Source organism: Leopardus geoffroyi, chromosome C1, assembly GCF_018350155.1.
Source record: "Leopardus geoffroyi isolate Oge1 chromosome C1, O.geoffroyi_Oge1_pat1.0, whole genome shotgun sequence".
NCBI lineage: Eukaryota > Metazoa > Chordata > Mammalia > Carnivora > Felidae > Leopardus > Leopardus geoffroyi.
This window is the reverse complement of record NC_059328.1, coordinates 164,355,003-164,499,181: the sequence shown is the minus strand read 5'-3', so window position 1 is coordinate 164,499,181 and position 144,179 is coordinate 164,355,003. Positions and strand designations below refer to the sequence as shown.

General features: G+C 37.7%; 1 protein-coding gene and 1 pseudogene across 4 annotated transcripts; one reads left to right on the top strand and one right to left on the bottom strand.

The window, feature by feature from the left end:
* Nucleotides 1-7,897: 7,897 nt before the first annotated feature.
* On the bottom strand, nucleotides 7,898-28,356 carry LOC123596912 (annotated as a pseudogene).
* A 34,824-nt stretch (nucleotides 28,357-63,180) lies between these two features.
* Nucleotides 63,181-138,595, top strand: LNPK (lunapark, ER junction formation factor). Of its 4 annotated transcripts, none has more exons than XM_045480280.1 (14): nucleotides 63,601-63,759; nucleotides 70,142-70,234; nucleotide 71,378; nucleotides 71,801-71,842; nucleotides 72,858-73,045; nucleotides 84,582-84,640; nucleotides 93,023-93,063; nucleotides 100,425-100,508; nucleotides 100,591-100,642; nucleotides 115,525-115,737; nucleotides 126,905-127,010; nucleotides 128,297-128,367; nucleotides 129,522-129,692; nucleotides 137,566-138,595. In XM_045480280.1, exons 1-14 carry the CDS (start codon nucleotides 63,629-63,631, stop codon nucleotides 137,808-137,810), a joined length of 1,497 nt encoding a protein of 498 aa, XP_045336236.1. In that variant the 5' UTR covers nucleotides 63,601-63,628; the 3' UTR covers nucleotides 137,811-138,595. The 4 variants fall into 4 exon arrangements, with proteins under 4 accessions (XP_045336234.1, XP_045336236.1, XP_045336233.1 ...); XM_045480279.1 differs by lacking the exon at nucleotide 71,378 and adding an exon at nucleotides 131,489-131,571 and having other exon boundaries at nucleotides 63,618-63,759; nucleotides 70,142-70,230; XM_045480278.1 differs by lacking the exons at nucleotides 63,601-63,759; nucleotide 71,378 and adding an exon at nucleotides 63,181-63,422 and having other exon boundaries at nucleotides 70,142-70,230.
* The last annotated feature ends 5,584 nt before the right edge of the window (nucleotides 138,596-144,179 follow it).

Genomic DNA, 144,179 nt, shown 5'->3' with positions numbered 1-144,179 from the left:
TTCTCAGTGTCCTCCTCAGTATGATGGGGATGAATAATAGTCCTACTTCAAAGAAGGGTCATAAGGATTTTATGAGTTATTTCCTGTCACACAGAAAGCAGTGTGCCTTATAGGAGGCACTCCATATATGTCATTTCCCTTTATGCACACATCGGGGGGAACCCAAGATCCTCTCTCTCCTACACTAACGCACAGGCAGGATGAGACCCAGTTGATCAGGATCTGCAGAATAAAGCAATGCAGAGGAGTGAGTGGTCAAAGGTAGGTGAAGGAGCTTAAAAAATGCTAGGCAGGCTTTGACTGAAACGATTTGAGAAAAATTTCTTTTCACTTCCATAATCCAAGGTTATGCTTTTCTGCTCCAAGGTTTGCTATGAAACCTCTTTGTTCTTTCTTTCTTTCTCTCTCTTCCTTCCTTCCTTCCTTCCTTCCTTCCTTCCTTCCGTCCTTCCATTCATTTTCTTTCTTTCCTTCATTAAGGTAACATTAAGGCAACATTAGCTACTCCCACCTTCCAGAAACCCATTTCAAAGGGCAAAGAAAAAGCAAGGAACAAATTTCTTTTTGCATATGACCCAGTGGAAATAATGCAGGCTTAGAAGTGATCTGTCTTCTTGGGGTACCCGAGTGGCTCAGTGGGTTAAGCATCTGACTTTGGCTCAGGACATGATCACAGCTCATGAGTTCGAGCCGTGCATCGGGCTGTGGTGAAAGCTCAGAGCCTGGAGCCTGCTTCGGATTCTGTTTCTCCCTCTCTCTTTGCCCCTCCCCGACTTGGGCACGTGCACTCTCTCTCTCAAATATAAATAAACATTAGAATTTTTAAAAAAGTGATCTGGTCTCTACCAGTCAATAAGGGCAAATCCAAAGGGTGCCTAGTTGGCTTAGTTGGTTAAAAGTCCAACTCTTGATTTCGACTCAGGTCATAATCTCATGGTTCATGAAATTGAGCCCTACATCTGGGCTCTGTGCTGACAATGTGGAGCCTGCTTGGGATTCTCTCTCTCCATCTCTCTCTGCTCCTTCCCCAAGTGTGCACATGTTCTCTCTCTCTGTCTCAAAATAAATACAAAAAGTGTTAGCATGTAAGAGCGAACCCATTAACCTCTCTGATTCTTAATTTCCTCATCTGTAAAATGGGGATGATGGTAATGCCTCTTTATTTTTTTTTTTTAATTTTTTTTTCAATGTTTATTTATTTTGGGGAGAGAGAGAGACAGAACATGAACGGGGGAGGGGCAGAGAGAGAGGGAGACACAGAATCGGAAACAGGCTCCAGGCTCTGAGCCATCAGCCCAGAGCCTGACGCGGGGCTTGAACTCATGGACCGCGAGATCGTGACCTGGCTGAAGTCGGACGCCTAACCGACTGCGCCACCCAGGCGCCCCAGCCTCTTTAAAGGGTCTTTGTGAAAGTTAAGCTTTGCACTGGTAATCCAGGAGGATAGAGCGAACAATAATAAAAATACAAAATACAAAAATACAATACAAAAGTGATAACATCAACGATAACCCCCAAACAAAACTTAAGCAAAGAAGAGAAACCCAAAAGGACAGATATTTCCAGTGCAGAATGATTAGTGCTTATTTTCATTCAGGAAGAAAAGGTTCAATCCAGACATGCAGCCGAACATGAGTTTCAGGGAGGGGGTTTAGGACACTCAGTTATGAGAAGGGAAAACTATGCCCCATTTTCCACCCAAAAACTCAAGACCTATCTCCATCAGGCCCAGAGATACTTTCTTATAGATACATCTCAGTTTTTCAAGTATCAATGCAGGAAATTGTCATATAGTAGATGAGGGCTGGCCAAACATGGTCAAAGCGTGATAAAATTGCACAGAGTTATTGCAAATATGCTGAAGTGTACTTTTAAAATAGGGAGGGAACCCAGAACCATTTTTTTCCCTCATGCTATCAGCTATGGAAGTGAGCATCTGTATAGCTTCTCATTTTAAAGCTTCCTTGCAAAATCAGAAATAAAACTTTTTCTCTCTCTGTTCTTCACATAAAAACCCCAACCTGTCCGACAAAATAGAACTTATCACCTGAAGTTAATTTTGTAAAATCTATTCAGTTATTCTTTGAGTTGTGCTTTCCATCTTCTTAAAAATATGAACCAATCAATTATATTAGCCATATGGCTTGATCATAACAGCTAATTTCCATTTCATAATGTAATTGTTGTTTAAACACTGACAGTTTATTAGTCAAGGTGTTTAGGAAAGTTCTCTGTAGCTCTATCTCTTTTATTTATTTATTTAAAAAAATTTTTTTTTCAACATTTATTTATTTTTGGGACAGAGAGAGACAGAGCATGAACGGGGGAGGGGCAGAGAGAGAGGGAGACACAGAATCGGAAACAGGCTCCAGGCTCTGAGCCATCAGCCCAGAGCCCGACGCGGGGCTCGAACTCACGGACCGCGAGATGGTGACCTGGCTGAAGTCGGACGCTTAACCGACTGCGCCACCCAGGCGCCCCAGCTCTATCTCTTTTAAATGATGATTGAAATAACCATAAAAGCTCCAAGTCATTAGACTATTAGTTTCATGCTTTTAGATTCTGTGGCCCCTCAGCATTAAATATCTCTGAGGAGAATCTTCCACTTGCTCTATGGTTCTGGGATCACAACATGGGCTATCCAGAGCAGCTTAGTTTTCTTCGCCGCACACGGGCTTTCAAGAGCAAGAATTGACATAATGGGAGGGGCTCACAGGGCTATTTAGTCATGTTGGACGTAACTGAGTGCTGGCTGGAGAGGCTGTGAAGTCACACACTGCTGCAAACAAAATGTGTCATCCTTCAGTGATCTTAATGCTTTGTCCATGAAATGTACTCCCTCATGTAAATGACAGTGCTTTGAACTGGTAAACACATGTTCCCCACGATCATCTCAGAATTAGAAGGCTCTGGTTTATGCTTTGCTTTAAGCTCCGGGCTTGTTATTTCCCTAAGTATTTTCCAGAGTCATTTCTGGTTTTTGTCCCCACCCATCTGAGTTTTGATTCTCCCTTGGCCTTACTCTTGGTTTAGGGAAGCAATGTTCCTGACGCTGCAATATGCATCTTGTGGCCCTCCACAAAAATTCACATATAATACATAAAAAAGATGTAGAACATTAACACTAAAACATGCTATATTTAAGGTAATTTGGCCTTAATGCAGCCTGACTTTAATTTAGGGTGTGGTTTTAATGAGCTGCTCTTTATATCTCTGTTTAAAATACAAGAAACACACCAGGTCAGCTTATCTCCTAGAAGATGGGATTTAAATGCCAGAAGGGTAGTTGGCCTATTAAAAGGCCAAAAGGTTGACTTTAAGTCCATTGTAGAAATGTGAAATCTTCTTGTAAGGTAGCTTAATCTCAACTAGAATTCTAAAAAATTTACATTAAGGTTATACATTTCTTTAGTCATTTATCATCTATTATTAATTACATTTCCTGATAAAGACATCCCATTCAGGTATGCTACATTGAAAGTAACTGTTAAGAGCTTGAGTAGGATTTGTAGATCCTAGCCCTTAAGAAAAGATCTAACATCCTGAGACCGTGCATTTATTTACCCTACAGAGGCTTCCCTGGAGTGGTCCAGAAATTCCCAGACGGAACTTAACATCTTTTTTCTAGATCTGTTCCTCTTCCTACATTCCTTTTCTCAGTTCCTCAGCACCACCATCATGCATGAGTTCGTTCATTCATTCATTCATTCATTCATTCGGCAGATACTATTTCAGCACACGGTAGGTTCCACAGACTGCTCAAGGTGTTTGTGATGCAGCAGTAAACAGATGAGACATAATGTCTGCCCCAAAGAACCTCATATTTTCTAGTGGGGGGAGACAGATGGTAATGGAATTATATAATATGGTGTGAGAGATACAGAGAAAGATGTAGCAGGGAAGGTGGATAGAGAATGTTGGTAAGGATAATGTAGTTTTAATAGGGTGGCTAGGAAAGGCCTTACTGGCAAAGTGACATTCAGAGGGAGAGACCTGCGAGTTGTGCCTCATCCACCCCATTTGATACCCCCCATGCCCAGTCATCTGGTGAGCCCCCCAGTTTCACCATGTAATATTTCTCAACTTGATTTCTTCCCCTAACTACTAACACCCAGGTTCAAGCACTTATCATCTGCTCTCTGGATTACTACAACAGTCTCCTAACTACTCTCTGTCTCCTGTCTTGTCTCCCCAAATCAGTTTTCTACAAGGCCGTGACAGATTTACCTTACAGGCACATCTGACCATGTCATTTTGGTTAAGACCAAAAAATGGCTCCTTCTGAGCAAGGTAACGCCCTGATGCCCTAATGAGTCATTTAAGCCTTTTGTGATCTTGCCCCTGGTTACTTCTCCAGCCCCATCTCTCGCCCATGCCAGCCTGCTATCTCTGTCCTGAAGTAGAATTTCTTCCTCCATATACAGCACTACACCAGAATTCTGGTATCTCCCTTCATATGTCAGTATAGGTCCTACTTTTATTTTAAGATCCATTGGAGTCATCACTTCCTCCCAGTGATTTCCAAATTCTACATCCTATCCAGATAGGCTGGGTGCCCCTCCTCTGTGGTCCCATGTGGTCCCTTGTACACATCTTTTTAAAATCACTTTGTCATATTGTTCTGATATAATCTAGAATGGCTCAGTTTCCCCTACCAGACTATGGACTTTCTGAGCATAGAATCGTGTCTTACTCATTTTTTGTAAACTTGGCTTCAACCAATCAGTGACTTCATTTGTGTTTTGATCCTTCTGTTTCCTCCTGGTGACTGTAAGCCAACCATGATGATTTATAATTTGTGATTAAAATATATGGGAAATAGTCCCAATCCAAGGCTGAGTTCAACTCGAGTTGATTATCAGAGAGTCACAGATTTTTAGACTTGGGAGAACAATTCCAGGTGATCTAATTCACCTACCTAACTGACACTCGAAAGCCCTTCTTCAACATTTCCACAAGTTGTAGCGTCTAGAGTCCTTCAAGTATGTTGTAATGGTGATAGGAGTGTGGGGAACATTTAGCTGACTGGAGTCTTCCTCTTCCCTCTCTTGCGGTTCAGGATGCTGTGTGTAGAAATAATGAAGCAGGAAGTTATTTGTATTAGAACACATATGTATTTATATACACATACACACACATGCAGCGTAAATTTAAATCTGTAAATTGCTTAAGATGATGAACGGCAGGCTATTACCTAAAATGTTAAACATAAGTTAGGGACTGAACTAGTACCCAGAGAGAAAATTATTTGTAATTTGAAGATAAAACCATCTGTCAAAGCAAGGGGCTCAGAATAAGAAGCAAATGGGTAGGTTAGACTCCATAGATGGATGGCAAGGGACAAGAACCCAACCAGACGAGGGACTGCCAGCTGGAACTGGCCGTCTGGGCACAAGTCTAGCTCTACGCCAGAAGAGGGGACTATAAGCCTTGAGTTAGCCATACCCCACCGCAGAAGCTTTGAGTACCACTTATAGAGTTTTGTGAGGAACACTGTACTTACTTGTGCATTTCCTAACTGGACTCAATGCACTCAGCTGCTTACGCTTGCATTTTACCTATGCGTCAAGAGCCTCTCTCCTTCTATCATCTTTTTTGCTCACCGGTCTTGTAAGAAATAAAGGTATATCTGTGGGTGGGAGGAAAAACAAACTCTTAAAGAATCAGAATTCTTTAAATTCTGCCTTTGCTCCTTGCTCTTTTTTTTTTTTTTAATGTTTTTTTGTTTTGAGAGAGAGCAAGCACATGAGAGTGCATGCACATGGGTGAGGAGCAGAGAGAGGGAGAGAGAGAATCCCAAGCAGGCTCCATGCTGTCAGTGCAGAGCCGGTTGCGGGGCTCGATCTCACAAACCGTGAGATCAGGACCTGAGCCCAAATCAAGAGTTGGATGCTTAACTGACTGAGCCTCCCAGGCACTCCTGCTCCTTGCTCTTAGTCTCTAAGCAGTTTATGGTAAAAACTGTCTATTACAAAGGAAAGTGTTGAACTTAAAAAGCAGAAAACTTGGGGCACCAATGATGGATGATATCTCGTCACCATTGATAATATGGTTAGTAGATTGATTGTTAATTGTAGAGTTAATAGTGATGTTGAGTTGAAGTGGAATCATATTGCCAATCCTGAATCATTAGAAGGGCTGAGAGGGGTCCCGTGAATGGTCATGGGCTTGGGTTAACTATGTGATATGCATGGGTTTGGTGGGTCATTAGGTGTGGTCATGTAGGTATAGACTTACTAACAGGGTGAAGACGTAGGCTTGAATTAGGGCTGGAATTAGCAAATTCAAGGATTGTTAGTAAGACGAGGACGATGAAACTAATGGGAGCAACAGTGGTGCTGATGCTTATTAGAGCTACAGTGGCCCCTCCAATTAAGTGGATTAGCAGGGGACTAGCAGTAATATTAGCTGCGAGTCCCACGACTAGGGCTATTAGTTGGCTAAAGAGGCTGATAGTCTCAATAATTACAAGTATAGGAATTACAGGAAGAGGGGTTTCCTGGGGTAGGAATGCTTTTGTCTTGCGTCGGAATCTGGTGACTACAGTCCCTTCTCACAGGGCAATGGCCATTCTCAGATTCATTGATAGCTGCGTGGTTGGTGTGAATGAGTGTGGCAGTAGGTCTAGTAGGTTTGTTGAGCCCGTGAATAGGATTAGAGATGTTAGTATTCGGGCTCAGGTTTGTCCTTTGTGATTGTGAATAGCTAGTATTTGTTTTGATGTTGGTTGAACTAGTCATTGTAATGAGATCCAGGCGGGTTATTGACTAGTCAGTTAGGTGAGGGAAATAGAATGCTTGGGAATATGATGATTAGGATAACAACAGGTAATCCTATTACTGTTGGGGTAATGAAAGAGGTGAATAGATTTTTGGCTCAGTTAAGGATCTCACAGTCATGGGATCGAGCCCCACATCAGGCTGGGCACTGAGCATGGATCCTGCTTGGGATTCTCTCTCTCCCTTTCTCCCTGCCCCTCCTCCACTCACACACATGCTCTCTCTCTCTCTCTATCAAAATAAATAAACAAACTTAAGAAAAAAAAAAAGGAGAAAACTTACTTTGTCCAGAGGTCATTCAGTCTATCCTAATATAGGCTTTTTTGGCAGCTATTCCCTTGGTTGAATTGAAATCTGTCTTTCTAAGGCTTTCACCCATTGATCCTAGTTCTAACCAGGACCACACAGAACAAATCCAAATGACCTCCCCACATTATGGTTCTTTATATTTCCAGGCGGCTTGCTTGTGTGATCGGAAGTCACTGAACTCATAAATATTGTGTGTTTAGCCCATGCTGGCCCATGGTAGCACTTCATAAATGGTAGCTGTTATTATTAGTTTCATGATCAGACTGCCTTTGAGCCATTCTTTTCTGCATAAGTCAAGCCCTTTTAGAGTCACTGATGTCACAGAATTAACCCAAAACAGAGCTTTCCCCTTAATTACACCAACAGCTTTAGGTGCAGATGTTAGACCACGGGGTGCTGGACAACTGAAGATGTTCTTCCTTTACCCTCCACTACCTGAACCTTACCTTTGTTAATTGCCAAATCATTCTTAAAGACTTGGCTCAAGGTATTTTTTTCTTGAATCCTTTTCCCCTCCTCCAAGGAGAACGGATTGGTCTATTTCTTCACTTGAATTGAGACTGAATACAATCTGTATTTCTTTTAGATCTCTCTCCATGCCCATATGCACCTCCCCCCTCCCCTAATATCTAGAATGCTGAACTTCTCTTGGTACCTGTATGTCAAGCCGAATGCCTGGGACATAGCATGTGATAAATATTTATTAATGGAAGGATAACATTTTGGGGTATCAGATTATACAATATTTATGCTATATTATCTTTCATTATATGCCAAGACTCTTCTATTCAAGTCACCTAGAAATCATTTCACCCACTGCTGTGTTTGGCCACCAGTCTCTTGTCTCTCACTTCAGCAATGGTGAAGTGGATAGCTTTTTCTTGGGGAAGAGAAATCCCCTGCCTTTTGTTGCCTTTGCCAATAACAAGAGCGTTGGGGAGTTGGATGGCGAAGCTATTGCCACTGGCATCTCTCACACGAACCACATCAAAAGAAGCAGGGTGTCTCTATTGGTGATCACACCAGTTCTCCCCAGGTTAGCACCTCCAGTCGCCACACACGGGTTACCAGTGTCAGACTTGAAGCTGGTCATCTTGCCAGTCTCCACATCATTCTGAATGGTGTTGTTCACCCTGATGAGGGAATCAGGGTAGCGGACGGGGTGAGAATCATGGGTCACCAGTTGAGGGATTCCTTTTGTTCCCACAATGATATTTCTCACTTTGCGCAACTTGTACTTGGCCACTCTTGGTGTCAAAGATTAGATGGAAATTCTCTACAGTCTTGTCAGTCTTGATGACATCCATAAACCAGTAAGGTAGGTGATATCAGTTTGGACCTTGCCATGCATCTTAATGAACTGCTGCGTGCAGATCTTCTTGATTTCATCTTTTGTTAGGGCATACTTAAGTCTGTTCCATAGGGAAATGATGAGAGGGCGACATTCCCAGCTTGTGAGGACTGGCAGATGGGCAAGGAGCAAACACACTGGTCAGTTTATCCAGCCTCCAATGCTTTGCAGCCGCTACACATTACTGATGCTTCTTGGGACCAAGAACCGTGGTTGCACTAGGCATGAAACGGAGACTGCCAGGGCGCCTGGCAGTGGTGCGTGTGACCCTTGATCTTGGCGTTGTGAGTTCGAGTCCCACATTGGGTGTAGAGATTACTTAAAAATAAAGTCTTAAAAAAAGAAAAGAAAAGAAAAGAAGACTGCCTTCTTCCAGCGTGCTGCTAAAATAGCTAAGTTACACAACTTTTACAGCTGGGTGGAAATTTAAAAAATTTCTTCTGTGCTTCATTCCTCCATTTCAGTGGTTCTCAACCGTGGCTTTGTATTGGAAAGTATTGCAAGTTAAAAAAAAAAATCCTGAGGACTGAGTTATACCCATAAGGATTCTGATGTAATTGGCCTGGGGTGCAGCCTGAGCATCAAGATTTTAGAGTATTATATCTTAGGCTGCTAATTCCAGTGTGCAACCAAACTATTCCCTTTTTGTGGACAAGGAAACTGACTTCCAGAGAGGTCATGTGTCCTGCCCACGCTACATGGTGTGTAGAAGTGAACAAAGAACTCAGGTCTCCTGACCTCTCTTCTAACATACTGTTCATCGCATTTGAGCAGTAGTATTCATGTTTGCTTCAAAGGGAGACATCCCTCTCCACTGGGGCACTGGGGAGCAGCCCCTGGTTCACAGGCACAGTGAAGCCTGCTAACCTTCCAATTTTAGGACAAAAGATCGAAAGCAGCTTTCACAGTTCTGAAATATCACCCAATAGTAATGTTTTTGTTTTGTTTTGTTTTGTTTTGTTTTGTTTTTGTTTTTGCACGGGAAACCAGTGTCACTTTCCTCGTTGTCATTTTAGTAAAGGGAATAATCTTACTTTTTATGACAATACACTCCTCCTGTGGGAGTAACTTCATTTTGAATGAAACCAAGATGCGCTCCGTAAGTTTTTTCATTTATGGCTGAACTGGCCTTTGTCTGTAAAGGATGTTGGCTAGCAACCTAGGATATAATGTTCAAGGCAGATTGTTGTTCCCTCTGCCCTAGGGGAGGGGGACCTGTCCTGCACCACCCTCCAAATACTTGTCCAAACCTCCCACGACTTGACTGAGTGGAATTTTTACTGATACTACTCTCCTAGGTCTGACTTAGAAACTATCAGTTCAACCCACTTACGGACAGTAGAGGGATTATGTTCTGGTTATTTGTTGCTGTGTGACAGATTATTCTGAAACCTGGCAGCCTAAAACATGCCTGTACTTTTGAGGAGCAGGACTCAGACGGGTAATCCTCAGTCCCAAGTGACATTGCTTGAGGTCCGTCACCCAGAGGTAATCAGCTGGAGTTTAGGCTGCTCTGGAGGGCTCGAGGCAGCTTCACTCACATGTTTGGTTCCTGCAGGCTGGCTGGAAGGTCAGGATCATCTGGGTCCGTGACCGCTCCAGTGATGCTCTCAAGGTACTAGGACTAGGGCAATCTTCTTTTTCTTCTCTTTCTCTCCGCCATCCTTCTCCTTTTCCTCCTTCTCTTCTAATACATGGTTTGGGTTGCCATTTTTTTCTTATATATTTTTTTATTGTGGTAAAATGCACATAACATACAATTTACCATTTTAACCATTTTAGAAGTGTCAGTTCAGTGGCACGAATTCAATTCACAATGTAGTAAATCGTCTGTCTACTTGCAATTTTTTCATGGCCCCAAGCAGAAACCCTGTACCCATTAAGCGATAACCTCCCATTTCCCCTCCTTCTCAGCCCATAGAAGGCAACTCTGATCTACTTCCTGCCTCTATGAATTTGCCTATTCTGGATACATCATATTTGTGTCTGGCTTAGTTCATTTAGCATAATGTCTTCAGGGTTCGTGTATGCTTTCGCATGTGTCAGAATCTCATTCCTCTTTAAGGCTGAATAATATTCCATTGTATACACATTTGTTTATGTAACCACATTTTGTTTATGCGTTCGTCTGTTGACGGACACTTGGGTTGTTTCCATCTTTTGGCTATTGTGAATAATGCTGCTGTGAGCATGGGTATACAAATATCTCTTCAAGTCCCTGCTTTCAATTCCTTTGGGTGTATACGTAGGAGTCGAATTGCTGGGCCATATGGTCATTCTTTTTTTTTTTTTTTTTTTTAAATATTTATCTGTTTGAGAGAGAAAGAGAGAGTGCATGCACGCATGAACAGGGGAGAGGCAGGGAGAGAGAATCCCAAGCCGGCCGTTTGCTGTCAGCACAGAGCCCTACACGGGGCTCGATCTCACCAACCATGAGATGAACTGAAATCAAGAGTTGGATGCTTAACCAACTGAGCCACCCGGGCACCCCGTTTCTTTCTTTAGTTTTTTTTTTTTAAATATTTTTTAATGTTTATTCATTCCTGAGAGACAGAGATAGACAGAGCATGAGCAGAGAAAGGGCAGAGAGAGAGGGAGACACAGAATCCAAAGCAGGATCCAGGCTCCGAGCTGTCAGCACAGAGCCCAACACGGGGCTCGAACCCACGGACCGCGAGATCATGACCTGAGCTGAAGTCAGATGCTCAACCAACTGAGCCACCCAGGCACCCCTGTTTAGCTTTTTGAAGAGCCACCCCAACTGTTTTCCATTGCAGCTGTACCAATTTTACACTCCTATCAGCAATGCATGAGTGTTCCAATTTCTACACATTTTCACCAACATGCCTTATTTTCTGGTTTTTTAAAAATAATAATCATCCTAATGGGTGCGAGGTATCTTATTGTGCTTTTGATATGTATTTTCCTAATGACTAGTGATACTGAGCATCTTTTAATGCTTACTGGACGTTTGTACGTTTTATTTGGAGAAATGTTTATTCAAGTCCTTTGCCCATTTTTAAGTTGTGTTATTTTGTTGTTGTTGTTAAGCTGTATATTTGGACTTCTTACATGACAGCTCATGGTGTTCAGAGAAAGGATTCCAAGACATCCAGGTAGATGCTGCCAGACTTCTTATGCTTAGCTTCAGAAGCCTCACGACCTCACTTCTGCTGTATTTTATAGGTCATGCAGGCTCCTGAGGTCAGCCCAGACTCTAGGGGAGGGGGTAGCAAAAAAATCTGCAGCCATTTTCAATATACCAGAGTATAATATTAAAATTAACTAAAACAATCCAAATGTTTGAATAATAGTAATAATAATAAAGACTGGGGCTACAACTTGGGGTTAAGACAATTTCTTTTCTCCTGAGGTCTTGAAGGACTTTCACCCAGGAAAGCCTTCACTATGGCATTTTCCCATATTTTAGAGGTCTTTAATTACGATGTAGGGATGAGCACAGTTACTTGATTTTTAAAATATACTTAGCTTGTCTGCTTTATAATGACAGGGTGAGGCAGGAGGCCTGGGTTTCAGTCTCAGATCTGCCAATAACTGGAGGAATGGCCTGTCTGGGAGGATAAGCTAGGAAACCAGCTGTTTCCGACTATTTGCAAAATTTTCCACCACCATCTGCTAATTTCAAGTAGCTAAAAATGGCCCTTAATAGAAGAGATAATTTTATTATTATTATTTTAAAAATATTTTATTTAAAAAAAATCTCCAACCTGGGGCTTGAACTCACAACCCCAGGATCAAGAGTTGAAAACTGTACCAACTAAGCCAGCCAGGCACCCCGAAAGAGATAATTTTAGTAATTTAATTCTTTTTTAAAAAGTTTATTTATTTATTTTGAGAGAGAGAGAGAGAGAGAGAGAGAGAGAATGAACAGAGGAAGGACAGAGAGATAGAGGGAGAGAGAGAATCCCAAGCAGGCTCTGTGCTCTCAGCACAGAACCCCATGCAGGGTTTGATCTCCCAGACTATGAGATCATGCTCTGAGCCAAGATCAAGAGTTGAACTTAACCGACTGAGCCACCCAGGTGCCCCAGTAAGTTTATTCTTCAAAACGTATACGAGTTATGGATGCATCTCAAGGACATCTATACTCAGTCTCGAGCAGATGAAAGTTTCCTGTTTCTTCCCTATCTGGCCAGGACCCCTGCTTTGTATTACTGCAGGATTACAGTAGCTTCTCTTAGCCCTCCCCTAGGGCAAGGGGCTTTTGTTTCTACCCCTTCCATAACAGAAGCAGTGGATCTTTGCTTGAGTCCCTAATTGGGAGGCTTTGCTACCTTCTCCTGCTCCTCAGATGCTCAAAGCTTTTGCTTCCTATGAGAGAGGGTTTTGGGGGAAGTCGGCTATATTTATACCTCTCCCCCAGTGGTACCTGATCATTACTTGCTTGAGCCCTGAAAGGGGATTCTCTCTTATCCCTTGCTCTTCCCCCAATCTCCCTTGTGATAATCTGGTGGATAACAGCTTGGGAATAGGTGCAATGTTCCTTGTAAAAGTCTGTGATTCCTTTTTTTTTTTCTAAACTGAAATAGCGCACATTCAGTCTTTAAGAATTGGTTGAAAGTTTAGCTGTTTTCTTCTTACCTACCTTAATGGTGGCCATTCCTTACTGCCATGCTGTAACAAAGGTAAAAATTCATGTGTTCACTTTTTTCTTGGAGGGGTTTGCCACTCTTTGGAATTTAATTCACTTAGCTGCCTTGTGTACTCAGGTTTCTAATGGATTCAAGAAAAATTATGATTTTGTAGATTATCTGTTTTTCTTGTTCTTAGGATGGGAACAATGTTCTCTTTTTTTTTTCTAATTTTTTTTAAACGTTTATTTACTTTTGAGACAGAGAGGGACAGAGCATGAACAGGGGAGGGGCAGAGAGAGAGGGAGACACAGAATCAGAAGCAGGCTCCAGGCTCTGAGCCATCAGCCCAGAGCCCGACGCGGGGCTCGAACTCACGGACCATGAGATCATGACCTGAGCCGAAGTCAGAGACTTAACCGACCGAGCCACCCAGGCGCCCTTGGAACGATGTTCTCTTGAAGCTTTCTAGATCCTAAGCAGACGTGGAACTCTGGGGGTACCTGGCTGGCTCAGTCGGTAGAGCACACACCTCTTGATCTTGGGGTTGTAAGTTCGAGCCCCACAACTGGTGTAGAGATTACTGAAAAATAAAATCTTAAGGGGTGCCTGGGTGGCTCAGTCAGTTAAGTGTCTGACTTAGCTCAGGTTGTGATCTCATAATTCATGCGTTCGAGCATCACATCTGGTTTCATGCTGGCAGTGTGGAGCCTGGGTGGGATTCATTCTCTCTCTCTCTCTCTCTCTCTCTCTCCCTGTCTCTCTGCTCCTCTCTCTCTCTCTCTCTCCCAAAATATATAAATAAGAGGCCCCTGGGTGACTCAGTCATTTGAGCATCCAACTTCGGCTCAGGTCATGATCTCATGGTTTGTGAGTTCGAGCCCCACATCTGCCTTGCTGCTGTCAGTGCAGAGCTCGCTTCAGATCCTCTGTCTCCCTCTCTCCCTCTGCCCCTCCTCCACTCATGTTCTCTCTCTATCAATAATAAAGAAACATTAAAAATTTTTGAAAATAAATAAATAAACTATTGGGGTGCTTGGAGAGCTCAGTTGGTTAAATGTCCAACTCTTGGTTTCAGCTCAGGTCATGATCTCAAAATTCATGAGATCAAGCCCCATGTCCTGCTCCACGCTGACAGCACGGAGCCTGCTTGGGATTCTCTCTCCCTGTCTCTCTGCCCCTCCCCGAAGCACACTCTGTCTCTCCAAATAAACCTAAAAATAAACAAACTCTTTAAAAAAGGATTTTTAGGGGCGCCTGGGTGGCTCAGTCAGTTAAGCGTCCGACTTCAGCTCAGGTCACGATCTCGCGGTCCGTGAGTTCGAGCCCCGCGTCGGGCTCTGGGCTGATGGCTCAGAGCCTGGAGCCTGTTTCCGATTCTGTGTCTCCCTCTCTCTCTGTGCCTCCCCCGTTCATGCTCTGTCTCTCTCTGTCCCAAAAATAAATAAACGTTAAAAAAAAAATAAAAAAAAAAAAAGGATTTTTAAAAAATCTCAGAGAGATTGAGGGCTCAGTTCCAGATTATTGCCATAGAGGGAATATTGCAATAAAGTGAGTCAAATGAATTTTTGTGTTTCCTAATGCATATAAAACTTACACATTTTACACTATACTGTAGTCTAGTAAGTATGAAATAGCATTATGTCTAAAAAATAATGTACGTACCTTAATTAAAAATATTTTGTTGCTAAAAATACCATCACTTGAACTTTTAGTGAATTGTAATCTTTTTGCTGGTGGTGGAGGGTCTTGTCTCAATGCCCCATGCAGGGTTTGATCTCACAAACCGCGAGATCATGATCTGAGCCGAGATCAAGGTGCTGGTTGCTGAAGGCTGGGGCGGCTGTGGCACTTAGAAAAAGAAAACAATGAAGTTTCCTCCATTGATTGACTCTTTCTTTTGTGAATGATTTCTCTGTAGCATGTGATGCTGCTTGATAGCATTTTGCCTGCAGTAGAATTTCTTTCAAAATTCGAGTCAATCCTCTCAAACCCTGCTGCTGCTTTATCAACTAAGTTTATACAATATTCCAAATCCTTTGTTGTCATTTCCACCATCTTTATGGCATCTTCACCCGGAGTAGCTTCCATCTCAAGAAACCGCTTTCTTGGGGCACCTGGGTGGCGCAGTCGGTTAAGCGTCCGACTTCAGCCAGGTCACGATCTCGCGGTCCGTGAGTTCGAGCCCCGCGTCAGGCTCCGGGCTGATGGCTCAGAGCCTGGAGCCTGTTTCCGATTCTGTGTCTCCCTCTCTCTCTGCCCCTCCCCCGTTCATGCTCTGTCTCTCTCTGTCCCAAAAATAAATAAACGTTGAAAAATAAATTAAAAAAAAAAAAAAAAAAAGAAACCGCTTTCTTTTCTCATCCATAAGAGCAATTTCTCATCTGTTTAAGTTTTATCATGAGATTGCAACAATTCTGTGACATCTTTAGGCTCCACTTATTCCTTTTTTTTAAAAGATTTTGTTTTTAAGTAACCTCTGCACCCAGTGTGGGGTTCGAACCTATAACCCCAAGAAGAAGAGTTGCATGCTCTACCACCTGAGCTAGTCAGGTTCCCCCACGTTCCACTTCTAATACTAGTTTTCTCGTTATTTCGACCACATCTGCAGCTACTTTCTTCACTGAAGTCTTGAACCCCTTAAAGTCATTCATGAAGGCTGGAATTACTTCTTCCAAACTCTTGTTAATGTTAATATTTTGACCTCCTCCCATGAATCACGAGTGTTCCTAATGGCATGTAGAATGATAAATCCTTTCCACAAGGTTTTCAATTTACTTTGCCCAGATTCATCAGAGGAATCACTATCTATGGCAGCTGTAACCTATAAAATGTATATCTTAAATAATAAGACTTGAAAGTCAAAATTACTCCTTGATCCCTGGGCTGCAGAATGGATGCTGTGTTAGCAGGCATGGAAACAACATTAATCTCATGGTACGTCTCCATCAGAGCTCTTGGGCGACCAGGTGCATTGCCCATGTGCAGTCATATTTTGAAGGGAATCTTTTTTTCTGAGCACTAGGTCTGAACAGTGGGCTGAAAATAATCAGTAAGCCATGTTGTAAACAGATGTGCTGTCATCCACAGGCTTTGTTGTTCCATTAGGCACAGGCAGAGTTGGTTGAGCATAATTCTTAAGGGCTCTAGAATTTTTGGAATGGTCAGTGAGCATTGGCTTCAACGTAAAGTCACCAGCTACCTTAGGCCCTAACAAAGAGTCAGCCTGTCCTTTGAGGCTTTGAAACCAGGCCTTGACTTCTCCTCTGTAGCTATGAAAGTCTTAGATGGCCTTTTCTTCCAATCTAAGGCTGTTTCATCTACACTGAGAATCTCTTGTTTAGTGTAGCCACCTTCATTCATGATCTTAGCTGGATCTTCTGGATAACTTGCTGCAGCTTTCACATCAGCGTTCACTGCTTCTCCTTGTACTTTTATGTTACAAAGGCAGCTTTTTTCCTCAAAGCTCATGAACCCACCTCTGTTAGCTTCCAACTTTTCTTCTGCAGCTTCCTCACCTCTCTCAGCCTTCACAGAATGGAAGAGCATTAGGGCCTTGCTCTGGATTGGGCTTTGGCTTAAGGGAATGTCATGGCTGGTTCGATCTTCTATCCAGACCACTAAAACCTTCTCCATATCAGCAATAAGGCTGTTTCACTTTATCATTCGTGTGTTCACCGTGCACTTTTAACTTCCTTCAAGGACTTTTCCTTTGCATCCACAACTTGGCGAACAGTTGTGGCACAAGAGGCTTAGCTTTCAGCCTAGGTCAGCTTTTGACATGCCTTCATCACTAAGCTTAATAATGTCTAGCTATTTATTTATTTATTTATTTAGAGAAAGAGCAAGCACGCGAGTGGGGGAGGGGCAGAGATTATAAGAAATAAAAAAATAAGTAAATACATAAATAACTATATTTTCAAGAAGGAGAGACAGAATCCCAAGCAGGTTCTCCAGTGTCAGCACGGAGCCCAACACAGGGCTCAAACTCACGAACCACGAGATCATGACTTTCAGCCTAAATCAAGAGTCTGATTAGCCACCCAGGTGGCTCTCTAGCTTTTTTTTTTTTTTTTTTAATTTTTTTTTTAACGTTTATTTATTTATTTATTTTGGGACAGAGAGAGACAGAGCATGAACGGGGGAGGGGCAGAGAGAGAGGGAGACACAGAATCGGAAACAGGCTCCAGGCTCTGAGCCATCAGCCCAGAGCCTGACGCGGGGCTTGAACTCACGGACCGCGAGATCGTGACCTGGCCGAAGTCGGACGCTTAACCGACTGCGCCACCCAGGCGCCCCTCTAGCTTTTGATTTAAAGTGAGAGATGTATGATTTGCCCTTTCATTTGAACACTTGGAAACCACTGTAGGGTTATTAACTGGCCTAATTTCAATATTGTTTTGTCCCAGGGAATAGGAAGGCTTGAGGAGAGGGAGAGAGAGTGGGGAATGGTTGGTCAGTGGAACAGTCAAATACACCAAACTTTTATTGATTTGGTTCACTGCCTTATATGGGTGTGGTTCGTGGCACCCCAAAACAATTGCAGTAGTCACATCAAGGATCCCTGATCACAGATCACCATAATAAATATAATAATAATGGAAAAGTTTGAAATATTGCTAGAACTACCAAAATGTGACACATTTTGTGAGCAAATGCTTGTGACACAAAGTGAGCAAATGCTCTTGGAAAAATGGCACCCATAGACTTGCTGAATGCAGGGTTGCCACAAACCTTCAATTTGTAAAAAACCGCAAATTCGTGAAGGGCAAAAAAGTAAAGCATAATAAAATGAGATATGCCTGTATTTTAAAAACTCCTTGTGGGGCACCCGTCTGGCTCAGTCAGTAGAGCATGCAACTCTTGATCTCGGGGTTGTAAGTTTGAACTCCACATTGGGTGTAGACATCACTTAAAAATAAAAAAAAAAAAATACATAAATATATTACAGAAATTTTCAAAAATTCAAAAGTATCTCTTCATGGTCTAGTGTGAGCTTTTTTATTTGGGACGGGGTCCTAAGAGATTCAGTGGGGTCAAAGGTTATGTATAGTTTACATTTTGATAGAAAATGTCAAATTGTCATTCAAAAAATCTGTAACAATTACATTCCCATCAAACGCTGCATGAGTAGTACCAAAAATCTTAACCTAACTTGAAGATTTGAGGCATTTACTTTAAAGAAAGTGACAAAGCTATAAAGTGTCCAGTTTGATCCACTGAAAGACATTCTCACTGTAAAAGTCAATTGGCCCATTCAAAAGAGCATTTCATAGGAAGAAGTAAACATTGGTCTTTAGTTCTTTTAGTCCAGCTGAAGCTGTTTCTATTCAAACGCAATTCACCAAAATTTAGTGCTTAACCACATGAACAACACTTCTCATTTCTATTAGCTTCCTATCCTTGTACATCAGTGACTTTCTTTCTTTCTTTCTTTCTTTCTTTCTTTCTTTCGATTCAAAGGAAGCAAATTTATTTTAAATAGGATACACATATATAGATCAGTGTCTTCCAAGCATAGACCCCTTTTAAAGAGCATCAGTGACTTTAGTAATGGCTCTGATGATTTCTGTCATTAGCAAAGAATGTGCTTAACTCTTGGCATTAAAGTAAATGTGGCTACATGACATTCTATAGCTTCCAGTTAAAACAAAAAAACAAAACAAAACAAAGCAAAGCAAGAAAGAAAAACATCAAACAGATTTGCTTAAATTCCCATATTTCTGATTATTCTAAATTCTATTCAATAAATATTTATATTTAGTTTTTGCAATACGCATGTGTATTCTATGTACTCAGAGGATTAAAAATTAGATATGGTTCCTTTTTCTAAGAACTTCCATGCATACAAAATATGTTTTAGAGGAATCTTTCCATCTATTCATCCATCCCTCCATCCATTCATCCACTTATTCATTCAGTAAAAATTTGTCTCTAGTGTCCACTCTGTTGTAGTATTGCATTCAGAACTCAAAGTTGAATAAAAGATGGTCTCTGTATTCAATGAAGGACAATCCTGCGGGAGAAACAGATAATGCTCATGTCCTACGAGGGGTTAGAGCAAGCTTTCCCAGAAAGGTGGCATTATAGATGTCTGAAGGATATGTAGGATTTCAATAGGTTGTGTAGGAGAAGGTTCACTCCAGGTCAAGTGAATATGAAATACGCTGGGCAAAGGCAAGCAAGTGCAAAAGTGCACTGGAGAATAGGTTGGAGGGGGAGGTTGAGCGATGCAGCAGATGCTGAAATTGAATTTAGAAAAATGTTAGCTAGGATCAGTAAGGAGAAAGGGTATCGTTATGGGTAAAAATGGTTAGAGAAGATTTTGTGGAGAAGGAGGAGGCACTTAAATACAACTTTGAAGGATGAGTAGGATTTGATAGGCAGATTGTAGGTGTGAAAAAGTACTAGAGGCAGAGAGAACAGTATAAGCATAGATGTGTGTCCTTAGGGGGCAAAGGAATGGATCTATGTTGGAAATAAGAAGTATTTAACATTGTATCATCTTCTTTCCTGCATTAGGGTTTTCACGGAAGCTATTTTCTCTTCTTTCTATCTCTTCTTTCTATCTTCTTTGCCTGTAACAGAATGCTTTTGTAGTCATGAACAAAAAACCCAAGTTAGGTGGACCAGGGGTGAGTCCTTAATTCACAGTCCCATCAGGGCTTCATTTCACTGTGATTATCTGGGTTCTTCTCTCTCCTGTATGTTGGCTTTATTTTCAAGCTGGCTTTTGTCCTCTTAGAGAGATGGCTGCCACTAGCAGGGAGGCTTTCCCTGATCTCCCTGACTAAATTAGAGCCTTCCTGTTCTAGCTCAAAGTACCCTACAATTTTCCTTCACAACACTTATCACCTTTAAATTATACACTTACTTGTTCTTGGTCTCTCCACTAAACTCTCAGCCATGTGAGAGCAGGGACCGTGAGTATTTCTCCACACAGGTCCCTAGATGGCACATAACAGGCATTCTGTGAAAATGTGTGAAATGAATGAATGGATTCATCTCAACTTCTATTCAATAAGGAGAAATCTTACTTTGATCAGTTTCAAAATTACTCTTGTGCCTGGGGAGAGGGAACATAAAAGTGAATACTAAGCTCAGAGCTGTGGTAACAATGTGACCCAAAACTGATTAAGTCCGGTGCACAACAGAGTAGCTACTCCAGGAATTACATGGATTAAAAGACTCACTGTTATTGTAAATGACACTGTCAAATGCTAGTTTTGCATAAAAAGTCTTGTCATTTGTAAAAATATGCATTCCCACTTTTTTTATATTACCAAGGTTATATCTCACAGCAGAGCAAAATTTAAAAAATGCACTTAAACACAGACCAGGACGATCTTGCTTTTCTTATAATAAATAATCTGCATCAGAAACGCACAATCATGGAACCGAAGCTATAAAGAGGTTTTTATATGGGCTAAAGAAATGATTATAAGCCAGTAGAACTGCTGTCATTCAAAATACACATTTTGACTCCTGGTTGTTTCAAAATTTATTTTCGTATTCATTTTGGCACAGTTTTCAATTAGAGGCATTTACGAAGAATCAAGTTTATCACTTTGAAATATTTATGTCATGAAACGTGGGTATAGTCTATCTCATCAACCTAAGCATTCTGGTTAAAGATGTTCGGAAAATCCACCTGTAGAGCATTCGTTAAATTTGGTCAAATTATTTGGACAGCCTTAATGTAATTACTTTCTGTGCTTTTGGTGGGAAAAAAAGTCTCATTGTCTCGTTGTCGGATTGGCTCTGAAGTGTTTTAGTGAGCATACTAACTGGTTATTGATTTCATCACTTTTTTTAAAAAAAGGTTTTATGTGGAAGTAATCTCTACACCCACCATGGGGCTCAAACTTACAACCCCAAGATCAAGAGTCGCGTGTTCCACTGACAGAGCCAGCCAGGTGCCCCTGATTTTATTACTTAAAAAAATTTTTTTTTTCAACGTTTATTTATTTTTGGGACAGAGAGAGACAGAGCATGAACGGGGGAGGGGCAGAGAGAGAGGGAGACACAGAATCGGAAACAGGCTCCAGGCTCTGAGCCATCAGCCCAGAGCCTGACGCGGGGCTCGAACTCACGGACCGCGAGATCGTGACCTGGCTGAAGTCGGACGCTTAACCGACTGCGCCACCCAGGCGCCCCTATTACTTTTTAAAATAAACATATTTTTGCATTGTTGTGCAGAACAACCAAAGTATCATATGTTTAGGTTCCTGCTAGAATATGTGAAGAACTATATTTAATTTTATTTCATAGTCTTTTATCCAGTTTTAAGTTACTTGAATTTACAGAGCCTGAAATTTTCAGTTCAGTATACTGCTACGGAAATTAAAGATTTAAGGAATATTTGTTCCATAGGGAATCTGAAATCAGCATTTGGCAGGATGGATGTGGGCTAATCTAGTGTAATAGTTTCACTTTATTAAGCAATCTCTGAGGGTAAGCGTTCATTTGGGAAAATAAATCATTGATTCAAAGGACACTATCTTTCTGCCTTTCACCCATTGTTTGCCCTTACTATTTTCTATGTTATAAATAGTACTGATTAAAAGTTATGAAGAATCGCATTATATGAAAAAAAAAAGAATCTCATTATATGAAGAAATAAAGACAATACGTACAATTTAAGAAATAAAAATCTCGGGCCCTTACTTTATAACAAGGCATGTTTTCTGGATTGTACAAGACACAGGTAAAGCACTTGATGGATTTTTGCATGGCTTAAGGATCTGTTGGCACTTTTTAGTGGGTCGTTATGTTTCAGTCTTCTTCTGTTCTGCTTATGAAAACTTTATAGACGTGTTTGAAATCATTACACCCTGCACAAAACCAAAACAAGAAATTGTCTTTTTTTTTTTTTTTTCAACGTTTATTTATTTTTGGGACAGAGAGAGACAGAGCATGAACAGGGGAGGGGCAGAGAGAGAGGGAGACACAGAATCAGAAACAGGCTCCAGGCTCTGAGCCATCAGCCTAGAGCCCGACGCGGGGCTCGAACTCATGGACCGCGAGATCGTGACCTGGCTGAAGTCGGACGCTTAACCGACTGCGCCACCCAGGCGCCCCTAGGTTGGGTTTTTAATATCCCATTAAGAGAGCCAGCTTAGCCCAGTAAGCTAAAAACTGACATCAGGACGTCTGTGTCCCACTGTTATTTAAACGATAACTTTGGATAACTGCCCAAGATTTTTGTGCCCCAGTTCTCCATCCATAAAATGCTTTGCAGTAGGTGTTCAGTGTTAGTTAAGTGAATGAATGAACTAGAAGTAACCAACACTGACATGCTGGGGACTTTACATGCAATGTGACACCGAAGCTGTATGAAATAGATGCTGTTATGAACTCTATAGAGGAGAAAGTGAAGCTTAATTAACTTGCCCCAAATCATACAGCTAGCAATGTGTGAAATATGAACCCAGGCCACTTCAACTCCATGTTCTTAACATGCTGTGGCTCTACAAGGAGAAAGTCAACTAAAAGCAACTAACAACGCTCCGGCTATCCTTTGCCTGGTGAACTTGTGTCTGTACTTTGTCGGGTTAGCACCATGTGAAGAAGCAATTCAGCAGGGCTGGAATCTCTCATCGCGTGGCGTCAGCAATTCTGGCTGCAGGAGAACTCTTTTACCTTTTGTGTCTTGAAGATTGCATAACTGAGGTCCTTCTAAACAAAGGAGAGGGAGCAACTGATGTCAAAATATATACTGCCCTTTGACCCCCTTGGGGGTGAGTCAGGGGCGTCGAGCTAAGTATTACTGCCATCTCTTTCAGAAATCTAAATATAACGTCCTCAAAAAGAAATTTGAGGGGCGCCTGGGTGGCGCGCGTCCGACTTCAGCTCAGGTCACGATCTCGCGGTCCTGTGAGTTCGAGCCCCACGTCGGGCTCTGGGCTGATGGCTCAGAGCCTGGAGCCTGTTTCCGATTCTGTGTCTCCCTCTCTCTCTGCCCCTCCCCCGTTCATGCTCTGTCTCTCTCTGTCCCAAAAATAAATAAACGTTGAAAAAAAAATTAAAAAAAAAAAAAGAAATTTGATATCTGGTAGAACAAGTGGCCAGTAGATGCCTTAGACCCAGATGGCAGTGGTTGGGGGTCTGGAAGAAGAGGCCCCACCACAGTTTATAAAAGCCACAGAGTATCCTAATCAATATTTAGAAAGTGTATACGGGGACATTGAGGTGGAGTTTATACGACTCTGAAAACCTTCATTTCATTTTGAAAACAGCCAGGGCCACATAGTGACCTGACTATGCGACGTTTGGGATGAGATTCTATGTTCTTCCCTGCGGTTTAGAAATGCATTCCATATTTTGGAAACGTATTGGAATCTGATTTATATGGTGAACAAATTCTAGGGCATAAACTGAATATTGTATAAAGCTGAAGTTAAGTGAGAGCGAATCTAGTTACGTTGTGGGTGTCGGGGGTGTGCCGAGGCAGAGCTAACCCTGTGTGTCTTAAACAAAATTGGAGACGCTGCCTCACATGTGAAAGGTCAAGGGGAACTCACAACCCAGTAGATCAGGTGCAAGCGACCGATATCATAACCAAACAGCTTTATGCCTTCCCTTATATATTTAAAAAACATCTTTCAAAAAATGCAGTTTGGCTGAGAGGAGGAGAACGGAGAATCTACCCTAGTCAACAAGGAGGAGTGAATAGGCATAGAGCAAAGGAGGGCACTGTGAAAAAAAAAACCCAAAAGAAATGAGATTTCTGAGTGTTTTCTTAACCAGAATCACTTATCTAAAAGAGATTAATGCTTCACAAACTCTCAAAAGTACTTATCAAAACACAGAAGACATTTTAAGTGCTCCCTCTGCCAAAAAAACCCAACCCCAAACACCTCCCCGCTCCCACCACCGCACCCCTCCCGCCCCAGACTATTAAGCCTGTGATACAAGCCAGTAGGCAGCAAAATACTCCGTTAATTTTGGAAGCCTACCATATGTCATTGTAACACAACAGAATGCTGTTTTAATGGCCCTCTTAACATACCCTGTGGTGTCTGAGTATTGGATGACACAGTATCTTTCTGGTTTAATTGTGCATTTCCTTGCTTCCTTTGGTTTCTGTCTGTCAAAACAGAAATGTTTTAATTTTGGTGCATATAAATATAAAAAAGTTTAATAGTTAATAATGGAACAATATAGTGTGCTCGAAGCATTTTAAAAAACTCAAAGCAAAGCACACATGAAACATTTTTAAATTTTTCAGTAGGAACCTCTAAAAACAGTTTTCTGTGTTAATAATTTACCTTCCAAATTAGATTCAGGGAGAGACACTTTAAGGTGGTTTTTCAATCCATGTACAATGCATAATTATTAAAATGGATGTAAAAAAACGGAGGTAATTGGCTCTGAAGAAATTATGTAAAAAAACCCAGTAAATCGTATTAAATTGTTAACTTATAAAACTGAGTACCATACATGTTCAATGTGCATTTATGACATCTCAGCACGATTACTTGCTTTTACTTAAAGTATTTTTCCTTGTAGAAAATACCTTAAGAGTTGCACTTTAATCATTTGAAATACATTTATATGCATTCAAGATATTACGTTTTTGGAAACAAAATCTATTAGAAACACCTGAATGTTTGATAACACATCACTGTAATTATTTGGAAAAACAATAACAAAGGGATAAAATTGCTCAGTATACTCTAAGGCAATATGAATAATAATGCAGTCAAGAGTGGGGACAAAGGACAAACATCTTACTCATAACGCTGCAGTGGTAAAAATCAGCTTTCTTTCTCTCCACGCGTCCTCTTATATCCGTGTTAAACTTAAAGGAAACTCCTCTTTTTAAAGAATTGAAGGATAATGAAATACGTATTATGATTAATGTAATACTCTGGGTAAGAAATCAAGTGCCACACGTATAAAACTCTCAGTTGTGAGGCATACATTTCAAGGAATTAGAATATAATAAGATGACTTTAATATCAAGACTAAGTCAAACGATTGTATTGCTTTGTGCTTCAGAAGGCACTCACGTCTTGCAGAGGCATAGGGCCCTCTATGGAAGCATGAGTAATCACCGCCTGTGACTACAAAGAATTCTAGTTATTTGGGTCCGGCCAGATAGGAGCTTACCGTGTGTGCTGCGATTCTCCTTTGGCTTTATATAAACAGCACCCTAAGTGAAATGGTTTTCATAGCTTTTCTTCATGGTCTTTTTGCAGTCCAACAGACTTTCATGCTAAAGGTTTTCTTCAAAACTAAAAGTCACAAAAGACTTGCAGTAACTTACGTTCTATTTGTTAATTTACTTCTGATTTAATATACTACATTATTAACTAATATTATAAAATTCAATATATAACATAATAATATATACCATATTATTAAGGCAGATGTAAATTCTATCTATCCACCATCTATCGTTCACATATTAGGTAAAATCAACGTAAAATTACATTTATATTCTGCACCACTGCATAGATCCCCCAACTTAAGAACAAAGTTTAATTGGGAGATCAGTAAGGGGAACATATCCTTTTGAACTTTAAAACTTTGGTAACTATGTACATGTCTTACTATTCTAAAAATACGAAAACAAAATAATTAACATTTTACAAGGGCAAAATGGGGGCAATGCCATTCTATTATTTTACCACAGGTAAGATGGCTCATTTTTAAAAGTATCTTGCAGAGTCAGAATTATAATTTTACTCAATTCTCTCTCCTTGCCTTTTTATGGTAATACTATTTGACTTGCAGCTATTACAGTGTGGCTATGTCTAAAAAAATACTAGAGTCATAAAAATCATCCGCCTTATAAGAACATTATGACTACGCTTAGAGAATCCTGCAAAAGTCCTTCAATGTTTTGGAAAAACCTGTATCATGTAAGAAAAAGCATTATTATGTTGAGTTTAGGAAAATGTACTTAAGAGCCTAGTTTCACAGGGGTTCCTGTAAGGAAGCTGACATTTCGCACATTAGAACATGTAGAAAACAGGTGCATGGTTGCAGGGGACTTTATTTTCCTAACTGACCTAATAAGACCACATATATCCACTTATGTTTTACTCATGGGAAGACACAGGACATGTATATTATTGTTGATTTTAACTCAGGAGAGTTTAGGACAAAAGCTAGAACCCAATAGTCTGGTGTTTCTGTGAAATTATGAAGGCAAATAATACTAAATACTCGATTTTTGTGCCAGAAGTTGAGATTTGGAAACTGATAACGTGTCATCAGTGCTTTGAATCGACCACCTGGTAGCCTAAGTAATGGAAGCCACGTCGTTCTCATTTGGTTACATATCCAAATTTTTTCGTGGTTTTTAATAAAAGTATTTTATATACCCCGCTGGGGTAACTTTTTAAAGTAACTCCCTATCCTCCTAGAGCCTTTCTTGCTTCCAAATGTTTACTCGAGTATATATCATAGCAATAGTTCATTTTTATTGGGTGCTTACCACGTGCAAAACCTTTTATATGAGTTATCCCAATTAAACCTCACCCAAATCCTTCTAATGTAGGCATTATTATTATTTGTACTTTACCAATAATGAAACTGAGGCTCAGAGAAGTTGAGAAACTTGTCCAGGAATCTGTTCATAAATGTCAGATATAGGATTTATTTAGGTCTGTCTAACTGTAAAACCTGACCTCTCTTTACTACACCATCATCAGACTCTAGATCTTAAGTTCATAATCAGTTACTTAGGCAGTATTTTGTTAAAAACACGTACACTTATTCAAGAATAAATATTTCTAAATGCTTGGACAAACTGTCCTTAATTCATCGTATCAACTAATGTGCCACCTACTTCTTTTGAGGATTAGTTTTGTTCCTGTACATGAAGAATGCAGTTTTATTATCTATCATTCTTTTTCTTTTTTACAGATTGGATTCTAATTTGTACCGTGATGTTCCAGGTGTTTAAAAGTGACGAACATCATAAAGTCTTTTACGTTTCTAGCTTCTGCTGATTTTTGTGGAAGTCATTGTCTTTCTATCATCACAGAAGATCCCCAATTTTATTTTTATACCTCTCTGTGGGCAAAGAACTGAATGTCAGAAAATGCTTCCATTTAGAAGATACCACTCATTTAAAAAGAATTGAAATCTGAGTTTGTTTTCATAATAAGTGATCAGCAATGCAGAGAAACTGCTTCTGATGAAGAAAGTAAATAAAGACAATAAAACACCAGCTAAGGTTTATGGCCATCATAATTTGCCTTATTTTACATGCCCTGGGCATGTCCCCTTATAATTTCTACTGAATTGTGTTGTACTCATCTGCTGTTTTGTCGCTCTTCTATGGTTTCGTGCGTTCCTCTTTCGTCATTCACCTACTTTATAATTTCACCAGAACAGGACCCCATCTTCTAGTTTTTTAGTTTTGTTTTGCTTTTTAGATATGATCTTGAAGATCTCAGTGTTATGAATCAATCAGCACTCAATAAATGCCTACTGAAAGAAAGCTGAAATAATAATTTCTGTGTGAAGGGAAGAATTAACACCATTAACTAAGAAATAAGCGCGCCTTATTTATTTATTTATTTATAAAAATTTTATTTTTAAGTAATCTCTACATCCCACTTGGGGCTCAAACTCACAACCCCAAGACCAAGAGTTGCATGCTCTACTGACTGAGCCAGCCAGGTGCCCTGAGCTTTATTTACTTTTGAGTCAGAGTAACAAGATGGAATTAAATACCTTTTTATAATTCTACAGTCAGAGTGTACTTTAAAATATGTGCCTCTTCGAGAGCTAACACCAAAGGATTAAGCTCTCAACAAACTTCGTTTTTCATGGAAAAATCACAAGGAAGAAAAATGTGCATTAAATTTTATAAAGGCAAAGTCTTAGGCTGTGGGTGGTGAGTATCTCACGGCTCTCAGTTGCAGGTTTTTAAAATGGAAATGGAAATGGAAAGAGCATAGAAACCTTATTGTCTTTTGGCCCAAGAGCATCACACTTCTCCGGAGAAGCTGCTGGGATTTTGGTTTGCCGGCATGTGACCCAGGCTACTAGTCCTTCATTAGCAATCCAAGAACATCGGTTTTACTATGTAGTTTGTCTCTCTGTATTAAATTTATTTGTAATTATTTGCCGACTATTATGGACTCATAATAGTTATTTGGATCTGGACAATCTGGATAAACCTTTCCCATGAAAGGAAACTAACGCATAGAAAGAGTGGTGCACCCAGAGTTTTTTCTTCTTACACCTGATGTTTTCCCTTCTTGAGCATGGTTTTGGGGTACAAGGCAAACACCAGCCACAGCTAGCAATAGAACTTACCTCTGAAGACCTCTGAGAAGATTCGTGGGTTCTCTTGATACATGTCTGATGTATAATTTAGGCATTTTGTTTGTTTTGGCCAACGATTGAAGTAAGGTCTCACGGGAAGGACCCAGGATATTCCTGACTCCATAGCTTGTTCCCTCCCCGCCCCCCCCAAGTGCTTGCTGAATTTCTCGAAGCCGGGACGGCAATCAGACCCATAAAAATGAAGTTCATTAATGAAAACTAATTGAAAATTAATTCACCACGACTCCGGGGACGAGCTCGCATTTAGAATGTTGTGTTGTTAGCGAGTGAGTCTCTGATCATCAGAGCATGGCAAAATACTTCAGAATGACACATAGGTTAATGAGGTGGTGAATCATCAAGAAGAACAAAGTCTTGTAATGTTAAAATAGCCGCCACACTTAAAACGGTGCCTTGCCCCTCCCTCCTCACTTCCCTTTCTGCCTCGTTCTGCCTTCTTGCTTCACTGTCACTAGACAGAGCACATGCCACGTTGTTATTCCTTCCCCCCGGCAAATCTTTCCTAGGGAAGAAATTCCACAATGATCTCCAGGTTTGGATTACTAAGTATGAATTTTGCAAATGTCTAGTCTCTAAAACGTAGAGTCCATTTCCTCATTTTTAAAATGTTTGCTATGAAAAATATCAAACGTATACCAAAGAGAGAATGCCATAATGAAATCTCCCCCCCCACCCCAACTTCAACAGTTATCTACCAGAAACCTGTTTTCCACCATATTTTAGTAAACTTGAGAGAGCAAACATTTAGACAGAGTATTTTCTTGCTCACGGAAGAGATGTTGTGTCTCAACGGGCTTGCTTTTCTTCTTTCTTTCTCATTCATTCGAAACACGTTTATTAAAGGTATTGTATGTACCAGATGGAACTAAGAGATATGGGACATTTATTTAAAATGAAGTTCACCTGTATCTTTAAAAATTCCACCTGTATCTCTTCTGAGGGATCATCTAGGAATCCTCTTGAAGCATCTTTACAGGCAGGTAGCTTCTAATTTTATGTGTATATTTATGGATTTTTCTTTTTTAGGTCTCAGCTATCATTGACATTTTACTGTGTCCTTTGGTCACTTCAAGTGGGATTGTTCTCCACAAAAACACCTATTTTCATTTTGCTCTTAACACAATTCATAGTTATGCTGGTATTAAGAGTATTGGGAAAGTGGTATGTGAGGGGCACCTGGCTGGCTCAGTGATAGAGCGTGCAGCTCTTGACCTTGGGGTTGTGAGTCCGATCCCCTATGTTTAAGTAGAGATTACTTCAAAAAGTAAAGTGAAAGAATCTGATGAATCACTGCCTTTCCTCTCTATAGTATTATTATTTTTGACAGTGAGAAATTAAGGGAAGAATTTCAAAGAGAAATTCTTTTTCTCCATTGGTTGTTACCAGGATCAATTCGTATTTCTTTTATCATCAGTCCTTTTAGCAAATCTCATCTCTCAACTTGCCTAAAGTTTATTATTCGAGTATTATAGCTTCAATCTCAATCCAAAGAAGATAATAAATACAATCTCTTTGTTATATCTTATAGAAAGTTTTTAAGAAAGCTATTCAAAACTATCGAACTATTCTGGAAATCTTTAGTACATTCTTTCAAGGTATGGAATTTAAACCTACCTTCACCGTAAAGCAAGGCTCTCTTAAGATCCCTTCTTTTTTTTTTTTTTTTTTAATTTTTTTTTTTTTTCAACGTTTATTTATTTTTGGGACAGAGAGAGACAGAGCATGAATGGGGGAGGCGCAGAGAGAGAGGGAGACACAGAATCGGAAACAGGCTCCAGGCTCTGAGCCATCCGCCCAGAGCCCGACGCGGGGCTCGAACTCACGGACCGCGAGATCGTGACCTGGCTGAAGTCGGACGCCCAACCGACTGCGCCACCCAGGCGCCCCGTAGATCCCTTCTTTTTTTTCACACACTCCTATGTCTGTGAGTTTAATATCTCACTTCTCACAAGTCATCTCAGAACAATTCTGCTTTAGTATCCTCTTCAAAAAAATTTTTTTAAAAGACATTTCCTTCCATATCACGTTATTCTGATTTGCCAGCCAAACTATTTAGGTTATATTTATGGTATGGCTGTACTGGTGTGTTTTGAAATAGGAAATTTTAAAACGGAAAAAAGGAAACCTGACAGAGTAAAAAGTTAGACAGCCTATGAAAACGCCAAGCGCTGCCCCAGGTGGCGTAAGAGATTGGTGTTGGGCTCTAACTGTGATTTTGTTATTTCTTTGATTGCTAAGAAGAGTTCTCATGTAACTCAGTTTCTAAAAGAAGATATGATGTGATACTCATCCCCGCAGCCTTATTAGTACCCAGTGGGGTTATGGAGACATGCAAAAGACACATGAATTATCTTACTTTTGAGTATGTCTATTAAATTGATCTGATCTGTTCGGTCAGATCTTTTCCTCCTCTGACTGTATTTCTTCGGCATCGACAGTTATTGATTTGAAGAAATATGACATAGTCCTTTCTTGCCCCGCTCTGGGCTATACAAGTAAACTATGCTTTGTAAGAAGCAGTGCGATGATAACACGGTGACGGGGATTGGGGAACAGGAAAGAAAACGGACTTTAGTTGAAGAGATGCATTAAGAGAGAGGAGCCCAAGATTGGATGCAAGAAACGGCACATGAAGTTGTCTTCTCCTTCACAAAAATGCGAGCTTCTACGCAGGACAAGTACCAAATGAAACATATGTACACATTTCTTGAATTTCTGCACCCGTCTTTATTTTCAAGAGGTCATACCCATTTTCTGTGTGTCAAGTTTCTTGGCCGTGACCAATGAGGGGAATTTTAGGGCATGAGCAAAGGATTTGAATAGCAGTATCAAAGATGATATGGCTGTTGTCCTTTATTAACAACCAGTCAGTTAAGTATCTCTAATTTTCCTTAGATAACGAACAATGGAACTGATAGCTGAAATTGGATCTTGTAAAATTTTTTTAACTGTAAAAAAAACAAAACAAAAACACACCAAACCAAAACAACAACGAAAGAAAGAATCTTTGCCTTAATTTGAGTTTGAGCATTTCAAAGCTGGTATTTGCAAACTCAGAAAAAAGAGCCTTTCATTAATCCATGATTTTGGAAACAGTTACTCTAGCCCACAACCACATACAAATACAAAAATCCTAATGGGACTATTTTCTTACTAAGCCTGTAACAGTTTACATTCACCTAATGGCCTGGGGTTATGAGCAAACTACTCAATTAGAGAATTTAGGCTGGTTGCCCACATATTTTAGAGCAAATTATCCTTTCACAAATGCAGAACCCCCTATATAAAACGCCTAACCAGTATTTCCTGTAAAAAAATACTATTCCCTAAATTCCCACCTTGAACCTACTAAGAATTTCTCTTTTTGCTAGGGCAAAGATTTTATGGAAATATTTGTTTTTATATCACATACCTTACTGTTGGTCTTCCTGTGGGCTTGTGTTTTGACCTTAAAGCAGCTGAGAAATTATAATCAAGACACTTCTAAATAAGATATTTCTTTTCTGAGTACTTTTGCTAAGTACTTAAGCTAAGAACCTTAAGTTGGAAGGCATAGAGTCCTGCCAATTCTTTGATAACAGATCTTCTGCTTGGGGGGTTAAATGAATTTCATGGTTATCCTTAACACTTACTATTTCTTCTTAGGCCTCTTTCATTTAAAAGGGGGTCGGTGCTTCCAATCTATAAACACCCATTAAAAGTTCTCCACCCTTTTATACTTGGCTGCTGGTCTTAATTGTCTGCAGATGGGTGGGTCACTGCATTTTTATTTCAAAGGTAGAGATTTGCAAAATGTAAACGAGCCTATTAAAGGTTCTAAATCAAAACTCTCAACATCCATTAAAGGGATCCGTGTGTAAATGGAGATAGAACTCAATCTGAATGTGTCTTTTTGCAACAAACATTTTCACCCACATGGAAACGAGATTGTCTATCACCACCAATACCTTGCACATGTACTCGATGTAAACGCTGCGTTGTTAGAGAGGTATTCAAAAATTTCATGCAAAACTTGGAACTGAGGAAAATACGTGTTTGCAAAACATTATTTTTTTTCATGATAGTTGTCAGAGAAGAGATGCCACAGAACTTACCCTACATTATCCAACCTATACTGGGTTGAAAAGAAACAAAAGCATTTTGTTTTTTACATTTTACACAACCAAATTCAAATTCAGCACAATACAGACCTGTAGTACGAACAAACATATTCGAACGTATTTAATATAAAATCTTAAAATGTGACTATTTTTGGCTCACCTACTAAGTTATTATCTTCTATCCTGATAAAATTCCTTCTTAGAAACTAAACCTCAGTTCGCAGTGTTGCTTGTGACTGAGAACTGAAACCCGAGACGGTTGCTCTTGGCACTGTGGTGTTCTGGCTTATCTTGCCCAAGGGACTGACAGTTTATCTCAGATTCTACAGTTTCTTCCATCCTTCTTTCACTAGCATTTCCCCTTGGTCTTGCTTTTCATTAGCCCACCCTGATGGCTGGCCACTTCTAATCTATAAATTAAACAGAAGGAAAACACAAAAGCGTGCTTTCTTTTATCTCTGGAAATCAAACGCACCACAAACTCAATTTAGTTTGATTTCTCCGGGTCTAAAATAAAATGTCCCGAGTAGCACCCAACGTTTGCTAGAATATCTGCACTTAAAAACCAGCCTTAGATATGCTTCATCTTGTGATGTAGAGTGGCAGTGGGATTGCTCTGGAATAGTTTAGTCACTTGGGCTCTGCTCCCCGTAATCTGTACCCAGTAGTCAAATCTAGGTTCAGCATCTGACAACTATATTTCCTTCATCCTTTCTCTAAATGCGAGGGACAATTTAATTTTAGGGGAATGGCGTTTTCCCTAAACTCCAGCTTTAATATGCCGATTATAGCGACAGTATTTAAAAGTCGGTCCAGTCTTTGAGATTGCATTCTCTTTTTTTACTGAATTTTTCTGTGTGACAGAAGGGAAGCAGAGGTTGGGTATCTAAATAGAAACAAACACAGAAAAACCCAATTTAAGCTACTCTCCTTTAGCTTGCAAAAATACATTTACAAGCTCTCAACAAAATTTTACTTTTAAAAGCCATTTTAATATTTGTTATCTTTTTCTGAGTAAAATAAGCTGATGCTTTTACATGTGGATCTTATTATGTGAAAAGCTGTCTAAGCCTGCTATTGAACATAATCATATGAATTACGAACTGTGACTTTATTTCTTTTATAATCTTTGTAGTTCTTGCCATTACTTTTACATGCCTATGTCTGGCATTATGTAGCTTTGAAACTATGCCAAAAATATTTATTGTCGTATATCTGGCATTCTCATACTATGTGGCTGAGTTTGGTTTCCAAGCTGGGCAAACTTATTAGCAGATACAGTTCTTGGCATTTGTTTGAAAAAAAAAAATCATATGTAATTTTAGTACCCTCCTGAAATACAACCTTTTGCACTCTTTGAAACATGTATGGAGTTGGCATTCCAATGCTTGAACTGTCTCTTTCTCCAACTATGAGTAATTTTTCTGTTATGAAAACTATATAAAATAGAGCAAAACAATAACAACAAGAGAAACAGAAAAGAATGAGTTTAACTGAAAACCAGAACCGTTGGAAAAAAATCATATGGATGGGCTGTGTAAAATATTTCTGTAGCATGCAAATCCCAGGGAATGGGGGCTGGGTCCCCATGATAGAATGCAGTGTTGGTACTTTGTGGTTACATGAGCTCATAAGAATGATGAAAAGCAAAATATGTATGAATACGTCTTTTACTAAGCTCTTTGCAGCTTGACTAGTAAATTCTTTAAAGAAGTGTTACGAAGATATTCAGTTCCTGCACTTGTTTAACGTGCTTAGCCCTGCACAGTGCTCTTCGTGTAGTTCAATCTCAATATATTTTTTGTGTAGAGTGAGCCATTAGCGTTATTAAAGATGGTTTTAAGGTATCATTAAGATGTTAGAGGATATTTCTAAAAGAAGGTAAAACCATGACTCGCACAAATCTAAAATGTTCATTTTAGATACCAAATATTGTATTTAATGCATTCACTAGTGAGGGAAACAGGAGAATGTTACAAAGAGAATTCAAAGAACTACATACATGTGGGAATATGGGAAGTTAAAATACATTTACAAATAGATGCAAAACTGATCTATACAGAGAGCAATAATCAATTGCCTTCTACTGGAGGTAATTTGTCTGCCTTTCTATGGACAAAAATCATTTGTATTATCTATTTTCTTTAATTTACAGAGTAATAAATAATAATACTTGCACCATGCATTTTAAATGGCGAAGATGCTATGATTGAAATGTAATATAAATTATTCTGTGTTAACATGTTCATTAATCTTTTTCAGTCAAAAATTTTTTGAGTGCCTATTATGTAGCATTGTATTTGATGCTGAGGATATAAAGGTAATCCAAAACTGCCCTCAGAGGTCTATCGTTCATTGTGAGAGACAGACATTGATCAAATAAGCACAATAATGAATTTACAATTGTAACTGATCAGAACTACAAAGCTGCCTGAGACAAGTCTACGGGACTCCTGGAGGGTAAAATTCATAGAATGGTGATCTCAGTGTAAGTTATTTTTACTTTAAGTAGCATCTACATTTCCTGATTTTTGTGTTTATCAAAGGTGATACTTTAAATTAGAAACCTATTTTTAAAAACTTCTGAGTCAACTACAATTTCTTACAAAGCTAGTAATTCTGCAATACATAAATAAGTCTAATATTTACATACTTCGATATTATTTTTTCATGTTTATTAATTTATTTTTAATGTTTGTATTTATTTTTGAGACAGAGCATGAGCGGGGGAGGGGCAGAGAGAGAGAGAGAGGGAGACACAGAATTGGAAGCAGGCTCCAGGCTCTGAGCTGTCAGCACAGAGCCCGACGCGGGGCTCAAACTCATGGACCATGAGATCATGACCTGAGCCAAAGTTGGATGCTCAACCGACTGAGCCACCCAGGCCCCCCTAATGTTTATTTTTTTTATTTTTTATTTAAAAAAAAAATTTTTTTTCAACGTTTATTTATTTTTGGGACAGAGAGAGACAGAGCATGAACGGGGGAGGGGCAGAGAGAGAGGGAGACACAGAATCGGAAACAGGCTCCAGGCTCTGAGCCATCAGCCCAGAGCCTGATGCGGGGCTCGAACTCACGGACCGCGAGATCGTGACCTGGCTGAAGTCGGACGCTTAACCGACTGCGCCACCCAGGCGCCCCCCAATGTTTATTTTTTGAGAGAGAGTGAGAAGGGGGGCAGAAAGAGAGGGGGACAGAAGATCCGAAGTGGGCTCTGTACTGACACTCGAATCCACGAACCATGAGATCATGATCTGAGCCAAAGTCAGACATTTAACCGACTGAGCCACCCAGGCACTCTGCCAATTGTTCCTTCTAAAGTCCTCTCTCCAGGTCCCCCAGTATGCTTGTCCAAAACAGTTATTTGTGATATATCTAGCCCACAGAAAGATGTCACTCTTCAGTGTTTTAGTTAACCATCCTGTGTTCTGAAATGCTGTTTCTGTTGGTTTCCCCAGGGCTGAGTATCGCTGAGCACATTTGTTGTCCGTTGACTCTATTCACTTAAATGTACTCCCTTTATGTTCAAAGATCCAATTAGAAGATCGCTCTTACGAAGCTTACTGTGGCAATATAGAGTTAAGATACAAAAGCATTCACTTTTTTTTTTAAGCTTATTTATGTTGAGAAAGAGAGAGAGAGAGAGAGAGAGAGATGAGGGCAGGGGAGGGGCAGAGAGAGATCGTGGGAAGGAATCCCAAGTAGGCTCCCCCCTGTCAACACGGAGCCCTAAATGGGGCTCGACTGCACCAAATGTGTGAGATCATGACCTGAGCCAAAATCAAGAGCAGGCTGCTTAACAGAATGAACCACCCAGGCACCTCCAAATGCATTCATTTTGTGAACAGGTAGCAGATATCCCCATCACAAAAGCTAAATTTATATATGGGAATGTGACCCTAGCAAAACAAGAAAAATACACACTTTAGTTTGTTTTTCCGTAGTAGTAGGGATAGGTACGATCTAAATCATTCATACTTGTCCAAAGACTCCTTTTGATCTTTCGTTTGAAGCTACTAAAAATGATCCAGCACCTTTAAACCTTCACCTTGTGTCTTTTATCAGCTTTCCTAGAAGCAGGCCATCAGATGAGGATTCATATGCAAGTGACTTATTAAGAAAGTACTCCTGGGGGAACCAAGTAAGGGGATGTGGAAAGCAGGACAGGGAAGAGAAGACAGCCAAGCAAGAATGATTGTCAGGCCAACTCACAGGGTAGCTTTACTTGTGCCTGCGTGGGCGCTCTGGAATGAAGCCATGCCTCAGAATTGTCTTGACCAGAGGGTAAAGGAGAGGGTCTTTCACACTCCTGCACCTATCAGTCCCTCTTGGGTGAAGCTGGGTGGGGGGAAGTAAATTCCTAGGCACTTTCCAGTGTTGGTACAGTGAGATCCAGTTTCCCCAGGGCATCTTCCATTAGGCTAAATTTCCCAGCCTTCTTTGTCAAGTGTGGCCCTGCAGCTGTGTTCCCTTCAACAAACAGTGTGAGTGATGTGTGCCACTTCTGAGCCGAGGTTAGCTCCACCCATATTGTCCTTCTCCTCCCCGCTGCCCGGAACTCAGAGTGACTCAGCTTATACTATAAAGATAATGACAGTGACCTAAGGTCTGATGATGGAAGATGGTAGAAGGACTGGGGTCTCTGAATGACTTCACGGAGCCGAAGTTGTTGGTGACCCAAAGCAGTCACACTGGACTGTTAGGTAAGAAGCAAACCTCTTCCGGGGAGCCTGGGTGGCACAGTCGGTTAAGCGTCCGACTTCAGCTCAGGTCACCATCTCGCGGTCCGCGAGTTCGAGCCCCGCATCGGGCTCTGGGCTGACGGCTCAGAGCCTGGAGCCTGCTTCCGATTCTGTGTCTCCCTCTCTCTCTGCCCCTCCCCCGTTCATGCTCTGTCTCTCTCTGTCTCAAAAATAAATAAACGTTAAAAAAAAAATTAAAAAAAAAAAAAAAGAAGTAAACCTCTTTTTTCAAACCACTTAGCTATTGTTGGGTTGCTAGCACAGCAGTCTGACCTTTCTCTAATTACTAGAGGAGACTTTTTTCTTATCAAAATGTTATATTATAGATCCATTGTTAATTACTCTTGATTTCTTCTATTAGAGTACATATTATAAGAGAGAAGGAGATTTGCCTATCTTTTTCTTGCTGGCAAAACATACTCAAAAAATAGTTACCTAGTGAATAAGTAAAAGTGTAGTTATTTTGTCCTACAATAATTACAATTTATAAACACACATTACAATTAAGGAGCTTATTATAATACTAAGTTAGGAGTGATGTAGAACAAATGGGAAGAGTTTAATGAAACATAATCCAAATGATTGATGAGATAAAATGTTGCCATTCAAATGGATAGAAAATAAATTATATAATGTAAAGACAAGACTGAAGGGCACCTTGGTAAGTGTCTTTTCACACAGAAAAGGTGATTATGTAGAGGTCGCTGACCAACTGTTTTCCATGTCTGCAGAGGGAAAACTAGCAGAAAAGAGCTTAAACTGACTTGACAGAAATAGTGATTAAACATTAGAAAAGGCTCCAGAGTAATATTGTGGAATCTCTGTCCCTGGTGAATTTTAAGGACAAACCATCTGTCTTAGACGTTTCAGGCAGAGCCTTGCAGGAAGAGAGAGGTCTGGATTAAATGACTCCTTGATCTGGCTCCCTTTCAATTCCAGAAGTCTGTGTCACTAGACAGGGCATCAGAGGATCTGGCAGCGACATCTTTCACTCCAGTGACCAGCGGATTGATTAATAGGCATCCCCTATCTATAACTTGAGAGAGTTGTTTCTCTGGGTGAGGCTTATGGGGTGGGTGGGAAATAGGGAGAAGACAGACTAATTTTCCAAAGTAATGATATTTAAGAACTCTAGCTAGAACTCTAAGATACTAATTTCCGTATGATCATTACAAACTGGGAGAGTCCCAAGATTTTTGACACATTTCAAGCGCTAGGTATTATTGAGTAAAATTCACTTTTATAGCAATGATGGACAGATAATTTAATGTTGACTTTGAAATGACACAGAACAGAGAGAAACAATTGATATCCATTTACAATATTTATTTATTTATTTATTTATTTATTTATTTATTTATTTATTTTTTAATGTTTATTTATTTTTGACAGAGAGAGAGAGAGAGAGAGAGAGAGACAGAGCATGAATGGGGGAGGGTCAGAGACAGGGGGAGACACAGAATCAGAATCAGACTCCAGGCTCTGAGCTGTCAGCACAGAGCCCAACGCGGGGCTGGAACTCACGAACTGTGAGATCATGACCTGAGCCGAAGTTAGATGCTTAACCAACTGAGCCACCCAGGCGCCCCTACAATATTTATTAACTTTGGTATCAGAACACTAGCAACAATGTAAACATGCTATTTATGAACGCTGCCTTAAACTTATACTGTATTTGGGGTGCCTGGCTGGCTCAGTTGGTAGAGCATGTGACTCTTGATCGCAGGCTTGTGAGTTTGAGCCCCATGTTGGGTGTAGAGATTACTTAAAAATAAACACTTTTTTCTTTAATGCTTATTTATTTTTGACAGGGAGAGAGAGGTGGAAGGAGAGGCAGAGAGAGGGGGGGAAACAGAGAATCTGAAGAGGACGCTGCGTTGACAACAGAGAGCCCAATGCTGGACTCACACTCATGACCATGAGATCATGACCTGAGCTGAAGTTGGATACTTAACCGGCTGAGCCACCCAGGTGCCCCTTAAAAACAAAATCTTAAAAAAAAATTTTATACTGTATTTATAGTACTTATCAATAATCATATAAGAAAGTCCCTAACGATAAGCTTTCATTAGGAAATATTTTCTTAGTCTTCGGAGTTTGTTTATTCATTACTGGATAATATGGCAGCTATTGTTTTATTGTTTTATTTTTATGTATTTATTTATTTTTTATTAATATGAAATTTATTGTCAAGTTGGTTTCCATACAACACCCAGTGCTCATCCCAACAGATGCCCTTCTCAGTACCCATTACCCACTGGCAGCTATTGTTTTAAAGAAAAAACATTTTTTTTCATTAAGGTATATATATGTTTTGCATTTTGACACTGAGTTATAAAAAACAATTAAAATTAAGGATTTATATATTATGGGGATTTCCAACCTTACTAATAGAAAATTTTAGTGAAAATTTCCATGTTTGCTGTAAATTCAAACATAAACTTTTGAATTCTTGCAGAAAAGGTAGAAAAACCCTGCTTTTATATTCTAAGATGTTGTAGTGATTTATTATTTATTTGTTTGTTTATTTATCTATTTATTTATTTAGTAGGTTAGTTAAATGGTAGACAATATAAAGTTACAACCCAAAGGGAGGGGTTTTTTTCACTGAGGGGGGAAAATCTAATCAAATTTAGAAGGAAATATTGACTACTCTTTATGTAATGAATCTTTTTAAAAAAATATTTACTTATTTATTTATCTTTGAGACAGAGAGAGAGAGAGGCCACAGAGTGCAAGCCGAGGAGGAATAGAGAGAAAGGGAGACACAGAATCCAAAGCAGGCTCCAGGCTCTGAGCTGTCAGCACGGAGCCTGACGCGGGGCTCGAACTCACAAACTGCGAGATCATGACCTGAGCCAAAGTCAGACACTGAACCGATTGAGCCACCCAGGCGCCCCCACGTAGTTAATCTTGAAAGTAAATGTTGTTCTTGAACACATGAAGTGATGTTCACCCTCCCTCATAATTAGAAAAATGTAAAAATACAATGAGACACCATTTTTTCAAACCTACCATACTGTCAAAAATAAAAATGTGATCATACATTGCTTTGTCTAGAGTGAGGAAAGAAACACATTTCTGGTGGAAATGTCATTCAGTACAATCTCCATGGAGAGTAATGGGAAATATCTATTGAAAATTATAGTTGCACATATCCTTTAACCCAACGGTTCCACCTCTAGAAATTCTTTTTTTTGCAGATGTGTATCGACACACAAAGAAATGGCACACGCACAAGGTTATAGACTGCTATGTTGTTTATAATTGTACAAGGTCAGAAACAACCTCAATGTCCATTAGTAGAAGATTAGATGAAGAATGCTACGTCCTTGCAATTGAACGCAGCCACGAACACCGCTGAGAATTAATTCTTAAGATACATGCAGAATAGCATATAGAATGAACTACTCTTTGTGCCAGAAAAAAAAGAGAAAGAAATGTATCCATACATTCACAAAATATATCTGAAAAGCTACCCAAGAACTGCTAACCATGGTTGCCTCGCAACCGGGGAGAGGAACTATAAGTCCTGAGGCCAGGGTGAGAGAGAGACTTTTCTATACATCTTTTTGTAACATTTGAATTTTGAATACATATACATGTATTTCCCATTCAAAAATAAACAAAATAGGGGTCTCGCTGACTCGGTCGGAGAAGCATGTGACTCTTGATCTCAGGGTCGTGAGTTTGAGCTCCATATCAGGTGCAGAGATTACTTAAGTTAATAAAACTTAAAAAAAAACAAAGTTAGGGTGCCTGGGTGGCGTCGGACTTTTGGTTTCGGCTCAGGTCATGATTTCACAGTTCATGACTGCAGAGACTGCCTGGGATTCTCTCTTTCCCTCTCTCTCTGCCCCTCCCTCGCTTGTGCATACACTCCTCTCTTTCAAAAGAAATAAATAAACATTAAAAAAATAAACAAGGGGCACCTGGGTGGCTGTCGGTTAAGCGTTGGACTTCAGCTCAGGTTGTGATCTCATGGCTCATGGGTTCAAGGCCCATGTCCGGCTCTGTGCTGACAGCTCAGAGCCTGGAGCCTGGTTCAGATTCTGTATCTCCCTCTCTTTCTGCCCCTCCCCCACTCACACTCTGTCTCTCTCTCTCCCTCAAGAATAAACATTAAACAAAATAAACAAAATAATTTGAAAAGAAATATTGTGAATAGTATAACAACCCATTTATTCTTAAAAAAATTTTTTTTAATGTTTATTTATTTTTGAGACAGAGAGAGACAGAGCATGAGCGGAGGAGGGGTAGACAGAGAGGGAGACCCAGAATCTGAAGCAGGCTCCAGGCTCTGAGCTGTCGGCAGAGAGCCCGACGCGGGGCTCGAACTCACTAGCTGTGAGGTCACGACCTGAGCTGAAGTCGGATGCTCAACCGACTGAGCCACCCAGGCGCCCCACAACTCATTTATTCTTAGTTTAAGGGTTTATTTACATTTAATACACAATTATTTTCAATATCAAAAAGGTAGCATTAAGCCAATTTCAAAATTTTGTAGACTGCTCACACTTTCTGTGTGGGTTAAAACTGTGGATTATAATTCATATTTAAAATATGAAAATACACCCCAATATTTAAAAATATGCTCTATGTAAGTAAAGAGCAGGTGTTATCGTTCTTTTCTCCTTCACCCTTAAAGTATGAGGTCCTTGAACCCAGAGACCCTGTACCCGTTCACCCTGAAGGTTAAATTGGGAAAAACTACTTCTTTAAAAAACTATTTTAATTATAAAATTAATATGTGTTATACATATTTCAAATCTGGTAGTTGTTTTCAAATTGACGTTGGGCTACTGCCAATTTATATCTCCACTAACATGGGGCGCCTGGGTGGCTTGGTCGGTTAAGCGTCCGACTTCAGCTCAGGTCAGGATCTCACAGTCTGTGAGTTCAAGCCCCGCCTCGGGCTCTGTGCTGACAGCTCAGAGCCTGGAGACTGCTTCAGATTCTGTGTCTCTCTCTCTCTCTCTCTCTCTGCCCCTCCCCTGTTCATGCTCTGTCTCTCTCTGTCTCAAAAATAAATAAACATTAAAAAAAAATTAAAAAAAAATATCTCCACTAACAGTGTATGAGAGTATACATTACAGATCACATCTCAAGTAGAATATTTGAAGTATTTTACTTCACTGGCTCAGAGACATAGTCATAAATAGATTTGGCTAAATAATTTGGATGGAAAATAAGAACAATGCACCGCTATATAGGTAGAATTCCTAAAGGAAGCCTAAGGTCTCTGAAGTACTCTGAAATGAGCCATTCTGCAAAGGTTGAGAGTGACATTTAAATAGCTTCAGTGTATGAAAAAAACGGAGTGCGGGGCGCCTGGGTGGCGCAGTCGGTTAAGCGTCCGACTTCAGCCAGGTCACGATCTCGCGGTCCGTGAGTTCGAGCCCCTCGTCGGGCTCTGGGCTGATGGCTCAGAGCCTGGAGCCTGTTTCCGATTCTGTGTCTCCCTCTCTCTCTGCCCCTCCCCCGTTCATGCTCTGTCTCTCTCTGTCCCAAAAATAAATAAACGTTGAAAAAAAAAAAAATAAAAAAACGGAGTGGCTCATTCTAGAATGATACTTTATCTCAACAGAAAAAAATTTTATTTTATTTTCGAGAGAGAGAGAGCATGGGCAAGGGAGGGGCAGAGAGCGAGAGAGCGAGAGAGAGAGAGAGAGAGAGAGAGAGAGAATCTTAAGCAGTCCTCATGCTAAGAGCTGAGTCTGCCTTGGACCTCTATCTCATAATCCTTGGGATCATGACCTGAGCGGAATTCAAGTGTTGGACGATTAACTGACTGAGCCACCCAGGCGCCCTATCCATAGAAATTATTAAAAGATTTCCAAAACAGTAAGTTACTTTTCAATAGTACAAAGAATATTTCTTTTATTTTTAAGAAAAATATTTACTTATTTTTGAGACAGAGCGAGCATTCTGTATATTTTTTGCATTCCAATGTGTTATAAGGCATCTTAACCTTGCTGCCATATCTATTGCTGACAAAGTCTTGTGGTTTAGGAGACTAGGCATGCAAACTTACCACTAACACGGTGATACGGTCAGAGCACACAAGTGTTCCAGTGACAAAACTCCCTGCACATATTCATAAGAAACCAGTGTATGGAATAGGAGCGACTCAGTTACACATTTTCCTGGTTATCACCATATAGTAGCAAATTAAAAAATACAGGTGAGTTGCTCCTCCTTGTCTTAACTTCAGGTTTTTTGGAACAAGATATTTTTAGAATTATTCTTCTAAATTCAAAGGTATCTGGAAGAAAATATCCTTTTGCAAGCCAAAGATTTAAACTGGAGATTCACAAAAGCCTCAAGACATCAAAAACTGCCTTATTACATCAGGATTGTCACCAAAGCTGTCAAAATTGTGAAGAAAAGGGCAGTCACGAGAGCCAAGAAAATACAGGTTTTTAAAATTACAGCAAAAGAGACAGAGATTGAGAGAAAGAGGACCCTGCAAAAGAGGAAATGAAAAAGCCGGAGAAATAGAAAATAGTAAAGCAAATACAATTTGTGTAGTCAACGAAGGTTGGCAGCAGCTTTAGGTTGATGGACTTCATGGACTTTATTTATTTATTGGCTAATATTTTGGAAGAGTTTTTTGTTTTTGTTTTTGTTTTAAAGTTTTTATTTAAATTCCAGTCAGTTAACATACAGTATGATATTAATTTCAGGGGTACAATATAGTGACTCAACCCTTCCATACAATACCTGGTACTCAATACAACTGCACTCCTCAATCTCCTTCACTTATGTCACCTACCCCCCCACCCACCTCCCTTCTGGTACCTTCAGTTTGTTCTCTCCAGTTAAGGGTATGTTTTAGGAGGGCACCTGTTGGGACGAGCACTGGGTGTTGTATGGAAACCAATTTGACAGTAAATTTCATATTAAAAAAAAAAAAAACGAGTTTGTTTCTTGGTTTGTCTCTTTCTTCTTGTCTCTTTGCTTGTTTGTTTTGTTTCTTAAATTTCACATATGAGTGAAATCATATGGTATTTGTCTTTCTCTGACTTATTTTGCTTAGCATAATGTTGTCTAGCTGCACCCACATTGTTGTAAACGGCAAGATTGCATTCTTTTATATGGTTGAGTAATATTCCATTGTATATATAAACCACAGCTTCTTTTTTGTTTTTTTTTTTAATGTTTATTTATTTTTGAGACAGAGAGAGAGACAGAGCGTGAACAGGGGAGGGGCAGAGAGAGAGGGAGACACAGAATCAGAAACAGGCTCCAGGCTCTGAACTGACAGCACAGAGCCCGACGCGGGGCTCGAACTCACAGACCGCGAGATCATGACCTGAGCCGAAGTCGGACGCTTAACCGACCGAGCCACCCAGGTGCCCCCACAGCTTCTTTAGCCAGTCATCAGTCGATGGACACTTGGGCTGTTTCCATAGTTTGGCTATTGTAGATAATGCTGCTATGAACATTGGGGTGCATGTATCCCTTTGAATTAGTATTTTTGTGTCCTTTGGATAAATACCTCATAGTGCAACGGCTGGATCATAGGGTATTTCATTTTTTTACTTTAATTGTTTTTTTTTTTTTTTTTTCAACGTTTATTTATTTTTGGGACAGAGAGAGACAGAGCATGAACGGGGGAGGGGCAGAGAGAGAGGGAGACACAGAATCGGAAACAGGCTCCAGGCTCTGAGCCATCAGCCCAGAGCCCGACGCGGGGCTCGAACTCACGGACCGCGAGATCGTGACCTGGCTGAAGTCGGACGCTTAACCGACTGCGCCACCCAGGCGCCCCTAGGGTATTTCATTTTTTAAAAAACTTTTTGAGGAAACTCCTTACTGTTTTCCAGCAAATAGGAAATTTTTCCAAAAAAGACATACACATGGCCAACAGACACATGAAAGATGTCAGCATCAGTCATCATTAAGGAAATACAAATCAAAACTACAATGAGATATCACCTCACGCCTGTCAGAATGGCTAAAATCAACAATATAAGAAACAACAGGTGTTGGCAAGAATGTGGAGAAAGGGGAACCCTCCTGCACTGTTGGTGGGAATGCAAACTGGGGCAGCCACTCTGGGAAACAGTATGGAAGTTGCTCAAAATGCTAAAAAGAGAACTACCCTATGATTCATCGACTTTAACAAGGATTGTGGTCTTTCATTATGGCCTGTAACAAAAAAGTAATAATGACATTCAGTACTTAAAGACTTTTTTTCCCTTCACAATTGTGATTCTAATAATATTTAAAAGATTTTATTAGGGGCGCCTGGGTGGCTCAGTCGGTTGAGCGTCCGACTTCAGCTCCGGTCACGATCTCGCGGTTTGTGAGTTCGAGCCCCGCGTCGGGCTCTGGGCTGATGGCTCGGAGCCTGGAGCCGGCTTCCGATTCTGTGTCTCCCTCTCTCTCTGCCCTTCCCCCCCGTTCATGCTGTGTCTCTCTCTGTCTCAAAAATAAATAAATGTTAAAAAAAAGATTTTATTAATGTTTATTTTTGAGGGGGGGGGGGGCAGAGGGAGGGAGACAGAGAATCCGAAACAGACTCCACACTGTCAGCGCAAAGCCTGACACGGGGCTCGAGCCCACAAACTGTGAGATCATGACCTGGGCCAGAGTCAGACGTTCCATCTGACTAAGCCACCCAGGCCCCCTGATTCTAACAATATTTATATAGAATCAAAGAGAACATAAAATGTGCAAAAGAGATGTTTCTCAAAAGGATGTTTAAAAATATTTTAAATAGTCATACTCTTAGGAGTTTAGTCTGAGGCAGAAAAAGGTCATAGATATTGTTGTGTTTATAAATTATTTGCAATAGTAATTGAATCCAGACTTCACGTACACTGGGTGGGTGTTCAGAGTTAACGAATACATTGAAAACACTCAAAAGGTGTGATCATTCTATGCAACGTACGACAACTAGAAATAATAGGAAAATATACGCATAATGAAAGCCTTAACAAATAAACCAGACACCAAACCCTGCTCCGTGGCTGCGGATTCTATGCTAGATGGTGTCCAATGCTCATCAGTTGGCCATTATTGTTCTCTCCTGCTGTGATTGAAAACTCTATGTAGAGCTTTAAACATTTTGACGAACTCGAAAACAGCCCGTGGCTTTATTCAACAATGGAAAGTAACTTTTGGACAATAGTAACCTGTGGTTGAAAATACTCATGCAGGGGCGCCTGGGTGGCGCAGTCGGTTAAGCGTCCGACTTCAGCCAGGTCACGATCTCGCGGTCCGTGAGTTCGAGCCCCGCGTCGGGCTCTGGGCTGATGGCTCAGAGCCTGGAGCCTGTTTCCGATTCTGTGTCTCCCTCTCTCTCTGCCCCTCCCCTGTTCATGCTCTGTCTCTCTCTGTCCCAAAAATAAATAAACGTTGAAAAAAAAAAAATTGAAAATACTTATGCAGTCTTTTCCAGCAACATGGCTGCCAGGAAAGGTGAGGAAAAGGGCTCTTAGCACTCTTTAAAGATATTAATAAGTGTGCAGGATGCACACCATGTGCAGCGCATTCCTTTAATCTGGTAAGAGAAAAACCTGCCTCCACGGTTGTTAACCACGTTGGCATTTACGACTTATTTTCCTTTCAGGTTCCTCTCATAAACGGAGTATTTTACCTACATATATCAACTTGACTTAAAAAAAAGTCTAAGTATAATATAATGAGTTAACCATTATAAAGCCGTTCGAGCCTGGCAACATGGGCCAAAGACACTTTATGTACTCTAAAACAATATTTTTCTTTTTTAAAAAAGTGTTTATTTATTTATTTTGCGAGAGAGAGAGAGAGTGTGTGAGTGGAGAAGGGGTAGAGAGAGGGAGAGAGAGAAATCCCAAGCGGGCTCTTTGCTGTCAGTGCAGATCATGAACTAAGCCGAAATCAAGAGTAGGGTGCTTAACCGACTGAGTCACCCAGGTGCCCCTAAAACATATTTTTCAAAGATCTGGAAGTAAAATCTCAACACGAGAAAAGCAAAATCTTGCATAAAAAGTTGATAGAAATAAAATAATTTCAACTATATAATTCAATAGGGCACTTTGAATTGTTTCCGTGAGACATTTAAGAAATTGTCATCATTGGGGCGCCTGGGTGGCTCAGTCGGTTAAGCGTCGACTTCAGCTCAGGTCACGATCTCACGGTCCTTGAGTTCGAGCCCCACGTCGGGCTCTGGGCTGACGGCTCAGAGCCTGGAGCCTGCTTCCGATTCTGTGTCTCCCTCTCTCTCTGCCCCTCCCCCGTTCATGCTCTGTCTCTCTCTGTCTCAAAAATAAATAAACATTAAAAAAAATAAAAAAAAAAAGAAATTGTCATCACCATATTTGATTTACATGAAGGGGACCATCTTTCGTCATCTTTAAATCTATTCATAAAGAACTGAGAAAATTTTCACATAAAAAATTAATGGAAGATAAAACAAAAGGAGACAAAGGTATGAAACTAATCAATAGAAATTATTCTAACAAATAACAAAAAAAGATTTCAAATCATCACCAAAAGCAGGAATTCACTAGAAGGAGGAGATTGATTTCAAATGGAAGTCCTGAATAGGCTCTAGGATTGTCTGATAATTCATCTCTAATGAGAGGAGGGAACCATAAGAACACATTGAAAAAGGATTTAAAGTTCTTGGTGATTTGACATAAAATGATTACTCTGAAAAAAGTAACATAAACTCATCATATGCCATTGAAACAAGGACATCAATAGTAACAACTGTCAGTGATTAAAACAATATTTCAAATTAATTAGTGTACCAGGAAACTTGAAAGTCCCAGACATCGTATAGCACATATTAAGAAAACCAACAACCTGATAGCACTTTCTCCACGTTTGACAAGCGTTCTAAAAATTTACATGATATTAACACAAAGCTGAAATATTCGCATGAACTGTCAACAATGCAAAAAAAAGTTTGATAATTTTGAAAGATAGAAAGTGCATATGCAAGTGAGGAAGGGGCAGAGAGAGAGAGAGAGAGAGAGAGAGAGAGAGGGAGAGAATCCCAAGTAGGCTCCTTGCTGTCAGCGAAAACCCTGATGCGGGGCTTGATCTCATGAACTGTGAGATCATGACCTGAGCCGAAAACAAGAGTCAGACGCTTAATGGACTGCCACCCAGGCGCCCTGCAAAAAATTTATTAATCAACCAGAAGACTGAATTATATTTGTATTTTTTAATAGAAAATGATATTACAAAATGATTGTCACATGGAGAGGCAATTAAAAAGTATGCAGGAAGAACTTCTGTTGTGGCCAAGGGAGAGAAAGCCTGTGTTTCCAATGATTACAACTAAAATCTCTTTCTAGACAACATAAAAAATGCAACTATCTGAGGACTTTGAAAAGTAAAGGAAAACAGATTGGGGAAGGAAGTAAAAACCGGGGGAAGTGAGCTGTAGGGGGGTTATTTTCCCATTTTCCCCCCTCTTTTTGCCCATGTTCTCAAGCCAAGGGTGAGCCCATGGCAGAGCTAGGGCATCCATACTGCAGACAGCTAAACTCAGAGAAATCCTTCCTGTCCAAAAGACCAGGAAAGGGGATCCCCGTGGGCCAGAGAAAATGGGAGTAATACTTTTTTCTTTCAAATCCTCGGTTTTTTGGTGTTTGTGACTCACAGAGAGCTGGCCTATGATGGAGCTGATGCTGTAGGTTTTTTTGTTCAGAGTCTTTTTGTTCAGAGGAGTTGAGAAAAGGGACCTGAGGGTAAGAGAAGGTAGAAAGAACTCCTTTTAAAAAATCTTCATGTGTTGGGGGGGGGGCAGGGGGAGGTGCCTGGGTGGCTCAATCGGTTAAGTGTCCGACTCTTGGTTTCTATTCAGGTCACTGTCTCATAGTTCCGTGAATTCAAGCCCCACATGGGGCTCTGCAGGGATGGTGTGGAGCCTGATTGGGATTCTCTCTCTCTCTCTCTCTCTCTCTGCCTCCCTTCCTCTCTCTCTCTCTCTCTCTCTCTCTCTCTCTCTCAATAAACACACTTAAAAAAATCTTTCTTTTTGTCCTCTCTGCTTTGCCCCAATGGGCACCTCCAATTGTAAGAACTGCAGCAGCATGGGCATGTAGGAATCCAAGAGGAATCTCATCTTTCTCGACAGAAGATCAGTAGAAGGGACCCCTGTGGGCTGGAGAGTGTGGGGGAAAGTCTTGGAAGTGAGAGACTTGGAGAAGATGATCCCCCAAATCTGTGATAAGCCAGCATAAAGTCAACCTCACTAGTGTGCTGGTGAGCTGCTTTTACGATATTTCCGACAGTAATTATGTGGGTTTTTCCCTCACACCAACCAACTGTCCCTCTCTCTGGACATCCACCGGGTGTTCTGCAATTCAGTTCAATTCAATTCTCACACTACCTGCCCGGAGTTAGTGTCAGGCTCCACAGATACAAGGGCTCAGTCCGACAAGGCTGCCATCGCTTCAGATGTCAGTCACCAGTGTTGGGTTTCCAGGTTACCCACTCTTCTGTCTGACTTAGCTACACATCAGGGGTTTCCACAACCCACTTCCCTCAGGTTCAGTAATTTGCTCAAACTGCTCACAGAACTAAGGAAAACAGCTTACTTACTGTTACTAGTTTATTCTAAAGGATACAACTCAGGAACAGCCAAAGAGGAGAGATGCACAGGGCAAATTATGGGGGAAACGGGATGGCACAGAGCTGCCATTTTTAAGTGTACGGTTCAGTGACATTAAGTATTTTAATGATGTCACACAACCTTCATCACTGTCCATTTGCAAAACTTAAAAGAAATAATTCTAGATAGAAACTCTATAGCATTAAACACTAACTCCTCCTTTCCCCCTCCTACCAGCCCATGGTTACCAGTGTTCTACATTCTGTCTCCATGAATTTACCTGTGCTAGGTACATCATATAAATGGAATCATCCATTGTTTCTTCTTTTTTGTCTGCCTTATCTCACCGAGCATGGTTTCAAGGTTGACCTGCGCCGTAGCACGTATCGGAATTCAATCCCTTTTTAAGGCTGAATAATACTCCGTTCCACGTATGCGCCACATTTTTCTTAATCCATTCGACTGTTGATTAGCACTTGGGTTGTTTCCACTTTTTGGCTACTGAGAAGAGTGCTGCCATGGACATGAGATACAAGTATCTCTCTGAGTCTCTGCTTTCATTCTAATGGGTATGTGTCTAGGAGTAGGGATAATGTGTTTGTAACCTGGAGTGATAATAGCCATCCTACTAGGTGTGAGGTGGTAACCCATTGTGTTTTCATTTGCATTTCCTTAATGACTAGTGGTTGTTGAGCATCTTTTCATGCTTTCTTGGACTTTTGTATACCTTTTTTTGGAGAAATAACTATTTATGACCTTAGACCCTTCTTTGAGTTATGGTTTTTGTCTTTTTGTTCTTGAGTTTAGAAGTTCTTTACGTTTTCTATATATTAGACCCTTAAAAGGTGCATGAGGTACAAATACTTTCTCCCATTCTATGAGTTGTTTTTTCACTTCTGTGATATTGTACTCTGACATACAAAAGTTTTATCTTTGGACCGTAGGTTTTCTTCCGAGAGTTTCATAGTTTTAATCCTTAAGTTCTTTGATCCATTCTGAGTTAATTTTTGAATTGTGGTGAAAAGTGAGGATCCAAAGAAGGCAATTCTTTAACCTGATAGAGATTTACAAAATACTTACACCTAATATTATACTAAAACGGAAAGAATGTTTTTCCCTAAGGTTGAGAACAAGACAAGGATATTCGATTTTACTATTCCTATTCAATATTGTACCGGAGGTTCTATGTAGTGCAAGAAGTCAGAGAAACAAAAGAAAAAAATACAGATCAGAAAGGAAGAAATAAAACGTTCTCTGTTTAGACTATATGATTTTCTACATGGAAAATCCCAAGGATTTTTAAAAATCTCCTAGCACTAATAAATCATTTTAGAAAAGTCACAGGACAAAAGGTCAATATAAAAATAAGTTTTATTTCTACATATTACCAACTAATATTTGGAAATTAAATTTTAAAACACAGTATCATTTATAATAGTACCCAAAACATGAAATAAGTCTCACAAAAAATATGCAGGATCCGTATTCTAAAAATTATAAAATAATGATGAAAGAAATCAAAGATCTAACTACATGGAAAGAAATACTGTGCCCATCAATTGGAAGATTCAATATTGTCAATATGTCATTTTTCCACACCCTGATCTAAGCATTCAATGTAATCCTAATAAAAATCCCATAAGACTTTTTTTAAAGAAATTGATGGGTTTATTTAAAATTTCATATAGAACTAGGATAGCTGAAACAATTTTAATTTTTTAATTTTAATTTTTTAAAGGTTATTTTGAAATGGAGAAAGAGCATGCATGAGCAGGGAGAGGCAGAGAGAGAAAGGAAAAGAGAACCCCAAGCAGGCTCTGAGCTCTCAGGGCAGAACCCGACCCGATCCCATGAACTGTGAGATCATGACCTGAGTGGAAATCAAGAGTCAGATACTTAACTGACTGAGCCACCCAGGCACCTAGTTTCACATTTATATGCAAAGAAAATTAAGAAAATGAACCTCACCTTATACACCTTATCTCCAAAATTAACTTACGATGGATCATTGACCTAAAACCAAAACCTAAAGCATAAAATGTGTAGATGAAAACTTAGGAGAAAATCTTTGTGATCTTGGGTTGAAGATTTCTTAGATCTGATACCAAAGACATAACCCATAAAAGAAAAAAAATTCTCTTCATCAAAATTACGAGCTTTTGCTTTTTGAAAGACAGTTGGGAGAGGGGTGCCTGAGTGGCTCAGTAGGTTGAGCGTCCAACTTCAGCTCAGGTCATGATCTCAGGGTCTGTGAGTTCAAGCCCCGCGTCGGGCTCTGTGCCGACAGCTCGGAGCCTGGAGCCTGTTTCAGATTCTGTGTCTCCCTCTCTCCCTGCCCCTCCCCCGCTCATGCTCTGTCTCTCTCTCTCTGTCAAAAATAAATAAACATTAAAAAAAAAAAAAGAAAGAAAGACAGTTAGGAGAATGAATAGACAAGTCACAGACTAGAAGAAATATTTGAAAATCACGTATCTGAAAAGGAACAATATCCAGAATTTACAAAGAATATTTAAAACTCAAGAAAAAGACAATGCCATTAAAAATGGATCATTTTTAAAAACAGATAATTCCTTGAGTATGACCTATTTGGGGAATAAAGAGAAGTCTGTCCAGGTGCTCTCCCCACAAAGGCAACTCCTGGAAATGATGCGGGTCCTGAGCACACTACACAGGACTTTGGTCCTTATCTTGTAGGAAAATATTGGGTCTGATTTCAGTGTTGCTATAGCATTGGAACTTTTCTAGAGTATATGCATACATAAGGAAAACCAGTGCTTTTGAACATATCTTCGGAAGTGAAGTTCCTTTTACACTATAACCCCAAAATATCAAACTTTTAAGTTGTTCACAATTCAAGCTGCATTCCGATCTGCATGGAGTTTTGTTTGTATATTCTATCTGTTATAGATGGGATAATATTGTTTGATTGAGGTTTGGTTTAACATCTACTGTTTGGGAAAATCAGGTCTTACGTTTTTTTTTTTTTTTTTAATTTTTTTTTTCAACGTTTATTTATTTTTGGGACAGAGAGAGACAGAGCATGAACGGGGGAGGGTCAGAGAGAGGGAGACACAGAATCGGAAACAGGCTCCAGGCTCTGAGCCATCAGCCCAGAGCCCGACGCGGGGCTCGAACTCACGGACCGCGAGATCGTGACCTGGCTGAAATCGGACGCTTAACCGACTGCGCCACCCAGGCGCCCCGGTCTTACGTTTTTTAAAAAATGAGTCGTATAGTTTGGATTTCCAGCTGTCAAATTTCAGAGGTTTGTCAAGGAAATGAATCCTACATTCTTTCTCATGTATTGGTCCCTGTCTCACAGCAGCAAATCTTTTTCTCCGTCTCTATCTTCATTTTTTCCTCTTTCCTCATTCCTTAGAACTTTCTTTTTCATTCCTCTCATCTCTTCTTCCTTCTTCCTTCAAGCTTCTGCAATATCCTTCCCCCCTCCGAAATCCCTGGCATTTTCCAATTCTCTCTTTGTATAAGACATTTTTTTTTCTACCCGGTCTTCCACTGGCGATGACTTTGTAAATCACCATGACTTAATCTTTTTCCTGTTAGCTACTGCCTACACATGTTTTACTAAGCTCCTCAGGGCAGAAAATTTGTCTTCCAATATTTTATGCTTTGTAAAATGCCATGCACTCTTATGACTCCTGCTAACAATAAATCTCAGTATAAATCAGTTGAATTTACATCTTCTTTGTTTTATGTGTAAGCTTTATGTGCTTAAGAGTGAAGACTCAAGTTTCACCAGCTACTTGATCTGTCATGTGTATCATTACTTTTTAGGTAGCGTTAGAATGCCGCCTTTTGGAATTACTGGGCACCAAGACCAGCATTTATTTTAACCTGCTTAGTTTACCTGTATTTTGTTCCAGAAAAAGCAAAAATCTTTTTTCCATTGTAAGAAAATGTTCCTCTCTTTTTCGATAACTCGACTGAAATCACGTAGAGTTGTCGACAAGCCCGGATGCCTTGTGTTCTAGTTGTACATCTGGTCTTTCAGGACAAATGGTCTCTGGAGTTACTAGGAGTGACAATTGGAATCTTTACTATTAGACTTATTAGGTGTCGATATCAAAATATATTGATATTTTCAGAGTTATTTCACACCAGTCTAGACTTTATTTCCTCACTTTAAAAAAAAATTTTTTTTAACGTTTATTTATTTTTGAGACAGAGAGAGACAGAGCATGAATGGGGGAGGGTCAGAGAGAGGGAGACACAGAATCCGAAACAGGCTCCAGGCTCCAAGCTGTCAGCACAGAGCCCGGATGCGGGGCTCGAACTCACGGACCGCGAGATCGTGACCTGAGCCGAAGTCGGCTGCTCAACCGACGGAGCCACCCAGGCGCCCCTATTTCCTCACTTTTTTATTGGAGCAGGGGAACCACACTTAGCTCACAGTTGCTTTAGGAGAGTGTGATGAGCGAGTCTAATTCTGAAGCGAGCAGAGGTTGGAGGAGCTGCGTGGCTTCTTCTGTTGTACCCCAAGCTCTTGGCTTTAGTGCTGTGCTTTCCCTGATTTTTTGTCCTCCTCCTTCCAAATACTATTTATCTTGTCCTCCAAGCCCACCTTCAGGAGGTAGCCGAGTAGCTTCCAGGACCGCCTCTCTCTTGGGCATTTTTTAGTTTGGATTCTTAAAGGTGAAACAATCTCAGCCACAGGATTTGAGGAATGTGACCTTCTTCGTACCATCACCAAGGCTTACTTGGTGAGCCCCCCAGATATTTTGCTTAATAAGTAGGGTGTGTATTAGTTTTCTTTTGCTGCCATTTATTCTCTCACAATTCTGGCTGTCAGAAACCTGGGCACGCCGTGGCTCAGCTGGTTCTCTGCTTTGGGTTTTACGAGGTTTAAATCAAGGTGTCATCAGGTTGTGTACCTTTCTGGAGGCTCAAAGGGAGAATCTGTTTCTGGGTTCATTCAGGTTGTTGACAGAATTCAGTTCCATGAAGCTATAGGACTGAGTTCTCAGTTTGCTTGCCAGCTGTCAGGCAAGAGGCCCTCTCAGATTCTTGAGCCTGCCTACATTCCTCGGAGCTCAGACTCCTTTTCCCTCATTTGCAAAGTCAGCAACGAGGGGTGGAGTCTTTCTTGTGCTTTGAATCTCTCTGACCTCCTCTGCTGCTACTCATCTCTCTTCTCAGCTTCCCTCTTCTGCCAAACGTCACTGACTGACTCCAGCTAGAGAAATTTCCCTTTGCAAGGGCTCAGGTGGCTAGACTGGGCCCACCTAGCTTATTCAGGATAATTTTTTTTTTTTTAACGTTTATTTATTTTTGAGACAGAGAGAGACAGAGCATGAACGGGGGAGGGGCAGAGAGAGAGGGAGACACAGAATCGGAAACAGGCTCCAGGCTCCGAGCCATCAGCCCAGAGCCCGACGCGGGGCTCGAACTCACGGACCGCGAGATCGTGACCTGAGCTGAAGTCAGACGCTTAACCACTGAGCCACCCAGCCGCCCCATTCAGGATAATTTTTTAAAAAATGTTTATTTATGTATTTTTGAGCGAGAGAAAGCAGAGGGAGAGGAAGAGAGAGAGTATCAAGCAGGCTTTGCACCATCAGCGCAGAGCCTGATGGGGGGGCTCGAAACCATGAGCCGTGAGATCATGACCTGAGCTGAAATCAAGAGTTGGACGCTCAACCAACTGAGCCATCCAGGTGCCCCTCAGGATAATTTTTTAAAAAGTAATCTCTACATCCAACGGGGCGTCAAACTCATGATCCTGCGATTAAGAGTTGGGTGCTCTACCAACTGAGCCAGCCAGGTGCCCCTGTTCAGGATAATTTATAACTTTAATTACATCTGTAATTGTCCTTTACAGTAGTACCTGGATTAGTGTTTTATTGACTAACTAGGGGATGGGAATCATGGAGGGACATCTAGAATTCTGCCTACTATAAGGTATGAGGCCTACACGATGAAAACGATTATCTTTTTTTTTTTTTTGAGAATGTATAAAGACACTTGAACAAATACAGAGTTATGCCATATTCCAGAAAGAAAAGGCTCATGTGGAAGGATATTATTGCCCCTTAAATTAATGCAAAGAAATTTTAAGGAAGATCTAAGTGTGATTTTGGGGGGTTTCTTGGTAATCTGGTTCCAAAGACAAGAATAAATGAATAAAAATGACACAAGAGTCAGAAAAAAAAAAGTATATTCCCCAACTCATTTTATGAGGCTAGCTAGTGTAATTTTAAAATTTTTTTTTTTCAACGTTTATTTATTTTTGGGACAGAGAGAGACAGAGCATGAACAGGGGAGGGGCAGAGAGAGAGGGAGACACAGAATCAGAAACAGGCTCCAGGCTCTGAGCCATCAGCCCAGAGCCTGACGCGGGGCTCGAACTCCCGGACCGCGAGATCGTGACCTGGCTGAAGTCGGACGCTCAACCGACTGCGCCACCCAGGCGCCCCTAGCTAGTGTAATTTTAATGCCAAACCCAAAGAAAGACATTACCAGAAAGAAAAATTAGAGATCAATCTCATTCTTTCTCATCTATTCGTTTGTGTCTCACAGCAGATAGTCCTTTCCTGCCTTTATTGTCAGTTTTCCCTCTTTCCTTATTTTATTTTATTTTATTTTATTTTATTTTATTTTATTTTATTTTATTTCAATTGTATTTCATTCTATTCCACTCCACTCCACTCCACTCCACTCCACTCCACTCCACTCTATTCCATTCCATTCTATTCTATTCTATTCTACTTTTAAGTTGGCTTCATGCCCAGCACAGAGCCCACTGTGAGGCTGGAGCTCAATGGCCCTGAGATCAAGACCTGAGCCGAGATCAGAGCCAGACGTTTAACTGATTGAGCCACCCAGGTACCTACTGTTTCCTCATTTCTTAAACAAAATAGGAGAGCCTCCCAGATCTTAAACAAAATATTAGCACATCAAATCCAGCAATATATAAAAAGGAAAACAGACCAATGGAACAGAATATGAGGGTCAGAAACAAATCCACACATACATGACTACTTACTTGGTTTATGACCAGGATAGTACTGCAGGGTAGAATGGGGAGGACCACCTGACAATAAGTGGTGCTGGCTTAATTTTCCACATTGAGGTGGGGGTAGGGGTATGAGGATGTATAGGTGTCTCCCTTTCTCCATTAATAAAAAAGTTAATTTCAGGTATGCTTAGAACTAAATTTGAAAAGGAAAACAATACAATTTTAGAAGACAACATAAGAGACTATCTTCATGACCTTTGGGTAGGAAAAGATCTCTTCAACAGGATACAGACACAGCTCACTACTCAGGAAAAGAGTGATAAATGACTCCATTAAGAATTTTTCATCAGGGGCGCCTGGGTGGCTCAGTCGGTGAAGCGTCTGACTTCGGCTCAGGTCATGATCTCACGGTTCGTGAGTTCGAGCCCCGCCTCGGGCTCTGTGCTGACAGCTCAGAGCCTGAAGCCTGCTTCGGATTCTGTGTCTCCTTCTCTCTCTGCCCCTCCCCTGCTCATGCTCTGTCTCTCTCTGTCTCTCAATAATAAACGTTAAAAAAATTAAAAAAATAATTTTTCATCAAAAGACATTATTAAGAGAGTAAAAAGGTGGGGCACCTGGGTGGCTCAGTCGGTTAAGCTTCTGACTTCAGCTCAGGTCACGATTTCACAGTTTGTGGGTTCAAGCCCCGTGTCAGGCTCTGTGCTGACAGCTCAGAGCCTGGAGCCTGCTTTGGATTCTGTGTTTCTGCCCCTCCTCTGATCTCTCTCTCTCTCTCTCTCTCTCAAAAAAAATTAAAAACAAAAGAGAGACTGAAAAGGCAAGCCAGAATGGAAAAAAATATTTGTAGCACCTGTAGTCAACCAAAGACTTGTTTCCACATTATATAGTCAATTAATAGAAATCAATAAGGAAAAGATAACCCAGTAGAAAAATGGGAAAACATGTGAGCAATGAGCCAATGCTTTTATGAAAAGATGTTATTCTTCACTAAAGTAAGGGACATACGAAACAGTACCACAATAAGTTCATATTACACATCCATTGGATTGGCAATAATTAAAATGTTGGACAATTCAAGTGTTGCTGAGGGTGTGGAGCAGAAGAAATGTTTACACGGTATTGTTGGTTATAGAAATTGGAACAATTTATTTAGCGTGGTCTTGAAAAGCTGAAAATGAACATGCCCAGGAATTCTATACCAAGGTAAAGACTCTATAGAAATCTGTGGTTATGTACTCCGGGGTAAACACATACATATGCACACACACACACACACACACACACACACACACACACACACCAGCATTGTTTAAAATAGCCCAAATCTGTAAATAGCCTACATCAAACAACAATAGAGTAGATAAATTATATTTCCATGCAATATGGTCCCTTACAGCAGTGAAAATGAATGAGCTACAGACACGTCCACATGGGTGAATCTTAAAGACATAACCTTGGTCAAAACAATTTAAGACATGAAAAAAACTTACTCTATGGTTCAATTTACGTAGAGTTCGAAAACCGGCATAAGCTATGTTTTTAAGAATGAGTAATTAGGCAGAAAAAATATGAATAAAAGCCTGAAAGCGAATATGCTAAGAACGACGATAGTGGTTATCTCTAGGCCTTTGGGGGTTATAAGGGAAGAGGCACACTGGGGCCTTATGGGTATTGGTAATGTTCTACTTTTTGACCCAGTGGGGTCACATGAGTGTTTGGGTTTTAGTCTTTAAGCAGTACACTTCTTTTTTTATTAACTTTTCTGTGTGTTTGCTATAGTTCCCATGACAAAAAATAATTCCAATCTTTTTTACCCCACACTTCCTGATCCTTCCTCTAGTTAGAAGAATCTACAGTGCCTCATAGAGACTTGGAGTTGTTACAGCAAGACTACAAAGAGAACAATTTGGTCTTTGAAAACAAAAACACTTCTTAGGGCGCCTGGGTGGCTCAGTCAGTTAAGCATCTGACTCTTGGTTTTGGCGCAGGTCATGATCTCATGGTTTCCTGAGTTTGAGCCTTGCATCAGGCTCCTCGCCGATAGTGTGGAGTCTGCTTGGGATTCTCTGTCTCCCTCTCTCTCTGCCCCTCCCCCACTCATGCTGTCTCTGTCTCTCTCAAAATGAATAAACTTAAAAAACAAAAAAACAAAAACACTTCCAAAATAGGTTCTTAAGAATAAAAAAAAGCCTTGCCAAGAGTGAAACATAGCATTTGACCCTATTTCCCTTCTAGTCCTGGCCAGATTAGCTTAACAAACAAAAACAACAACAACAAAAGCACAGACCCCTGAATTGGGAAGAGTATATGCAGCATAACCCTGAAGAAGATTGGGGTGGGGGCCAAGACCGGGAAAGGTTCGATGGGGGGTGGGGGGGGGAAAGAGAGCATCAGAGTTGACTAAGTACCGTTTTGGGAGACAAGGCAGGAGGCCTGGGCTAGGGGCAGGAAAGCTATTATCACAGCAGTCTGCAAGGGTTGCCTGCTGCCTCATATGCATCATTCAGCAAAGGACACCAGCTTTCCTCTGCACTGCCTGGTGGAGAGCCTAGGACGCCTCTGTCAGAGATACAGGGTGAAATCTTAGACCACCTGGTGCGGTAGTATCTCCCTCCCTCCGTTCCTCTCCTCCCTCCTATCCTTAGGGATCTTAGTCTGCAAGGCCTAAGAGTCTATCTTTAATAAATACCTCGGGTAGCTCTTATGCAGGTGGCCTGTGGCACGGGCATACCATTTCTCAGAGAAACTCTTTGATAAGAAGAATCACCAGAGGCACTTGTTAAAAATCCCAATTTCTGGGCTCCATACCAGACATGTGGAATCAGAATCTCCAGGGAAGGGCCTGAGAATTTGTTTTTTTAACCCAGGTTCAGGTGATTCATAGGGAATTCTGGGAAACATCTTTAAAGACTTCTACGTTTTATTTTGTTTTCTGTGGTATATTCAAAAACAAAACATTTATTTATAATAAGGAAGTGGTATTTTTTTTTTTTTTTGCATTGTGAAACAAAATAAGTACCTTATGGAGAGAGATTACAATCTCTAATTTTTTTTTCCCTCTCTTCCTTTAGCCCAGACTTCTCAGTGCTGCAGGATAATACATCTATTTACACATCTCTCCTTGAAATCACAAAAACATCTTAAACTCAACATGTTCAAATTGAAATCACCATCTACCCCCCAAACCCAACTGCCTTCCAATGTTCCCCATACCTCACTGGGGATCGTTACTATCCACCCACTGGGCCTACCAGAGATCCCATCATCTCAGACTCCTTCCTTTCTTTCAATCCCCAGTCCACCCCACCGTATATACATCCGTCACCAAAGTCTCCCATTTCACTTCCTAAATTGTTCCATTTTCCCCACCTGTCTCCATCTCCTTGTTTCCATCCCAATCCGGTTGTACCACCACCAACAGTAACTACCACCCGTGGATCCTAATCGTCCATATCCCCACATTGCAGCTGGAATGATCTTTTTCAAAATACAGACCTGATCAGGTTAAATCCCCTCTCTGCTTCTCAAGAAAAGGATGAAGGTTCTCAGTATGGCCAGCAAGGTCCTGCTTAGTCTGGTCTCCAGTTTCATACTGTAGCACTCTCTTCCTGCAATCTATGTGCTAGCCACATTGATCTGTCCCTCGGGCTTGCAATGTTTCCCCTCTGACAAAGGTTTTTACGCATGATGTCCCTTGTTTTCTTTTCTCCTTTTCTCAGTATCTCATCCTTCAGATCTCCATTCCAGTGTGACTTCCTCAAGGCAGCCTTCCCTAACCTTTCTGACCAGTTCAATGAGTGACTCTATTGTGAGCCCTCCTGGTACTCATCCCTTGCAACTTTCATTTAGTTCTTGAATGAAATGTGGTTTACTTATTTGTTGAATTAGGCCTTTTAGCATTCTTTTGCCTAGAGTAGTTTGTTTCCTTGCTCATCTTCTCTAGTGTTTTTCTGATTTCACTTCCTTAGACTCTATTACTAGACTCTATTCACTACCTAGACTCTAGGACTATTTTAGGATTAGTAAGGAATAATTCTTTAATATTTGGACTCCGCTAAAGCACCACCTTCATTGGCTTTCCCGTTTCCCCTCTGGCTGCTGTTGCTTTATCATTTTCCAACTCTTGAACATTTGCCTCGATCATAGCACTCATTTACCCTATATTGTATTTTTTTGCTTATTTTTGTGAAGGTTTCTCTCGCTAGTATCAATTGCTTCAGGACAGCTATTTTATTTATTTCTGTATCTTTACACTTAACACATGGTCTTGTCCCTAATAAATATTTGGTGTGACCCTGATATAGTGCATACGTTGATTTCTCTGCTTCTAGTATCTTCCCTCGCTGTGCCTGACAAACCTTCATCACATAATATAAAGGAGGCAGTGGTATAATGCTAGCTTCAACGGTATATTTCTATTCAATTTCCTCATTTGAAAAATGATATTTACCTTACAAAGTTGTTCAATTAAAAGAGTTAAGGATTCAATACATCCCTCCCTCCCCTTGCCAGGTCAAGCCTCTCCTCTTCTAGGGCAATTAGCTATGGAATTTTGTCTCAGGATTAGATTTGGGATCTCTGGCAACCATCTAGTTCTGGTCTCCCCTCCCCCCTTTACAACAGACTTTGATGGCCCAATTAAAGCTAGAGAACAAACCATTAGCAAGTGGAGAACATTTCTTCCCTGTTATCTTAGGAAAATATATTCCTGAGGTGAGGAGATATATTTGCGTAACTGCATAGGCCTTTAAAAAAATATACTTTGAAATAGCATAGGATGAAAATCAAAATGGTTTAATTTACATATCAAAATAAATGAAATGTTTCATTTTCTTCTAGATTTGTAAAGTGCCTGACCCATAGTACACAAGAAGTAAACTTGGGTTCCCTTCCCTTCATCCTTTCAAGCTTGAAAAGCTGTAAGTTAGGACAAGCGATTCCACAGTGAATTATCTGGTAGCTTCCAGTATAAGATTTTATTCTTACCAACTAGATCCTATGTTCAGTTTGTTACTTTACCTTATTTGTTTGCATTGTCAAAGTTTAAATATAGCACATTCAAACAATTAGTCTTTAAAAATCACGGAAACAGGGGCGCCTGGGTGGCGCAGTCGGTTAAGCGTCCGACTTCAGCCAGGTCACGATCTCGCTGTCCATGAGTTGGAGCCTCGCGTCGGGCTCTGGGCTGATGGTTCAGAGCCTGGAGCCTGTTTCCGATTCTGTGTCTCCCTCTCTCTCTGCCCCTCCCCCGTTCGTGCTCTGTCTCTGTCTGTCCCAAAAATAAATAAACGTTGAAAAAAAAATTAAAAAAATACAAATAAAAATCACGGAAACATTATTTTAATATAATTTATTGTCAAATTGGCTTCCTTACAACACCCACTGCTCATCCCAACAAGTGCCCTCCTAAATGCCTATCACCCATTTTCCCCTCTCCCCCATCCCGCCTCAGTTTGTTCTCAGTATTTAAGAGTCACTTGTGGTTTGCCTCCCTCTCTCTCTGTAACTATATTCCGCGCCCCCCCCCCCGCCTCCCCCCATGGTCTTCTGTTAAGTTTCTCAAGATCCACATGAGTGAAAACATATGGTATCTTTCTCTGCCTGACTTATTTCACTTAGCATAATACCCTCCAGTTCCATCCATGTTGCTGCAGAAGGCAGGATTTCATTCTTTCTCATTGCCAAGTAGTATTCCATTGTACATGTAAACCACATCTTTATCCATTCATCAGTTGATGGACATTTAGGCTCTTTCCATAATTTGGTTATTGTTGAAAGAGCTGCTATAAACATTGGGGTACAAGTGCCCCTATGCATCAGTACTCCTGTATCCCTTGGGTAAATTCCTAGCAGTGCTCTTGCTGGGTCATAGGGTAGTTCTATTTTTAATTTTTTGAGGAACCTCCACACTGATTTCCAGAGCGGCTGCACCAGTTTGCGTTCCCACCACCAGTGAAAGAGGGTTCCCCTTTGGAAACATTGTTTTCAAAAGCCTATGTAACAACAACAACAAAAAAAAATCCCACGAAAAATGTTTGCACAAAGGGTTAAAATAAGTCACGGAGGTAAAACACTGACCAAGGCTTTGGCTTGCTTTTCTACCCTTCTCCATCGTTATCTTGTGTGGTTCAAGTATCTTTCCTTATTGGGACTTGTCATTTCCAGTTGACTAGGAAATTGCTCTTTAGCCAGTGTTTCAAATCTGAGGTGAATGCAGCCTGGGTGGTTTATTCGTGGGCCCACGTATCACGACCTGTGAAGGGAGTATCCTGGAGGTAAGAGTTTTGAAATAGAAAACTCAGCTTCTGCCATACATGGGTTTGAAATCAACATCATGTGCCATTTGAAGCTCACCACACACGGGTGAGGTAAGCGTCCTGTCATCAAATGACCCTTTTTGACGTCCATGGGTGATAAGAGCCCCAAGCACTCCTGGAGTCTAGGCTGAATTTTCTCCACTGGCTTGGGAACTGGCCTCTTCTCAGCACTCGCACTGCTGCCGGCTGGATGACAGCTGATCTGGGACTCAAGGCGGAGTCCTTTCCAGACACAGCCGTCTCCACCCTCAACCGCACTCGTCTCTCTCGCGGCCAGTCTAGGACCACCAGGACCAATTTCGGGGTTCTCCTTCTCCAGTGAGACTCGGCAGAACAGGCTTCAAGAGAATCGGGGGCAGAGGACGAGTAAGAAGTAACCGCTATTGGTAAGACTCATAATAAATGGCAGTATACCCCTGAGACACGACGAGGAGCACCCTGCTTAGCCGCGGAAGCCACAGGGACAGGAGGTCCCCGGCCAACGGCCGGACTGGCCCGCCCCAACTGTCCGCTCGGGTCACAGTCACGTGACCGGGGAGCGGCGCGCGCCGGCCGCGGCGCCGATTGGCCGGCGGCGGAAGCGCGGGGTTTGATGGGAAGGAGTTGGCCGGGCCCATCGCTCTGTCAGTGGCGGCTGCTGCCTGCTCGGGAGGCAGGCTGCGCGGTGGCCGCCGAAGCTGGCAGACGTGGACACAAGCGCCGGGCTTTGCCCGCTTCTTGCAGGTAGAACGCTTAAAATGAGGGCAACTGGGGGGGGGGGGCTCGGCAAAGGGGAAGCGCGGCGAGCTTTTCCCTGGGAGATACGTTCCCGGTTCCCCCGCTTGCGTCTCCCAGGCGCCCCCGCCTCATACCAAGTGGCCTAAGAGCTCTGCGGCGGCGGCTAGTCAAACTCCCGCCGGGCTGCGCGCTAACAAACATCGCCTCCTGCTCCTCTTGATTTCCCAGCCAAGTGGCAGGGCTGACTCTGGAGTGCTAGAGACCCCTTCCCCCCACCTATCCCTGCGAAGGGGAGGTGGTTTCCCCACCTTGTTCTCAGATTCCGGTGTGGGTGTCGGGGTTGAGCTGAGCATCGGCTCTTTGGCCCGCCTATGTCGAGACGAAGGGTCCGAAGGTTCTACCCCTAAACTAAGCTGTCGCCTTGAGTGTTCTCTGTCCCTTTTTTTTTCTCTGAGTTGTGCGGAGGCGCCACGAATTGGACAGATTGGGAGGGACCGAAAACTGTCAGTGTCATGCTGCTCGGCCCAGCCATGTGGGCGTGGATTGTGTGCTGCTTAGAGAAGCCTCTCTACAACCGCTGTCCTTATTTGAGGGACGGTGGGCGGTGTAAGGCTGGAGGGCAGGGAGAGGTTGCGTAGGTGTCTTGGGCGCAGCGGGAGGAGAAGAGCAAATCTCAACTCCATCCATAGTTTATTTCTTGGGGGTGCCTGGGTTGGGCGGAGCCTGCGACTCTTGATCTCGAGGTTATGGGTTTGGGCCCCGCATTGAGTGTGGGGATTACTTAAAAATAAACTATTTAAAGAAAATAGTTTAATTTTTTTAATAGTGGGTATGGGTATTGAGAGTTGTGATTGGTGAACTCAGTTTTGCTGATGGTGCCCTCACAGTAATGAAACTGGTGACTCATTGAATTTTCCATGTTCTGCTTTTTTCCCAGTTGGCTTCTGGTTTGTGTCAATTGTTTTCTCCTTTCTCTCTGGCTTGGGTGTCACCGTTGACAGAAATGACCCTGTTCACAGCAGTGTGTGTGCATCTGAGTGAGCTTGGCTTCAGGCATATGTTCAAACTGGCAGGGAATGCTAATCTCTTGTTCTCAGCAGCCCCCATAGTTCCATTTTAGGAGGAAGTTGATTTTGAACACGTTTTTAAAAACAAGAATGGTGCCTTTAAAATTAGACTTTTAAGTTTCTCTGTCATCTACTAAGATCAGTCCAACACTGTTAATAAAGTTACATGATGATTATATATTAACTTGAGAGAGAATGTAAGAAAAGAAGTCCTATGACTGTCAAACAGGTATGATTTAATATTAGAAACCTTTCCATATTAAATATAGTCATTTCTTGGAAGTTAGTTCAGAATGAACATCAACTTACCATGAACACCAGAATTAATCAACGTGTAGTAAAGTTACTTTTAGAGGTGTACCTCTTTTCAGTAATTTTGTTTTTGAGCAATAAATGTGGTGGTTTGGTATATTTCAGAATTGCCTTTAGCTAGGATATTTGAAAGTTAGAGTTCTAGAACAAATCACTCTTAAGCTTAAACTGAATAGTACAAATAGAGGTACTGTTGATGGTGACTGAATAGTTTCCACTTAGGTTTGGAAGTTGATAAATATAAAAGTTAACTCGCTTTGCTGTTAAAGGCCTGCAAGATTATTTTAATGGAAGAACCTGCAGGATATGTTGTTTTATTTTTTTAATGTTAAAGTAAATGGGAGCAAAACGTTTTCAGTTAAAATACAAACTGTAACTTATTTTTCCCATTTTAAAATTATGAAAACAGATACTTTATGAGTTTAGAAAGAAAGGTGTTTGTATGAGGAGTATTGCTTTCTGATAATAGTAATAATAGTGGCTACAGTTTATTATGTGCACACTAGTTGGACACTGTGTCAGGTGATACCTAATTTCACTTAATTCATACAATAATTCTGTAAAGTGTAGATAGCTTCACCACTCTACAGATGTAGAAACTGAGGTTTAGAGAGTTTAATTTACCTAAGATCACATTGCTAGTATGTGGTTGAGCCATATTTTGAATCCAGATCTTTTTTACTCCTTTATTTTTTTCATTTTATTTAAAAAAATTTTTTTGAAATGTTTATTTATTTTTAGGAGAGAGAATGCCAGTGGGGAGAGGCAGAGAGAGGGGGACATAGGATCTCAAGAAGGCTCGACACTGACAGCAGCAAGCCCAATGTGGGACTCCAACTTACAAACTAAGAGATCATGACCTGAGCCAAAGTTGGTCACTCAATCAACTGAGCCACCCAGGCACCCTTCCAGTATTTAAAATAATTAATTAATTAATTAATTATTTTTGGGGGGAGGGGGAGAGGAGCAGAGAGAGAGAGAGAGAGAGAGAGAGAGGGAGAAGGAGAGGGAGAGAGAGAATCCTAAGCAGGCTCCATGTTCAGCGCAGAGCCCTAGCAGGGGTCAATTCTGTGACCCTGGGATCATGATCTGAGCTGAAATTATGAGTTGGATGCTCAATTTACTGAGCCACGCCCCTACTCCATTATTTTAATATGACTTGAAGTAAGCTGAGAATTTAAGAATGACATGACCCAGGATTTAAAATTCTGACACCCAAACCTGAGTGTGAATATCAGTTAACATTGAACATTCAAAACATTGAAATAATATGGTGGGCATAATTACTTACTGGAAAACACATTAGATGCACCCAGCTCTTAAGGTCATGTCAGGTTCCACTGTGATATCAGAGTGGAAAGAGACCGTACACATTTATGGAAGAGTTCTTGGGGACAAGCCACTTGAGATTGAGCCATCTGTCCACTCAAGGACAAACATTGATTTATGCTTCTGAAAGAAATGGTAATTATTTGCTTCCCATGTATTTTCCATTTGTTGGAAGAGATGGATTAGGAAATAGCAATGACCACAGCAGTAAAAACAATTTATATTGAGGAATTATTTATGTGTTAGACACTGCTGTAAATGCTTTAGAATGCATTGTGTCATTCAAGCCGTTCAACATTAAAAAAATTTTTTTTAATGTTTATTTTTGAGAGAGAGAGGGCGTGTGTGCACGCACAAGTTGGGGAGGGGCAGAGAGAGAGGGGGAGACACAGAATTCGAAGCAGGCTCCATGTTCTGAGCTGTCAGCACAGAGCCGGATGTGGTGCTTGAACCCACAAACTGTGAGATTATGACCTGAGCTGAGCCAAAGTTGGTTGCTTAACCGGTTGAGCCACCCAGGTGCCCCAAGCCTTTCAACATTTAAAGAGGGTCCTTAACTCTCCCTCTTTTGCAGATGAAGATACTGAGTAACTGAGACATTAAATAGCTTATTTGCCCAAGGTTTCATAGTAAATAACGGGCTACAGGAATTGGAATATGGCAAGGAGGGAAAAAGAGTTGGAAAACAGAAGAGGTATGAAATGAAAGCTATAAAGAGTTGATTTACTTAATTTTGTTATGCTTTCATATCTGATGGAAAGTACTACCATTAGTTGTGTATTATAGCAAATCAGCTTCTTTTTTTATTTTAATTTTTTTATGTTTTTATTTTATTTTTGAGAGGGAGACAGAGTGTGAGCAGGGGGAGGGGCAGAGAGAGAGACAGACTATGAAGCAGGATCCAGCCTCTGAGCTGTCAGCACAGAGCCTGATGCAGGGCTTGAACTCACAGACTATGAGATTATGTGAGCTGAGCTGAAGTCCGACGCTTAACCAACTGAGCCACCAAGGTGCCCCATAGTAAATCAGCTTCTTAAACAAATACTGGAATTTGATAGGAAAATTGCTGGAACAATGAGGGTTGACTCATTCTTTGATTATGACCCTGAAAGCATGGATATGACATTTAATGACTATTTACCATAATGTTGTTTTCGAGGACAAATTCTAAAGCAGAATACTCTGCTTCAGAAATCTCATAGTTTATTTCATTAACACCATAACAGTTCTCCAAGCAAATAATTGATATTAATTGCAACATTATGCACATATTTCATATTATGCTTACTTAAAAAGTGATATTCAGTAAAAAAGTAAAAGCAGTGCTTGCAGACTCCTAGTATCAGTTCTGCCCCTAACTAGAGCTAGCTGCCAAAATGATTTGGCAAATCATTTAGCTTCTCTTCCATGCAGATTTAAACATTCAGATTTAATCAGATGTGGGCTACATGATCCACTGTACCAACACTGTCTCTTGTGTTTATAACTTACTTTCCACTTCAGTAGCTCTGTTTACCAGCTATTTGAGAATGTCAGAGGTGCTTTCATATATTTTATGTATAAATATTCCAATCTAATTTATATAAAGCAGACTTTATTTCTGATTTCGTGTTACTGGGAATAACTAGTTTCTTCATAAAAAGCCAAAACTAAAATGCTGTGTCTGGCTCTGCTACTTAGTATTTTTGGGACCAAATTACTTTACTTCCCTAGCCTCAGTTTCCAACATTTGTAAAATGGGATGATAGTAGTATCTAAATAATAAAAGTCATGTAAGGCGTTTGCTTTAGGGTTTCCTAGAGAAATAGCAGTACTTACCAAATATTTAACTGGTATCTTTATTGTTGTCATTACTTTTTTTTTTCAATGTTATTTTAAAGAATTATTTATTTTTAAGTAAACCCTACCCCCAACATGGGGCTCAAACTCATGACCCCAAGATCAGGAGTCCCATGCTCTACCAACTGAGCCAGCAGACATCCCTGTGATTACTTTTAAGTATTAAGAATCCTGACTTGTGATGGCTACAAACTTAACTTGGAGGCATATAATTGTTAGAAACCAAAACGTGTAGACCAGTTGTGTGCAAAACACTGTGCTTGACAGCATACAATTAATTCCCGAATAGTAGAGAATTACTATATACTTTGAAAATACCAAGTTAAGTGGCTCATGTAAATCCACCCCCACCCCGGCACCTTTCTTAGTATTTTTAGCATCTTCAGAAGGTTTTGAGATCTATTTAATGTTTTAACTGAGAAATTTATACTTTTATTCATTAAAGTTCCAGGATTTCCTAAAACTGCACTTTAGAAATTTGAATACTTAGTTAATATTGAAGGATTAATAATATTTAGGTTGCAACTTAAATGTGGCGGACAACATTCATTATATTTATAAACACCAGAAAATTTCAGGACAGATTATTGGTATATCTGGTACTAGAAATCGCTTTGTAAGTGAAGGTATTTCATAATTAGGCTCTTTGTTACTTCTCTACCCAAGAAAGTCCAAGATGGGTATGCCTTATGCTAATTCCAGTCTATAAATAGTGTCGCACAGTGAATGTATTTACTTGGTACAGGTATTATTTTGTGATTACATTAATGGTTTTAAAAAATGTAAGAATTATGGCCTAACTTTTTTTGTGTGTGGAAATGAAGTAGTTTTATACATTGGCAGTATATAACTACACCTGGTAAAAGTGTGTAAATTTGAAAGTATATTTTTGCTCTTTCAACTTAAAAGAATAAAAACTTATATAATTATTGACTGGTAAATTGATTTAGAACCTAAGATTGCTGATACGTTTTTATCCATATGGTAATATTATAATACATTTGAGAATACTAGAAAAATGACTGAAATAAGGACATAGATATACACTAACTGACATGAAGGTCAACTGACTTGAGGGACTTAGACCCAGTTTCAGAGAGAAATGTTTATTTGGGTGTTGGAACAGTAGTGAACAGACCAGAAGTCTGAAGATAGAGTGGTTTTGAATCATGTGTCTTCTGAGCTATTGGGAAAATTGCTGAATGTCTTTTCACTTAATTTTCTTATCTGTAAAATGGTAGTAAGGAAGGCTATCCTGTGAAAAGTGGTGGTATAGTAAGTCTAGTTTACAGAAAATAAAATTAAAGCTCTAGAAGCAATAAATGATTTGCTCAAGGTCACAGGTAGTTTTGTAATCCTTATTTTCTTATTCAAAATCCAGTTGGCTTTCTGTTATTACTTGTAAAATAATGTTATGCTAAACATTGTAAAATGCTAATTCCAAATAACTAGTTTAGTTGGTAGATAGCTGAATGATAGAGATATTGTATTTAAGCGTGTGGAATGAAAGTAGTTTAATAAAACTTTTCTTACAACATTAGGGGATCTACTGTAAACAACAGCAAATTGCAAAGTAGTATGAATATACGCTGCTAAAATGTCTTGCCATTTAAAAGCCTTTTCAGCTTATTTTTACTTTTAAATATGTCCTGATTTGGAAGAAGGGATTTCTTGAAGGGTAGACTCTATCCCAAGGCTCTCTAAATTAAAATTCCACATAAGTGGAGTTCAGAGAAATTAGTATTGTATGTTATTTTTTGGCAGTATTGCAACATCTATATTTTATAGTGGGTATGCTGTGTGTTTAACCTAAAAATTTTAAATACTTGCTTTTTTTCTAGCTGTGAATTTCTTTGGACAATTGATGATATTTATCATTGTGCCCAGTTTCTAAAAATAAAAGATGGGTGGATTATTTTCTCGATGGAAGGTAAGTTATTTTTCTTTATGGCCAGTTCTTAGTCTAATATAAAGTATCACATAAACCTATTTGTAAAAGTCTCCTTTGTAGTATAGACTTGAGTAAAGCTTGATATTATCCCTAATTCTATTTAATTTTCTTCCTTTTCTTATGAATTAGAAGAATTATAATTCTTATGAATTATATTTGGACTTTAATAGTTCTGCTTGCCATGTAGGTGTGTAATGCCTCTGTTTAAAATAATTGTTTCACTTTGACTTATGAATTATTTTTGTTTATTCATTCATGTGAAAATAGCTATCTTTTCTAGCTTTTTTCCCTTATATTGCCTACATTTCAATCTTATTTGAAAAATAGTTGAAACTATTATTATTGTTGAAATGGTTGAAATTATAGTTGTATGCTATACAATACCTGATTTTACAGGCTATCTCTTTTTGCTTAAAGCTTGTCATAAATATTTGCTGAAGTTATACTAGATATACTTTTAGGAATTAGAGGCTTAAAACAAAATTTGAAATGTAGTTTGATTTTATTGGTTAAGGCTTTAGAGGAAGTATCTCCAATTTAGTACTATAAAATATAAAATATATTAATATATGCTCTTTTCTAATAGGAGATAATGTAATCTCAGACAAACTACTTTGCTTATTTTTAGTTCCTTTTTAGTATAATAATGGAGCCTAGAAATGCTTGGTATACTAGTTTTTGGACTTACTGGAACTGCTTTGTTTTGGTATTCCATGGACTCCTTGCTCTTTCCTTTAAAACTCTGTTACAGTTCTGCTTGAGGATCAAATTTGCCTATTTTTTCTTTGTCTTTATTAGGTTGAATCATATGAAATTACCAATATTCAACAGTTTTGACTTACATAAAAAGCAATTTCATATGGTTCAACCTAATGTTAACAACTCTTATGGGAACTGCAATGAATTGATATTCATTATCCTCTTATATTATTGAGTACATAATTGGTAAATGGTTTCACAAGTGTTGTATGAGACATTTTGGCTGGTTTTTATTCGGGGTGTATAAAAAATATTTTTAACAAACAAGCTCTGCTATAATGAAGTATTCTTAGGTGCCTTTTTAAAATCTAATCTTCAGAAACGTAGGAATTCAGAATGAAGGTAGCCTATTGATTTTGACTTCCAGAGTCCTAAATGAACTTTTAGCAATAGTAAATCAGACCATCTTTAATCTTGAATTTTTTAATGTAGCAGTTATTTTGAATAATCATGTCTAAGAAAATTTTTCTTGGAGGAGAATTTCTTTTTCTCTATAAAAGTATGTTCTGGGATTAAGACTGGTAAAAAATGAACTGTCAGAGTTGAAAGTACTCAGGCTAAAAAGTCAAGTAGGAAAATGCTTGTTTCTTTAATCTTACGTAGTTCTCTTTATAATTATAATTTTTATTTAAATCTAAATGTTATTTATAAATAAATAGGAGTATACATTGTTTAACAATATTTGAAAAAGCTTAATTTTGAATTAAAATGTTCTTTTGTGATTTTATAAATCAAAATGTATCTAAGTTTGCAATAACAAGTTTTAATGTCTCATCTGTTTTTATAACAGACAAAACCGTCAACTGTAGAAGTTCTGGAAAATATAGATAAGGTATGTTTTTTAGCTCTGGGGTGTTTTAATTCATTTTAGGTATTACATAAATATTATTATAGTATATGTGTAGTATTTTGGAGACTGGATCTGTTTTGGGAATTAGAGATGATATAGAGTAAGCCTGAGGACTTTAATGTTATTTCAGAAAAATTCAGAGTGAATCAGTGACTTAAGAAGCCTGTGTCAATAGAACCTGTTAGAATGGAATTAGATGCATAGCTTGGCATAAATCAATGTTACAGATAGGATAAAGTAGATTATAAGATGGTCTACAACAATTTTTATCAGTACACAAACTTCACAGCTTTTTTTACTTTCTATTATCAAAAATGGTTATTCCTTAGGAATATTAAGAGTGATGAATAGATTGAAAGAATCTAGTATGGGTCACTGTTTTAATTTTTATTAATTCCTTTTTTTTTTTTTTTTAATTTCATTTATTTTGAGAGAGACAGAGACAGCCCAGGTGGGCGAAGGGCAGAGAGAGAGGGAGACAGAGAATCCCAAGCAGGCTCCACAGTGTCATCACGGAGCCTGACATGGAGCTTGAACTCACGAAACTGTGAGATCATGACTTGAGCCGAAACCAAGAGTCGGATGCTTAACCAGCTGAGCCACCCAGGCACCCCAGTTTTTATTCATTCTTTCTTTATATAGCCAGATTTTTTTAGACCTTATAAAAGGAGAATTATTACTTGTTTAGTTTAATAAATACTATTTATTGATGTCAATTTCATGCTTGATCTTTGCTAATTTGGTAGGTTAAAAACAGTATCTTAATTTTGCATTTAAGAGTAACTTGTCAGAATAGGCATTTCATGTTTTTAGCCTCATTTAAAATTTTCTTTTTCATATGTTCTATTTAAAAATATTAAGGTATTATATTTCATTGAATTTTAAGAATTATTTCTTTATAACCTCTCTATACTGTTAAAATTTTTTGTTAACATTTTGATTTCTTTATGAAATTTGAGATTCGCTTCAATAATATAGAATAATTCTCTCTTAACAGGAAATTCAAGCATTGGAAGAATTTAGGGAAAAAAATCAGAGATTACAAAAATTATGGGTTGGAAGATTAATTCTCTACTCTTCAATTCTCTATCTGTTTACATGTTTAATTGTATACTTGTGGTATCTTCCTGATGAATTTACAGCAAGACTTGCCATGACACTTCCATTTTTTGCTTTCCCATTGATGTAAGTAAATTGTTCTTTTAGTTGACTTTTCCTCTTTTTGACCAGATGGTTTAAATATATTAAGTCTCTCTTTAGTATGAAATAATAATGTCTCAGTTTGAGTAAATTTGTTTGTTTGTTTTTCATTTTGAAAAGTATTTCTTTAAAAAAGTAAACCAACTGTTTTAAACCTTAATTTACAATTCAGCATATCTGAGGAATCTAACTCAGTGACGTTAGTAATAATGACTCTAGGTGGGAATCTTTTGTGATTCTCTAATAGATGATCATGCTTCCCTAGGGTAATAGGGCATAGAGTGGACATCTCAGATTGTGGGTAGTGGTAAGTGAGGGAGGGTTTGTAAAATAAAAGGAACAACTGACCCAGTAATTCCGAATATATTCCATTCATCCTATCTCTCTTCCCCTGTCTTAGTCACTGCTATAAAGCAATTGACCCTTATTATAGAAATATTTTATAATATAGGCCTTTACTGAAAGTGTGTAATGATTGAATTTTGACACAATTGAATAAAAAATTGGTACCAATTCTTGGTATTTATGGGTACCAATTTTGTAGGTGTTAGATTATAATGGTGTGTGGTATACAAAAATACAAAATCTTTGACTATAGATTTTAGACTGCATATATCAATTAGTAAGTATGATGAATATCCTAAAGAGAAGTGTCACATGCTATGGAAACACTTAACAGAGATCCTAACCCAGTCTGGGATGGAGATGGGGGTCAGGGAAGAGCCTTTGTATTCATTTTCTATTGTTGCCACCAATTTAGCAGCTTAGAGCAACACCCATCTATTGTATCACAGTTTGTGTAGATCCAGGTGGCTTGACTGGGTTCTCTGCTTAGAGTCTTGCAGGCCTAAATCAAAGTAAACAATCAGCTGGACCGGGATCTTATTTGGAGTCTCTGTGGGGAGAATCTTCAAGGTCTAGTCAGGTTGTTTGCTGACTTGTGCTGTATCTCTCTGACTTCCAATTCTGCCCTCAACTCAGAGAAAGCTTTGTCTTTAAGGGTTTAACTGATTATATTAGGCCCACCAGGATAATCCAGGATAATCTCCCTTGCTTAAAATCTGAGTAATACTTAATTATATTTGCAAAGTCCCTTCACAGCAGTACCTAGATTACTGTTTGATTGTATAACTGGAGGATGGAAATCTCGGGGAGAGAGAGAGATAGTTTTAGAAATCTGCTTACCATAGCCTCCCTGAAAAGTGATCTTTGAGTTTGAGATGCAAAGAATGATTATGTGTATTAAGGGTGGTGTGACAGGGGAGTGGATAGTCTGTTAGGGAGAAGGAACAGCATATATAAAGACCCTGAGGTGGATAGACCGTGGAAGGTTGAAAGAATTGAAAGAAGGCCAAAGACTGGATTATAGGGAAAGTCTGGATAGTTAGGCAAAGGATATTTCTTGAGGGCTTCATAGGCCATGATAATGACTTTCGGACTTAATCTAGGAGTGATAGGAAGTCATTGAAGATTTTTAAGAAGGGATATGGATAAGGGAAGATCTTTATAGGAAGAGAACAGAAAATACAAAGGCTGTGTAATGGAAGAGAGCATAACTTATTTGAGGGTCTGTGATGGAGAGAGTGGTAGGAAGTATGCTTGCAGAATCAGATAGGTTCTGGATCATGGGAGGGTCCTGGTGCTAGGAGTTTGAATTTCATTTTGGGTGAAATGGGAAGCTTGTAAAGGTTTTAGTGGAAGAATGGCATGATGAGATTTAAGTTAAGAGGCTCATGTGTGCTGCCTGTGGAGATTGAGTAGAGGAGGACAAGGATAGAAACAGATCAGCTAGGGTGCTGTTATAGGAGTTTAATCTAAAAATCCATCTGGATTGGGACATCCCAGTGGCAGTGGAGATGAATAGATGACTTAGCAGTGTTTCAGAAGTAAAACTGAGACAACTTGATGGGAGGAAATGGAAGGTAATGGAAAAGGAGGAGTCGGTGATATTTAGGTTTTTTGGTGGGTGTAAGATCTCTTTCTTTGGGACTGCTGTAGTAAAAAAAAATTTGTTTAGTCTGTAGTGCAGGACATAATTTCAAATTGGAACTCCGGGAGATCATAAAATTTTAGCTTTTATATGTAGATAAAAGAAAAAAAAATTGAGTGCATGCATATTATGAAATAACATCTCTGCCCTTTTCTTTATTTTCTTTCTCTTTTGAAATCTTTTGGAATGCTTCTTATCCCAGGTATAGTAGTGGATTTTATAATGCTGAGCCCCCTTCCCTCGTTCCTTTCTAGTTTTTCATTAAAAGAGGGGAGAAAAGAAATTTAGAAAAGGAATAGATGTGATGTTTACTTGATTGAAACATCTTTAAAAAACTTTAAAAAACTCACTTGAGGGCCACCTGGGTGGCTTAGTCTGTTGAGTGTCTGACTCTTGATGTCTCACGGTTGGTGAGTTCTTGCCCTGAATGGGGCTCTGTACTGATATTGTGGAGCCTGATTGGGATTCTCTTTCCCTCCCTCCCTCCCTCCCTCCCTCTCTCTCTTTCTCTCTCTGTCTCTCCCTCTCCCTCCCTCCCTCCCTCTCTGTCTCCCTCCCTCCCTCTCTGTCTCCCTCCCCCCCCCCCTTGCATATGTGCACGGGCTCTCTCTCTCTCTCTCAAAAATATATAAATAAACTTAACCCCCCCCCCCAACCCACTTCACTTGACATCCATTACTATATAAAAATAGATTTTTTTTTTTTTTAATTATGAAAGATTTGTATCTAGTTGCAAAAGAATGACAGGGAACTTTACTGTGCTAATTCTAATGGCTGTTCACAAATTGTGATCTACTGGATCTGCTACTATGCTGCAGAAGACTTTTTTTTTTTTTGGCAAATCATATACTAATTGTTCATAAAAGTAGAAAAACTTAATTTCTTTAAAACTGTTTATTTCTTCAGTTTGATCTTTCTACTCTTTTGAGTATGAGGCTTTATTGTCCTTACTGTGTCCTTCTGCCTGTTCTGCATCACCTGCATCTAGTATTTCTTGGTTTGTTAGGCTTCAGAGCCATTTCTCACTTTGTCTCATTCACATTTGTGACCTGGTTCTCAACTGCTGCAGCTTCTGTTTCACTGAGCTCTTCACTCTTGGAAGCATAGACCAGTTATCAAACAAAGAATAGAATTGTCCTTCTGATTGATGGCAATCAAAAAAGCATGAAATAAAATACAACAACGTGAAAGTGGATGCTGTGGTATAAAGAAAGAAGACTTACCACAGGACATTTTCTTTCATGTGAGCTATTGCCTGAGCTTATTCCTGGACCGTTTTCCTTTGGAAACAAAAGTTTTGAGGTCTGGACCAGGGTTTACTTAAAGAAATGGAGGCAGAATTAGTAATAAAATGTATTGTTTTACTTATCACAGTCTACACTGATTATAAAGCTTAGCAATCTACCTGATATTGCAAAAAGTGACTCATTTCTGCGTTCCAAATTTCCCAAATGCTTTTACTGGACAGAGCAGTCATGGATTCAGGAATGAGCATATATTGCATAATCATAACTACCTTAAAGTTATCTTTTATGATAGAATGTCAATACTCTGTATAAGATGCTTTGATGTTTTATTATATCTTCTTTTCAGGATGTAATAGGGAGGAGCTTGGGATGATTCCCAGCGTATTATTTTTCTGCCTTTCAGATTCAATAGTATATTTATATCCCTAATCTTTTCAACTCTTACTGAAACAAATTATAATCTAAATGCTGAATTTGTTTCATTGGAGTCATTATGGCTATCGTCCAATATGAGGGAAGGTTTAGATTGCAGTTTAAATTTTATGTTTCTTGCTTATGCTGGCAGATATGCATTACCTTGGGAATTGGTTCATTTTCTAAGAGTGAACAGCCATTAAACTTTGTCTCTATCCTTAACTAACTCTACAGGCAGTCTTAGACTTTTACTCCTAGATACCTTATTCTTCCAGATTATAACTTTCTAGAAATTTCATTCTCTATAAGATCATTTCAGAGGCTTATTAGCGTAAAACTTGACCTTCCCAGAGGATTTAGCCATATTTTCTTCCTCCCTTCCCCCTCCCTCCCTCTTTCTTTTCTTTTCCTTTCTTCTTTCTTTCTTTCTTTCTTTCTTTCTTTCTTTCTTTCTTTTTTTCTTGGAGAGTGTGCACCTGCATGAGTTGGGAAGTGGGTGGGAGGGTGGGGGAGAGAGAAAGAATTTCAAGCAGGCTCTTCTGCTCAACATGGAGCCCAACGTAGAGCTTGATCCCACAACCCTGGGATCATGACCTGAGCTGAAATCAAGAATTGGACACTCAAGGAGAAAAAAAAAAAAAGTTGGATGCTCAATTGACTGAGCCACCCAGGAGCCCCAGCTATATTTTCCTTCTGTTTTTGTTTGTTTGTTTGTTTTTAATTCCTCTTAAAATGGAGCTATGGGGGGAAAAGTTAAGCAAAGGACCTGAAGAAGGTGGTCTTGTCCCTATTTTTTATGTTTTTTTTTTTCCTACTTAAATCTAAAGTCATTTGAGGATAGGACTTTGATCTTATACAGTTTTTAACACCTTCTTCTCACTCCCCCTCCTCTCTCACCCCCTCCTCCCAACTCTGATAAAAGATACTTCCTCAATCCAGCAGGAGGGTTGGCAAGCATAATTTGTAGCCTTAAAAAAAAATTTTTTTTTTAACGTTTATTCATTTTTGAGAGAGAGAGAGAGAGAGAGAGAGACAGTGTGAGTGGGGGAGGGGCAGAGAGAGAGAGAAGGAGACACAGAATCCAAAGCAGGCTCTAGGCTCTGAGCTGTCAGCACATAGCCAGATGTGGGGCTCCAACTCATGAACCCTGAGATCATGACCTGAGCTGAAGTCGTCCCAACTGAGCCACCCTGGTGCTCCATAATTTGTAGCCTTTTGAGGAAAGTTTAACATTTCTTTCATGGTGATCTTATGAGAATAAAAAGTATCTCTATACTTTGGAATCAACTATAGTTGGCTCTTAAAGGAGAAGGTTTCTGTGAACATCTGTTGATATTTACTCAAGGATAATCTTTACTAGGAGGTTTTGGTAGGTAAGAAATCATTTTGCAAGCATCCCTTTTGCAATTGATAGATATTTGAATATTGATAGTTATTCACTTGGTAGATTTTTGTATTTAAAGAATTATGTACAGAGACATAATTAAGAGATCTTACTCTTTAATGGGAAGATTTAGTATTGTTATGAGATCAGTTCTCCCTAAATTAATCTAAAAATGTATGATCACATTAAAAATACCAACAGTACTTTTTTTTTTTTTTAATTTTTTTTTAACGTTTATTTATTTTTGAGACAGAGAGAGACAGAGCATGAACGGGGGAGGGTCAGAGAGAGGGAGACACAGAATCTGAAACAGGCTCCAGGCTCTGAGCTGTCAGCACAGAGCCCGACGCGGGGCTTGAACTCACGGACCGCGAGATAATGACCTGAGCCAAAGTCGGCCGCTCAACCGACACCAAGGCGCCCCACCAACAGTACTTCAAAGGTCTTGGCACACTCATTCCATACTTTTGAATGGAAAAATGAACACATAGAATAGTCCTGATAATTCTAAAAAAGGAGAGGAATGAGAAGCAGAGGTCTACCAGGCATCAGATGTATTATAAAACTTCATAGATTAAAAGTTTGCTATAGTGTATAAATAAATAGTATATATATTAATTAAAAGTTTTTACTTATTTTTAAAGTTTTTTTTTTATTATTTATTTATTTTTATTTTAGAGAGAGAGCACTAGCAGGGGAGAGGGGCAGAGTGAGAGAGAGAGAGAAAGTGTGCAAGCAGGTCCCATGCATCCTTTACCCAGACTTCCCCAGTGGTAACATCTTGTATGAGTACAGTAAAATATCACAACCAGGAAACTGACATTGATTCAATTCACAGAGCCTATCAGATTTTGCCAGTTTTACATGCACTCTTTTGTGTGTGTTTTACATTTCTATGTAGTTTTATCATGTGTAGCTTCATGTCCCTGCCCCACAATTCAGATCCAGAACGGTTCTAAAACCACAAAGCTGGGAGCACTTGGTTGGCTCAGTTGGTGGAGCATGTGGCTGTTGATCTCAGGGTTGTGAGTTCGAGCCCCATGTCGGGTGTAGAGATTACTTAAATAAATAAATTGAAAAAAAAAAACAAGACCATGAGGCTCCTTTTTGCTACCCCTTTGTAGTCATACCAACTCTCCTCTACCTGCCTCCTTCTTAATCCTTGCCACCCACTAATCTGTTTTATATCTCTATAATTTTGTTATTTCAAGAATTATAAAATGAGATCATGTAGCATATAACCTTTGAAACTGGCCTTTTTCTTTTTTATCTAGCATATTCTTGAGATCCATTCAAGATGTTAAGTATATCAATGGTTTCTTTTTTATTGTTGAGTTGTATTCCATGGTAATGACATACCACGGTTGTTTATCCATACACTTGTTGAGGGACATTTGGGTAGCTTCCAGTTTTTGGCTATTACAAATAAAGCTTCTATGAACATTTGTATATAGGCATTAGAACATAAGTTTTCATTTCTTTGGGGTATATGTCCAAGAGTGTAATTTCTGGGGCATATGGTAAATACATGTTTAGTTTTATAAGAAACTGATAAATGTTTTTTCAGAGGAGATGTACCATTTTACATTTCCACTGGTTGCATATAAATGATCTAGTTTCGGGTGATAGGCATTGAGGAGGGAACTTGTTGGGATGAGCACTAGGTGTTGTATGTAAGCCAATTGGACAATAAATTATATTAAAAAATGATCTAGTTTCTCTGCATCTTTGCCAGCATTTCATATTTCACTATTTTCTATTCTGATCATTCTGATGGGTATGTAGTGATATTTCATTGTGGTTTTAATTCACATTTCACCAATGGCTAATGATGTCAAACTTCTTTTCATGTGTTTACTTGCCATTTATATCTCCTTTTCTGTGAAATATCTGTTCATGTCTTCTATTTTTCTGATTGGATTATTAGGCTTTTTGCTGTTGAGTTCTGAGAATTCTTTAATTTTTTTTTAATGTTTATTCATTTTTGAGGAACAGAGAGAGAGAGAGAGAGAGAGAGAGAGAGCGCGTGAGCAAGCATGTGCGTGGGGGAGGGGCATAGAAAGAAAAGGAGACACAGGAGCCAAAGCAGGCCCCAGGCTCTGAGCTGTCAGCACAGAGCTGGATGCGGGGCTCGAACCGGGCTCATGAGCCACGAGATCTTGACCTGAGTTGAAGTCCGACGCCTGACTGACCGAGCCACCCAGGCACCCCGAGAATTCTTTATATATTGTAGATATAAGTTATTTGTTGGGTATATGGTTTGCAAATATTTTTTCCCAGTCTGTAGTTTGTCTTTTTGTTCTCTTAATAGGGTTTTTGCAGAGTAAAATTTATTAATTTTTCTTTTTATGGGTTGTGCTTTTGTTATCAAGAACCCTTCCCTGGCTATAGATTCTGAAGATTTTCTTATTTATTTTTTTTCTGTTTTTTTTCTTCTAACATTTCACATTTAAGTTCATAAGTCATTTTGGGTTAATTTTTTTTTTTTTTTAACTTTTTTTTTTTCAACGTTTTTATTTATTTTTGGGACAGAGAGAGACAGAGCATGAACAGGGGAGGGGCAGAGAGAGAGGGAGACACAGAATCGGAAGCAGGCTCCAGGCTCTGAGCCATCAGCCCAGAGCCCGACGCGGGGCTCGAACTCCCGGACCGCGAGATCGTGACCTGGCTGAAGTCGGACGCTTAACCGACTGCACCACCCAGGCGCCCCATGGGTTAATTTTTATATGAGGTGTGAGGTTCATGTTGAGATTCTTTTCTTCTTTCTTTCATTTTGCACATGGGTGCTCAGTTGCTCTAGCCCCTTTTTGTTGGAAAGGAATTGCATCATGTTTATGAAATGATCTTTTTCTGGTTTAAACCTTTTTTGCAGGGGGTCTTGAATTCAACCTTGTGGGGTATTAAGATACAACTCTTGTATTGCTGGTATTTGCCTAGTATACTTCTGCTCTTTGTTTTATTATCTTCAGCTTTCAAAAACTCTTAATTTTAGATTTATGTTATGGAGTTGGGTTTTGTTTTTATGCTCCAGTGTGAAAGTCTTTTGCTCGGTAAGTTTAGCTCATTTACATTTATTAAGAGGAAAGATGTTGGCCTAGGTTTTGAAACATAACTTTGTATTTTGCTTTTGTGTTTTTTTTAACTTAAAAATAAATTTCTAACTATGTGGTATGTTTATTTTTGCCCAGTTATTTGTAGAAGGTTGTATGAGTATGGGGGCATGTCTTCCTACATTCCAGGCTATCTAGAATTTTCCTTACGATCCAGGATTTAATGTGCTAATTTGCTCAGCTTTTATTTTTCCCAGCCAATAGGGTTAGGCAACTGTATATATTTTCCTAATAACAAAACTTCTTTTCTCCCCTGCTGCCATAGAAACAAAGTTCTTTGTAAACAGGGCACTTCTAATTTTTTTTTTTTTTAACATTTATTCATTTTTGAGAGACACAGTGTGAACAGTGGAGGGACAGAGAGAGACGAAGACACAGAATCTGAAGCAGGCTCCAGGCTCTGAGCTGTCAGCACAGAGCCCAACACAGGGCTCGAACTGACAGACTGCGAGGTCATGACCTGAGCCAAAATCAAGAATCAGAGGCTTAACTGACTGCCTCTGTAAACAGGGCATTTCTGAATGATTTCTCTTTAAGCTCTCTGCCTTCTCTGTTTCACTGCTGGAGCCAGATGGAGGAGTTTCTGCCTATGTAGCATGTGTTTCTTACTCCTTTCTTTCCTTCTTTTTTGTAGAGAGTGTGTAAGTGGGGAGGGGCAGAGAGAGAGGGGGAGAGAGAATCCCAACTGAGCCACCCAGGTGCTTCTATCTTATTCTTGTTATAAACATGGGGTTTAGGCTTTTCCACTTGGAGAAGTTTGTCTTGCTCCCTCTTTGTGAGATAAGCAGTTTTCCTTCTCAGCTTGCACTCTTAATCTTCATGATCTCCATGGCTTTTAGGAGTTGGATTTAGCTATATCTTAATTTTACCAGAACAAGAATTTGTGTGTTTTCTTTAAAATTTTTTAAATGTTTATTTATTTTTGAAGGAAAGAGAGACAGTGAGCAGGGGAGAGGCAGAGAGAGAGGGAGACTCAGAATCCAAAATGGGTTCCAGGCTCTGAGCTGTCAGCACAGAGCCGGACATGGGGCTTGAACCCACAAACCGCGAGATCATGACCTGAGATAAAGCCGGACACTTAACCGACTGAGCCACCCAGGCGCCCCAAGAATTTGTGTTTTATTCTCCTTGTTGTTTGGAGTATTTCTAAGGAGAGAAGAGGGAAAGGGAAATTATGCCACTATTCTCTAAGTAGGAGTCAGTAGTAATAAATCTTTAGTATCATCGCAAAATATGTTGCTTTGTTTTCATAAGTTGTATCTAATTATTAGGAGAGCAAAAACCTTTATTGTTTTATAGATTTTTGAAGTACCTTATTATTTTTCCTAAATTTCATTTTAAAAATACAAAAGAATTTCATTTAATTTAGCCTTAAAGGTAAACTATGTGTTCTACCTTTTTAAGTCTTGAAGGAAATGTATTGTTTGATAGTTCATTTTCTCCAGCAATAGTTCTGATAAAAACCAAAAGGAGAATCTATTGTCCACAAAGGGGGATTACTGAGTTTTATTTTGACGTAAAGAAATACATTTCAATTCTTACAGTTTTTACACTTTGAAAATTATGTACGCTTTTTCAAAATACCCATTTAAGAAAATTTACTGATTTCTTACAGAATTCTGTCACTATCTCTGCAATTCCTTGTCCTGTGTTCTGTTTTCCTATCCTTTTTTTTTCCTATATCATCTCTCTGCTGGCACTGTTTCAGTGGGTTTGTAATGGAGAAATAGTATGAGAGTTTTCTGTTGTAGGATCCTTGAAGATTGTGAAAAGTACGTTTAACTTCTCCTCTTCCTTCCCTTCCCTTCCCTTCCCTTCTCCTTTCCCTTCTCCTCTCCCTTCATTTTTATGATATAGACAACTACCCAAGTACGAAAAAAAAAGACGCTGAGCATTGTCAATAATGTCTTTTTTCGTACTTACGTAGTTGTCTGTATCATAAAAATGAACCAGCACAATATAAAAAGCATGTATTGGTTATCTATTGCAGTGATAAATTTTCTTAGAACTTAGTAGCCTAAAACTACAAATGTTTATTATCTCTCACAGTTCCTGAGGGGTAGGGATGTGGGAGCAGATTACTTGGGTGGTTCTAGCTCGGGGTCTTTATTCATGTATAAATTGCAGTTAAGCTGTTGGCTGGAGCTGCAGTTACCTCAAGGCTTAACTAAGGCTGGAAAATTTACTTCTAAGCTCAACACACGTAGTTGTTGGCAGGCCTCATCTCTTTGCTGGCTCTTTGCCACAGACCTCTATTTTTTGCCACATGGGCCTTTCCGTAGAGTTCCCTGAATTTCCTCATATCATACCAGCTGGCTTCTCTTAGAGCAAGTAATCCAAGAGAGAGAAAGATGGGGAGTGGAAGAGGAGGCCTAACGTGGAAGCTGCAGTCCTTTATAACCTAATCTTGAAGTGACATACTGTCACTTCCACCATATTCTATTAGTTACACAGAACAACACCGGTAAGAGAGGAGTACATAAAGGTGTGGCTACCAGGAGACAGGGTTCACTGGTAACTTACCTTGCAGGCGAACTCCCAGGAATAGCAGTGATCTATTTCAGAGTGAAGAGGTCACGTAAATCCAGATACAGTGTATTTTTTTTTATGAAATTGTGAATAATGTTTATATGCTTATTCTGCCATGTTCCATGGAGAAAGAGGTATTTTGCTATATTTACATTGAATTTAAGAGATGATCTTAGCAAGTTTGTGATTAGTATCATTCTTTGATTCCCTTTTAATATCATCTGAGGTCTTATTCTAATGTAAGTCCTAAAGAATTCTCCTCATAAAATCTTTGAAAGGAGGTGTCTAGCCAAGTTTACTTATCAAATATTTATTTGAAGGTAAGTTTTCTTTTTCTTTCAGATAGCTTATTCTGTTTAGTAAAGAAGATCCTTCCAGTGTGAAATAATAGAGGAGGAGTAACAACTTACATTTGTACAGTGTGCTGGAGTTGTAAAACGTGCTTTTCCCTCAGTACCTGGGAATGGACAAATTTTGGGGGTTGATACTTACTTAAGAAGAAGAAATCTATAATTTGTTTTCTTTTGGGGACTTCATAAACCTCTTTGAGAATGATGAACACAATGGTCTCTCCAGAGGGATACACTTATGCACACAAAGGTAATTTCACAATTTTGGGGCATCCTCAGAAGGTGCATGGATTTTAGATTGAGAACTCCTTCTTTGAAAGCAGAGGTAGACCTTTGATGGTCTCTGAAAGAAAGGAGTACTTTCTGATTTTCAAAATAGAAAGGGAAGCAATATATTGAACTCTAATTGGAAATGTATATTTCTTTTCATTTTATAAGGCTTTTAATTTACTTATCCTAATGATGGTTTTTCTTTCTGAATTTTGCTTCCTCCATAGCATCTGGAGCATAAGAACAGTACTTATTTTCTTCTTTTCCAAGAGAACAGAAAGAAATAGTAAGTTTAATTTCTATATTTTTATAAATACATTACAAAAAAACTATCTTCTAGTGCATTGGTTTCTAATTGAATGGCAGGTTGTGAAATGTATATTGAAATGACAATGTGGTAAATATTGAAGAGTTGTTTACTATCAAGCATTTTGTATGATCAACGTTGTTCTGTTTTTTTCATTTGTGTTATTTTTGTCTTCATTTAGAATATTTTTTATGCAAATAATTTCTTTAAATCAAGAGAAATTATTACTTGTTAATTTTTATACAAAACTTTTGTCGCGTCATTCTCTTTAAAATTTTTTTTTTTATTATTATTATGTTTACGTATTTTGGGAGAAAGAGAGAGAGACAGAGTGTGAGTGGGGGAGGGGCAGAGAGAGAGGGAGACACAGAATCCAAAGCAAGGCTCCAGGCTCTGAGCTGTCAGCACAGAGCCCGACGCGGGGCTCCAACCTATGAGTGTGAGATCATGACCAGATTCCAAGTTGGACACTCAACCGACTGAGCCACCCAGGCGCCCCTGCACCATTCTCTTTAACCTCACAGCTCCTAGGCTTTTGTTTTTATGGAAACATGCAACTTATGGTAATATCTCCTTCTGTAATCTGTCTGTGTACAGATTTTAAAGATTTTCCGGTCTTAAAAATATGAGTTATAAATAAAGATAGGCAAATTTTGTTATAAATGAACTTTATATGTGACTTCTTTTGTTTTAACTTTTAATTTTGGGAAATTTCATATGCATAATTACCTATACAAAAGTAGGGTGAATAATAAGTTCTCATATACCTGTCACACAACGTTAACAATCACCAATTGATGGTCAGTCTTGTGTCATTTTTACCTCCACCCACTTTTCTACCTACTGTATTATTTTGAAGTAGATCCCAGTTATATCTATCCATAATAGGCTTTAAAAATACATTATGTAATATATTATCATTCAGGAACATAATATTATATCTAAAAAATTTTTAATATCATAAAATATTAAATATGTTTTGTTTGACTCAAGATCCAAAGGAGATTCATACAGATATATGGCCCTCCTCACTTATGACTTCTCTTCAGCCCAGTTTAGGTTCTCTGGTCTAGTCTAGTGACCCTTCCTTGCAGATACCCTTGACTCTTTGTCCCTCTTTCCCATCCTACTTGTCTGGCAAAAACTGCACCTTGTTTAAATACAATAATATGCTTAATCTATGACTGGCAAAAACTTCTATATGCTTAATCTATCCCTGCATCAGAAAAGCTAAATTTATTTAAATATGTATTCAGTACTGCTACACAGTCCTATTTTATAGTTCCCTAGAAAATTCACTTTTTTCTCTTTGAGAGCATTTTTTGAAATTGTATTTCTCTTCAAATCACTAATACCTGCCTCTCTGCAAAAAAAAACAAAAATCAAATCAAAATAAAGCCAACCAATCAACCAACCAAATAAAAATTCAAAATCTACAAACAAACAAAATCCCACAAAATCCACCTGGCCACTCTCACGTGATAGTCTCACTTTATGGGAGAAAATAGATGTAAACAGAGGAGAGCTGCCTCTACTACCAAATGTATCAAGTTGGCTTCATCCGTTTCTCCTTCAGTTACGTTGTCATCCTTCAGTGGTAGGCTGGAAGACTGAGTGTGATCCCATTTATGGTTAAGCCCTCCGTTTATGTTTTGGGTTCTAGATACTCTGGCCATCTTGAGAACTTTGTGCTTGCCGTTATCTCTTCCTGCAGTTATCCTCTTCTGCATTATCTGTTGCTGTTGGATTGTCTCTATTGGTGTATCATCCTGCCTCCATACGGTCAGCTGGAGGGGAAAACCCTATCCTGACCCCATACTCCCTTTACTCTACCATGCATTCCTCTCTCTCCTTCAAAGTCTTCATCATCTGTACCTCCACAATTATCTTGAATCTGACCACTTCTAACCTGCTTTACCACTACTACTGTCCTAATTCAGGTCATTATTATCTCCTACTTGTACTGTTGCAATGGCTTCCTCACTAGTCTATTTTTGAGGTACAGATCAGTTCTCTTGTCTTCAAATTCTCTGATGGCTGCCAGAGTAAATCTGAATTCTTTACCCTTACTTTCTGGCTTATGCCCATTTCTCTAACTTCATCTCTCTCCACTCTTTTTTTTTTTTTTTTTTTCACTTTTGCTCCAGCCATCTTTTTGTCTTACAGACAAGTTTTAGTTCTCTGAACATCAGTTTCCTAATTTGTAAAATTAACAACATCATTAACATGAAATATTTGTTTTGGCAAGCTATTGTGAGTATTAAGAGAAACTATATGCCAAAGCATATGAAAATTGCAAAGTGTTATATACATGTGGACTGATGACACTGGTTATTCTTTTCCATTCCTTATTCTTTTTTATTTTTCTTGCCTTTTGAATTATTTTTGTCTGATTTAAGTGGGAACAGCAGATATCCTTGTCTAATTTCTGATTTTCAGTGGAAGAGCTTTTAATTTTTACCGTTATAGATGATATTTGCTGTGGTTTTAAAAAATATTGATACTTTTTATCATATTAAGGAAGTTAAGGTTATGGTGTTGTTTCCAGTGATATTTAGTAATATAGTAGATGCCAGGAGGACAAGAAGAAGTCTAAAACAAATATGTTCTCTGACTTCATGGAACTAACAAACTAGTGAAAAATAGAAGAAAACTTATTTAAAAATTTTTTTTTTTTCAACGTTTATTTATTTTTGGGACAGAGAGAGACAGAGCATGAACGGGGGAGGGGCAGAGAGAGAGGGAGACACAGAATCGGAAACAGGCTCCAGGCTCTGAGCCATCAGCCCAGAGCCCGACGCGGGGCTCGAACTCACGAACCGCGAGATCGTGACCTGGCTGAAGTCGGACGCTTAACCGACTGCGCCACCCAGGTGCCCCAAGAAAACTTACTTTAAAAGAGTGGTTGGAAACTCTTCTCTAAGGAAATTAAATATGTGAATATTTTATCTTACAAATAGGCACACCAGGACATGGTTATTATATAAAGCGGTTGGTTTAAAAATTTATTTCATGGATCCTTTTATTTAAAAAGAGTTACTGTGGGCACCTGGGTGGCTCAGTCAGTTGAGCAGCCAACTTTGGCTCAGGTCATGATCTCACAGTTCCTGAGTTTGAGCCCCACGTTGGGCTCTGTGCTGACAGCTCAGAGCCTGGAGCCTGCTTTGGATTCTGTGTCTCCCTCTCTCTGCCCCACCCCCACTCATGCTCTGTCTCTGTCTCTCAAAAATAAATAAAGATTAAAAAAATAAATAAAAAGAATTACTGTACATTTGAATAGGTATTACATGTACATTTAAAATAGACTTCATAAAAGATTGTCTTGCAATCCTGCACATATTTTTTTAGCATAAAGTCAGTTATAATATTTATTTTTTTAAGCCTGAAGCTATTGATTGTGTCTTTGCCTTTTACTCTCTTTAGTTTTATTTCCTTTTTTTTTTTTTTTTTTTTTAATTTTTTTTTTTCAACGTTTATTTATTTTTGGGACAGTGAGAGACAGAGCATGAACAGGGGAGGGGCAGAGAGAGGGAGACACAGAATCGGAAACAGGCTCCAGGCTCTGAGCCATCCACCCAGAGCCCGACGTGGGGCTCGAACTCCCGGACCGCGAGATCGTGACCTGGCTGAAGTCGGACGCTTAACCGACTGCGCCACCCAGGCGCCCCTCTTTAGTTTTATTTCCTTTGTTATATACCTAGTATAGAATAAGTGTTGGCAAACCATAGCCTGTGGGTCAAGTCCTGCTTACCACCTGTACAGGTCATGATCTAAGAATGATTTTAGCAGTTTTAAATCATTGAAAAATTCAAAAGAATAATATGTAGTGATATTACATTTATATGAAATCCAAATTTGTTTTTATTAAAGCAAAACGCTGTCCATTCATTTCCATGTTGTCTGTAGCTGCTTTCATTCAGAGTTAAGTAGTTGTGACAGAGTGTATGTGGTACTCAGTACTTCAGACTGTTACAGGATGTACAACAAACCACACTGACACAGTTATAACTCGACATTTCAAGTGCCATATGTATTGTGACAGTTTTCTTTTTATTAAATTATCAATGCATACTCATCATATAAAAACAGTAAGAGAAGATTGGACTTTGTTGCATTTTTAGGGCATAGTGGACTGTGGATTATTTTGTTATCAAACTGCAAAGCATTGTGTTTATTACTCAATGACATTATAACTGTGCTAAAAGAATACAAATATACATTGACATTACCATACTGATTACTCATTATGATATTCCCAATTCAGAGAAAAGCAATGGTCAGAAAAATTGGAACATTTAAAACGGAATATATCAACTGAGCTGAATTTCTTCATAAAAATAAAAAGTGAAAATGAAGCTTCAACCAAATAAGTTTCTGAGTGGCTTATTAGTGAAGCAGAGAAAGCTATTTACCAATGGTGAATTAATGAAATTGTGTTTGATTGCAGCAGCTGAAGAAATGTGTTCAGAGAAAGTATACTTTTTTAATTAGTAAGTAGCCTTTTGACAAGAACAATCGCTTGAAGAATTGAGAATATCGGAAGCAAGATAGTTAATTTAAAAACATGGCAAATGATTTCAAGTGATCTTCCAGTTGGCTCTGATTCTGCTCAGTTGTAGTTTATTTGAGGAGTCAGTACTGAGGTTGAAGTAACTGAATTAACTTCTGTGACAAGTCTGTGTGAAACAACTTCAGGACAGAATATTTTTAAAGTTAAAAAACTATCAATTCAGTAGGACCTGAAGTGGAATCTGCCAAGATGTATTATAATATTGGTGGTAAAATATTTCCAAAGACGACCTACAGATGGCCCACAGACAAATGAAAAGGTGCTCAACGTCAGGGAAACACAAATCAAAACCACAATGAGATATCACTTCACACCAGTCAGAATGACTAGTATCAAAAGGATAAGAAACAAGTTTTGGCAAGGACGTGGAGAAAAAGGAACCCTTGTGCACTGTTGGTGGGAATGAAAATTGGTACAACTACTGTGGAGAATAGTATGTAGGTTCTTCACAAAATTAAAAACAGAAATACCGTATGATCTAATAATTTCATTATTATTTATTCTTTATTTCTTTCTTTCTTTCCCTTCCTTCCTTCCTTCCTTTCTTTATTTCATTATTATTTATTATTATTTCAATAATTTCATTATTTACCCAGAGAAAATGAAGACCCTAACTTAAAAAAGTATATGTACTCCTATGTTTATCTGTTTATTGCAAGATTATTTATAATAGCTACAGAAGCAACCTAAGTGTTCATCAATAGACAAATGGATAAGCAAAATGTGGTGTGTGTGTGTGTGTGTGTGTGTGTGTGTAGATATACAATGGAATATTACATAGCCATAAAAAGGCCATTTGAGACAACATGGATGGACTTAGAGGGTATTATGCTAAGTGCTAAGTGAAACAAGTCAGACTGAGAAGGACAAAAAACATGATTCCACTCATAAATGGAATCTAAAAAATATGAATAAACAAAAAGCAGAATCAGACCTATAAATATAGAGAACAAATTGATGGTTGCCAGAGGAGAGGGGGGTGGGGGATTGAGAAAAAATGGGTGAAGAGGGGAGGGAAATATAGGCCTCTAGTTATGGAATGAGTAGGTCATGGTGTTAAAAGGCACAGCATACAATCAATGATACTGTAATAGCGATATAATGGGACAGATGATAGCTATACTTGTGGTGAATAGCCTAACATATAAACTTGTCAAATCACTAAGTTGTACACCTGAAACTAATGTAACATTGTGTGTCAACTATACTAAAAAATATGTGTGAAGCAGAAAAAAGGGTTATTTGGATTAATTTACAAAACTTGTGAAACTGTAAGGTGTTTAAATTCTATGGTTATTCTTCATGTTAGGCAATAGCAGATACTTTGCAGAGCATAGTTGAACCTATCATGTGTTATTAAATTAGTAGTGTCAATGGGGAACTTTATTCTCATGAACTTAAATATTGTCAGTTATGTGAACTTTAATCAGAAATAGAAGCTGAATATCTTAACCTGCCCAGCCCCACAGCACTTTGATGGCTCAGCAATGGTAAAGTTTTATGGTGGTATTTTGAGCTTAGGGCCTACACTGAAATATTTCTGCATGAGAAGAACCATTTTCAACCACTGTGATGGAATGCTGACTAATTTGGAAAATTAGCTTTTGCTGCAGAGTTGATAATGGTTCTTAATGAATTAAACCTAAGATTGCAAGACAAAACAGTCCTTATATGCAAAACCTATACTGATGTAAAACAGGTATCATTGTAATGACAAAAAGTAATTAAAAAAAAAAAAAGGCTGTGACAAGTTAAAACAAGAAGCAAAATCTCCATTCCCACAGAAATTTGCAGCAGATATGTTATCTGATCTCGAACTATAGTTCCAGCAGTGTTTTCCATACCCCACTCAAGTAGAAAGGAAATTTCCATATTTCCTTTCCATTTAACTGTGCAGTTGAGGGGCTTCCACTTATCTTCAATTGGAAGTGATTCATTTCCAATGTTATGACAAGATAAGGTAAATATCAATAGAAGAATTAAAGAATTCTACAAATCCCTTCCAAACAGTGAATATGCTCAATTAAATCATGAGCTTGTGGTTTGATTTCAATATTTAGCAGTACCTATCTGTTTGAAAAAACATTTTGAAAAATCAAGTATGTAAAATTTCATCACAAATCAACTTTAACATATTAACATTTGCAGTCAGTTTTGATAGGGAACACTGACTTCTTTTTTTCTTTTCAATTTTTGTTTAAATTCTAGTTACTAAACACAAGTGCAATATTGGTTTCTGGAATAGAATTCAGTGATTCATTACTCACATACAACACCCAGTGCTCATCACAAGTACCCTCCTTTTTTTTTTTTCCCCAATAGAATTTATTGTCAAGTTGGCTAATATACAGTGTATACAGTGTGCTCTTGGTTTTGGGGTTAGATTCCCGTGATTCACCGCTTACATACAACACCCAGTGCTCATCCCAACAAGTGCCCTCCTCAGTGCCCATCACCCATTTTCCCCTCTCCCTTCTCCCCCAGCCCCCATCATCCCTCAGTTTGTTCTCTGTATTTAAGAGTCTCTTATGGTTTGCCTGTTTGTAACTATTTTTTTCCCCCTTCCTTTCCCCCATGGTCTTCTGTTAAGTTTCTCAAGATTCACATGAGTGAAAACATGGTATCTGTCTTTCTCTGACTGACTTACTTCACTTAACATAATACCTTCCAGTTCCATCCATGTTGCTGCAAATGGCAGGGTTTCATTCTTTCTCATTGCCAAGTAGTATTCCATTGTACGTATAAATCACATCTTCTTTATTCATTTATCAGTTGATGGACATTTAGGCTATTTTCATAATTTGGCTATTACAACAAGTGCCCTCATAATACCCATCACCCATCTAGCTCATCCCCCACTCTCCTCTTTCCATCAACCGTCAGTTTGTTCTCTTTGAGTCTCTTATGGTTTGTTTCCCTCTCTACCTTTTCTCCCCCACTCATATGTTCATCTGTTTCGTTTAGGGAACACTAATTTTGAACCTCAATTAAGTGAAATGTTATCTCCCCACCCAAAAGAAAATAATTCAGTTTTTTTCATTGTTAGACCTATGTTACCGAAAAATTAAACTCAATTATTATTGTATTTGAATTTTATCAATAAGGATTTGTGGATGTTTGTTTTTTCTTATGCCTTAAACGTGCTGACTCAATTTTGTCTTTTGGCCCGTAATGCCTAAAATATTTACTGTCTAGTCCTTTGTAGAAAAGGTTTGCTGACTTCTGGATTAAGGGATAAATACTTGGCTTGGTCTTAACTAACTGTAGATGACTATTCTCTTTAAAGATGTTAACAGACTTCTTTTTCCCCTTTAGTAATAATAAGTCTGCTAGCATATTAAAAACTAAAATATTTTGGAGAAATTGTAGTAAAATCTTTTTATAAGTTTGTATTTGAATTTTTACATAAATAATATACTTTGATTTGGGTATTCAGATGCTTGCTACCCCAGAACTTCGATGAAGAAATAATAATTTTATTATAAATTTAATTAAAAATCAAGAATATTTATTTAAATTCTCTTTGGTAAAATGTTTAAATCTTTTTAAGTTTTGAACGGTGTTTTATTCTATGTAAAGTTGATTTTTCTCTGATTGTAAATATATAGGCAAAAATATGAAATATGTATGTGTAAAAATTGAGATAATCTTTATCTGTACGCATCAGTGAGAAATCCTAAAATGAGAAAGTATTCTTGTGGTTGCTTAATATATATCATTTGGCATGCTATTTTAAGATATCTAAGTATCTTAATATCCGACTTAGCTTTGATTTAAATCTTGTTTTCTAGATGAAGCATTGGATGATTTAAAATCCCAGAAGAAAAAAATAGTAAGTTATTTAAAATTAATTTATATAAAACAAATACATTAAGAATTGAATAAGTAATGTTTATCGGTTATAAGTAATGACTCTCCAAGTAACAAGTATGCTTTTAGATAGCATTTTAATGCTGAAGCTAAATTATGTATAATTTTACTAGTTAATAATGATTGACAGGAAAAAGTAGTTACATGGACCTTTTTGATTCTGAGAATCTATGTCAGTTGGAAGCTGAAAAGCAAGTAAATGAATCATATTGGAGGCTTAAATGAGGCAGAAGGGTAAAAAGGTAGGTGTCCAGTTTGATTATTAGAGCCAAAAAAGGTCAGTTCTAGGTTTTTTGGACAGTTCTCAGGTATTCTGGCTGAAGAAAGGGGGAAGGAAAGAATTGTTTTTTCATTTTCTATCAGCAGCTCTGATCACATGGGTATCTCTTGTGGGGCCAGTTAGATGTGTCCTTCAGACATTTGGAAAGGGGGCTAAGCATAAGAGATGAAGGACCCTAGATATTTAGACGTTGATATATCATAGTCTCTAATAAGTGAATTGAACTTGGTGTTTGACTTGAATTTATATATACTTTTTTGTATAATTATTTTTGAAGTATGAAAATGATAATTGATAGCAATAGCATGTTATGTAGAAACTTATTTAATGAAATTTAATTAAATGCAAATGATCAATGTATTTTAGAGTAACATGTAATAAGTAACAATTATGTATGAAAGTAATAAAAATTATGAAGGTTAAGATTAATGTCAAAAATTATTCTGTGAAGGTGCCTGGCTGACTTGGTTGGTAGATCATGTGACTTTTGCTTTTGGGGTCATGAGTTCAAACCCCATGTTGGGCTTAGAGCTTACCTAAAAATTTTTTTTTCTGTGAATTGGTAATAAAAGACACTGGTCTTGAGGGTTTTAAGTACTTGAAAAATAAAGGACCTTTAATTCTGAAAGGATTTCTTGTTTGAGCTGCTTCAGTGTTCTTTGAGTTATTTGTCAACATTGCATTGGCATTTTTAATGGTCCTGAAACATAGAAATATTGCCAGTATATCTTGTATTTCTTGCGTTTCACGCATTATGGAACAGCCAGAAATTCAAAATGAGGAAATACTGATGTTTCTCAGTAATATACAAGTTGTGATATGATTGATTTGGTTTGCTGATGTGATAAAAAGAAGAGCTGATAGAGTTGACCAGAGCCAAACCCCACTTGTACCAAAATGGAGAAATTCTGATGAAAGTAGAAAGTACAAGGAAGAAGACAAAAGAAAAAAGAAAAAAATAGAAAATTAAAAAAAAATTTTAAGTGATGAAGAGCCGACCCAGTGTCATTGGTATCATATGACCAGAAAGCAGAAACTTGGGGTAATCTTGGAGTAACAGCAGACTTGGAAAACTCTGTGAAAAGGCAAGCCAAGCTATTTGTTTCTTCTTTAATAGCCCTTGAAAGAATCACAACACAAATATACTTTACCTAGGTCTGACAGTTGGGAAATTCAGTTCAGGGTTCAACCTATATATATCTGTATATATTTTTTAATGTCTATATGGTTCAAGAGGCGTCAGTATTGCAGAATAGTTCAGTATGTCATGTTTCTTGCAGTATGATTAAAGAAAAATAAGTTGGCTGCTCCAACTCATTAATTAGGGAACACAATTTGTATTGATTTGACTGTTGTTTGTTATAATACTGTTGTTACTGGGAACTAGTCCCTGGCCTTTATTACTCAAGCCCTTAACAGAGCTGACTTGCTTGAGTTGCATTACCTTTTGTTTAGAACAATAGGTGTTAAGGGTGAGTTGGTAAGGAGCACAGTGCTTGCTCATGATTGTGCTGGTAATGAGAGGAAAAGAAGGATACTACTTTTTTTTCAACGTTTATTTATTTTGAGAGACAGATTGAGTGTGCGCAAGCCTGCGCATGCATGCACAGGGAGGGGGCAGAGAGAGAGGGGGAGAGAATCCCAAGCAGGCTCTGCCCTATCAGCGTGGAGCCTGACATCGGGCTTGATTTCACAAACTGTGAGATCATGACCTAAATCGAAATCGAGAGGATGCTTAACCAACTGGGTTACCCAGGCGCCCCTGAAGGGATACTACTTTTGAACAAAAGCTAACTGTAATAAAAACTGATCTTCTTCATTGATGTTTAAATTTAAACTATACATTTATAGCTTTAAAAATACTTTTATTATTGAAATGCCTGTAGAAAAGTAACTTTTATCAGTGTAAAATTATCCAACTCCTGTCTCTCCTCTTTTAATAACAAAATGAATATAAACTGTACTTACTACTTGACATTTTATTAAAGGTGGTTTCCTTAGGGATACATCTCTTTATTCTGAATAGATTTGTAATATAATTTATAAGTTTGTATAAGTGTAATTTGTGACAATGAACATGAATTATGAATTGATTAAAAAGTTAAATTATTTAGGAAAATTAGTATCTTGACAGTTTTAAATCTAAGAATTTAATGTAAGTATTTACTTATTAAAATAAAGCTAGGAATTAATCTTTAATTATCTAAAAAACTCCCAAGTCTAGATACGTACATTTTGCTACTCAAAAAAAAAAAATATATATAGCTTTAAAATTTATTGTTTAGTAGATAATCCCTCTGCATCCAAGAGCATCCCATCAAAACAGTTCAGAATCAAGATCCATCAAACACAAGTGTTGAAATTTAAGTGGCTTCATGAAAATGGTGTACTTTTTCAAGAACAGTATTTCTATGTGGTAATTCCTTTCTGGAATTCTCAGGAAATTTATGTTTTTCTAAATCCTGAGAAAAATCAGTTGAGAAATTAGGGACATGGGAGGGCGTGTTATAATTCCCTGAGTATTAAAACTTAACAGTTAACTACAAATGTTACTGGTTCAAAGGAATCCACTAACGCCAGTTGAAAGAAAGAGTAAGAAATGCTGACATGCTGAGCTATAGGTTAATGTGGACATTTCTGGAAACAGGACAGGAGCATGTAGTAGAGAAGTACTATAACCTAATTAATCAGTCTTGCTTTTGTGGCCATATCATGTTTTATGGGTCCTGTCTCTTGTTAATGTTGGGTTATTCTTGCAAATAGGTAATAATAAGCTTATACATGTAATATATTGTATATATAATCCTGTGAATGACATTCCATGAAATAAATTTTAGAAGCAAGATAAGTCCTTAAATTGGCACGTTTGGCATGTGGTTCCGTATAGGGCTGTTGACCTCACTAGAAGTTTCAAATGTTATATTTTTATATTACCAGATAATGTTTGCTGCCATTCTTCAGTGTTTGAATATTCACTATATATTATATAAATTGATCTATAGATCTTTGTAAATACTAAGAAATGCAGAGAGAAAAGATGTGACTGTTGTTGTGGAATACTCCTATATGAAATCAGAATATGATTTAAAATCTGAACTAGTAAAAACAATATTGATTTCAGCAGAATAACCAAAATCAGGGTAAGCAGACAGTATTTTCTTCATTGTAAAAAGATGAATTTAAACAATGCAACATGTACCCTAGTGCTCTGAATTGAAGATACTTTGGGGTACACTCTTAATAATTTGACCAAAGTCAATGTAAAATGAAAGGAAATTTGCTGCATCTAGAATATTTGCCATGAAGCAAAGATAAAAAATATTAGATAGAGCTATTGATTTTTTGTGTGTTTTAAAATTTTATTTCATGAATGATATTTATTATTTTATTTTTTCACCTATTTATTTATTTATATGATTTATTGTCAAATTGGTTTCCATACAACACCCAATGCTCATCCCAACAGGTGCCCTTCTCAATGCCCATCACCCACTTTCCTCTCTCCCCCACCCCCCATCCACCCTCAGTTTGTTCTCAGTATTTCAGAGTTTCTTATGGTTTGCCTCCTTCACTTTCTGTAACTGCCCCCCCCCCCCCCCCCCGCCATGGTCTTCTGTTAAGTTTCTCAGGATCCACATATGAGTGAAAACATATGGTATCTGTCTTGCTCTGCGTGACTTATTTCACTTAGCGTAATACTCTCCAGTTCCATCCACGTTGCTACAAATGGCCAGATTTCATTCTTTCATGAAGGATATTTTAAAATTTAAGTATTTGTAGGATTACCTTTTAAAATTAAAAATTTTTCTGACATTTGTGGTAATGTTTTCTTTTTAGTGTTGTCTATGATGAAATGTGTATATCAAGTAGAAGTAATTTTTGCATGTTATTGAAATATATAATAATATCATTGATTCATAATAAATTATTATTTTTTAAATAAAAGGTCTGAAACCTTTGGTATAATGTATCACAGAAAAGCAATTATATAATTTAATATTACTTAAAATATAAAAAATATTATGAATAATATAGGGTAATTTATATTTTAGGGAATTCTGAGAATCTGATTTTTCATTCTTGCATCTTGGGATTAATATGTTGGGTATTTGAAAACACTGTTTTCAGACCCATTCTGATTTATTGGGATATCACTAAAGATTATGTGTTATTGTAATTGAGTACTGTTGTAGACTTTCTCCTACATTATTGTAATTATCTTTAAAAATATTTTTGAGAGAGAGAGCTAGAGTGAGAGAACGGGGGAGGGGGGGGGGAGAGAGAGAGAGAGAGAGAGAGAGAGAGAGAGAGAGAGAATCCCAAGCCCAACATAAGGCTTGACCCCATGAACCGTGAGATCATGATCTGAGCCAAAACCAAGAGTCAGACGCTTAGCTGACTGGAATTCTGAGAATCTAATGTTTCATTCCTGCATTTTGGGATTAATATGTTGGGTATTTGAAAACACTGTTTTCAGACCCATTCTGATTTATTGGGATATCACTAAAGATTATGTGTTATTGTAATTGAGTACTGTTGTAGACTTTCTCCTACATTATTGTAATTATCTTTAAAAATATTTTTGAGAGAGAGAGAGCTAGAGTGAGAGAATGGGTAAAGGGCAGAGAGAGAGAGAGAGAGAGAGAGAGAGAGAGAGAGAGAGAGAATCCCAAGCCCAACATAGGGCTTGACCCCATGAACCGTGAGATCATGACCTGAGCCAAAACCAAGAGTCAGACGCTTAACTGACTGAGCCACCCAGGTGCCCCTAAAGTGCCTAATAGTAGTATGAAGAAGGTATTAATGTATCTGCTTTACAAAAAGAGAAACTGAGGCCAGAAGACTTGCTCAAAGTCTTTCTGGGTAAGAATGGATATGTGCTTTAACCCTGATTTTTTTCAGACTTCAGAGTTTCAAGCTTATGTTTTTTTCACTGATCAGAATGTCTGTGTTTAAAATAAGTTGAATTCACTTAAAATGTTGTATGGATACATGTGTTAATTAAGATATTATGTGAGAGAGGCTCCTGGGTGGCTTAGTCGGTTGAGCTTCCGACTTCGGCTCAGGTCATGATCTTGCGGTTTGTGGGTTCAAGCCCCGCGTTGGGCCCTGTGCTGACAGCTCAGAGCCTGGAGCCTGCTTTAGGTTCTGTGTCTCCCTCTCTCTCTGTCTGCCCCCCCCCCCACTCTGACTGTCTCTCCTTCAAAAATAAATAAACGTTAAAAAAAATATGTGAAAAATTTTTGTTAAAAGTGCAAAAGAGAATGGATTTATGTCTTTTAGTGCTTTAAAAAATGATTTTATTGAAGGTACTTTACATGAACATGGACATAAACATGAATACTGGCTGAATGATCAGCAGGAATTGCAATCATTTGATGAAGTGTCATTTTGGTTTTGAGTTTTGTGTGTTGTTTCAAAGATCATGGTTGTATCTAATCTTATTTTTTAAGTCTAGAAATCATCTTAGTTTAGAACTGTGCTATCCAGATCGGTAGCCAGAGCTACATGTATCTTTTAAATGTACATTGTTTAAAATGTGATAAAACTACAATTCCATTCCTCATTTGCACAAGCAACGTTTTAAGTGCCCATTTGTCACATATGGCTTAGTGGTTACTGTATTGTGAAGATGTAAACCGTTTTCATCATCACGTAAAGTTCTATTGCCACAACATTATTAGTCTAAGACATCAAAAATTAATTTGTAGAGATCAGGGACTTAGTTCATTGATATTCCATGTGGATTCCATGTAGATTATGTTGATTTGGGGGCGTATAATATCTTTCTATCTCAATTCCTAATTTTTCCTCAACTCTCAGGTGATAGTGCAAACCTTTCCTTTACATCAGAAAATTAAACTTGCTTGTTTTGAGAATTTATCATAATTTTGAAATAATTTGGAAAATTTTTAGTTTCACTGATCCAAGGTTAATAAATCATTCATGTAAGCATTTCGCTTCTTAAATGTTGAATTGAGTTTTTAATGAGGAATCCATTAACAACTGTTGGCAGCATTTTTTTAAACTTGGTAAATGTGCTCTTGTGTTAAATTCTAAAATAAATGACCTTTGAAATAAATATGACATTTACTGAAATCTAAGTGGCCATAGTGGTCACTGAAAAGGAAAAGAAAACGTCCTATTCCAGTTTTTGCAAAAGCATTTTCTACTACACATTAGCTATTTGTCATAATATGACTGTCTTGTACTAAAATTAAACTTTCTTGATATTGGGCCATAACTGCTAAAATGATACTTTACTACTTATTGCTTTTTAAATTAAACCCTGTATTAAGCCATAGAGTGACTTGAATGTATTGTAAATAAAATGCTATAATAATGAACTGTTTTAATTACAGTCCCTAGTGTGAGTATAGAACTCAGTAAAGTTTTTATTTAAATTCTTACTATGTTTTTTTCCCTCTCAAGTTGTTTGGATCTAAGTAAAAAAGGAGGAGCTTCAGCTTTTAAAGTCATTTGAGCAAATTCCATGGCTGTTCTCCCAGTTAGTGAGTTTCACTGCATTTGCAGCAAGCTAATTGCTTCTGCTAATAAATAATCTAAAATCGATGCTGACAGCAGTTAATTGGCACAGAGATTTTATTTTGTAAAGCTCTTGGCTAACGACCTTCTTTAAATTAATAGCATTAAGTGCTATGAGGAAATAAATCTGAGGAATTGCCTGTCATTTGCTTGTCATGTCTAATAACTTCCAATAATGATGGCTGATAGATTTTTGCACATTCCATTATTGAAGTTGGTGCATGTAATTATTCTCCTCATTATATGTAAACAATTAGCAGTATTTGGTATTTCCTTCCAGTAAAGCTGTTAAATACAAGTAACATATTAGAGGTTAGAAGCCATTTTAAAATCTGGATTTTAATTATTTGAATGTAGGAAGTCTTTCATGCTATTTGGATATATTATGTGCTGTTTATTTTAAGCATTGTACTTGAACAGTTTTAGAATAGGACATTTAAAAATAAGTAGTGTATATGTTTTAAAGTGTGACAATTTATGGAAATTTTTGTTTGTAGCTTGAAGAAGTCATGGAAAAAGAAACTTATAAAACGGCTAAATTAATTCTTGAAAGGTTTGACCCAGACTCAAAGAAAGCAAAGGTAAGGCTGTTATATCACTGCTATTTTATTATAAATAGCGCATTGTAATAGGTCACTGTAATAACATAACTGTAATTGACAGGAGTTTGAGCCGCCATCTGCTGGAGCAGCTGTAACTGCAAGACCTGGACAAGGTAAATAACTTTGTAGAAACTGCTGCTGCTGTTGGAAAGATCCATATTTATCCAAGTGAGTTCAAAAGTGTGATAGAGGTGTGTAAAAAACTTGTGTAGAATGCTTTTATGTTGATTTATACTTGGTAGTGTGGGTTATGACTTGGAGTGGATGGCAATAAGTTTACTTCCTTTTTATTTTACAGGAATATGTTGATAAATAAGTAAAGATGTTATCTTTTGAGATTAAATATATAATTGATTTTAAGCTTTTGAAATTTAAATAATTCCATCAATATTTTGTTAAGTTTTTTCCCCCTTTCTTATAAGAATCTCTTAGGGACGCCTGGGTGGCTCAGTCAGTTAGACATTGGACTCTTGATTTTGGCTCTCGTCGTGATCTCAAGGTTTGTGAGATCGATCCCTATGTTGGGCTCTGTGCTGACAGTAGGGAGCTTGCTTGGGATTCTGTTTCTCTCTCCTTCTCTGCCTGTCCCCTGTGCGTGCACTCTCTCTCACTCTCTCTGTCTCAAATAAATATATATATAAAAAAAGAATCTCTTAGAATGCCTTACGAAAATTCTTACATTTTTATGATTTATTTTTGAGAAATTTAATGAACATTTTTGTCAAGCTTGAAGTTTCTTCTAAAAACTTTTATTTAGAAAGATAATAAAATAATTTAGAAAGTTTGAATTTCTAATAATTAAGAAAATAGAATTACTGCTATGTAAAACATAAACTCTTTCAAAAGTTGTGTTGTCAGATTATTAGCGAAACCATCACTACTATTGTATTAAATATTACATAAAATTTAAAAAGTTACTATTTTAAGTGGCTACATAAAGTAATTCTAAGATTGGCATGTGAAAAGATATTTTTGAGTTTGTATAGGCTTTCCTCTTTGTTCTTTTTTCTAGAATATCATAGTTTGTAAGGCTTTTGTTACAATACAGAATATATCATTTTTAAAAATTTAACTTTTGGGGTGCCTGAGTGGTTCAGTTGATTAAGTGTCCGACTTCGGCTCAGGTCATGGTATCACGGTTCGTGGGTTTGAACCCCGCGTCGGGCTCTGTGCTGACAGCTCAGAGCCTGGAGTCTGGAACCTGCTTTGGATTCTGTGTCTCCTCTCTGCTCCTCCCCTGCTCGTGCTCTGTCTCTCTCTCTCTCAAAAATAAATAAACATTAAAAAAACCATTTTTTAAAATTTAACTTTTATTCTTATAAATCATCAGAATTGTAGCCTGGTTTATAAAGTTAAGGATGACATTTAGAACTTTCAGAAGTCAATTCTTTTATAAATGTCCACAGAGACCATTGGTACTAAATAAGCCCTAATACTTTTAGGTTTTCTTTTTCTTTCTTTTTTTTTTTTTTTTTTTAGTTTTTTTTTTAAATGTTTATTTTTGAGAGAGAGAGAATGAGCAGGGGAGGCCCAGAGAGAAGGAGACACAGAACTGGAAGTGGGCTCCAGGCTCCGCCTCCGCTGTCAACACATGCTGACACATGCTGATGGAGCAACACATGCTGACAGAGCAACACATGCTCCGGAGTCTGCCATGGGGCTTGAACTCATGAAATGTGAGATCACGACCTGAGCCAAAGTCAGAGGCTTAACTGACTGAGCCACCCAGGTGCCCCAGTTTTAGGTTTTCTGATTGGCAGGGCTATATGGGAAGAATCCCACCTTTTCCCATTTTCTATAAGTAGGATTTTGGTTTATAGAAATAGAAGCCTGATATTTTGATGAATATAATAAGTTTACATATGATTAAAATAAATTAGTCCTAGATACTTGCACTGAAACTCCTGCCTTCATAATACGTTTAAATTTTTCTACAACTTACACTTGTTTTTAGTAATTTTAAATGTTTCTTAAAATGTTTTTATTTATTTTTGAGAGAGAGACAGAGTCCAAGCAGGGGAGGGCCAGAGAGAGAGAGAGAGACACAGAATCCGAAACAGGCTCCAGGCTCTGAGCTGTCAGCACAGAGCCCAGTGTGGGGCTCGAACTCACAAACCATGAGGTCATGACCTGAGCTGAAGTCAGACGCTTAACTGACTGAGCAACCCAGGTACCCCCTTTCTAGTAATTTTAAAAAGAGTGTTCGGTCTATAGGCCAGGTTTCTATAATTTTTACAGTATTTTGTATAACTGGTACTAACGTTTCAAAACTACTTCTTAAACAACCTTAGGAAATTTTTAAAATGTGATATTTTGCAGAAAGCTGATGCTGTTACTTAAAAAAAATCTGCTCTTTTCTCTCATTAAAAAAAAGAGGTATGAACCCTTTACTGACATTCTTAAGTATTTAATAATATTTAGGCAACATAATTTCCTTGAAGAATTTAAATTTATTTTTCCTTAGAAGCCTTTGAAACTCAAATACATTTTTTCCTTTTGATGTCATATTGTAGTCATAGAAAAACCATTGCTGGTCTCTGGTGTGGATTCCTGTGGTACTGCTTTTGGATATCCTTTTAGCCTTTTAGGGAGAATTAACCACTAGTTATAAGATAAATGAATTGTTTGTTTGTTTATTTAAAAAAAATTTTTTAACATTTATTCATTAAAAAAAATTTTTTTTAAGTTTATTTATTTTTGACAGAGACATAGTGCGAGCATGAGCTGGGGAGGTGCAAAGAGAAGAGAGGGAGACACAGAATCCGAAGCAGGCTCCAGGCTCCAAGCCGTCACAGAGCCTGACACGGGGCTTGAACTCGCACATTGTGAGATCATGACGTGGGCCAAAGTTGGACACTTAACCAACTGAGCCACCCAGGTGCCCCAAACGCTTATTCATTTTTGAGAGACAGAGAGAGACAGATCATGAGCGGGGAAGGGGCAGAGAAAGGGAGACACAGAATCCAAAGCACGCTCGAGGCTCTGAGCTGTCAGCACAGAGGCCGACGCGGGGTTCGAACTCACAAACTGCAAGATCATGACCTGAGCTGAAGTCGGTTGCTGAACCGACTGAGCCACCCAGGTGCCCCATAAATGAATTGTTTATTTAAAAGAACATGTTAAATAATTCTTATGTGCAAATACCATGAGGAGTACAGAGATGAATATAATACGGTTTTCAACCTTAAGAAGCGTATAAGCTTTTTTTTTTTTCCTCTTAAAAGTATTTCTTCTGGAGGGTCCTATTGTAGTATTACTAGTTCTTCATCTGCAGTAATTAATTGCTGTTTGGAGTTTTTTCCTTATTGAAAAAAATTCTAAACTATATCTCAACTTCATTCTACTTTTTGAGAATTATAATTGAGTTTTGTTGTTTAATCCTTTCAAATCTCTTTTAGGTTTCTATTATTGTGTAGGTGACTTAGTCTTACATTTTATTTATGTTTAAGTTCTCTGTTCCTGTGATTTAGTCAAATATTTATGTCTTTGCTTTTACCATTGTTCGTTCGTTTGTTCTTTCCTTCCTTCTCCTCCTTCTCTCCCTCTTTTTCCTTCCTTTCCTTTCTTTTACCTGTTTCTGAACTGAAATAGGTAGGGGAAAAACATATATGTGCATATATATATATGTGCAAAAATATATGTGAATATATATGTGCATAAATGGTGCTTGAATAGATTTGCTCCCAAATCAAATTGAATTGTGCTGTTCTTATTTGAATCTAACTCTCTTGCATGATTGCTGAACCAGAACTGTGATTCACGTGTAGTGGATATATTTCTTTTATTTCTTATTACTTAGTATTAATAATATATATTATACCGAGATTGATTATAAAATTTGAGAATAGTATTCTTTGGTTTTCTTAGGTTTAGCATTAAAAGGAATGCAATATTTACTGGAAACAATACTAACCTGACCTTCACCTTCTTTTTAATAAAGTTAATGTTTTAGAATATTTTTAGATTTACAGAAAAATTACCAAGCTAGTACAAAGAATTCCCATATACCTTTGTACCAAGTTTTCCCTGTTAACATCTTACATTAGCATAGTACATTTGTTAAAGGTAATGAGCCAATATTGATTCACTATTAAAAGTCCACATAGCTTATTCAGATTTCCTTAGTTTATTAATTAATTAATTATTTATTTATTTTTAATGTTCTTTTTATGTTTCAGGATCTCATCCAGGATATACCACATTGCATTTAGTTGACTTGTCTTCTTAGGCTTTTTTGGCTGTGCTCGTTTCTCAGACTTGTTTTTCATGACCTTGACAGTATTAGTCTTGACCCTTTTTTATAAGGAATTTTTACCAGTGGGTGCTTAATATTAGAAAATCAGGGTAATCATTTGATATGAAGAAATAAATTAACATAAAAGGTAGATATATATGTATATATACATATTTACATTTAATAGAATGATAACGGTACTTAGAATCTTAGCATTCATTCTAGTTCTGTAGAAATCATAGACTGAGAGATGGGAAGACTTTGTTCTTAGTAGATTAAAAAGTAGTAAAGTTTGGAATTAATGAAAAATGATATTTGCAAGTATAATTTTCTGAATAGATTCTATAGGATAAAGAAATCTAGATATTTGGGGTTGGTAAGAAATTTGTGTGCTATTGGGAATGGCCTGTAAGACATGGAATAATTGATGATGGAGAGAGTGGGGACAATTGGTAGAGAGTCCGTAAGGAGGCAAGAAGGAATGGGATTTAGTGTACAAGTGCAGGAGTTGGCTTTCGATACGAGCGTGCATAGTTCATCAATAATAAGGGAAGACAGAGAACATGGGCAGATACAAGTAGGTAGTGAGAATTGTCTTCTGATTGTATCTGTTTTCTTAATGAGAGTGAGAATGGGGGAGACATTTTTGAGGCCCTGAAGAGAATATATAAAATAGGTCTCTAGGAGACTAAGAGAGTAAATGGATTAGGAAAATGTAGGAATGCCAGGGGACACTAAAGTCCACTTAAAGTTAACAGTCACGAATTTAAAGCATGGTTGTGCATGTTTTCCTGTTGTTTAGCTGTATGGGTAGAGGCATGGAGTAGGAAGAGAGTTGGTTTTAACCAGGGTTGGGGTTTTGACTAATGGATTAAATAAAGTGATAAAGGGGCAGGGTGGTGAAATTCTTTGCAAGGGACTGATTATGACAATATATTGTAGAATCTAAGATGATCATGAGGGAAGTAAAGACATGAGAGGCGGGTGATGGACATCAAAGGTATTGGTAGTAGTGATACAGGGGTCTAAACTACAAGATCTCTTTTGTATGGCTCTTGACCTTAGAATTGGTTTTACATTTTTAAAGTGTTCTAAAAAATAAGAAAGAAGAATAAGAATATCCAACTGGAGCTGTATGTGGTCCACAAAGCCTAAGATATTTACTATGTAACCCTTTAAAAGTTGGCTGACCCCTTTAATAATAACTAATGGATTATAGATCCCCTTGGAGTTGAAAGAATAATTGAGAAATTAAGCTGGAAGGGTAACTGTGCTTTCAGAGTGGGATGCTTGAACTTGAAAATGGTGCAGTTACCTTTAATGGCAAAGTTCTAAGATTAAGTTATGACCATAAATTCTTAACAGACTTTCTTATATTTGTTTCAAAAGGAAGTCACCTATACATTCTTTTTTACCTTTGTACATAACCCTGCATCTCTACTAATGACATTAACAAAAGAAAAGTCAATTGTATTCTGCCACAGCTAAATTTGAAATCAATAAGTATTGCAGAAAAATTTAATGGCTCTAGCAAATGGATTATAACTTCTTAAGTAGGTTTTTAGAATTTACTCACTTGTGTTACGTGGCATATGTGGAAGATTAAAGTAGAAATCACTGTTTTTGATCTTGATAGCAAAGGGAACGATACTTCATATTTTACTGTTTTTTGAGGTGTATGTTTGATTAAAAAATCTGGAAAACACTTGTAAAATAGTAAATTTACTTTTTGGGATGTTCTTAAGTGTCATATCTATACTGTTGCAGTTATCTATTTTTTTTAATGTTCATTTATTTATTTTAAGAGAGAGAGAGAGAGTGGGGGAGGTTCAGAGAGAGAGGGAGAGAGAGAATCGTAAGCAGGCTGCATGCTGTCAGCACAGAGCCCGATAGAGGGCTGGGTCTCACGAACCGTGAGATCATGACCTGAGCCAAAATCAAGAGTCTGACACTTAACCGACTGAACCACCCAGGCGCCCCACACAGCTATCTATTGAATAACAAACCACCCCAAAACTTAGTGGCTTACAACAACATTCATTTGTTTTGCTCATGAATTTTCAGTGTTGGCAAGGTTTGACAGAGACTGAGCATCTCTGCCTCACATCTTTTGGATCTACCTGATTGGGTCTGGAAGATCTACTACCAGGATGGCTTACTCACATGGCTGACAAGTTGGTGCTGGCTGTTAGTTCCTCTCCGCACGGAGTTCTCTCATGGGGTCACTTGGGCTTGCTCCAACATGGTGGCTGGATTCTAAGAGCAAGCGGCCCAAGAGACAGAAAGTAGTCCTGAAAACTGGCGCATTTATATTCTCTTGGTCAAACAGGAACAGATTCAAGGGAGGGGACATAGACGTCCTCCATCCCCCATTTGATGGCAGGCAAACCAAAGCATCCTGGGCTTGTATTTTAAAACTGCCACGTGTGCCTTCATACAGGTAACAAAGGCATTTATGTCTCCATTCTTTTTTCAGTGTTCGTCTTAAATGCCCCATTCCCGTGAACCCTTCCTTCATCCCATCACCGAGTTTAATCTCCCCATTCTTGGGCCCTCTATGGCACTTTGTTGGTTCCTTTTTTATAGCGCTTACCTGCTGTTTCATGATTTTTGTGTGATCTTTGCTTGCCACCTCTGTGTGCAACTCTGCATTCCATTCAGTGGTGCTTTACTCAGAGTGGTTGCTTAATAAACATGCTGAGTTGAAGGAAATAAAAGAAAACTTTTTCTTAGAATTAACAAATTGTGTTTAAATGTTGTAAAATAATAATTTACCAAATGGGATGTTGGTGAGCTGCCAGGTGCAGGTTGTTTAAAGTTGAAAGAGGTAGGAGACTAAGTAGAAATAAACCATCAAGGTGATGAAAAAAGTAAATGTTAAGATAAAGAATTATAAAGCAAAACATTTTTTTTTAATGTTTATATATTTTGGGGGAGAGAGAGCGAGCATGACCATGAGTGGGAGAGGGGCAGAGAGAGAGGGAGAGAGAATCCCAAGCAGGCTCTACACTGTCAGCACAGAGCCCCAAGCAGGGCTCGAACACATGAACCATGAGATCATGACCTGAGCCAAAATCAAGAGTTGGATGCCCAACTGACTGAGCCTCCCAGGTGTCGCCAAACATCCTCCTTTCAACTGAAGTACAATTGACATACAACATTATATTAAAGTGTACAACATAGTGATTTGACAATTGTGTACGTTAGCTTTCCAAGCTAAGTGTAGCTACCGTCTGTCACCATACAAAGTTCTTGCAATATTGTGGACTGTATTCCCTATGGTGTACTTTTCATCCCAGTGGCTTACTTGTTTTATAATTGTAAATTTGTATCCCTTAAGCATCTTCACCTATTTTGCCCATCCCTCCATCCTCCCCTCCTCTCTGGCAACCACCAGTTTGTTGTCTGTATTTATGAGTCTATTTTTTATTTTGTTTGTTCATTTTATTTATTTATTTTATTTTATTTTAGTGCAAGTGGGAGACTGAGGGAGGGAGGGAGGGAGAGAGAGAGAGAATCTTAAGCAGGCTCTCCTGAGCCAAAATCAAGAGTTGGATTCTCAACTGACTGAGCCACCCAGGCATCCCTGTTTATTTTTTTTAGATTTCACATTATAAGTGAAATTACATGGTTCTTGTCTTTTTTCTGTCTGACTTATTTCACTTAGCTTTATACCCTGTAGGTCCATCCATGTTGTTGCTAATGACAAGTTCTCACCCCTTTTTATGGCTGAATAATATTCCATTATATGTATAGATGTGTGTGTGTGTGTGTGTGTGTGTGTGTGTGTGTGTGTGTGTGTGTGTGTAAATGGCACATCTTGATCCATTCATCTGTTGATGGACACTTAGGTTGCTTCCATATCTTGGCTATTGTAAATAATGGCACATTGAACATAAGGGTGTATTTAACTTTTCAAATTAGTGTTTTTGTTTTTCTCTGGTAAATACTCAGAAGTGGAAGTTGTATGGTATTTCTACTTTTAAATTTTTAATTTTTAAGGAAGCTCCATACTGTTTTTCGTAGTGATTGCATCAATTTACATTCCTACCAATATTGTAGAAAGGTTCCCTTTCTTCCACATCCTTGCCAACACCTGTTATTTCTTGTCTTTTTGGTACTAGCCATTCTGACTAGTATGTGGTGATATCTCACAGTGGCATTGATATTCATATCCCTGATGATTAGTGATGTTGAGTTTCTTTTCATGTGTCTGTTGGCCATCTTTGTGTCTTCTTAGGAAAAACATCTAGTCATGTTCTCTGCCTGTTTTTAAGTTGGATTATTTGTTTATAAAATAATATAAGAAAATTTATTATTAATTTAAAAAGCAGAACAACACAAATAGTAAACTAAAGGCTGGCAAGTGGCATATGTGATTAGCATATTTTCTGCTTGAAGTTGGCTTTTTTTGTATGGTCTCCTGAAGTTAGGCTGAAATTCTCAATGAAGCAGGGAACACAAATTCAGCTGATTAACAGTCTTAATTCTATCTGCAATCTTAATTCCTCTTTCATGTGACATAACATTTATAGGTTCTGAGGATGAGAATGTGCGTATGTGTGGGAGGCCATTTTTCTGCCTACTATACCATCTAAGTTGGATAACAGGCAGTTGGAAATTTAATCTTGAAATTCAAGTGGAAAGTAAATTTATTTCACAGATGTTTATTAAGCTCACACTCTGTGCTAATTACTTATCAAATCCTGGGGCTACTAAGATGCAGTTCCTGTCTAGGAGCTCTTGGTTCAGAAGGGTGCGCTCATGTAAATAATCTTAACGTATTAAGGACCACAATGAAGGTGGTAGGTACAAATCACAATGCATTATAAATTTTAGTAACAATGTGCCTTGAGAACACACTGGGATAGGACTGTTCAGGTCTACTTCACATGCAAAGATAAGAAGAGGGAAACAATGGGGTACCTTAAGAGACTGCAAATAGTGCTGTATGCCCAAAAAAGGGAGGTAGTGTTTATGTGAGGGAAGGATGATCATGAAGCATTTTGTATGCAACATTCTGGAGTTTGGGACTTTATTGTATATGTGACATGGAAAGCCACTGGAGGCTTTGCATTTTAGAAAGAACCCTTTTTTTTTTTTTTTTTTTTGTAACATGGAGAATGGATTTGGAGAGAACAAGGTTGAAGACATGGAGATGGATTAGGATATAATCTATTATAGGTAAGAGATAAAGGCCTACAGGATATAAAGTTGTGGCAAAGGAGTTGAAAAAGAAGAGATTTAAGAGATAATTAAGATTTAAGATTAGATTGACAAGATTTTATGACAATTAGATTTGGAAAGTGGGGAGTGGGAAGAGGGGTCCAGATATCACCTAGGTTTTTGGCAACTGGTTAGATGTTTTAAGCAAGATAAGCATAAGACTTGGAGTAGTACGTTTGTGTAGAAGATAATGGATTTGCTTTTGGATTTGTTGAGTCAAGTGACATCTAAGTGGTATGGTTTATAGGTAATTGATTATTTCATATGAAGCTCAGGAAGAAGGTTAAGGTTATAAGTACAGATTAGGAATGATTGGAACGTATAGATGATAGTTATTCAAACCATGGGATTGAGTGAAATTGCCCAGGGAGAGAAAACAGAGTAAGAAGGCCTATGGCAGAACTCCAGGGAATATTAACATTTAAGGGTAGATGGCAAAAGGAGGAGCCCAGGAAAAAGAAGGAATGATTAAAGTTAAAAGCAGAACTAAACTGGCATCTAGAAAGTTGAAGTGTAGTTAGGGATGCATCTGCTGTCATAGTCTGCAAAGGGTCAGGTGAGTAGAAGACAAGTGAGGCCATTGAATCTGATAAGTTATAACAGAGTTGAGGGCATTGTTGTAATAAACACTGGGATTTGTATCCTGCCTCCATCTCTTATTTTACTGTGAGCATTTGCAAGTTGCTTAGCTTTTGAGCTTTAGTTTCTTCTTTTGAAAACTAAGGATAAGAATTATCTCAAAGAGTTGGTTTAAATATTAGATGACATTAGTAAACTCACATTAATCACCTAGTGTAGTTCCTAGTAGATAATAGGGATTCCTTAAAGAGTAGCTGTTAACAGTAATGGTGTAGGTTTGTTGGTAACCAAAGCAATGGTGTCTTCAGTGGTAAGTGGTAAGTGATATTGTAGCTAAGAAAGACAAAAAACAGATTGTGTTGGGTTGAGAAGTAAAATGTTGGGGAAGTTTTTCTTCCCTCCCAAAAGCTTTGCCTCTATGGGAAGGAAGAAGTTATGGAGTAATTTTGTTGTTAAAAGGCATCCACCTATTGAGAAAACAATCTAAGTGGAGAAATAGGGCAGAGGCTGAGTTTAAAGTAGCTTAGCATGAGTAGGATATGTAGAAGATGGTACAGTGAATATAGAGTTCAGAAAATTTTGAAAGTAAAAGAGATGTCAGATCCATGGTCTTTATTATTTTGATTTTTTTTTTTTTCCCAACGTTTATTTATTTTTAGGACAGAGAGAGACAGAGCATGAACGGGGGAGGGGCAGAGAGAGAGGGAGACACAGAATCAGAAGCAGGCTCCAGGCTCTGAGCCATCAGCCCAGAGCCCGATGCGGGGCTTGAACTCACGGACCGCGAGATCGTGACCTGGCTGAAGTCGGACGCTCAACCGACTGCGCCACCCAGGCGCCCCTATTATTTTGATTTTTTTAAAGGAATCATATAAATTTAAACACTAGAGACCAGAATTTATATACATTTAACAATGGAAATTCTCCTGAAGATATATCCCTTATGTCTCACAGAACTACATTTAGAAATCACTTATAAAGAGCCTTATTCACCCCCAATTTAAAAATCTCCACATTTACATATGTGAATCATTCAAAAGCTTTTTCTTGACACTTTTTCTTATGAGGCTTAGAACTGGACATAGTGTTCAGAAAACCTTTGACCAGTGCTAGGGAAAATATGAGGATCATCTTTGTAGTTTTGCCAACACTCTTTAAAGAAATTTGAAACCCAGAGTAGATAAAAGACTTTTTATCTACATAAGGAACTGGTGGTATCACTAGGGTGAAAATCCAGGTCTCCTAACTATAATATGGTATTCTTCCTATTCCAGCTTAATACCGAAATGAAGACAAAACCCTCTACATGTAAAGAATCAGTATTTAAAAATCTGATAAATCAAGAGAATTATTTGATTTCTAGAACTTTTATCTCAAGAATTATCGATAATATGCTAGAGTTATAGATTTAAGTTTTTGCATAAATTGTGAATTTACACATTTAAGTCAGTTCACAAATAACTTTAGGAAAACATTTAATTTGTACATTAATATCTACATTTTATTTTAATTATGGCTTTAGAAGTTGTAGGTTGCTTAGCTTTTGATTTATTGTAATCTCTGGAAAGTTTAGATGAATACTACTAATAGTTACTGTTTATTAAGTACTTATTAAGTACTTGTGCTTTGGTTAAGCCCTTTGTGTTGCTTATCTTATTTAATCTTTACAACAACCATAAGAGGTTAAGTATTCCTATTATGAGGAAGCTGAACTGAAAGTTGTCATCAACTTGGAAAAGGTTGCATGCACATCTAATAAACAGGGTAGAGCTGAAACTTAAATCCACACAGCTTGATCCCGGTGTCTGTTTTTTTTTTTTTTTTTTTTTTTTTTTAGTTTCAAGTTTTTATTTAAATTCCACTTAGTTAACATACAGTGTAATATTGGTTTCAGGTATAGGATTTAGTGATTCATCACTTATATATAATACCTAGTGCTCATCACAAGTGCCCTCCTTAATATTTATCACCCATTTAACCCATTCCCCTGCCCTCCTCCCCTCCAGCAACCCTCAGTATGTTCTCTATAGATAAGGGTCTGTGTTATTGCTTGCCTCTCTCTTTTTTTCACCCCTATCTTCATCTGTTTGTTTTTTAAATTCCATATGTGAGTGAAATCATATGGTATTTGTCTTTCTCTGACTTATTTCTGGCAGTCTATGCTTTTTAACAACTGTCTTGTTTTTTCATTATTTTAAAATTTGTTTATTGTAATGTACTGGTTTTTAATCTCATTCAGACTCTATTTGTTTCATTTGGAATTTAAAAATATAGACATGTACTCATTCTTGTTGAATGTGATTTTTATTGAATCAGTGACTGATCACAGATAAGGATGTTGAAACATCTTGTAGTGAAGACTTGAGTTTATGAAACACTCTTTATGATACTTTGCCAGAATGATGTGAAATGCTTGGTAAATATTTTGGGGGGATGGTATTTTACATTTAAATGCAGGAAATGTTGAATATAACAATATAATACTTAGTTGAATACCATAAACATTTTAGAGAAATTATAATACAAAGCATTTGTGAATGGCAGGTGACTAAAAGTAGATAAATCTTAGATGTTTTAAATTGAGACTACCAGAATATTTCATAACACCTTACCAACTATAGATTGGATGTTGTACTACTAGGTATTTTCACCTATTGATATTCTAATTCTTTGTTACTTGCTTTTCCTTTGAAAACAATGACACTATGTTTTCTCCCTTTCCTGACTCTCTTATATCATTTTTCTCCCTTTTCTGCCTAAATTTCGATTATTTAGAAATTATTAAGCCAAGGGTCTCTTTCATGGAATGCTACACATGGTGTCCTTTGTTAACTAGCTAGTTACAGACCTCATCTTTCAGTCCTACATGGCTGATGTTAAAAGGGTACTTTAGTTAAGAGCTCCAGGGTAGATGCGCATTTAGAGGAAGCAGTTTCAAATCTTAATAGCTACTTTTAATATAGTCTAATACATGTTAAACTTTTATTTATCTGGAAGGAAAATGTCTTTTTTTGAGTTATGGTTTACCTGAAAATTGGCTGAAAAATGATTTGCAGTACCTGATACCTTGTTTTTTAAAATCAATTCAAATGACCAAATCTTAATATAATTTCACTGATCTTAGTACCTTTTGTGGTTTTTTTTTTTTTTTAAGTAGACTCTATACCCAACCTGGGGCTTGAACTCATGATCTTGAGATCAAGCGTTGCATGCTCTACTGACTGAGCCAGCCAGGTGCCCCTCAGTACTTTTTGCAGCATTTAATGGCTTTCCTAATGTGTAACCACCTCTTAAGGTGTTCCTTGTGAGTAAAAGATAATTAGGTAACCAGCTAATTTGCAAGAGATATTAGGATACAATTGGTCCAGGTAAAATCTGAAGATTTCTAAACTGCGTGGAAAATCACCAAATACAAAGACAGTTCCATTTCTATAATGATGATCTGCTTGTAATTTATTATTTCAGTGGCTAGCTTAGAGACTAAATTAAGAGCCAGAGGAAAATTAGTTGGTCTCAGTAATAACACCCTAACTGGTCATTTGAAAATACTTTGTGTGAAAACACTGTCATCTGAAATATTATGGATGTATTCAGTAAATGTGAGCTATCAATACAGACATTATCTTATTTAATCCTTATTACAGTTCTATGAGTTAATATTATTATCCTGAATTTACAGATGAAGAAAAGAGGTTTAGTGAAGTTATCCCATCTAAGGTCTTGTAAAGCTGTAGGATTCTAACCAGACTTTTCTGATTACAGGGCCCAGGTTCTTAGCTGGTAGACTAGATTGTAGTAAACTGAAATCTGATGCTAGAGCTATACTTTTAGTGGCAGTGAACTTTTAATGAAAATCTTTAACTGCCAGAGTCCAAACTTAAAATATTTTGCTTCTGGAAGTATGCATTTTTACCAGTCATGCCAATTGGAACTTAACTTCTTTAGTTTCAGCCTACTGTTCAAGGATTTGTGATAATTTAAGGTGATATGTAGAATTAAAAAGCGATAAGCACTTTACTTGAGATCTTACCATTGACATTCAAGTAAGATATGGTGGGAAGGGGAAATGATAGAAGTGAAATGTTATGGAGTAGGGAATTATGAAACTTTCTGTAAAGGGACAGATAGTAAATATAGTAAATGGCTCTGACAGTCATATGATCTCTTCTCAGCTCTTCTAAAGCAGCTATAGGCAATATGTAAACAAAAAAGAGTGTTGTCATGTTTTAATAAAACTATAAAAAGGGGCAGGAGCCTGGATATGGCACATTTACCAACCCCTAATACAGAAAATCTTGTAATTTCTGCAACTAAAAGATGAGATTTATTTAGATTTATTTGTGATGATACTGTTTATGCAGAGTGGAAGTTTTCCTTTATTGAAAGTATTGACAAAAAAAAAAAAAAATTACCAAAAGGATGTTAATAATATAAGGAGAGTGGGAATGGTACCTAATAGTAAAGAATACGTTTTCAGCATTTCTGTGACTACTTAGATTAAGTACCTCATAAATTATTTGATGATTCTAGAATATACTTCATTCATTCATTTCTTAGTTATCTTTTTTTTTATCTTGAAAAAAATCTGCCATTTTCATTAGAGTTTTCACTAATTTTAATAAACTTTCCTTCATCATAAGTTAGAGAGGATTACTATAAAAAGACATGACACATAATTGGGGATGGTTTTATTTTCATTGAATTTATTTTGAAAAGTGATACCTGTGATAGATGGAGGCTTTTTGTGTAAATATATACAGTTGGAAGTATAGGATCAGAAATGGAGTACTCTGTTATAGTCAGTTTTCAATGTACATTTTATAGATTTCTTATTATAAGAAGTCTCGACCCTAGAGATGCTTTCTGGTGCCACAAAACTTCATTAAATGTGTCATTTGTGGTATTGGCTAATACAGATATTAAATTGAAAATACACTTTTTAATTCTTATTCTCAGAGATTCGTCAGCGAACCGCAGCTCAGAGAAACCTTTCTCCAACACCAGCAAGCTCTAGCCAGAGCCCTTCTCCACAAGTTCCAGTATCTCCTGGACCACCAAAGGACAGTTCAGCCCCTGGTGGACCCCCAGAAAGAACTGTTACTCCAGCCCTATCATCAAATGTGTTACCAAGACGTCTTGGATCCCCTGCTACTTCAGTGCCTGGAATGGGTAAACAGAGCACTTAATGTTATTTACAGTTTATATTGTTTTCTCTGGTTACCAATAAAACGGGCCATTTTCAGGCAGTATGGAAATGGCATTTCATTTGGAAATAGCAGAGCAGTTATCTGATTAAGCAGGAGTTCCATATTCAATTAGCCATAACTCTTTACAGCTGGCACCTTGTGATACTGAAACCTATTTCTTGAGCTCATTTAACTGTTATGGCTTCTTTGTTTAAATGGCAATAAAACTTTGTAGTATTCTGTAGTCAACAGTATAGCATATCTTTTTATATTCAGATTTAGAATGGCTCCAGATTTATATAAAATGGGGATAGAAGAGAACACTTTTGGAATATATTCATGTTTTTTGCTAAACTCTTCACATACATTTTTAAGCATGACAACATATTCCAGGAAGACTGTTTCTGCATTGTAGTCTACAGTACTATTATTGTTACTATGGGCTGGTAGATTTTTCTTTTATTAAGCCAAAGAACCTTAGTATTTTCTGGCAGATACTTTAGCATAAAGTTCTATTAAATTAACATACTGCCTTTACTATTTCATTTCTTTGGATTTTCTTTGTTCAGTGTGGTAGAGCTCTAGGGGAAGACCCCATTTTTGAAGTGTAATAGATTATATTACCCTGATTATTATTTCTTTTGCAGTGTGATGGTACATGGAAATCTACTGCTTCAGCAGATCACATTATTTTATATAAATTTCCATGTCAGATTCTTGAATATGGTAGTAAATGATTTATCTTGTCTTTATTTATTAAAGTTTATTTATTTATTTTGAGAGAGAGAGGGAGAGAGAGAGAGAGTGAGAGCATACACACACGGGGCAGAGAGAGGGAGGGAGAGGATCTCAAGCAGTCTCCATGCTGTCAGCGCAGAGCTGGTTTTGGGACTCGGTCTAAACCGTGAGATCATGACCTGAGCTGAAATCAGGAGTTGGACGTTTAACTGAGTGAGCTACCCAGGGCCCCTATTTATCTTATTTTAGGATATTTAATTCTAATTTAGATGATTGTGTTATTTCATGAGTAATTACTAACCTATAATTTATAATGATTTTGAGGCTAGTGAGTAGTTGATATCAAGTATACAGGGCACTTATATAATAAAAGCAATCTAAATGTTACTATGACAGTAGAGTTTTTTCCTGCTTTGCGTTAAAAAAAAAAGGAGCATAAGATTTTAGAAAACTGTTAATTTATAAACAAATTAAGAAAGCTGGCTGCAAATTAAATGTATATAAGCCATAACTTTAAAGTAGTTACTGAAAAAATACTTTCAAATTTGACATATAATGATGTCACTTAAGGCAGCCATGTATTTTGTGAAATTCAGAAAAATTAAGTTGATTGAAAATTATTTATCTTTCTGTTATTATCTGATTGATTTGAGATACACATGATTTGTAAAGTTCTTAGTTACTGAAAAGTTATGAAAGAACTTTTTCTTGTCTGAGAATGCATGAATTATATACATTTGTGTATCTAATTAGTTTTAAGGAAATAAAAGTGTATTTATTTATTTTGAGAGAGAGAGAGAGAGGGAGAAACCTGTATAAAGTAATAAAAACTGTATTGCATGTATAAGAATAGGGTTATAGAGGGAAAATGGCCTAAATTTCACGATCATGTAAATAAAGCATATTTTACTAATGTTCTTGATTTGTTTTCCATGTAGAAGAGTATTTAAGTTGTACATTGCCAAAAATATGAATGAGTTAAATGATTTCTTATAGAGAAGATTAATAATTCATTTTTTCATTATGCCATATTTGTGGAAGAGAATCAATCTAATGTGTATTACCACAGGGCTCCCATATGTTTGAAAATTAATAACCAGCAGGTACTTGATAATTTGCCAGGCTGTGTAAAAATGACCAGTATTCCTACAATGATTGCTTTTGATGTTTGTATTAATTACCGTTATCCATAACAGCATAAATGTGAAGATGTGTTATTTTAAAAGTCATCAGTATGCACAGCATTTAAGATACTTTTTATGAAATCTGTTGTTTTATGTATCCAGATTCCTTTACGGACATTTTCATTTTAAACATGTAGAAGTAAAATATTCCAGCAAAAGGTAATTTGACTTGAAGGCTTTCAAGATATAATTTGGCATACTTATTCTAGTTGAAAACTTGATAATGAGTGTGCATTATCTAAGTGTTTGCATCCAGGTTTACTTTTTGATGATAACAATTGAATGTTAATACAAGTAAACTAATATCTGATGAAATCTGAAAAAATGTTCTTGATTTGTTATATTAAGAACTTATTCTACAACTTAAATTTCAGTTGTTAATTGCTACAATTTTGACATCATTTGCCCTTTTTTAGATGGCAACAGCCTTTAGGTTTGTGGTGATTTACAAAGCAAATCTCTTTTATTATCCTTTAAAACATTAATATAGTATTGTTACTCTTAAACTTTGGTTTTTGTCAGAATCATTTTGAAAACCTTGTATCCTTGTATTGCAAGGCTTATTCCAGCAACGTCTCATTTTGTTGCAAAGTCTTCTGTGAGGTCTTCATATAAACCTTCATTGCTGCCTATCTTATTTTTGTGTTCATCCTGCCTTGCTTTACAAAGGCAAACATCACTTATTTTATTCTCTCACTTTTCTTCTTAGTGCTGCCTTCTGTGTTGTCTCTCAGTTCAGAGTATCTCCTGCAAACAGTTCTCTTTCAGTTTTCAAAGTTTGTGGAGTTACAGTTTATAGCTCGTCATTTTTGTTGTTGATGTGTTTATGTGATGTAAATCACTAATTAAAACTAGGTTACTGGGGCGCCTAGGTGGCTTAGTTGGTTGAGCATCCAACTCTTGATTTTGGCTCAGGTCATGATCCCAGTGTCGTGGGATTGAGCTCCACATCAGGCTCTGTGCTGAGCATGGAGCCTACTTAAGATTCTCTCCCTGCTTCTGTACCCTGCTTGCGTGTGCTCTCTCTCAAATAAAAATAAAAATAACGAAAAAGCCCCCCCAAAACTAGGTTATTCTTTTACTCTCTATTCTCCATTTGTCTCTTCTGATATTGCCTAGTTTATTACATGAACACAGTATGTCTCTCTCTTTGTTTAGATCTTCAGTTTTTCTCAGCAATGATTTGTAGTGTTTAGTATGTAGGTTTTGTATGTTTTTTGGTTAAATGTATATGTAATTGTTTCCAACTTTTGATCCTAATGTAAATGGCTTTGTTTTGGTATCTCTAGTTGTTCATTGCTAATATATATATACATATATATAAATGCAATTAATTTTTGTATTTTGGTCTTGTATCCTGTAATCTTGTTAAACTTATTAGTTTTATTAGTTTTTAAATAGATTCTATAGTATTTTCTACATCGACTCTTACATTGTCTGTGAATAACGGTAATTTCTACTTCTTTTCTAATCTGGATTCCTTTTGTTTCTTACTCTTACCTTACTTAGTGCACTAGGTAGAACCTTTAGTACAATATTAAGTAGAAGCGTCAAAAGCAGGGGCGCCTGGCTGGTACAGTTGGTGGAGTGTGTGACTCTTGATCTTGAGGTTGTGAGTTCAAGCCCCATGTTGGGTATAGAGATTGCTTAAAATATTAAAAAAAAAAAAAAAAAAAAAAAGAAATTGCAAAAGCAGACATTCTTGCCTTATTGCTGATCTTAGGAGGAAAGAAGTTACTTTTTCATCAGTCAGCATGATGTTAACTTGTAGGGTTTTTTCTGTTGTTGTTGTTATTGTTTTGTTGTATATGGATAACTTTTATCAGGTTGAGGAAGTACCCTTCTATTTCTAGGTAGCTGAAGACTTTTATCAATAATGGATAATGGATTTTATCATTTTTTTTTTCTGCATCTCTTGAGATGCTAATAATGGGGTTTTAGTTTATTTAATGTCTGTTCATACAGTGAAATACATTGATTTTTAAATATTAGACTATCTTGCTTCCCTGGGATAAATCCGACTTAGTCATGGTGTTTTATTTTTTATATATATTGTTGGGTTTGATTTGCTAAAAGTTTGTTAAAAATGTTTGCGTTAATTTTCCTTAGGGATATTGGTCAACAGTATTTTTTTTTTTTCTAATAATGTCTTTGTCTGATTTTGCTATCAAAAGTATGAGAAAGTATTCTCTCATCTTCAATTTCACAGACAAGTTTGTGGAGAGTTTATATTATTTTTTCCTCAAATGTTTGGTAGAATTGACAGGTTGAAGCATCTGACTCCAGTGTTTTCTTTGTGGAAGGGTTTTTTGTTTTTGTTTTCAAACTAAAAATTCAGTTGAAAAAAAATCTACAGACTAATATCCCTTAGGAACATAGATATGAAAGTTCTTAATAAAATTTTAGCATGCTGAATAGTTACCATTTCTTGTTGAGTAAGCTGTGGTAGTTTGGTGGTCTTTCAAAGGATTTGTCTATTTCACTTAACTTTTGAATTTATTGAGATAAAGCTATTCATTATACTCTTATTATCCTTTTGATATCTTTATAATTTAGATTATGCCATTTCTTTCATTCCTGATGATAGTATTTTTTATCTTACCTTTTTTTTTTTCTCTGATTAGTCTGGCTTGAGGTTTATCAATTTTGATCTTCTCAAAACAACCAGATTTTCTCAATTATTTTTATATTTTCTATTTTATTATTTACTCTTTATTCCTTTATTCTGTTCATCTTGGGTTTCATTTGCTCTTCTCTTTTAGTTTTTTAAGGCGGAAGCTGAGTTCATGAATTTTAGATTTACCCCCTTTCATAGATGTTTAGTGTTATAAATTATCCTCTAAGTACTGCTTTAGCTGCATATCATAAATTTGATATGTTGTTTTTTCATTTTCATTCAGTTCAAAATTATATTTTGATTTTTCTTTGAACCCTCGGTTATTTAAATGTATGTTATTTAGAGATTTGTTATTTGGAGATTTCCTTGATGTCTTTCTGTTGGTGATTTGAAATTCAATTCTATTGGGTTCAGAAAACATACTTTGTATTTGAATCTTCTTAAGTGTACTGAAACTTGTTTTATGTCTCAGAATATCATCTGTCTTGGTAAATGTTTTATATTCACTTGAATACATATTCTGTTTCTGTTGGATAGAGTGGCTATAAATGTCAGGTCAAGTTGGTAGCAGATAGTGGTGTTCAAGTCTTTTATTTATTTATTTATTAAAAAAAAAATTTTTTTTTTCCAACGTTTATTTATTTTTTGGACAGAGAGAGACAGAGCATGAACGGGGGAGGGGCAGAGAGAGAGGGAGACACAGAATCGGAAACAGGCTCCAGGCTCTGAGCCATCAGCCCAGAGCCCGACGCGGGGCTCGAACTCCCGGACCGCGAGATCGTGACCTGGCTGAAGTCGGACGCTTAACCGACTGCGCCACCCAGGCGCCCCGTTCAAGTCTTTTATGTCATTACTGATTTCTGTGTTTATTCTGTCAATTATTGAGAGAAAGCTGTTGCAATCTCCAACCGCATTATTTTGTGTGTATAAATAAATAAATACTATTATATATATATATATATACACATTATATATATTGTGTATATGTGTTGTATATACTGTTATATATATATTTTATATATTATTGTGTATATATATTATATATACTATTATGTATACATATATAGATTACATATATACCAAATATATACTTGTCTATTTCTTTTTGTACTTCTGTTAGTTTTTGCTTCATGTGTTTTGAAGCGTGTTATGATGCATATGTATGTTTAGGATTATTGTGTTCTCTTGATAAATTGACTCCATTGTCATTATAAATTACCCTTTTTTATCCCTGATAATGACATTAATACAGCTACTCCAGATTTCTTTTGATTAGTGTTAGGAAATTTATATATATTGTTTCTGTTATTTATTTTTAAACTATTTGTGTCTTTGTATTTTATTAAAAAAATTTTTTTTAATGTTTAATTATTTTTGAGAGAGACAGAGACAGAATGAGAGTGGGTTAGGGGCAGAGAGAGAGGGAGACACAGAATCTGAAGCATGTTCCAGGCTCTGAGCTGTCAGCACAGAACCCGACACGGGGCTCGAACTTACGAACTGAACTGTGAGATCCTGAGCCAAAGTCGGACACTCAACTGACTGAGCCACCCAGGCACTCCAATGTTTATTTATTTTTGAAGGAGAGAGAGACAGAGTGTGAGCAGGGGAGGGGCAGAGAGAGAGGGAGACACAGAATCTGAAGCAGTCTCCAGGTTCTGAGCTGCCAGCACAGAGCCTGATGCGGGGCTCAAACTCACAGCTGTGAGATCATGACTCAGCCACCCAGTCAACTGACTGAGCCACCCCAGGCGCCCTTGTATCTTTGTATTTTAATTTTTTTTTTTTTTGAAACAACATATATCAGGTCTTGCTTTTTAATCTATTCTGACATCTTTGGCTCATAATGGAGATGTTTGGGCTACATACATTTAATATGGTTGGTATATTTGGGTTTGAGTTTCAGTCTTCTATTGTGCTATTTATTTTTTTTCTACTTGTCCCTTCTGTTCTATTACTTCTCTGCCTTCTTTTGAATTGAGTATCTTTTATTATTTTATTTTATCCTTTTTCATTGCCTTACTAACTGTATTGCTTTTTCATGTTATTAAAATTTTTTTTTTTTACATTTATTTATTTTTGAGAGACAGAGAGAGACAGAGCACAAGTGGGGGAGGGGCAGAGAGAGAAGGAGACACAGAATCCGAAGCAGGCTCCAGGCTCTGAGCTGACAGCACAGAGCCCGACAGGGGCTTGAACTCACAAACTGTGAGATCATGACCTGAGCCAAAGTCGGACGCTTAACCGACTGAGTCACCCAGGCACCCCTTTTTCACATTATTTTAGTGGGTGTTTTGAGGTTTACATATATCTTATATGTATATACTTTAACTTACAGTTCACCTTCAAGTGATATAATACCAGTTCACAAGTAGTTTGAGATTCTAACAACAGTATACTTAGGTTTCTCCTTTCCTGGACTTTGTGCTATTATTGCCATACATTTTACTTCTAGATATGTTGTAAACCACACACACGAAAAGAGTTATTTTTCCTTTAAGCTATCAATTATATTTGAAAGGGATTTAAATAATGAAAGTTTTGTATATTTACCCGCATGGTAACCATTTTAGTTATTTTTCTTTCCTTTGTATAGATCCCACTTTCTGTTTGATGTCATTTTCCTTCTGCCTGAGGACTTCTTTTAACATGTTTACAGTGCAGTTCTGCAAATGATGAATTCTTTCAGTTTTGTATGTTTGAAAAAGTTTTAATTTTGCCTTCATTTTTAAAAGATGTTTTTGCTAATACGGAATTCTAATTGATAGTTTTTCTTTAAAAATATTGTTTTACTATCTTTTGGTTTGCTTATTTTCTGATGAGAAATCTGTCATTCTTATCTCTGTTTCTCTGTATGTAATGCACCTTTTTATGACGGTGTTTAAGATTTTCTCCTTATCACTGGTCTTAAGCAATTTGAGGATCTGTGCCTTGGTGCGAAATTATTTCTTGTGCTTAGGGTTTGTTAATATTCTTGGATTTGTGGGTTTATAGCTTTCATCAAATTTGGAAAATTTTTGTGCCTTATTTTTTTGCAGTACTGTTTTCTCTTTCCTTTCTTATGGATTCCAATTATATGCATATTATGCAGCTTGCTGATGATTTATTTAAAAAAATTTGTAGGCTTTTCTTTGTGTTTCATTTTGTATGGCTTCTATTGCTATATCTTCAAATTTACTTTTTCTTTTCCCTGTAATGTCCAAAGTGCTATTTATCTCATCAGCAGATTTTTCATCCTATACATTATAGTTTTCATCTGTAGAAGTTCAGTTTAGGTCTTTTAAATTTTTCCATTTCTTTACTAACACATTGAATCTTTCCTGTAGATTCTCAAGCATATAGAATAGAGTCATAATAAGCATGTATTTGTCTATTGAGGCACCTGAGTGGCTCAGTCAGCTAAGCGTCCAACTTCAGCTCAGGTCATGATCTCACAGAGCCCTGTGTCGGGCTCTGTGCTGACAGCTCAGGGTCAGGACCCTGCTTTGAACTCTGTGTCTCCCTCTCTGTCTCTGCCCCTCCCCCGCTCATGCTCTGTCTGTCTCTGAAAAAAAAAATACATGTAAAAAAACCCAACAAAATACAAAGCTTTAAAATAATGTGTATTTGTCTACTAATTCTATAAACTGTCATTTCTAGGTCATTTTTGGTTATTTTTCTCATTATGGGTTGTATTTTCCTGCTTATTTGCATGTCTAATAATTTTTAATGCTTTTTTTTTAACTTAGTTAAATTTATGGGTCAATGCCCATCCCCCATTTTCCCCTCTCCCCCATCAACGCTCAGTTTGTTCTCTGTATTTAAGAGTCTCTTATGGTTTGCCTCCCTCCCTCTCTGTAACTGTTTTTTTTTCCCCTTCCCTTCCCCCATGGTCTTCTGTTAAGTTTCTCAAGATCCACATGTGAGTGAAAACATATGCTATCTGTCTTTCTCTGACTGACTTATTTCACTTAGCATAATACCTTTCAGTTCCATCCACGTTGCCAGAAATGGCAGGATTTCATTCTTTCTCATTGCCAAGTAGTATTCCATTGTATATATAAACAACATCTTTCTTTATCCATTCATCAGTTGATGGACTTTTAGGCTCTTTCCATAATTTGGCTATTGTTGGAAGTGCTGCTATAAACATTGGGGTACAAGTGCCCCTGTACATCAGCACTCCTGTATCCCTTGGGTAAATTCCTAGCAATGCTATTGCTGGGTCATAGGGTAGTTCTATTTTTAATTTTTTGAGGAACCTCCACACTTTTCCGGAGAAGCTGCACCAGTTTGCATTCCCACCACCAGTGCAAGAGGGTTCCTGTTTCTCCACATCCTGGCCAGCATCTATAGTCTCCTGATATGTTCATTTTAGCCACTCTGACTGGTGTGAGGTGGTATCTCAGTGTGGCTTTGATCTGTATTTCCCTGATGATGAGTGACGTTGAGCATCTTTTCATGTGTCTGTTGGCTATCTGGATGTCTTCTTTGGAAAAGTGTCTATTCATGTCTTCTGCCCATTTCTTCACTGGATTATTTGTTTTTCAGGTGTGGAGTTTGGTGAGTTCTTTATAGATTTTGGATACTAGCCCTTTATCCGATATGTCATTTGCAAATATCTTTTCCCATTTCATCGGTTGCCTTTTAGTTTTGTTGATTGTTTCCTTTGCGGTGCAGAAGCTTTTTATCTTGATGAGGTCCCAATAGTTCATTTTTGCTTTGAATTCCCTTGCCTTTGGAGATGTGTTGAGTAAGAAATTGCTCTGGCTGAGGTCAAAGAGGTTTTTTCCTGCTTTCTCCTCTAGGGTTTTGATGGTTTTCTGTCTCACATTCAGGTCTTTCATCCATTTTAAGTTTATTTTTGTGTATGGTGTAAGAAAGTGGTCTAGTTTTCATTCTTCTTCATGTTGCTGTCCAGTTCTCCCAGCACCATTTGCTAAAGAGACTATCTTTTTTACCACTGGATACTCTTTCCTGCTTTGTCAAAGATTAGTTGGCCATACATTTGTGGGTCCAATTCTGGGTTCTCTGTTCTATTCCATTGGTCTATGTGTCTGTTTTTGTGCCAATACAATGCTGTCTTGATGATTACAGCTTTGTAGTAGAGGCTAAAGTCAGGGATTGTGATGCCTCCTGCTTTGGGTTTCTTCTTCAGTATTACTTTGGCTATTTGGAGTCTTTTGTGGTTCCATACAAATTTTAGGATTGTTTGTTCTAACTTCAAGAAGAATGCTGGTGCAATTTTGATTGGGATTGCATTGAATGTGTAGATTGCTTTGGGTAGTATTGACATTTTAACAATATTCTTTTAATCCATGAGCATGGAATGTTTTTCCATTTCTTTGTGTCTTCTTCAATTTCCTTCATAAGCTCTCTATAGTTTTCAGCATACGGATCTTTTACATCTTTGGTTAGGTTTATTCCTAGGTATTTTATGGTTCTTGGTTAATGCTTAATTTTTGAGAGAGACAGCGCGTGAGTGGGGGAGAGGGAGAAACAGAATCCGGAGCAGGCCCCAGTCTCTGAGCTGTCAGCACAGAGCCCGCCATAGGGCTGAACTCACAAACCATGAGATCATGACCTGTGCCTAAGTCAGACGCTTAACCCACTGAGTCACCCAGGTGCCCCATCATGTTCAATAATTTTTAATCTGATATCAGGCATTATAAGTTTTATGTTATTGAACACTGGATGTTTTTATGTCTCTATACAAAGGTCCTCTGAATGCTTACCCAGTGACCTGGGAGTTATGAAGGTTTCCACTCTGGTTGGTGAGAATGTGCTATACTTTGGCCCCATGTGAACACTATTACCTTTAATATCTGGGGGCAATTCTTTCTCTGTCTTCAGTTTCATCATACACATATACCAATCAGTACTCTGTTGAATAGTCTCAGGGATCCTCTGTAGATCTTTGGTGTTCTTGCTGTGTGCATTTTCTTCTCTCTAGTACTCTTCCTGTAAACCCAAGCTGCCTTGGTCTTCTTAGAGTTCCAGCTTTATCTTCTCAAACTTAGGGAGACTGATATATTTCAGCTGGATTTACCCTCCCTGAGCTGTTGCCTAGAGATTTTCTCCAGGCAACAAGCTGGGGCAATTGTAGGTTCATCTTACTTGCTTTTGGTCTCTCAGGAATCTTTATCCTACCTTGCCTGATTTTTAATGTCCTTACAACTGTTTCATAATATATTTTTCATAGTATTTTAGTTGTTTTAGGTGGAAGGTAAATATGACCCCTGTTTTACTCTATTATTGCTCCAAATGGAAGTCTCCTAATTTGTTATTACATAAGATTTTAAGAATCTGGGCATTTTAAAAATTAGTTTGTACAGAGACCAATGTAGCTTCATTTCTTAATAGATTATGTTGATGGTTTTGATATAGAACATAATTTAACATATTTTGTAGTATATATTTTTAATGAAAACCTGAATGCTCTGAAGAGATTTATAAGAGTTGCTATTATTTTTGTTAAAATCTTTCAAAAGTTCTGACAAGCATGGATAGTACTTGGTAAGTTAATTAAAATTTAAATGTATTTTATACATATAAATAAATATATGAGTAATATTTAAATATGTATCATGTAAAAATAACTATATAAATAAATTTTATTGTTCCTTTACTAGGTCTTCATCCTCCAGGTCCACCTTTAGCAAGACCCATTCTCCCCCGAGAGCGAGGTGCTCTGGATAGAATTGTTGAATATTTAGTTGGTGATGGTCCACAGAACAGGTAATGTTTGTTAGGGTGGTAGGTAAATGAAAATGAAGAAGTTTATTGGTCAAAAGGGTGTGTGTGTGTGTGTGTGCGTGTGCGTGCGTGCATGCACACTAGACATTCTATGGTTTTGTGACTCCTGTTTCCTGATTTTAGAACATAATAGAATATTTTATGCCCCTGTAAAAGAGAACATACTCAGTCGTTTTTCAGTAAGAGTTTTGATAAAATACAAAAAAATATATAGAGAGATCAAAAACTATTGTAACCCTACTATAAGATTATTTTTAGAGAAATTAAATCATTTGTTTGAAACTTTTAAACTTGAAGAGCACACAAATAGTGAAAACTTGGTAGTTTGTAAGAAATGGGGTTTTATAGATGTCAGTATGGGAGTCGGTGATGGTAATGATTTTAATGGCAACGAGGACAATTTAGATATGTTTGACACTATGGTTTTCAAAATAGTTTTCTGATTATTATCTTATTTGATTTTTACAATAATTCTAGGAAGATAGGGGTGATGTGAACAGAGCAACTGTCATAATATAGACTTTTAAAAAATACCTTAGGATAGTAGACTAGAATATTTGACAAGGTTATTGGTTAATATTATTTCAATAAAAGGACTAGAATTTAATGTTAATGTAATAATTGTATATTATTCAAAACAGACAAGTTGTTGTTTGGTCAGGCCAAGTGTTAAGTGCATACACAGAGAACAGAGAGAATGTATAAATAGGAAATGAGGAAGATGTATAACTAGGATAGACACAGCAATCGTGATGTTTGGAAGTTAACCTTTGGACTGGACTAAACAAATTCATTTCTTTACTACAGACTTCTCAGAAGTTGTATTTTATTTTATTTTATTTTATTTTATTTTATTTTATTTTATTTTATTTTTCAGAAGTTTTAATAACATTCATTGTGAATCACTAAGGGGTTCCATCTTTTCCAATCTGATCTGACCACGGATTTTGGGTCTGTTATCCTCAGAAATACATGTTCGGAAGTACTGAAATTTAAGTGTTCTGTTATTGAATATGTTTGTTACCTTAGTAAGGATATATTCATTTGACTGTTGCTTAGTTTGTTTTTTGTTGTGTGGAAAAATTATATTTTAGAAAGGTTGAAATTTTGGCTGTTATGGTTAAAGGGTATTGTTTATTGTTTACTAAGTAACATTTAGTCTGTTATGGCATATTTAGCTGTGTAAGATATTAGTTAGCTGTGATGGCTATTTTCATGGGCTTTGTCTGCATTTGTAACTGATCTGTTCATTTTTCCTTTTGGTGTAGGTATGCCCTTATATGTCAGCAGTGTTTTTCTCATAATGGAATGGCTTTGAAAGAAGAATTTGAATACATTGGTAAGAATTATTGGGCATTTAGATTAAAATATTTTACTCTTAAATATTTCATCCTATGCCAAGTCCCATGTAATGTCACTTTGTTTTAGGTGCTCTGTTTGTGTTGTTCAGGCATATTGTCCTTATTTCAGAACACAGAGCAAAGCAGGAACAACAATGCAGGTTTTTTCCTCATATAGTGTACAACTTCTAGGTCTTTTCAAACTTCATTGTGCATCAGAATCACCTGAAGAGCTTTTAAAAATACCATGCCCAAGACCCACTAACTAAGGGTCTGTTTTAATTGATTTGGGGTGGGTCCAGGCTTTTTTTTTTAAGCTCCTCAGAGGATTCTCATGTGCAGCCACTATTAAAAATTATTGTACTAAATTACTTATGTTTCTTAAATATGACATACTATAGTTTCTTGGGCACGTGAGCAATGTTCTGGATTTTAAAATCCCTAATGATTATAGTGACTAGAAATGTAATTTCTGTAATACATTTGGATCATTATTAATATTGTTTTGCTATTAGATAACCTGCTGTGTAACTTACCATCTTTTTTGATTTATTTATATACTTACTATTTATTTATTATTTTTTAAAATACAATTTATTGTCAAGTTAGCTAACATACAGTGTACATAGTGTGCTCTTGGCTTCGGGAGTAGATTCCCATGACTCATTGCTTACATACAACACTCAGTGCTCATCCCGACAAGTGTTCTTTTCAATGCCCATTACGTATTCCTCAACCCCCCCAATCCACCCTCAGTTTGTTCTCTGTATTTAAGAGTCTCTTATGATTTGCCTCCCTCTCTGGTTGAAACTACTTTTTTCTCCTTCCCTTCTCCCATGGTCTTCTGTTAAGTTTCTCAAATTCCTCATATGACTGAAAACATGTATCTGTCTTTCTCTGACTTTTCTGTTTTAAAATTAATATTCTAATTCTAATAATAATTAGAAATTATGCTTTAAAATTAGCTTTTGTTAGAGCACCTGGCATTATTATTAAAACTAGATGTAGTTTCACAAGGGATAAATAACTTTTGAAGGGTTCTTTGACTATTTGCAAAAGTAATCTTGAGAATGATCTGATTAGTCCTTGAATTTTTTTTTTTTTTTTTTTTTGGTTTGTGGTTTTGTTTATTTTTTAAAAAAATTCTCTGCAGCTTTTCGATGTGCCTACTGTTTTTTCTTGAATCCTGCAAGAAAAACTAGACCTCAGGCTCCAAGACTTCCAGAGTTTAGTTTTGAGAAGAGGCAGGCAGTGGAAAGCTCAAGTTCAGTTGGTCCCTTGCCCTCAGGAAGTGTGATTTCGTCAGAGAACCAGACCAGTGAAGGTATGAATATGTTAATTAAAAAGTTTTATCTTTTAATAATGTTTGCTATTTAACATTAAAAGCATAATGCTTTTAAAATTTTTTTTTTTTTCAACGTTTATTTTTATTTTTGGGACAGAGAGAGACAGAGCATGAACGGGGGAGGGGCAGAGAGAGAGGGAGACACAGAATCGGAAACAGGCTCCAGGCTCTGAGCCATCAGCCCAGAGCCCGACGCGGGGCTCAAACTCACAGACCGCGAGATCGTGACCTGGCTGAAGTCGGACGCTTAACCGACTGCGCCACCCAGGCGCCCCAGCATAATGCTTTTAGATAAGAATGGATTAATTTATCAGATTTTACAGCATGCATATATCAGCTATTGCTCTGATACTCAGCCCTCCTGTGTGATTGGTATGATGTGTTTCAGTTTTAAAATGTAGGTTACCCTGTGTTAAGCAGCATCCACCCACAGCTGGGTAAACATTGTTTATGGAGTGACATCTAGGAACTGTTGGGAGATTTGACTAGTGATACTTTCATGGAATCATTTTTTCAATTTATTTAAGTGAAGCATGTTATAAGAATTACGCAACTACTTGTAAGGGTAAAATTCTGCTATAATTTGTAGTTAACATTGATAAAATAGATTTGTGCCTACCATTGGAATTGGTAAGGTTACCAGAAGCAAGAAACTTTGGAACTGGAAAGTTGTCCTTGGCATTCTTTGGATAAGTATGTTGATAGGACTGGTGTTTCTTTGAAACAATTTATTGAGGTGCACAAGATTTAACATTGCCGCTGTATGCCTTTGATGTAAAACAACCTTTTGCAAAAGAGAAACAGAATTTATCAGAATTCATTGGTTTTTAGGATTCATCTTTAATTCTATTTTAGGACTTGTTGTGAAGTTTCATAAGCAAATGGAAAAGATGAGGTGGAAGATCTGACTATTAATTGCCAACTGTTTCTTGTTAATATTAGGTGGGGAGCTATTTGTTAAGCGCTCCTAGTCATGGAGATGCTAAAATTATGGCACAGGCCGTGATATTTTGGTGCTATGCCTGATGTAGAAAAAAATCCATATTAGAAGTTTAGTTCACATAGTGTATTTAGCAGTCTGTATTCATCCTTTTAATTTCTAGGAATTCTCATTTATAGATATTTGATTTCTTCTTTATACAAACACTGAGTAGTGAAAAACTGCTTTAACTGAGAACAATAAAGCAGTGAATTTTCAGATATCGGAAGGTTAATATAAAAATTTGAGTATCTTTTTTTTTTTTTTTTTTTAACTTTGAAGAGTGAACCTAAAATATGTGTGTTGATTTGGGCTTGGCTTTTGGCTTACTAACATGCATCAGAATGAATTTGAACACAGATAGCCATGACAAGAAGTGTGTGTACTTTCAACACTGAATCAGTATATTCACTTTCTCCAAGTCTGCAGTATCAACTCCAAACATATCACATTTTTTCTTTTGCTTAAGTCATGCTCTGAAGCTGATTATTGCATGCAAATCACCTGCCTTGCTATTGCAGCCTCTTGGAACTGAAAACTAAGGAATTTCATACTGAAGATGCCTAGAGGAAAATTTGAAGTCCTTTCCATAAATAAGTAACCTTGCTTATGAAAGCTAAAGTGAATATTTGAAAGCCAGTAGTTGGGACACACACACACAAAAAAGAAACAAAAGGAAAAACAGCCAACAAAATAAAAATCTTGATGAGTCCCATGCTTTATATCTTCTCCCAGGGTTGAGATGGATAGTTAGCAAACAACACCCAGCTATACCTTTCCTTCTCATCAAATCTAGGAGGAGCAATACCCCAGATGTCTCATTTTCTATCTGAAATCTCCAGAACGAAGTCTAACTGGCTCAGACTCAGCCCTAATAAGGTAATGTTTATAGGTGAAGACAAAACTTGAGGCAAGGTCTGACAGCTGTGTAGTGCTGGAAACTGAAGCAACAATTCCATTTGGTTGAGATGGTCTTTGGAGGAGTAACTTTTTCATACTTCTCTTTGGATTCATTGAAATGGCTATGAGAATTTTTTACTTCTTTGGCTTTCCAGAAGATTGAAACTTTTCTCCAAGATTCTGTCTCAGCACTGTGATACAAAGGTATCATTTCCAAGCTGCAGTTCTTTAGTAGACGACTAGGAAGTATTCTGATGAAAGATGAAGCTGCATTTGTTGTGAATGCTGGCGGCATACCCTTAAGTCTAAATTGAACAGTAAGTAAGGCCATATCATCTCAATCGTCTACTTTTGGTGCCAAGAGCCAGTATAATGGAGGGCTCATATTTCTGATTTCCACATTCTTGATGTAAAAACTTGAGGTCCAAAAGAAAAAAAAATCTTTCCTGCTTTTATTTTCATATTTTTTAAAAGTAGTGAAGTAGCTCCTTAGTAATTATAGAAACTGCAGAGATTAGGTGATTGAATTCACAGATGGAACTAAAAGGTAACTTTTTCCATCTGGATTTTTCTTTCAACAAATATTCTATAACCATTTATATGAATAATCTTGAATCATTAGAAGCAGCCTTTTTTTTTTCAATCTATGATATAAGACTTTGAAATTAAGTTTTGTCTTGATTCTGCTACTGGAAGATTTTGCATTTAGGATGAGACACAAGGTTTTTGAAAAATTTTTGGATCACTGTTTAGAACAACATATGAAATGTTGGAAAGTTTTCATCAAAGAAGGAGACCTGGAAGAAATTTCTCCCGTTAATTACTCATTTGGATTCCTAGAATTTTTTTTCTAGAATTGTGTGTCCAGATGCTTTGGTAATAGAATATTGAAGAAACACAAGAAGTTAGGACTATGGATTTTGTTTTTATCTAGGAGCATACTAGATGTGGTATGCCAAAGTAATGAAGTACTTTTAGGTTACTGGGTTTCTTTTATGGCTAAATGAGTGGTGCAATAATACCTGAATCTCTGCTAAGCCACATTAAAGTGGTTTATCAGTTTTGCTTTGTTAAAGTGTGCTTTCCAGAATACTTGATATGTGGCATTCTTTTTTGTTAACTATGATAATAATTAGAAAAAGAGATTTCTGTATTGTTAGTGTGCCAGTACAGTGATTTTAGGTTAGCATGTTTGAAAAATGTTAATGTTGTTCTAATTGCTCAGTTGTATTTGTCTAGCTCATATGTAATCATTTTAATAAAAAATAGCTTTTACTTAATTGGAAATAACTTGCTAATAATAAAACTCATGGCCTTTAATCAATATTATCAAAAATAGTAAAATTCATTTAAGGTGAAATTTATTTTGGTAATTGATTTCTGCTTTTTTCTTTTAAGCAATATACTGTTACTGTTAGGTATGTTAAACTAGAGAAAATTCTATTTTTAGTGTTGTTTGTTGTGAGGCTCTAGGAAATTGAACTATTTGATAATGTAAACTTTGTTGAATTCTGTGTATTTATCAGATCCAAAAAGCTTGTACCTTTGTTGATATTTAATTATGTACAACTTCCTCAAGGTGTATATTTGCCTATAGGATGTTTTTGCATGTTTGTTTTAGACATAGAGATCTTATGCCCTTCTGATTCTCTTTTCTAAAACGCCTTCACCTAATAGTTTTACATTGTTGCCTAATAATGACATTTCTTACTCATCTAATGGATTTGTTTTTACCAATGCTAAATAACAGTACTATTGTTAAACAATATTCTATTGCTCATTATGAGTTATTTTCTCATAGGTGGTTTTTATTTAATTGAATTTTATTCATTGAACTATTGGGTTAAGTTTTGAGATGAGATGGGATTCATGTCTTTGTTCCTTAATATAAGTTGACCATTTTCCTCAAGGCAGAAAAATCTTGTAAAAACTGCTTTGCTTAAAACCTATGAGTTAGTTCAAAGACAAACTGTTCATTCTATTTGAACAAATTCTCCTTTGGGTAAGTTTTACACATATAGTGGGTACTGATGTGTGGGCAAGGCAAAAGTTTGATGCATTAGCAAGACAAATTTTTGTTATTGTAAAAGGAATAAAAAGTAAGAATCTAAATGAATCCACTAAAATATGAAGGGTTTTCAAAGGCATAAACTAAATAGAATCGTGGGGTTTTTTTCCCCTGTGGAAATTATATATTTCTAAAGGAAATACATGAATTTGTTTTGCTAGACTATTCTTTAGTTTTCTTAGAAAATTATTCTTTCAAGAGCTAGAATAAAAACCTAAAAGTAAGGTGATGTTCTTACATGTTTTTGCATGTGCATGGTTTATAGATGAGGCAGTGGTATTTGTTATACAGTTATACTCAGTTTTATGAGTTTGAGTTATCTAGCTGAGTTGAGGCTTTGCCCAAACCAACTGGAAACCAATTGTTACAATTTGGTAGAGAAAGCTTCTCTCTCAAAGATACTGAGGTGAGAGTGGGGCAGGGGGTAGGAATGGGGGAAGGAACAAATTCCATGGGTCATTTTTGTTTTATGATTGTGATATGTTGGTTTCTTAACATTATGCTTGCCAAAACTGATTTTTAAAATTTTCTTACATAGGTCATTCAGGTAACTTTGTTTTAATTTTGGTGTTAAATTGGTTTTGCACAGGGGAGAAGAGGCCTGTTTAATTAGTGTAAACACAAAGGCTGGTTTCTGTTTTAGTATTTTCTGCCCAGATGTTGACATCTTTTGTAATGTATTTTTTACCACCAAGCTGTTTTAAACTACAACTTTGCAGAAAAAATTTGCTGTTTTTATTAGAATAGGCAAATGATATTCTCCCATAGAAATAAAGTAAATTTAGAATACATTTAATGATCTTATTATAAAGCCCTGTGGTTTAGTTATTAAACACGTAATTCTCTGTTAATCTTGTACACCTAATTCACTTAAATCTTGTTTGGATGACTTTTCACAAAATGGCATTGGCACCTAAAAATCGAATATTTATGTCATTTAGACTTATGTCTGCAATATAGGCATCATGACACATACTGGTTTTTCTGTAGTATTACTAGTCTTAAAATGACTTTTCTGCAAATTAACCTGGGAGAGGAGAAGTAGTCATTAATAGCTTTTTGATTATTTTCAAGCCCTGCCCATAATTTCACCAATTTTTAGTATTCTGTGTATTCTTTGCAATATGATACAGTATTGACAAGCAAACTTTGTGTATGATGTCATTTTCTTTTTTTTTTTAATTAATTAAAAAATTTTTTTCTTTAATATTTATTTATTTTTGAGAGACAGAGAGACACAGAGCGTGAGCAGGGGAGGAGTAGAGAGTGGGAGACACAGAATCCGAAGTAGGCTCCAGGCTCTGAGTTGTCAGCACAGAGCCCGACACAGGGCTTGAACTCACAAACCGCGAGATCATCACCTGAGCTGAAGTCGGTTGCTTAACTGACTGAGCCACCCAGGCGCCCCGATGTCATTTTTTTTTTTTTTTTTTTTTTTTTTTTTTTATTTTTTTGGGACAGAGAGAGACAGAGCATGAACGGGGGAGGGGCAGAGAGAGAGGGAGACACAGAATCGGAAACAGGCTCCAGGCTCTGAGCCATCAGCCCAGAGCCCGACGCGGGGCTCGAACTCACAGACCGCGAGATCGTGACCTGGCTGAAGTCGGACGCTTAACCGACTGCGCCACCCAGGCGCCCCGTCATTTTCTAATTATGATAGCCCATGGTATTTCTTAGAATTCATCTTAATAGACATTTAAAAATTTAAGTATTGTAGTACTTCTTTTTGTGTTATCTGCTTTAAGACCCCAGAATTTTTTAATTAAATTGGATTTGACCAATGATGTGTCTGCTTCTGAAAATAGTTACATGACAAAGCTTTAAGATGATAAACAATCAACTTGAGTACTTCTGTTTAAGTTCAGTACTGAGGCAGTTGGTCAGACAATGTGACAAATTACTTGGGCCTCTATTCACTTAAGCACATTTATTGGTGAGTCCCGGATTCTGAGCTTTTTCTTTTCATTTTGTGTGGCTTTATTGTTTTGTTTTGTGTGTGTTTTTTTTTTTTCCCAGAAGGCTTTCTAAAATATAACAAATTGTAAAGTTCTTGGCAAGTAAGAACTCTCAATGGCCAGAGAGTTGTGGAAAACCGTGACTCTTAGAATTCTACCCTGGATAAATTCTGAGAGGGTAGAATTACAAATGGTTGGCAACTCCTGAAGTTTTCCGCTGAAGAACTTGCTTGCCCTTGTGGCAGAAATGCTCTGTACATGTTTAGAGAGTTTCATATGTACTTTCTGCTTTTCCTTTATGCACTGGAACATTCATATAACAAAACTCAAACAATCTACTGCCTTTCTACCTTGAGTTTTGGAAGATTCCAAGTGGTACAGCAATGCCATTTTCAGTTCCTTTTAAGATGAGAGTAGCATTTTTGTGACATTTGACATAAATAGGATTTGTGAACATTACTCACTACTTTTGGGGATCATGTGAATTTTCATACAGTAAAACCTCATTAACTTGGATGTTCCCAACTGTGGAATTTTGGCCTTTCATTCTATATATGAAAGAGGGAAGGAGGTTGTAACTAATTCTGTAAACTATAGTCCAAGATATGTTTAAACACATAATTACTTTATGTGAATTACTATATATGTAATTACATAATTACTATATATGTGAAATATAGATAATTTGTATTTATTAAAACTGATAATGGTAAACCACGACTTTGTAAGACCTCCACATATCTGTGTGCATACAGCACATAATTTCTTTGCAAAACTATTAACTAATTTTATTTATTTAGCAAGACTCTGACCTGTACTGTAAAGGAACTAAACTTGAACTTTTTACTAACGTAAACTGGTTTTTCCTCCGATTTTTTGAATTAATAACATTTGTAGTGTATCGTAAGGGATCTTGTATGAGCATAATAAAATCTGCTTATTTGTTTAGCCGATGTGATTTAACGATGTTTCTCCTAGCAAGGATATTTGTTACTATCTATTACAAAAACAAAAGCTAGATTTTTATTTTTGACTTGGAAAATAAGAGGCCCAAAGCTTTCTGCTTCTGACGTCTTCCCCTCCCCACTGGCATTTAATTTTTTAAACTTTAAAGAATTAAAGGGACTTTATTGAATAAAATAATAATAATTATTATTAGGGATTTGAGTTTAATGAAACTCAAAAGAGAGTTTAAAGGGAGTAAATTTTCAGGTAGGAACCAAGACCCTCCCTTAGCTTCTACTATGGCGACACGGGCCAAAGACCCTTCCCTTCTCTTAGTATTCTAGGTATATAGCATATTCTGACCCAGAGGTTTAAATCCTGAGAACTTGTCTTGCAGAGGGTTGAAGGGAGACTTTTCATGGGAAAAGGTAGATCCAGATCACCCCAGTTTTTGGATAATAGAGATGCAAATCAGTGTGGGGAATAGCACAGCCTACACACACACACACACACACACACACACACACACACACACACACATTTATTGTTTACAGGGTTGCCTGGGTGCCAGGGACATAGTTCTTTCAGGAAACATGATCTGGGAGTTAATACATTGGCCTCATTTGCTGTACTGTTTTCTTATGGCACATAAATCTGCTGGAACTTAGTTTGCTTTATTTGGACATTTAACTTTCAAATACATCTTTAGGAAATTTCCTGAATATTGTGAAAGTTGCTAAATTTTAGGAAAATATAGGGCTTTGGGTAAAAGTGTGTTTATGCATTTGTTTTCCCCAAATTGTTTTTTTTCATCCTTCATTCATACCAACTCATATATGGGTATGCTACAAGGAGTTAAGCACATATTTTAAAAGATTTTAAGGATAATGTTGGACCATTCTTCTGTTTCTTAGTTCGTGTATGTGTGTGCTTATCTTTTGTTTATCTTATTTAGCAGTTTTAACATTTGGATATGCCTAAAATCTTGACTCTCTATCTTTTCAGAATCTTTAGAAGAACAAGATGTTCTTGATAACAGTACAGAGCAGACAGATGAGAAAATATCAGATACAGAGCAGACAAACCAAGGGATTGAAAAAATTTCTGGCACAGAGGGCACAGAGGACCCAGAGGAGAGACAAGAGACCGAGAATGAGGAGACCTCGGTGAATGAAGCCAAATCAACAGTTCCCAGAGTGGATTCTATTCCGAATCCTGAACTCAGTGGAGAATCTTTGATGGCAGTGTAGTAAATGCTTCCACATGCCTTCCACTGGACATTTGTAGACTTGTTGATGTCAGTTATTGCTTTTTAGGTGCTGCTTTCTTTTTTTCCCCTCTAAGGATGTGCTTGATATCATTTGAATTCAGATTACTTAGCTATTTCAATATGTCAGAATTGTAGCTACTGGGTATTAAATTAAAGGCAAGGAATATCAGTAAAGGAAGATCCTTTGGAGTGTACAAAGACCCACACTGTTTAGCCAGCTTTTAGATGTTTTCTTCCATTCTAAAAGTAAACAAACATAGCATTCTTGTTTTCTCTATGTGTGACCTGTAAATAATACCCATTTTGACATAGGAAGAACTTTGGTTATGAGTAAGTTCTAATAGTGTTCGTTTTAAGGAATGAAACCCAATTAAGATTTTAAATAATTCATTATCAAAAATGGATAAAATTTTAATTCTTGAGATATTTTCCAGGAGGGGAAATGTCTATTTAGGCATTTACATTCAGTGGTATGAAAGTTACAAATAACTATATAAGCATTGGTACGAATTCTCAGTAAGAATGTAACTGAACAGTCAAGTGCAGTGTTTCTTTTTGATGTTTCTTATTTTGCAGCTGGGCCAAAGGCACATGATGTATATAATTAGCTTATGTTTACATATTAACATATAGGAAATATCTCTGCACTTGACTGTACTTGAATTCTGAGCATTATTTATACTTGTAAAATAATGGTGATATTATAAGTGAATTTTGTGCTCTTGTGTGTGTATTGTTAAGGAAAATAAAGATGATCTGGCAGCAGTTTCTTTTTGTTAAATATCTAGACTTCTTCAGACAGTGTCTTGGTAGATAACTTGGCTATCTGAAAAATCTTAGTAAGGGGAGCTCACAATAAAATTAATCCATAGACTCTCCTGAGAGCAAATTTTGATGCTTCTGTTCAGACCAATTGCCTTTCAAACTCAGAGAAATAGTGACATGTAGACGTTCTAATCAGAGATTAGAGTTTCCTGATTCGGGAAAACCTTAAGCCATTTGTAATTTTTTATTTTGAGAGACAAATAAGTATTGTGAGAATAGGTAGTTACTAGTAGTTCATTGGGTTTACTATATGTATTAACTGGCAAAAAATTAGACCCAGAATGGTAATTCTCATACCTTGCATACAATGTGGTTGGTTATCTTATTTTCCTTTTATCTTTCTTCTCCATTATTCAAAAAATTGAAATCAAGTTATGCCAAAGGGAAGCATATACAGGAATGGTACATATGGGAAATATTTCTAAATTGTATGTAGTTTATTAAAAATTTAATAAAATAATATTTGTTATTAAAAAATTCATATTTATGATTTAATATCTTATATATGATAGGTATTTTAATGAACCCAATCTGTTAATAGTCTGAGGCATTATGGCACAGGGACCAGAGTTTTTGAGATTACAAAACGCTTTAAATTTCAGCTCTGCAGTCTTGGGCAAGTAACTCAACCTCTCTGAGACTGGTTTTTCAACTGTAAAATGGGAAGTATGATACCTACTTACTTGTTGGAGTATAGGGAAGGTGAGAAATAATTTGTATAATATGCCTATTACTCATAGATAATTAAGCAGACGGTAGCATTTTATATTATTGACATCCTTGTGAAATATGAAGGGCTATAAATTCTTCCTCTTGCAAATAAGGAAATGAAAAAATAATGTGAACATAGAATTCAGCTGCTCAGAATCAAGCCAGTATTCTCTGCATCAGCTTTTCTCTATCTTATACATGTATAGAAACACATAGATTAAGGAAATAGGAACCTGAAGCTGTGGAATATCATCTCTGAATGTAATTTTTTTTTTTTGGCGGGGGGGGGGGAGTGAATCCATCAGATTTTGTACGTTATGGGCTCATAAATATTTTAGTAACATCTTGTTGAGTTGTCTTGTTTTAAAACATTCAAATTCTGATATACATTGCTTGAAAATGAGGAGTATTTCAGAGAAATATAACTTAATGATAGAATCAAGTAAATATTATGAGAAATAACTTTGCAAGAAATGTGGAAGAAGGTTAAAAGGGGATTAGTAAAATTAATGCAATGGGTAACATGCTTACCCATTGTATAGTGATTGTATAGTACGCTTGAAAACAGAAAAGGTTATTCTGATATTGTAATAAGTAGTTAATGGTTTGCGCGAGTGGTAAAATGTTCCGATTCTTAAGACTATAAGAAACTACTATTGAGGCTAGGAAAAACAAACTATTGAGTGCCATTAGCTAGAGTGAGCTTCCCTACTAAGAAATGCTCAACAGATATTTTCTAAACTCTTCTCACTGTGTCCTCAGCATGATCTACAAACATGGTCTGGCTGCTACCCCTCCATGCCTCTTCCACGATTTGCTACAGCTTCACGGGCCCTTCCAATTCTGTGACCACGCTAAGCCCGTTCCTGCATTAGGTCTCCGCTTAAATGGGCTCTTCTCGGAGAGGTACGCTCTTACATTCCTGGTCTAAAGCTGGCCTCTGCCTGTTGCTCTCTGTCATATCACTTAATCTCTACTATTGGACACTTTCAGTATTTTATTTGTTTACCAGTTTACAGTCTGCCTTCGCAACATAAAATCTGTGTGTGCAAGGCTCTTTTTTTGTCTTACTCACCGCTGTATCTCCAGGTCTAACACAGTGCTTGACACATATTTATTATGTGAATGAATAACTTGTTGCTAAATCCAGTGAAAACTCTCAGTCCTTAACTTACTTCACTGTTTGACAGTATTGACATTGCTGAGCATTCCCCTTGGTTTGAAACACTTTCTTTTTTTCTTTTGGCTTTTGACCTCTCACACTCTGGCCCCTTTCTCTCAGCGTCCTTTCTCTTTCCCTGTGCGCCCATTAAATACTGGTGTTCCATAGCTTCTACCTAGTGCCAGCATTTTTTCACTCTGCATATTCTGTCCCTGGAGGATCTCCTCAACCCCATGGATTTAATTAACACCTGTCTCTCTGATTCTCAAATCTCCAGCCTTGATCTGTTTGCTTCACTTCAGAGAGATATATTCACCTGCCTTCTTAGTGTCTCTTACAATCAGTATATCAAAAAACGCACACCATTTTCTCCTTCAGACCTTCAGAACTTTCACACATTATGTGTTTGAACTACAGTGCCCATTCAACCCTTTCCCCCTTTTTCTTATATCTTCACTGTCAGTTTCTGTCTCCAAAACATCTTCGAGTTATTTTCTCATTTTTCCATCCCATTAACATTACGTCAATAAATGATAATAAAACATTTGCATTCTTCCTCTGTGCCAGGCAACATGCTAACTGTTGTATGTATCTTATTTTATTTGTTCTTTGGCATAACCCTGTGAGGATTTTTATTTCTGGATTATAGATGAGAAACCTGAGCTGTAGAGAGAGTAAGCAACTTGGGCAATGGAAAATCTGGGATTTGAATGTAGGCAAATTACTTCAGAAGTCTTGCTCTTAATTACTGTTGTGCTGCCTTCTAATTCAGGCTTCCATTATCTCCAAACTGTCTCTTCACTGGTTTCTATCTTCAGTCTTGCCCACTTGCTATTTATGACATGCACTATAGCCCGAATGAATTTTCAGAATTGGAAAAGGAATCCTGCTACCATTGCTTAAACTGTTCTATGATTCCTCCTTGTTCTTGGGATGAGGTTCAAACTTAACTGATCGGGCCAACAGAGCCTGTGTAATTTTGCTTCTAGGACACAACTATTGCCATTGTTCTCCAGTCTCCCCGCTCCCCTCCCCGTCCCACTTTTAATGTAGCTGTCCTAATGTTTTCTGTGGTTTGCATATGCAAAGTTTTTTTTATAATCCCCTAGCTTCCTCTTCCCGTGCTTGGGATATCCTCCCACTCACACAGACATGGGGACACTCAATAAATAGTTGCCAAATTGCATCAAAATACTAATAGAACCCACATTTGGAAATTTTGCTAGTTGTTAACCTATGCCTTTTATTGCTGAAATTTGTCTTTTGCATTTTATGCATCAGATACACAATGTTATGGAGAACACGACTGAGTCAGGAGAGTTACAGCTTTGAGTGTATATGTGTTTTTGTGTGTGAGACAGAAAGGGAGAGATATTCTAATTATATAATGATTGTCATTAAGTATTATATGCTGAGTGTGTCAGAAAAGCTAAATGATTTAATGTCACAGGAGTAGCTAGCATCTAAACCAAGCTGGAACTCAGATCTCAGCTCTTAATGCAGGAGACTTTATACTGAACCATCCATTTTACACTGCCAATCAATAATAGTGTTAGAGTTTAAGATTACTTTAAAAATGTAACCTGTTTTCTTATTTTTTTCTAATATTACTTTGCAAAATTATGATACTACCTGTTAGATCATGTGCAAATCAGTCAAAGGGTCAAAGAATGGGGGTAATTTACAGAATTGTGACTGGCTATTTTGAAACAATCATGGAGAACAGAGCTGCTTTAGAAAATCGGAAGAAAATAATGTGGTAAGTTATTATATGGTATAACTTCAATTCATTGTAAAAATTGTAGAGATTTAGATATAGTTTATGGACTCCCAAAGAACTATTAATATATATAAAGATGATCATGAATTGATGATCTGCTAAATCTTAGTTTGTAATTTGACTTGTTTCAATGCTTTTTTTTTTTTTATGTTTATTTATTTTGAGAGAGAGAGTGCGTGGGTATGTGCGAGTGAATGGGGGAGGGGCAGAGAGAATCCCAAGCAGGCTCCATGCTCAGCATGGTGAGCTTGGAGCCTGACACAGGGCTCAGCCTCACGACTGTGAGATCATTACCTGAGCCAAAATCAAGAGTCAGACACTCAAGCTGTCAACCGATTGAGCTACCCAAGCACTCCTGTTTCAAACTTATTGAAGATCTAAATTTGTTAACTCCACCTACCTGATAAGTAAATGTATTCAGGCTCTGAATTTAGAAAAATTTATAAACAGGCAAAGTACGTTTATTAGAATACAAACATAAGAGTAAAAATTAAAAAGAATAAAAACCTTACTAAATTTTATTGCTCCATAAACTATTAATTTGTCTCAACCTAATTTCTTTCCTCCTCAGAAGTGAATCTACATTTTCTACTTTGATACTATTTAAAAATGTTTTTTTAAAAATTGTTGGGGCACCTGGGTGGCTCAGTCGGTTAAGCGGCCGACTTTGGCTCAGGTCATGATCTCGCGGTCCACGAGTTCGAGCCCCGTGTCGGGCTCTGTGCTGACAGCTCAGAGCCTGGAGCCTGTTTCAGATTCTGTGTCTCCCTCTCTCTGACCCTCCCCCGTTCACGCTCTGTCTCTCTCTGTCTCAAAAATAAATAAACATTAAAAAAAAAAAATTAAAAAAAATTGAATTTATTGTATAGTAGGTATCCCCCCCAAGTGCCCTTTAGTTTGCCTTTGTGTGAAACTTAGCTTCCACTTAATTTTCCATTCTTTGTCCAGAGGTCCTGCTATGTGGTTTAATTTATACTACTTGTAGACTTTAGGAGAAGAAAACACTATCCACTTATATAATTCTATATTATTTGATGTTTTTTACAACCCAGATTTTCTGCTTCATTTTTCTCTAGGTTTTTTTTTTTTTTTTTTTTAATATTTATACCTTCCTTTTTTCTTTGGCAGCAAAAATGGTAGAAGTTGGAAGAGCTCTGAGAAGATTAAAATGTATTCTCAAAAATCTCCTTCATAAATTAGTTTTTTTAAGTTCTTATTCCAGGATTATATGGGAACAGGCCAGATTTTCAGCTGCCAAAGACTTTTACCAGATCCCTGGCATTTGATTTAGGAAAACTAGGGAAAATAATTTATTTTTGTGAAAATAAATATTTTTATCTTAGTCTGATTTTGAAGGGTGAAGAAAGTGGGGACTTAACATTTTTTTAATACCTGCTCCTGGTCAGGCTCTGGGTGCTAGATACTTTCACATACATCTCTTACAACCATGTGAGGAGGTGAAATCTTATCAAGCAGGAATTAAATTAATTCCCCAAGACCTCTTAGTTTATGGATGTTGTAAATGGAATCAGAACCTAGGATTTTTTTTTTTAACCCTTTTTTAAAAAGTTTATTTTGAAAGAAAGAGTATGAGGGGGAGGACAGGTAGGGAGAGAGGACAGGGAAAGAATCCCAAGCAGGCCGTCCACTGTCAGTGTAGAGCCGGACACAGGGCTCGAACCCATGAACGGTGAGATCATGACCTGAGCCACCCAGGCGCCCCAGAACCTAGGATCCTTAAGTCCTTGTCCTAGTCGCTGTGAGGCTTCTCTTTTGCTGGGTGAAAGAATAGATTACTGTTCTTTTGGATTTCTCATATTTTTGTGATGATTCAAGTATTGCTTCTTCAGGACAGTCTTCTCAGCTGAACA

Bases quoted from the DNA above. Each gene is read 5' to 3' on its own strand.
- LNPK (XM_045480280.1), top strand. From the start codon at position 63,629: ATGGGAAGGAGTTGGCCGGGCCCATCGCTCTGTCAGTGGCGGCTGCTG. The intron at 93,064-100,424 runs GTAAGTTATTTA...TTTTGTTTGTAG, and splicing joins AATCCCAGAAGAAAAAAATA to CTTGAAGAAGTCATGGAAAA. The intron at 115,738-126,904 runs GTAAACAGAGCA...TTCCTTTACTAG, and splicing joins TACTTCAGTGCCTGGAATGG to GTCTTCATCCTCCAGGTCCA.